We start from the raw sequence: 144,179 nt of genomic DNA on the forward strand, positions 1-144,179 counted from the left end.
CAGACAGCATCCTTCACTGCGGACCTGGATGATGTCATCCTTCACTGCGGACCTGGATGACGTCATCCAGACAAAGCAACCTGTTTCTCACTGCCTGCTTTGTTTCTTCAGATGGAAAGGGCTCAGACTGCAGCACACACAGATGCAATATTAGGCCATCATGTTGAGGATAAACAGGAAATGGAATTAAGCTCATCAATTGCTCATCAGGTGATTGCAAAATAAATGTTTTAAAGAACCAGTTTTCAGGAAAGGAAATTTAACTTATCTTAAATGCATTCTGTTGGTCAGATTTTAAGAGAGACACCATGAGTCTATAGAGGCTTGAAGATCCTCGGAAATGTTGGTGTTTGTGATGGTCAGTAGTAATTATAAGCTTCTCGAGTTCATGATCCTCCTGCTGACAGGAAGAAATACTTTAATTTGGAGGCTTCAGCAGCAGCACAACGCCAAATAATGCCAGTATGCGAGCATGTACCCATCGTATCCGAGGCCTAATGGGCATCATGATGAAGGTGGTGACCAGTCCACTCTCATGGCTGGATTAGCAAGTGGAAGACCAAATGAGGCCGTGGAAGAAATGGGGTGAAGATGTGGGCATTGCAGAAGGCTCCTGTGGGGTGATTGTAAGTCTGTGCTATTTGTACAATGTAGTGATATCCCAGTTAATGGTGAAGTAGTGGAACTGTCACTCAGGATAGCCTTAGCTCTGAAATGGACACTGTAATGGCTATCACTTTTTAAAGCTCAGTTTCTGTTGAATGAGTACAAACAGGTTGTAGCCATTTTTTATTCTTACTGAATTAAGGAGAGAGAAGAAACATAAAACGTAAGGACCAGCTTAGCATTGTCCCCTGAAAGTAAGTGGGATCCTTCAGTTCTGTACCGGATTTGCTGTTATCTATGTTTACAAAAGTTTGAGGGAATTGCAAACATCTTTTTGGTCTTTTTAAAAGGTGCAAAAGAAGAAAATGCATGATCTTATTTATGTGGGTCTTCTTTTTATGAGCATTAACTTAATAAATGACAGGCTTTAGCTGTCAATCAGGAACCAGCTGGATCATGCTTATACTCATATATAGCTCAGGCTATCTATACTTATGCACACACAAGTTACAAAAATCTTTTTTATTTTCTCACAACATTTATCCAGCACACATTAAATAATCCCCATGTGAATTACACTGAGAGATGCTACTGTTGGAGTGCCATGTTGAGAAACTGACTTAAAATAAACGGGCTGGTGAGGCAGCTCAGTGGCTGATAACGAGTGCTGCTTTTGTAGGGGACCCAAGTTCATTACCTAACACCTGTGTCGGAGGCTCAGCACTACCTGAGTCCAGCACCAAGGGATCGAACTCCCTGTTCTGGCCTCTATAGAAAAACAACACACACCACATGCATACACACATGAAAGCACATACCCACACACATACATAATTTAAAAAATAAACTGAAAGGGACAGAGGTCAGCTGAACCACCTGGAAGAGAATTCTCTCATCTGTTGAATAAGTAAAGCAGATAGACAGCCTCCATTCTATAACACGGCTTTCTATTATAAACCACGAGAGTCTAAGTCATAGGAAAATGAACAAGTCATTCACTCGTCTTGGAAACAGACTCAGATGGGAAACCTCTTTGCCAAAAGGTCCTGGCAAGTAAGCAGTACCTGGTCTTAAAATGGGTTCCCCACCTCTACATCCCATAAGTTTCCATGGTATCACTTTAGAAACCACCTTCACTCCCTGTTACTTCTTCTAAATAGTTTTTCAGCTTACCTATCCTACTCCATCCTTCACCTCCCCTTTATTGTTACTTATTACATGTAAAATTGCCTCCTGGTTTTCAAATTCTATTCTGGACATACTCTTTGGTTCATTCATTTTCTGCTCAGGTATTCTATCATGTGCTACCCCATCCTCATGAGAAACCACAGGAACAGAAGTTGTATAACATTTTCCTCAATGCATTATATCCTGCAGCAAACTATCATTAAGACTTGGAAAATAAGCAACTCAGAAGACTCAGGAAACTCCTGAGACTGAGCAGATATACTAGGTCGTTCCCTCCTTGAACATCCATATGCATCAAGGACTGGGGAGAGACAGAGCTGTCGGGAAAAGTCAGAGGCGGCTAAACAGTCTGAACAAGAAAGAGACCTATGGAGCTCCCTGGAAGACTCCCAGATCCATTGATCTGCCTAAAAGAGGCAGAGAGACAGGACAAGTATCTGGAAGATACAGAGGCCACAAACTGCCTGAGAGAGTCAGGGGTCAGCTAAACTACCCGGAAGGGAATTCTCTTACCTGTTGAGTTGCCTGCGAGTTGTTCAGTGGGTTCCTGGGTTCCAGCTTTCATATGCTGTCACCCATGCTTGACTGAGGTTTGGGTGAAGCAGCTCTTGAGTTATTTCTACTCCAGTAAATGACCTCTCACTCATGCTCCTGTAAATAACCCTGACAAAGTTCATTGGTTTACCAAGTTGGATTTAGTCTGTTATTGGTTTCTTCTCTCGAAATAATAGACATTTGTTTGTTTCCCCAGGGATAATGGTGTCACATGAGATTTTCCAGTGATAGGACTGTCAGTCAAGAGTTTTATATTTTAAAATGAAACCACATTTCAAAAATGAAGAGAAACAAACATTTCTCAGATAAAGGAAACCCAAGAGAATTCGCTACCACAGACATATCCAGTGACTAGCTAATCTTATGTTAGAGGGAGTTATTGAAAAAGAAAGGTAGTTTTTTTATTTTTTTAAAAAAGGACTCCTCAAATATTTTGAAGAAGAAAAAAAAATATCCAAAAATACAGGTACATTCAAGAGACTTTTCTCAAGTTTTCTAAATTTTATTTAACAAGAATCACCATATGTCTGATATGGTTGTCAATATATGTAAAGAAAGTGTTCATAGCAACCATACTGTATATGAGTGAGGGCTAGGAAACTCAGAGGCAAGGAAGAGCTCTGCAATTTATTCAGCATTAGTAAAGTGTTCCCATTTGTAGAGCCAGTTCTTTATAAATACATCAAAAAATGTGATAGATCAATTAAAGTGGGATTCTCATGGAAAACCAGGAAAAGTGAGAAAGAGGGGGAAATGAAAATTAAACCCAAGTTTGCAACCTCGAGTCTTCCCGAAGCAGTAACTGTGCTTTGTACGTGGTCAGCTGCTCTAGCCACACAACAGCATTCCTGTTTTTCTGATTGTATTTCTACGTTTGCTTACAGGTACGTGTGCATACATTTATGTGTGTGGGTTCATGCAGGTTACTGGACTCACATGGAAGTCCTGGGACAACTTGTACTCAAGGTAGTGCTGAAACAAGATCTCAGAACTGGAGCTTGCTTCTGACAAAGAGCACATACCTACTAGGTGTGGAGCTTGAAGCTGTATCATCAGACACAGTAGTGGGCACCTCTCTCCACTGAGCAATCTCACCAGTCCTAGTTTTCTGAGACAGGTCTTTCTGTATGTCTTCAGATGACTTCACACCCATTCTATATCCCAGCCTGGCCTTGAACTCATGACAGTCCTCGAGGCTCATCCTCCTTAGTTCTGAGACAAGTGCTACCATGTCCAGTTCCATGTATACAGCACTCTTAAAGAGAAAAGTTAAAAACATAGAGAACATATTGTGATTGTCTGGGTTTAGGAGTAGTAAAAAGAGGTGAGCGGTCAGAACTATACAGAAAGGTCCCCAAATGTAGCAACTGGTGTTCTCATGCTAATTGTGTTAGCCAAAAAAAATTAAAAAATACCTGTTTGCAGTGTCCAACACATAGGTAAAGGAAGGCTGCCCCCAGTTGGTTCTGATTGGGAAGTAAAATTGCTAATAGCCAGTGGTTGGGCAGGAAGACAGAGGCGGGACTTTTAGATTTTCTGGATAAGGGATGAAGGGAAGAGGAAGGAGAGAATCGCCATGACAAAGAAGCAAAAAACTAAGACTTAAAGGTCCAGGTGACTGTCCGCAGGGGCGATTCCTCCTATCAGGACTGGTATAGCAGAGATAAAATATAGAAGTATTAATTCAAGAAGACCCAAGGGGAGTTGTACTAGCCACACGGAGATTTGGAAATACCCAGCCATTGAGGTAGTTGGCATATTAAAATATAAAGGTTTTGTGTGTGTGTGTGTGTGTGTGTGTGTTTCCGTTTGAGAATCCAGAGAGCTCTAGTGGATGGCTAGAAGAGAGATCATCAACCAGGAACCATAGCAGATTAACAATTTGCTGCTACACCCAGAGGCTTTGGGGGGATGACAAACCTAAATCTTGATCTGCAGGGAGGTAATATGAGTGTACATGTGAGAAAATGACAGGAGTAGCTTGCTCTATGCACGCACGTTCGCGCGCACACACACACACACACACTACACACGTACCACACACGTATATATACAAACTATACACGTACCATACAAAACTCTATACATACAAACTATACACACCACACACAAACTATATACCGTACAAACTATATACACACCACAAAAAACTATATACATACAAACTTCACACGCCACACACAAACTATAAACATACAAACTACACACACCACACACAAACTATATTCAATACAAACTATATACACACCACACATACACATACTATGTACATCTATATACAAACTATATACACACACATCATACACACGTACACATACAAGCTGCACACACCCCACATACAAATTACATACATACAAACTACACATAGTATACATAAACTGTATTCAATACAAACTATACAAAACACACACACACACACATATATATACATATACACCACCCAATCTATATTCAATACAAACCACATATACACATACAACAATCATATAAACTGTGTACACACATATACTACACACAACTCATACTCAATCCAAATCACATACACACACCACATGTAATTCACTTGATATAAACTATACATAGACAAACTATTCACACACAAATTATACTGAAAACAAATTATGTACAAATAACTTAGACATTCATACAGGATTAAGTACTTTATACAATCTATTCTCAGTACAAGTTGTACATACACCACACACAAACTATATACATGCACTTTATACACAAACTACACATATGCATGCACAACACAAATGCAACACACAGAAACTATGTGCATATATGCATCATGCATATGCCATGTGTGTGTGTGTGTGTGTGTGTGTGTGTGTGTGTGTGTGCTCGTGCTCTGCAGCAGGTCTTTAGCTCTGACTTGTAATAGAATAGCGAGGAGAGTGGTGGTAAAAGAAGACTTCCCTCTGCTGTCCCTGGAACTTACTGTGAGACTGTAAGTTTTTAATATATAAGAAGGTTTTTCTTTCTCTCTCTCTTTTTTTAACTTACTGCAGAAAATAGCAGCCAGTTAGGGACCTTATTTCAGTGTGCTGGCTCAAAATCTAGAGATAAGCTGGGAAGGGGAGAAAAAACTTTTGAGTCCCTGTCACCTCTTCCAGATTTGAGTTTGTTTTTGAGAGTTTGCATGGAGAAGAGGGGCTGTAAAGTCTTCCTTTGGCTGCTTTGAGGTTGTTTGTACTGGAAAAAGACAAATCCTTGTGCAAGGCTCGCAGACTGCGTCCAGATTGCTCTGGGCTAAGCCTCTGGACGAACGCCATCCACATTAACTAGCAGCAACTACTCAGTGCGGTGAAGGCAAAAGGGGGCACTGACGGTGAGGAACTCTTTCCCCACAGAAACATTACATTTTCTTGGGTCTGTGTGCTTCCCAATGCTCGGCCAGCATCAAGATTCAGTTTCGATATCTACTCACGGGTGCTGAGACTTTCCACACTCCATTAGTTTTCCTTTTTCAGGAACATGGAGATCCTAAGCGGGAACCGAGGATGGACTCAACTCTGTGGCTAGCTCTTGAGAACACTGTGTACCTATGTGCTAGTGAGGCTGGCTGGGCCGCCATGACAGCAGATCAATTATACTGGCTCTTCCATGATAGAAAGAGCACCCATAAAATTCTCATACAAAAAGAACGTCCAAGCGTCACTTGTCAGTTCCCACCACACATCACCAACTGTGCAAGAGATTTCAGCTGGGGCAGCCTGGCCCTGCTCCACTGTAATCTACTCTCTTCTTTGGCAGAGGCAGCTGGTTCTCTCCTGTGCCATGTGTCTTCCCCCCAAGTCAAGTGTCTGGGCCCTTGGGAGATGACCTGGACTCTCCATTGGTTCTTGCAGGGGAATCGGGTTCTTCTTTCTGATAACATTATAACAGCATAGAGAAAGAAAAGGGAGCTTTGGTTTAGCTGAGACAGACACCTTTGCAGGTCTCTTTCTCCCCACTGCTCTGCTGTTTCTTTCTCCCAAAAGAATCTTGCAGAGATCATCCTGTGGAAGGAAGAGATGGTTGAAGGATGTATGTTTCCCTCATGTTCAAGTCTATATAGGTTTCTATTCACACCCTAAATACATGCATGTCCCTGGGTTAACCTGTACAATGCAACCTGTAACTCCTTGCCTGAGCTAGACTTAAGCTTCAATAGAGGACAGCTATATGTGCTGTTGGTGGAATGGTGTCAATTTCCAAGGAGGAGGGAGAATAAAAGGAAGGGAAGAAAGAGGAGGAAGAGGAGGAGGAGAAAGAATGTACTGGGGGACAGTGTCTCTCACACTTCCTTTATCTCCATGATTCCTCTGGGATATAGAATTCCAACTTCTACATTAGGAGCTTATTTGGTCCTGGAATGAGAACAGGGACCCACACAAGTGAGCAAAGAACAGTTGTCTTTGAATATAGGTGGGCTCAGTTACTTAGTCAACCATCGCTACTCTGGGTGTAAATGGCAAGCTTGGAAAGTGAAGCCACCAGCAGATCCACTTGAAGACCAGATCACCCTACATCCACCACAGTTCCTCCATCCCAAGACCACCCTACATCCACCACAGTTTCTCCATCCCCCCAAGGCTACCCTACATCCACCACAGTTCCTCCATCCCCCCAAGACTACCCTACATCTACCACAGTTCCTCCATCCCCCCCAAGGCTACCCTATATTCACCACAGTTCCTCCATCCCCCCTAGGCCCCTGTTTCTAAAGTTTTAGGGCTGACATTCTTTTGTTTGCCAACTTTGGAGACCATAAAGTTTAATCAAACAAGAAAGGGCCAGAGGGCTGGAAGAAGATGACAAGAACGAAATGAACAACAGAATTAGAAGGGCTGTCCATCTTCAGAAGTTGGACTAGTGAGACTTGGACTTCAGAAGTTACCCCACTGAGCCTAATCAATGTGTCTTAGCTGACTTGAGTTTCTTGAGAGCTGAGGTCATTCTGATTTAGTCTCCCACGCCACCCTTTGATTCCAGCGTGGGACCCTGCCAGGTGCTCAGTAAGGAAGCTTTTGTTCTGGAAACCTCAAGGACAAATGAGCCAGCCACCAAAAGTCAGATCAGGATTCTGCTTCCTCGCCCACTTTAAATGGAAGATAAGATGTTCTTTTTTAGACAAATAACCAGATTAAATTTGCTGTTATTGTATCAACAATAAATACCATGTTATGCCAACACAAAACATGTCTTTGTTGTTTACTTAATCTCTCCATTTTGCACAGATTTCAAATAAAGTTAAACAGATGTCTTTTAGCCCCATTTTATTCTCTTTAAAAATATAGACTTCAAAAAATATCCATTTAGACTTTGAGAGCATTTGCTAAACTTTAGTCTTTCTCTTCTCTTCTCTTCTCTTCTCTTCTCTTCTCTTCTCTTCTCTTCTCTTCTCTTCTCTCTCTTCCTCCTTCACCCCTCTCCAGTCTCACTAAGTAACTTAAGTTGGTTCAAACTATGTAGACAAAGATAGCCTTGAAAGCCAGGCAATACCCCTATTTCAGCTTCCCAAGTGCTGGGATTATAAGAGTGAGCTTACACATGTGGTTTTGACCAGTTGCAGACTCATCTTATTTTCAATTCTATCTCCCCAATAATGAAAATAAGTTCTGATCTTTACATAGCATTACTGGATGTGTAGTATAGCATGAACCATTGTATCATAAACTTAGTGAAGATTTTACATTTTACAAATAATTTTTTACTTTCATTATCCAGAAAATTCACAACCTCATGAGAAAGTAATTTTTATTTTCAATATTTTATAAATGATAACACTAAGGCTTAGGGATTCACCTAAATTGACACCCAAAATGAAGTCCCAAGTTCAGGTTCCTAACTCCAGTAGCACCATAGAATTACCCTCTTTTGTGCTTGGTGTATTAAACCTCCATGGTTGCTATTGAAAGTCGGGGCAGATTACTGTGACTGTGCTAGGGAGGTAAAGTGCTCGCCTTGGGTCCCATCTCAGCTGCTCAAACCGGACTTGATGGTACACGCTGGCAATCTCAGCACTTATGAGGTTGAGGCAGGAGGATAAGAAAACCAAAGTTATCCCTAGATATAACAAGTTTATATAAGAGTTTGAGGCCAGTTTTGGCTACTGTAGACCCTTTCTGTCTCTGTCTCTGTCTCTGTCTGTCTGTCTGTCTGTCTGTCTTCCTCTAGCGCGCGCGCACGCGCGCACACACACACACAATCAAGGTTGATCACAAACATTGATCCTGGAGCATTCAAACACACTAATCTTTGTACAGTATTCAGGCATTGGGAAAGTACCAGGGAGAGACCCGAGTGTTCTTTCAGAGTCTTCTAGGCCTGTGCAGTCAGTCAGCTATAAAGCCAGACTTCTTTTTAATTCAAGTCTCTGATTTTGCTATTTAAAGTTCCACCATGTGCATGCCTTTAATCTCAGCACTTGGGAGGCAGAGGCAGGAGGATATCTGAGTTGGAGGCCAGCCTGGTCTACAGAGTAAGTTCCAGGACAGCCAGACAGAGATAAACCCTGTCTTCGGAAGTCTACAAGCCTGATGGCAGGTGTGGGTGGTCGTCTCATAGTGCAAGGAAGAGGCACTGTTTCCAGATTGAGATCTAATGGATGCTGTTACTCTAGAATCCAAAGTTCTCCTCTCCCACTGGTTCTCTTGGTTCTCTCTGCAGCTCATCGGCAAAGCATGAACATAGTTGGTATTTTTTTTTATTATTCGATATAATTTATTTACATTTCAAATGATTTCCCTTTCTAAAAGACTCTTCTATGACAGTTATGGCTGCTTAGAGGGACTCGTCCGTCCCTGCCAGACATAGTTACAGAAGGATGTCAGGAGGGAGGGGGCAGAGGTATCATCACAGGGAAGAACTTTCGTATTCTAAGAACACATTTTTTCCTATGGAGCAGTCTTGTGTAGGGGAGAGGTAAGCTCTTCAAACATAACTGTATTGTCTCCCCTGGCATATCCCCATTGTTAATTAGTGTTTCAGCATGCCCTGCATGCCAGACTGTGTGCTGAATTAAAATCAAAACTGGACCCAAAGACTTCTTTGGTTCCTGGCAGAGAGGAAAGGGAATGGAGTTTAAGTAGGATAATGGTTTGAAGAAGAGCAGAAGATGCAGATAAAAAAAAAAAATGATTGACAGTTGCCATGGTGATAGGGCAAGGGGCAGTCCCAGGCAGTCCTCTGACAGAATGAGGATGTCTGAGAAGGGCAGGGAGATAGTGCTTTTATTTGACAGGAGTGGTGGTCTCTACTTGGAACATTGCTGAGTCAGACTGGGATTAAATTAAATTACACATCCAACCAGGAAAGCTCCTTACTCACCAGGAAGTGGGGACATGGAGAGAGGCCAGATGAGTTGAAAGATACATTTTTCCCCTCACACATATGTCTTGAATACAATTTGCTATGGATTCGAGATTTTGTGAAGAAGGCACCTTTGAGTCCCTGTTCATTACCTTTTCAGTCTTTATTGGAGGTCACAGGCAGACTGCCTAGGCATATGGATAGCTTCCTATATCTCTTGGCTAGTGTACCATCAGCCACAGTACATATCCTGACTGAAAGCAGGCAGGACAGAGCCATGGCCTCCGAAGCAACTCTGAGAAGCCAGTGAGAAATTGGAGCTGGTGGATAGTTCTTCAACTTCCTTTCCTCAGGGGACAAATCTGAGGGGTGGTCTTAAGAATTCCATGGAATTTCAGTCCCCAGCCCTTTGTTCCTGCATCTTCTTGCAATGACAGAGACCCCAGCCACCCAATAAGCTTCCTTGCTGTGTAGGAACACATGCCTGAGACCAGACATCACACAAACCCTGTTACTGGTGCTACCTACAACTCTGCAGACCTCAATGTGTTTCTGTAGAGTACTAGCCCTTCTCAAAGGCTCCCACACAATTTCCCTTGTACCAAAACCATCTCTTGGAACTGTGGGGTTATATCAGGAGGCACACCATGACTGTTATCCACAAACTGGACCTTTCAAAGCAGGAGTTCCTGACTCCAACCTCCCTAAAAATAATCAGGTGACAGTTTTCCTGAATCTTCAAAAAGTCTATCCTCTGCACAGTTCATGTGTCTTACAAGTCCTTGAGCAAACCATGAGCCATTGTTTTGTCCTGTGTATAAGGTCGTTCCACCAGTGTTCTATATGGGACAGTGAAGCCATGCAACTGCCTAATGAATTACCCAGTTGTCACTAGAGAGTGGTAAACCATCCCATGGGCAAACGGTTCGAACTCCAACCACATGGTCTGAGTGCTGTGGTCAGCTCTACACAAACTCATTCAATCCTTGATTCTAGTTGAAATGGAAAACAACTCACCTGTCAAATCAATATTAGTATACTGTGGCTATAAAGGCTTATCTATACTCTCTGGCTGCAGCATACATCTGCTATAGCACAAGACTAGCTCATTAACATAATTAGCACCACCACTTTCTCTGCAGTTGGTCTTTATGAGTGGTACCAACTTCTGGCATGTCCCACAGGATGTGGCACTATTCAGACTTACTAACTTGGGGCAGTTTCAGAGGTATCTGCTTGCATGCCCTACTGTGATAAATTTTACACTATAAGCCAAGGATAAAAGAATATTGATTTCAATTATCCACTCTGGAATTGGGTTGTTGTTTACTGAGTAAGTTGCTGAGTCCACTGATAGTCCTGGGAAATACATTTTATCCAGAACTCCATATTACCTGACTCCCATAGGTGTATAGGTGGGTCATGATATGCTTTGAGTCTCCAGTGAAAGCTTAATTTTACACTGTGTCTAACTGCCCTCAATATGTCTAAATATTTCAATTTCTACACGGTACAACCACTTAAGTAATTTCTAGAAGTACGTTTTTGGGGATTGAAGGGTCAGAGTTGTCTGTCTTTGCTCCTGGGCAATTGGCTCTTTTGTCATTTTGTTGTAATGACTGACTTCCCTTGGTCAATCTCTTGCTTTCCCACTCATTTCTTACCATTGGTTGTGGATGGATAGCCGTTGCTAACTTTCTGTCCGTTTTATTCTGAAGATGACATATCCTCTTTTTGTCTATTGAGTGTCAAACCTTTTTGTCTATCACCATGATATGGTAAAGTGGCAGTGGTTTGTTGCAGCTGGCCCTTATCTGGGGACCATGTCTTTCCCTGTGCCTCCTACCATCATTTCTGGTATGTACTGGTGGCCTCATGACTTTTCCTCTGCTCCTTCTGTGATGCAGCCCCTTGTGGTGGGTCTTCTGGTCTCACAAAAATGTGTCCTTTGCCCCCTTCTCTAGTCTTCTACTCTAGCAACAAAAGAAAACAGAAAACAAAAATAAAACAAACAAAACAAAACAAACAAAACAAGAACAAAGCTAACCAACCCAACTAATAAACAAAACCAGCTTTTCATCTAGCATTGGTTAATTCTTTTGCAAATGTCTAAGAGCCATGCTTGGGGCAATCCACATCTTCTGAGCTTCTTGCCAGAATGTGAAATCTCAATCACGAGAAAGTACCCAGATCAGTGAAGCCTTGTCTGTCCAGTCTTGTCTTCCTTTCAGCCCTCCTGAGTATGGACTTTGAAGTCCACTCCCAACGCTACAGCCTTTGTTCCTAGGTCAGCTGCTCAATGAAAGGTCTTGAGTATGGAATTCTAACTATCTTCATCAAGCTCAGCAAACTCCTGACAGGCTCATATGCTGGAGTTGAAGCCCAGTTATTAGCCTTGACAGCTAGGATTAGAGTCAGAGAAGATCAGGGCAAGATGCTGATGCCTTTTGCTGTTGCCATTTGGGCTTCTTCAGTGTTCTTCAGAAGAAAGAAAATGGTTCATGGGGCCCTTCAGAAACAATGTCTTCAAGAATGTTTACCCAAATTTCCCAAATTCACCCCTTAGGATTCCAAATCTGTCCTGACCAAAATTCTAGCTTTGAAACAGCAGGCCTGCTTTTGCCTAGTATTTAGTATCCTTTGAGCTCTGGGTCTGCCCCGGATCTTCAGTGTGTTGGCCAGCTGTGTGTGTCTCTCCACCTTAGGAGATAGATGTTCCTTTAGCCTTAACTGTTTGTCATCAGTGATCCACAGTTCCTCATGATCCATCTTCAATGGATCAGTACAATCTAGCAAAGCCCAGTCAGTTCTGCGGACCTTAAAGAACGTTTTCTTTCATATTCTTCACGTACTTGAATCATTGCACTGTTTCTAAAAGATGACCTCCTTAGGTCTGTGAGGAAATGATCCCATTATCACAGGAGAAATTGTTAGCAGATAACCTAAAGTTTATGTCAGGACGAGTCGGGACTATCCCTGTCTCCAAGTCACACTGAACCTCTTTGCCTGGTGAACAACAAGGATACCAGTACCAAATTCCAATTTTACTTTTCTGAGAACTCTTAGGACTATCTGCGTTCATTAGGCCCCTCCAGACGTAGGCATGGAAATTGAGTCAAACTTGGAAGAGGTTTGTCAATAGTGGAGGTGATGGGGCAACCAAGAAGAAAAGCTTGCATTTATTTGAAAGGTTACAATGCAAACAAGTCATTTTCCTACCAGTGACTGGGATGAGAATGAGATTAGGGCAAGCATGCTCCTGAGGTACACCAGTGTCCTGTGACTTGCAGCTTTCCTCAGGTTCTTTACTGTAGAGTCTAAATTTTTGTAAAACTATACAATAATCTCTCTCTCTCTCTCTCTCTCTCTCTCTCTCTCTCTGTCTCTGTCTCTCTCTGTGTCTCTCTGTCTCTCCCTCTCTCTCTCTCTCTCTCTCTGTGTGTGTGTGTGTGTGTGTGTGTGTGTGTGAATATGCACACATGTGTGTATAGAAGTGCATGTGGAAATTAGAAGTTGACCTTGGGCTTCTTCCTTGGTTGGCTTCCATCTTGTTACTTGAGATAGGGTTTCACAGGGAGCCTAGAGTTCATCTATTCTGCTAGATTGACAGCCAGTAAGCTTCAGAGACCTTCCTGTGTCTGCCAGCCCAGAACTAGGGTTATAAGCATACTCTACCATGCCTAAGGACCCAAATGCACTCCCCATTCTTAGACGACTAACAGATACTGATAGACCAACCGACCGACCGAGCCATCTCCCCAGCCTCTCTTCCCACTGTCCTCTACAGGAATGGGAGTTGTAATGGCCAACTGGGCCCACATCTTCCAGATTCCTTCTCTTTTTTCCTTTGCATGTGCTTGGTCCACTAAATTTTGCACATCTAGCATTTTCCAGGAATGTGTGGGAGTTTTTGTTTTGTTTTGTTTGTTTTTGAGGACCAAATTAACAAGGCCCTTGTGAGATCACTGGCTGCACTTGTGGTAATTTACGTATTGGCCATTTATTGGCTCTTCTGTCTTCACTGCCTACCTGTTCAACTCTTACAATAATCTACTCGCACCCTTGTGCTGTCTCAGAGGAGATTTATGGCAGAATACCAAGAAACAAACCAAAACCAAAACAAAAGAACAAAACCTCTCTTTTTTTGGTAACACATTATTATTAAGAATCCTTATATTGGAGATGATCTTTATTTTCTGCTCTGCTCATTTTAGAGTTATGGTCAGCTATAACACAAGTCACTTGTGAATATCTCTTCCTTCTAGAGGGTTCTTGAAAGCCTCACCCCTGCTCCACTCCTGATCCTTGCCCGCAGACTCCAAAGCCCTCAGCCTGAGGATAGCACCAGCCTTGGCCCAGATCACTTTCCCATCCTGCGGTAAGGGCAGCAGGAGATTGTCTACTAAGATCAGGAAGCTTCGGTTTCACTGTAAGTAAATGGATTTAGGTAAGGGTCTGGGGAAGTGGCTCAGAAATTATAAGCCCTTGGTCTGCCATCATGAGGACCAGAGTTCAAATTCAACCTCTCATACGACAAACCTTGACTCCCTTCAATGGCAGGTCTAAGGTGAGTGGAGACAGGACCCCCACATGAACCTCAGGTTTATGAACAGACCCTCAGAGGTAAAGGAAAGTAAAGGAAGCTCAGGGGTATGCAACCCCTCCCAACACACACACACACACACACACACACACACACATTAGCACACATCTGCACACACTTGCACATAAACATGGAGACACTAATAATTAATTAAAAATAATTTGGGGCCTGGTGGCGGTGGCACATGCCTTTAATCCCAGCCCCTGGGAAGCAGATATCTGTGATGTTAGGGCCAGCTTTGTGTAGAGAACAAGTTCCAGGACAGCCAAGCTACATAGAAGAAACCCTCTCTCAACAAAACAAAACAAAACAAAACACATAATAATTTGGAGGGGAGGTGGGTGATTGTGGGGATGAGTGGCCCCTCCTTTCTAGGGCCTCTAATAATACTGTCTAAAGATTCTTGAAAAACCTTTTATTTTGCTACAGAATTTCTCTCCTACTATGGAATAGTATCCTCAACATTATTACTGGACAGTGACACAAACTATGGTTTGTTTTCCTAAGTTTTAATGTTTTGCTGCACCGTTTCCCTTTGAATGCTGGTGTGAACTCTAGCTCGAGAGCTCAGCTTTGTGTTGGAATAATTCCCAACCTACCTAGCCTAAAACTCTTCCTTTGGAGTCCAAACAGAAAGTGCATTCTTGCCTGCACATGACTGAAAGTACCAGTGAGCACCAGTGTATTCAGGACATCTGTTCTGCCTTTTTCCTCACAGTTCCCAAAGATACACATGCAAAAGTAAAATGATGGGAAAAAAATAACCAATAGAGAACAAACAAGAATTGGAAAGGAAATAACGAAGAGGTGGTAAAATGTAATAATCGACCCAGCAGTGAACAAGGCCTCTGGCATGTGCATACCGTGACCTAAGTCGTGGCTTGACAGCAACAGGAGAGGGAACTTAACGAAAAGCCAAGGAGATGGGAACAGAGACGGTCTCTGTCGCCCAGACACAAAGCCATCCCACCCAAACAATAGCAGCCAAGAAAACCGCAGGAAAATTGCCACATCAAAGATAGAGAGCGCCATTTAATAAAATGCCTTTATTGCCAAATAAATAGAGAGGACTCTGAAAGTTCCTTAGTCATCTCTGTGTTTTCTGATGTCCTTAGAAGAAAGATACGAAACTGGTTGAGCCAGTTAATTTTTTTTTCTATTGATGCCTGAGGAAAGGCAGCCTCATGATAGTGCAGTAACTATTACCTGTGACCCCCCCCCCGTCTGCTCCCCCTCCCTCAACTGTCAGGATGGTTAGGGGTGGTTAGTGGTGTCAGAAGGCAGTGGCCCTGTGGCAAGGTAGTAGTGCAGGACTAGGAAATGAGTGGTGGCTGCAGAGCTGAAGCCAATGCCAGCTTTGCGTGCCTCCCTGTCCTTGTCCCTAATTATACTTTGCCTTTAGCTACTCATTTATAATAAAGTGTCCCGAGACAGTGGAACATGGCAGATTTCAGAAGAGATGCTGGCAAGAACACAGAATGGCTCTCCACCGTCTATATAATATCCCAGGGGGAGCAGGTAAGACTCCTAGAAGAATGAAAATCCAGGAGTGCTGTCAGGACGAGCCAGGGGCTGCTCAAGGCAAAACACATCAATCATTTATAGGGATTCTCAAATGCAGCTTAACTCTCGCAGGAAATAGCACCCAAACCCAACCAGCAGCTGACATAGGAAGAAAACCTTGTTGGAATCACTCTGGTCTTCTTTTAACTCTCCAGGCATCACCTGCATTTCACTACCACTCCCCTTCAGTTCTCTGTCTTCATCCTAAGTCACCCACATCTCTCCAGTCTTCACCATAGCTCAAGCACCCCCACTTCTTACCTCCTGACTGATAGCTGGGATAAATGCTGTCCTATTTACCGTGATATTCCTCAAGGATGCTGGCTATCTAAATGTAAGTGGAATGGAGTCATTCCTCTGCTGATGACCCTCTTAGCAAGGTTCTTCTAATGTCCTTCAAATAAAGGTCGAAGTTTCTCACCAGACTTGTGGTACCCTAGGATGTCCAGCCTCAGGCTGAAGAGGTAAATCAACAGCTAAGAACGTGGACTGGAGTTATTCCACATCACCTACATTGGGTGGCTCACATCACTGTAACTGCAGCTTCAGGATATCACATCATGCCTCTAAGGTCACTACACACATGTGCAATGCATCCAGACATACATACACAAACACACATCATAATTAAAACTACTCTGTGTTCTTTGCTGACCTCATCTTACGCTCCTGTTCTTAACATACATCAGGCACACAGAGTATTTGGGTATTTGTTCTTTTTTCCTGAGTTCATTTCCACTTGGGGCCTTTGTACCTCTAAATGCCTCCATGCAAATCTTGTGTAGGATGTTCTTCAAATGTCTCTTCCTCATCAAAGGTTTTATTTTTGAGTGTATGTCTGGTACCACATCCTTCATTGTGAAGAATCTTTTCTCTCATTACTTTCTTTTATTATCTCCAGACCATTGCTCACTAATTGACACTACCTCATGTTTGCATGAATTTTCTGACTCCCCTCATGTCTGTAGTGCAAACTTAAAGAGAGCACATTCTTGGTTCCCAATACCTATTATATTAATAAGACACTCAAATTGCATTTGTTGAGTGGATGAATGAATGAATAAGTCCAATGAAGAAACAATCGATGGGAACTGTTTTCTGTCCTCCTACAAAAATAAGCCCTGCCATTCTTAATTCAGTAGGAGGCCTAACACATATGTATGGGGAATATATGTGGTATTTGAAGGGGCAGCATAAAATTTCTGGGGCACATCACTCTCTGGGAATAAAATTCTCAACGACTAATGAACTCATTCATACAATTTGAAGAAAAAAATGACATTTAAGCCAGATTTCTCTAATGGGATGGAACTTTCCATGGACCAGTGGGATACACTTATGTAAATCCAAGACTAGGATCTGGGTGGGAATATGAGCATTGCTAAACCCCTTCCTTCTCTGATGTCTCCCTGAATGCACAGAAGAACAGACAGAAGGCCCCGGGAAGTGGGGCAAGGTGGAGGAGGCTGCATGTCTGAGTGCTTGTGTCTGTCCAGTATCCCAAGCTCTAATAATTCCCCTAGCAGATCTGGAGCAGGAACCTTTGGGAGGTGATGAAGTGATGAGGGTGGAGCTCTCATGAACGGGCTGCCTTGTCTCTTCTGCTTCCTGAGGATGCTGCTAGAACATGGCCAGCTATGAGAAACAAATGCCAAGTGTCTGAGCCCCTTGATCAGAGTTGTGAAAAAGAGACTTCTGTAGTTTATATATGCTGTCCAGTCGTGTGTGCTTTATTGTGTCATCCTGAATACACCACAGAAGGTTTTAGTAAGACTTGATATTGAGATCAATGCCTGCAGATGAGAAGACAAGAAGGAATGAGACAGAGAGAGAGAGGCTGACCTGGGTTCATTCTCTTCAGAGAACTTGACTGCCCCAAGAGGCATTCTGTCCCAAAATGTCATTTCTTCTATCTTTTAGCCAGGGTCATCAACCTTGATATTACCTCTTGGGCCAGTCATCAGATAGAAAAGCTCTGGAAAGAGTTATTTTTTTTTGGCCAAATGACTCTGCTGAGCAGAGGGGATCCCAGGATCCCCAAAGAGATGCTGTCTGTCTCTGCCAGTAGCACTCCTACCGCAGTGAGGGTGGTTCAGCCATGTAGAGAAATCTGGGCAGTATACACTAACAATCACCATGTGTGAGCCACAGAGGAATGAACTTCATCTTTCCCACCAAACACTGAGTGAATGGGGAACACTGGCTCCCTGCTTTGAATCAAGATCAGAGAAGATCTCAATCCAGAGTCAGCCTGAAACATGACACTTAGCAGTTTTGCTTATTTTATTTTATCTTATCTTATTTTATTTTATTTTATTTTATTTTATCTTATTTTATTTTATTTTTAAGTTTAAGGAAGCCAGCTGTTTGCTCCACCCGCAATTTAGGTCCTTTATTTCTTTTTGTATATTAAGTCATGAATTCATGTGCCATTCCCCAGCCCAGTTCTCTGTGGCTGCTGGACAGCTACAGGTGATGCCCAAACAAGGGTGCTGAATGAGTGGGGGTGGGGGGCTGAGGAGGGGATCAACTGAGGAACACTGTCTTTGTTTGAACTCCACAGAAAGCAGGAGAAATTACAGTATCCTGAATGGTGGTAAGCAACATACAGCATCAATGTTAGTGCTAGCCATAATTCATTTTTTGGAGGCTATTGTTGTAGGAGGTACTAAATGGGATACAGGCTAGACTGAGTAGGTGACGACCCAATGCCAATATCACCTAGGATGTGACAGTGCCTTGGGACTAGGAATTCTATATAGGCAGTTTTCTGCAGCCAAGATCTGCATCAGGTGAGAGGAGCAGGGTTCAAAAAGCGGGGGAGAGAAAGAGAGAGAGAGAGAGAGAGAGAGAGAGAGAGAGAGAAAGAGAGAGAGAGAGAGAGAGAGAGAGAGAGAGAGAGAGCAAAAATCAACAAAAAATGTTAGAAAATTCTTAGCTCAAGTATATTTGTGCTGTGCCTGGTTCTGTCCTGGACATGTTAGCAAAAAAGAAGGAAAATGGATTTCACAGTTCCCTAGGGACAGGAAGAAATCAAGAAATCAATCCTGCTTCCTCTCTGGTTCCTCCTAGAGATAGCCTTAGTTCTAGTTACATGAAGTTCCCTCTGTGTACTGTCTGTTGTTGGTGCACCAACTGGTCCTGTGTCAATTTATGTCTGTTTTTGTTTCATTATTTAAATGACTTTTGTTCTATGTTTCATGCTGAAAACAAAAAAATAAATGGGTAAAACTTTATTTTCTGGCTATCCATTCTTTGATTTAGTTTAGCTTGCTTAGAAGGCAGTTTCAATTTGCACAGGCAAAAGCTGATAAGTTGCTCTTGTATCCGTGGCTAGGAGTCGAACACAGCAGGATAAGCCCTGCCAGGAACTGAAGAGCTGCTTTTAAAGGGGCAGTAGCTTCTCCGGTTCTATGGCAAGTAAGCAGATTGTTGTTTTCTCCTAGAAAAATCTGTGCACTTGTGATCATTGGGTTCAACAAGTGACAAGGTACTTTTACTCTTGAAATTACAACTAGAAAGTATAAGAACATTTTATTTGGTCTAAATATATAAGATTTGTGTAGCCACTTCACTTTTGTTTCTGACTAGTTTTAAAGGTACACATATGTTCTGCATGTCCTGGTTATAGAGTATTGGCTTATCAGTTATTGGATATTAAAAATTATAATATTGGCAATAAGAAAGTTAGCTTTAAACTGGTAACTCGGGGTTGGAGTCATTTTAAAAAAACAACAGGTGGCATGAACCAAGCCAGGAAAACAGGTCTCTTAAGATAATTCTAGCAGGACAATGGTGGTGCACACCTGTAATCCCAGCACTCTGGGAGGCAGAGGCAGGCAGATTTCTGAGTTCAAGGCCAGCCTGGTCTACAGAGTGAGTTCCAGGACAACCAGGGCTACACAGAGGAACCCTGTCTTGAAAAAGCCAAATCCAAATGGGGAGTAATCTTTGGGACTGGCCTCAGGAAATAGGCTCAGATTAAGAGATATTTACATATGAGTTAATACAAAGCTCAGAGCAAGCTCAGCAGAGGCTTGTGTGACACTCCTTTTGTCTGGCAAACCCTGCCTAAGGAAGTTTTGGGGGCCTTACTCTTAAGCCAAAGCAGCATTGTTACCAGCTCTATCCAGGTGTTGTTCAAAAAAAGCTCAAATTTAAGATTTATGAAAGGTTAATGAGGATATGGAACTTGCCTATTCCAGCTACCATTCCAGGAAATGCATATAGAATTATTATGGATCTGGAAGATTGTTCTTATACTGTACCTTTGCATTCTGATGATTGCAAAGGGTTTGCTTTTATTGAGTTTGTATTTTAAAGAGCCCATGAAGTCATCATATCATTAGAAAGTTTTGCCTCAAGGAATGGCTAATAGCTTACATTATGTAAAATTTTTTTGGGCTGGAGAGATGGCTCAGTGGTTAAGATGGCTCACTGACTGCTCTTCCAAAGATCCTGAGTTCAAATTCCAGCAACCACATGGTGGCTCACAACCACCTACAATATCATATGATGCCCTCTTCTGGTGTGTTTGAAGACAACTACAGTGTACTCATAGACATAAAATAAATAAATCTTTAAAAAAAATTTTTTTTTGTCTCTGCTTCAATATAAGAAGTTAGGACTTTGACTCTTTCAGTGTATATTATTCATTGTATTGAGGGTATTTTATTAGCTGATCACTCTGAAGAAGTTTTACTAGAAGGTTTTGCTCTTATACAGTGGGCTTTAAAATTTGGAGTAGTTGTTGCTCCAGAAAAGTTTCAAAGGCAATATCTTTTTTCAATATTTGGAGCCTCAGTTATATTCTAAAGAAAAGTGGCACAGAAAATTCAAGAAAGAAAAAGATGATTTACTTACTTCAAATTATTTTCAAAAGCTTCTAGGAAATGCAAATTGGCTAAGACCTTACTTTAAGTTCACTACAAGAGGATTTAAGCCTCTGATAGTCTCAAGGGGGATGCAAATTAACTGGTAAGGGATGAATAGTTTTGCAGATAGTAGAGGAAGCTACTATAATCAATTGTTGGCTGTTTGTTATTGCTATGTGCCCACAGCAATTCTTTGGCAAAAGGTACTATTAATCTGGATTCATCTTTCTTCATCTCCAAGTAAAGTTTGAACACCCTATTATAAAGCTGTTGGTGTATTAATAAAGAATTGTATGATAGAATCTTGAAAATAGTTTTGGAAAGAATGGCTTAAGAACCTAATGAAACATTTGTTCCTTGTTTCAATAGCAATTAAATTGGTTATTGCAGAATACTGATATTTGCCCTATTGCATGGCAAACTTTTTAGGCAAAACTGATAATCCTTATACAAAAGACATTTGCTTCTATGCATGCTTTCATATTTATTGTAAACTCATGCATTCATTCCATAAAAAATGTATCTACTGTATTTATAAACAGCTCATCTGAGCTTCGGCGTCCTGTTTTGGTGTTCCAAGTCTCATCGTTGCCATTAAGGAGCATGGTGTGGGACCCTAGTTCGTGATTCACACATACACTTCAGAATGCCAGGTCTAAGTTGTAGATTTTATCAACACAAACTTCCTGAGGTGGAAGATATAGTGATGGTGAATATAAGATCCATTGATGAAATGGGGGCCTATGTCAGCTTGTTGGAATATAATAACATTGAAAGCATGATTCTTCTTAGTGAATTATCCAGATGATGTATCCGTTCTATAAACAAACTGATCCAAATTGGCTGAAATGAATGTGTTGTTGTCAGTAGAGTAGATAAAAAAAAGATATATAGATTTGTTAAAAAGAAGAGTTTCTCCAGAGGAATCAATCAAATGTGAAGGCAAATTCACAAAACCCAAAGCTGTTTCTAGAATTTTCTGCCATGTTGCTGAGGTATTAGAAGACACCAAGGATGAGCAGCTGGAGAGCCTGTTCCAGAGGACTGCCTGGGTCTTGACTGACAAGTACAGCAGACCTGGATAAGGTGCCTGTGATGCCTTTAAACATGCAGTCTCAGACCCATCTATCTTCGATAGTTTAGATTTGAATGAAGATGAAAGAGAAGTACTCACTAACAATATCAATAGGTGTTTGACCCCACAAGTGGTCAAAATTCGATATTGAAGTAGCTTGCTATGGTTATGAAGGCATTGGTGCTGTAAAAGAAGCCCCGAGGGCAGACTTAAATTCTTCCACAGAAATCATGCCCATGAAGATTAATCTAATAGCTTCTCCCAGGCATGTGATGACGACAATGGCCCTAGGGAGGACAGAAGGCCTCTCTGTCCTCAGTCAGGCTATGGCAGTCATCAAAGAGAAGACTGAGGAGAAGAGGAAGTGTTCAGAGTTCATATGGAGCCCAAAGTGGTCACAGATACAGGTAAAACTGCACTTGCAAGGTAGCTAGAATGGCTTGCGAGAGAAAATGCCGAAGTGGATGGGAAATGATGATGCAGAAGAAATGGAAGCCAAGGCTGAAGATTAAAATTTTGGAAAACAGTCCAAATTAAGGAGTATGAAGCAGCCCTTCCTGGCTGTAAACCCTAGACTTGAAAGTTTTCCAGTCTTGAAAACTTCAAAGCTGAATATTTTTATTTCCAAGTATTTAAGTATTCAACAAACCAGAATCTAAATGCCCTCCTTCATGTCAGCTGTTTTCATGTAGTAGCTCTAACACCTCAAGCATTTTTTGCACTAAGAAGCATTATAGATGTTTCTTTTTTTAATTTTATTTTATTGTTTTTTTATTCGATATATTCTTTATTTACATTTCAAGTGTTTCCCTTTCCTTCATCCCCCCTCCCAGAAAGTCCCATAAGCTTTCTTCCCTCCCCCTGTTCCCCAATCCACCCCTTCCCACTTCCCTGTCCTGGTATTCCCTGACACTGTTGCACTGAGATTTTCCAGGACTGGGGGCCACTCCTTTCTTCTTCTTGGACATCATTTGATATGTGCATTGTGTCTTGGGTATTCCAAGCTTCTATACTAATATCCGCTTATCAGTGAGTGCATACCATGAGTGTTCTTTTGAGACTAGGTTACCTCATTTAGGATGGTGTTCTCCAGTTCGATCCATTTGTTTAAGAATTTCATGAATTCATTGTTTTTAATGGCTGAATAGTACTCCATTGTGTATATATACTACATTTTCTATATCCATTCCTCCGTTGAGGGACATCTGGGTTCTTTCCAGCTTCTGACTATAATAAATAGGGCTGCTATGAACATAGTGGAGCATGTATCCTTATTACATGCTGGGGAATCCTCTGAGTATATGCCCAGGAGTAGCATAGTGGTGTCCTCTGGAAGTATCATTCCCAGCACTAGACTGACTTCCAGAGTGGTTGTACCAGCTTGCAACCCCACCAGCAGTGGAGGAGTGTTCCTCTTTCTCCACATCCTTGCCAGCACCTTTTTTCTCCTGCCTTTTTGATCTTAGTCATTCTGACTGGTGTGAGGTAGCATTCTCACCTGCCAAGCATTTTTTAAGGGAGTGGCTTGATTTGACCAGAGACAAATCTTAAACAGCAATCTTAATACTGGGCTTGCAGTTTCCATTTCTTATGTCTCTGGATTGGCAGCCTTATGGCAACAGGGGATTTACCAGGGGCTCCAAATACAAACAATCCCAATCTTTCTATATAAAATGTATTCAAGCAAACATCAAATAAATTTCTGGGATATTTAATAAATAAAAATAAATAAATAAATAAATAAATAAATAAATAAATAGCTCATCTATGGGAATATGTAATTGGATAATATGTTTATTCTCTTTAGTTCCCCTCCACTTCAGCACAAATAATTGAATTTTTCCAATGTTTTTCAATTTTTTAATTTTTCAGTGCTATAGCCACTGTTTTTAAAATGTTGAAAATCAAACTTCTAATTTGTATACTGATAGCCAATATATAGCTCATGACTTACAATTGCTTGAAATTGTTCCATTTTTAGAAACTACTAATTTTCAAATTTTGCAATTATTTATGCAAATTAAGAGAAAATACTGTTCCTTTAAAGGACTGTCTTTGGACATTTAAGAGCTCATTCTGGATTGCTGGGACAGACCACATAGGGCAATGCCAAGGCAGATTTTTATAACAGGTAGATTATAGGCCTTACACAGGAACACTTGGCTATACAATCTCATTCTTTATATCATCCAAATAGTATTGGGTCGAGACCATAATTTGGTATTTCTAGAGAATGTGCAAGTAAAATTGTAAAGACTTGTTCTCAGTGTCCTCAATTTCTACCTGTACCACATAAGGGTGTTATTCCTTGAGGACGTATACCAAATCGGTTATTGCAAATGGATGTTACCCATATTTCTGATTTAAGAAAATTAAAATATGCACATGTGACTATTGAAACGTTTGTAGGCCTTACAGTTGTAACTGCTTTAATAGGAGAAGCCTGTTAGTTTCAGATCCTGTTGCATTGGCCAGACATGATCATATTAATTTTCATCTCTCTATCACACCTTAAGGCTCTAACGTAAGATCACTAAAGAGCAGACTAGAATGACTGTACAAAAATGCACTGACTGTCTTACATTGTCTCCAGTTCCTCATTTAGGGGTTAATCCATGAGGCCTTATGCCCAGTCATATTTGGCAAGTGGATGTAACTTATGCAGAATTTGGAAAATTGAAATAGATACATATCTTTATTGACACTTGTTCAAGATTCCTTTTTGTTCTCTACATATAGGAGAAGCCTCTAGAAATGTAATTGATCATTTCTTACAAGCCTTTAATGCTATGGGATTACCTAAAGTCATTAAGACAGATAATGGGGCAGCTTATACTGGAAACAACTTTACATCATTTTGTAAGGAATTTGGTATTGAACATAAAAGTGGAATTCCAGATCTCTGCTCCTCCCTGTTACAGAGACAGCTGCCTCTTCTTGCACAGTGCCAGCCTTTTCCTGTAGACAAAATGGTGAAGGTCGGTGTGAACAGATTTGGCTGCATTGGGTGCCTGGTTACCAGGGTTGCTTTCTGTTCTCCATCTGACAAAGTGGAGATTGTTGCCATCAAAGACCCCTTCATTGATCTCAACTACTTAGTCTACATGTTCCAGTATGACTCCACCCATGGCAAATTCAATGGCACAGTCAAGGCTGAGAACAGGAAGCTTGTCATCAACAGGAAGCCCATCACCATCTTCCAGGAGCAAGATCCCACTAACATCAAATGGTGCGATGCTGGTGCTGGGTATGTCGTGGAGTCTACTGGCATCTTTACTACCATGGAGAAGGCCGGGGCCCACTTGAAGGGTGGGGCCAAAAGGGTCATCATCTCTACCCCTTCTGCCAATGCCCCCATGTTTGTTATGGGTGTGAACCATGAGAAATATGACAACTCACTCAAGATTGTCAGCAATGCATCCTGCACCACCAACTGCTTAGCCCCTCTGGCCAAGGTCATCCATGACAACTTTGGCATCGTGGAAGGGCTCTTGACCACTGTCCATGCCATCACTGCCACTCAGAAGACTGTGGATAGCCCGTCTGGGAAGCTGTGGTGTGATGGCTGTGGGGCTGCCCAGAGCATCATCCCTGCATCCAATGGTGCTGCCAAGGGTGTGGGCAAGGTCATCCCAGAGCTGAACGGGAAACTCACTGGCATGGCCTTCCATGTTCCAACCCCCAATATATCCATTGTGGATATGACATATTCCCTGGAGAAACCTGCCAAGTATGATGACATCAAGAAGGTGGTGAGGCAGACATCTGAAGGTCTACTGAAGGGCATCCTGGGCTACACTCAGGACTTCTCCTGTGACTCCTGTGACTTCAACAGAAACTCTCACTCTTCCACCTTTAATGCTGGGGCTGGCATTGGTCTCAGTGACAACTTTGTAAAGCTCATTTCCTGGTATGACAATAGCTACAGCAACAGAGTGGTGGACCTCATAGCCTTCATTGCCTCCCAGGGGTAAGAAGCCCTGGACACCCACCCCAGCAAGGACACTGAGAGCAAGAGAGAGGCCCTCAATGCTGAGGAGTCCCTGTCCCAACTCAGTCCCAAACACTGAGCATCTCCCTCACAATTTCCATCCCAGACCTCCATAATAACAGGAGGGGCCTAAGGAACCCTCCCTGCTCTCTTGAATGCCATTAATAATGTTCGCTGCACACCCCCCAAATAAACAAAACAAAACAAAAACCCTGGAATTCCTTATAACCCAATGGGACAAGGAATTATTAAGCATGCATATTGTACTTTGAAAAATTGGCCTTTAAAAACAAAAGAGAGGGAGTTATACCTTCTAAGGTCACCAAAAGCACACATTGATTTTGTCTTATTTGTTTTAAATTTTTTGCAAACTGATGCTAAAGGTCAGTCTGCAGTGGATCACCACTGGCATCCAGTCACTTCCAGATCATATGCCATGGTTAAATGGCAGGACCCCCTAACTAATACGTGGAATGGTCCTGACTCTATTTTAATATGGGGGAGAGGTTCTGTTTGTAGTTTTTCACAAAACGAAGATGGAGCCCGATGGCTGCCCGAAAGACTGGTTCATCAAGTGGACACGGATCTTGAGCCTTCTACTAATTATGATACCAATGATGAAGATGGTTCAAAATCCCTACCAGCCAGCTAAGTCAACTCGGTGTGCAGTCTCCACTCTTACTGGAGAGTAAATACTTTCTATCAATTCTCAAAACCACCCCCCCCCCATACACCTGGTGGTCAGACTTTGTGTTTGATCTTTGCCAATTAGCAGCTGAATTGAATACCTGGGACATTCCCTCAGACGACTTTAATCTTGTTGCTTTTAACTTTTGGACTGTGTATCTTAAACAGATTGGTTGCTTTCACATAGGATCACTTTCAGCATGTTCAGCTATTCCGCCAGGGCAGTTATACATCACTATGAAGAAATGCATTGAGTGCACATTCATATGTCCTCCATGGCTTTGGTCTGAATGGGAAAGAGTGTGTTTTTGAAGGCTGTTGGCCAGAGACAGGCAACTGTGTTCTTGAGCTCCTATTGACCTAAGCCTGACACATATAGCAAAAGCTACGTATGTAGACACATACATCAAAAGGCTATGTATGTAATCTAGTCCAAGATGGGCAAGAAGGAGCAATATAGATCTAGACCTAAGACAGGCACGGCTGCCTAGCCACTCTACACCCTAGACGGGATCATGAAAAAACAAGTAAATCTTGTGCCCCCATCCAGCTAATCTTTCAAAAATAAAAAAAGGGAGAACTGTGCCCTTCCCCCAGCCTTGAGCAGGCTAAACAGACCTTAATTGTTTGCCACAGTCAGTATTCTGCCTTGACAGAGCCAACCTAGGTGGAGTCTCCTGCCTTGCCACACCTGCAGTTCCCTGCAGGAGCAGAGTGCCTGTTGAGCTTGCTTTGAAACATTATCCAGCTGAAACAAAGGATGGGCTTTGGGTTTCCCCTATCTTTCAAAATGCAGAGCTAAAAATTAAACTTTGAGCCTTAATCAGAAACCTTTGTCTTGGCTTCATTCTTCTCTTGCCCACCTGTCCTTTTTCATTTCCAGCCTCCCTGTCAGGTACCCAGTTCACTGTGGCTGCTGGACAGCTACAAATTCACTGGGAATGTGTGCTCCCACAACTCAGGCTCCTTGACATTAGTTCTCCCAAATGTGCTGCAGAGCAGGATGCTGCCATTCCCGGGGCTTCCATGGTGACACTCACAGGAGATCGCTTTTTAAACAGTGCCCATTCCCTTCACATCTATAACATCACCCTTCTTATAGATTCACAAATTCATGTTCAAAGAAAAACCTTTTCCCTAAAAGACCTGGGGAATTCATAGTGGGTACCTCACCTCTTTCCCCAAAGATAGCTTTTGTTATGTAGTTTTTAGAAACACCATTGCCCCCTCCAGTGTTAATAATCTAGAATTGGCCAATGCAATTACATATATTTAAGATGTCTAATGTTTTGATAACAGCAAACTATCAAATACTAGTCTCTTGGTAGCAGTGTAAAATGTTCATCACCAGAAAGCTTGTTAACTCATCCCCCCCCCCCCATGTATGACTATCTCAGTGGTTCTCAACCTTCCTAATGCTGTATTCCTTCACTATAACTCCTCACATTATGGTGATCCCCAACCATAAAATGATTTTCATTGCTATTTCATGACTGTACTTTTGCTACTGTTATGAATGTAAATATCTGATATATAGGATGGTCTTGGTGACCCCTGTGAAAGGGTCATTTTATGCCCTAAGGAACTGAGACCCACAGGTTGAAAACCTCTGATCTATATATGTGTGTACATGTACGCACATGTGTGCATATGTATACTTACGCTCTACTCTCTGAGCAGATTTCAAGCTTGTCTAATTGGTAACAGCATTTACTGTGCCCACATGTTAGCTCTTCAGAATGTGCTCACCTTGTGGCTGATGAAGCTAGAGAGTGGGGAAGTGGGGGCGGAGCTAGAGAGTGGGGAAGTGGGGGCGGAGCTAGAGTGGGGAAGTGGGGGCGGAGCTAGAGAGTGGGGAAGTGGGGGCAGAGCTAGAGTGGGGACGTGGGGGCGGAGCTAGAGAGTGGGGAAGTGGGGGCGGAGCTAGAGAGTGGGGAAGTGGGGGCGGAGCTAGAGAGTGGGGAAGTGGGGGTGGAGCTAGAGAGTGGGGAAGTGGGGGTGGAGCTAGAGAGTGGGGAAGGGGGGCCGGTTTTGGTGAAAAAGAGCAAGTGCTTAGGAGCTGTCTGAAGAGGCAGAGCTTGCCCTTAGCATTCCTTGGTTTGGTTTGGTTTGGTTTGGTTTGGTTTGGTTTGGTTTGGTTTGGTTTGGCTTCCACTTTGGAACTTGAAAGCCCTCGCACTCGGTCTGACTCTGACCAAGTTTATTTTTATCTAAGTTCTTGCCTCTGAAATGAAAGTTTCCTTTTTAAGCAACTGTCTTCAAACTGCACAAGGACAGGTGTCTGCAAAATGAAGGCATGGACAGACACAACTAAAGGAACCTTTCTGTCAGGTCAGGAAGACCAACCACTGATCTGTTCCCAAGCAAACCATCTCAGGCTTAACCCTCGCTATCCACCCTATGCAGACATCCCCCTGCTGGGGTTCTGCTCCTTTGCTGTGATTACCCTACAGACTCATCCCCACAAAAGAAAAGGGCAATGCCTGATGCCACAGATCCTGCTGAGACAGCACCATCCCCTGGGACTGGACTGAGATGACAAAGCTGCCTTCCAGACACCTCATCTGACTGAAAACTCCTGAGACACGCCCCAAATCACACAGAGGTCAGACTTGGGACCTTCCAGCAACAGATGAATTCTCTTGCCAAAGTCAAATGGCTACTGAACTTGGAGGGAAGTTATATGATAGTCAGGAAACATGATGTCTATCTATATTAATCAATTGTTGTTTACAACTGATGTTAATACCCTCAAACTGTACTACGCATGGGACAATTAATTGATTCCATGATCCCTTGCCTTCCCAAGCCCCACCCTCAACCCTCCTTACCACTCTGGCTTAGTTGTGTCACACCTCCAGGCTACACAGTGTTTTCTTTTGATACTTCCAGGCTTATCTGACCCAGGGTATCCAGAACTGTACACTGCATTTTTCAGTGATTATCATATCACAGTCTAGGCAGTATCCTGTAGCTGTGTCCACATCTTCTGAGACCTTGTGGGAGAAAGGCTTTGGAAATTTTGTCTATCATAAACTTAATAATTAACAAACTTCTGACATAATTGAGTGTGATATAGATTGCTTACAACTGAATAGAATTTAATGACAGTAGTAAAATCATATTAAGACAGGCTAGGAATGAAAACCTTAAGTAACTTTGACACGTTGTGTAGGTAGAAAAAAGTATATTTTGTATTAACAAAGAACTATTTGGCTAGGACCAGAATAAGAAAGCCGGCAGCAGTGGCACAAGATTGTGGTGACAGAAAATGAGTTTGTCCAGGCAGGTTCAGGCCTGTGACACGAACTGAGCACACAGGCCGTGAGCACAGGCCAGGAGTGTGGGGCATGGATAGATAAGCGCTTGGGCCTTTTCAACTGCATAACCCACATGGCAGAGGCTGGGTGGCAGCAGCACCAGAGATAGAGCGCAGCAGGTCAGGCCTGCAAGTCTGTGCCACACGGAGCAGGATTTCCTCCTAGCAGCCGGAAGTCGCCGCCCAATGTCCAAAGTCTACTGTGGGCAGGGGAAAAGGCAGCTCCGGGAACACAGCACTGTGGCACCACACCGACATAAATTATAAGTCCTGGGCAGGGGCGGGGAGGCGGGGTTGAGGGGTGGGGAGGCGGGGTTGAGGGGTGTGGGGGCGGGGTTGAGGGGTGGGGAGGCGGGGTTGAGGGGTGGGGAGGCGGGGTTGAGGGGTGGGGAGGCGGGGTTGAGGGGTGGGGAGGCGGGGTTGAGGGGTGGGGAGGCGGGGTTGAGGGGTGGGGAGGCGGGGTTGAGGGGTGTGGAGGCGGGGTTGAGGGGTGTGGGGGAGGCTCTCGGTTGTGTGGGAAGACAACTTTTCAGACAAGGTGAAATTTTCTCGCAGCTGCAGCAGGACATCTAAAGCAACTGCTATAGTGGACAGATAGGCAAGGCCCAGTGGCAGCTTTGGCTGGGCCAGCGCATGGGAAAGCAAGTCCACGGGGCCCCTGGCAGGACACAAGTTGTAGGGCCATACCTACCCTCCCACAGCAAGAGCAGAGCCAAGGATCGGAGGGAGAAGGGCAGCAAGCAGAGGTTCAAGTGATTGAACTAGTCTGCAGCAGGCCGCAAATGAGGGAGGCAGGGACCGGTGGGGCGGGGCGTGAGCAGGCTCAGGGGAGCTGAGTGCTACTGCTGGGCTGGGTAAGATGGACGCAGAGTGGAGAACGAGAAGGGGAAGCACAGCCCAGTCCCTGGCAGGCGGCAGAGCCAGACCCACTTGAACCAGCAGAACCAGCTGGGGCAGAGAGAAAGCCGGAAACTGAAGGAGGGGTGAGGGGAAAGTCTGTGCTACCGTCTTTGGGTTGTGGTCCAGAAAGTGCCAGTTTAGCAGCAATGTAGAGGTATTCTTTTAGACCAAGACATCCCATTATATAGGGACAAAGACTACCCAAGACTGGGCCCTGGGCTAGAGAACAGGATTATTAACTGCCCCTGCCAGCATCCTGACGGCATTCATAACCGGAGAGATGACAGGTGGGGTCCTGGTGGCTAAAGCTCAGAGCCTGAGACCAGTTTACCCAGGTCCAGGAATTTCTCTGCGGGGAGAAAGAAAGTGTCTCCAAAGAGAGGGAAATCTCACCCAAGGGAAAAAGTCCTAAAACGCGGGTCAGGGCAGCACAGGGGTAACTCTGAGCTTAAGAACTCTCCCCTGGGACCATGTTGCTCTGACCAGTGGAGGATGAGGGTCCTACCAGCGAGCCTGGATCTCTGTGGTGTCTGAGATGGGATGCAAACTTGCAGAGTTTCTAGATCCAAATCACAGCACCAATGTTGTGATTATAAAAAGATAAAAAGCTGTTGAGATATGTTCTATGAGGTGTGGGGAAGGGGGTGTCTCAGTGGCCCATGCTGAGGCATCCCTTCCCCCTGAGGGACCAGTCACATGACAGTATAGTATAGAATAGAGTTTATTTAGGGCATGGGGAGGGGAGTTAAGAGGGTAGTAGAGGCAGAGAGAGGCAGAAAGAGGGAGAGAGTAGAGAAGTAGAGGAGAGCCATGACTACGTGGGGGGGGGGAGGGGGAGAAAGAAGAGCCCAAGAGGGCAAGAGAGAATAGGGCAAGCAGGAAACAGGAGTAAGAGAGGGAGGCGGGGGCAAGAAGCCCCTTTTATAGTGAGCCAGGCCTACCTGGCTGTTGCCAGGTAACTGTGGGGTGAAGTTTAGACAGAATGCTAACAATCACTAGCTGTAAGAACTGACCTTAGGAATCTATATGACAGAGTCAGGCCAAGTTCAGATAGAGGAAGCGATCATGCAAAACAGTCTCACCTGTGCTGTCCTCTGTTACCCTAACACAGAAACAATATCCATCTCTTCACTCTTTGCTAACTCTTAGAATAAACCAGCATGAAGATTGCCTCATACTTTGGACATCAGTAGCATATTTCTTGGGTTGGCCTACAGCATTTCATTAATAAAATAAGACTCCAGCCATGGGTTCCTTTGAGGAAACAAACAAACCACAACTCAAAAAACAAGCAAACAAAAGGCCCCACAGTTTGACCAAGAACTTAAAGACAGAGCTGCGTTGTGCAAGAACTTCTGCATATTCCATTCACACAAACGCAACAGGACACTGTAAAGCCCCACTCACATCCCAAAGCATCCCCTGCGCTGTGTGCCCCTCAGTGGCAGGAGAGACAGTCTCTTTAGAGGAGATACAAGAGTCTTAGTGTCAAGGAAATGCACACATGTGTGTCTGTGTCTACACAATCAGCAGCCAGCTCAGCTCCAGCCACAGGTGTTCACACATTCACAAATACCCCAGAGCAAGGGCTCATCTCACCCTGCCCCCCCCCCCCCCCGTCCGTCCGTCCTCTCCACAGGACTAGAACACAGCCTTGCCTAGTTTCCTTTCCAAGCGCTCCCAAGTCCCTGCTGCTGTCATTCAGGCCAAATACACATTTAATGGGAGGGAGCATGACTTGGTGTTGCCTTCCTTTCCACAAGTCAGATGGAGCTCCTTTCAGCTACAAACATCTCCTATAATTGCTGAGCTAACTTCTTTGACAGTTCTTGTGAATATTTACAATAAATCACCCCCAAAATGCAACATACTCTGATGAATAAGGTTGTTACATAGACTCCCTAAAATTACCTTTTGCCAACCAAAGTTACTGTTTCATATCGAGAAAGGAACCAGACTAGCGTTAGTCACCCAGCGTCCCTTCTAAAAAGTAGCTGTGTAAATCTGTCACACAAAGAGTTTTTGTTGGTTTTTCTATGCAGGTCCGTCTGCCTATTCCGCAGCACAGGTTACCTGTCTGCCTGCCGCGCAGGCTGCGCAGATGCAGTGGAGACAAGGGCTGCAATGAGATATACAAGGCCAAACAGTTCCACGTGGGACTTTATTTAACCTGGGGAATGGGGTAGCGGGCGGGAAGAAGGAAGGAAAGAAAGGGGGGAGAAACGCTACCCAGTTATATACGGGTGATGATGTAAAGGTTGAATTCTGGGTATATGGCAGCTGTTGCCTTGGCAACAGGCCTATAGTTCTAATTGTCACCTATATGACCTCACAGGCCTCGCAGGTCTTGGTACCAACAGTTTTTATACAGATTTTTTTAAAAGACAGAATTAACTCATTTAATTCTTGCTCAAAACTCAAGATGAAGTCTAGGGGGTTGGTACTTGATTGGATTCCCCAGCACCTATGTAGAAGCCAAGTGGGGCCTCGTGGGTCTGTACTCTCCGTGCTGAGGAAGAAAAGCAGATTCCTTGAACTGCTGACCAGCCATCTAGCTACACTGCAAGATCCAGGGTCTGTGAGAGACTGTATTCACAACTATTGTAGAGAGGAACTGAGAAGGCACCTGGCTTTGTCCTGTGGCCTCCAGATACGTGTGACATTATACACACATATACATATACATACACATACACATACATATACATATACACCGGTCATATAAGCACACACACACACACACACACACATGGTAAGTAGTACTGATGTACTTTTTTTTTAATAGATGAAGATGCTATAGACAGCTATTTTCTAAAAATCCCATACCAAATTTTGGTAGTGCCAAAATTTGTACAGGTGTGTGAAAGATCAGAATCACTTTTAACCAAGAAGCACACACACACACACACACATACACACACACACACCTTCTGAGTACAAGGATAAACCCTCTCTTTTAAGATTTTTTTTTCAGAGGCTGGCGAGATGGCTCAGCGGTTAAGAGCACTGACTGCTCTTCCAAAGGTCCTGAGTTCAAATCCCAGCAACCACAGGGTGGTTCACAACCATCTGTAATGAAATCTGATGCCCTATCTGCTGCGTCTGAAGACAGCTACAGAATACTTAAATATAACAATAAGTATAATCTTAAAAATGTTTTTCTGCTATCACAGGTTGTACCTAGTCCTAATAAATCTTTGCCCAGCTTTTCCTACCATGAACATCCTATTGGGATGCCATTAGGGCTGGGTTCCTATTGTCACAAAAACCATCATTAAAACAGGGTAGCGGCCTGAGAGTAAGAAGACTTCTCTGAGATCTGCACTCGGGCGCCATTAGGGAATATTCTCGAGCTAATTTAGGAACCAAATCAACTCTAATCCCCACTTTCAGAGCGATCCCAAAGCCTTGGAGAACAGGAGTGAGGCTGGTCACGTGTGCTGGGGAAATAAGAGTTCTGCAGGTTAAGTCACTGATCAAACTCCACTGGACAGCTTTGGGGAGTGGTGGTTACCAAGCATGCTGCAGGGGGAATCTGATGAAGCGCGGTTTCAAAGCCAGGACACACTGTCTGGACAGACGGCAGACATGGCCCACTCACGCACAGCCTTGCGCCCTCCCCCTTGCTTCCATTCTCATTTATGCTCAGAAAAGACTTTGCTACACACAGCTTCTTGCTTTCGAATAAAACCCCAGTGAGCCTGTTTCTCCAGGCCTTAGAATTAAACGAAATTCACAACGAATAACAAATACAGGTAGAATCAATCCATTCCTCAAGACTGAGAGGAAAAGGGGTTTCCAGAGGCCTGATGCCAAAGAAAGGCTCGCAAAGGTGCTGAGATTTGGACTAGCTCTTGACTTATAAGGAGATCTCGCATAGCCAAAGCCCCGTAATTACAGTTTTAAAAGGGGGTGGGAAAGCAGCTTATTCTAGGAAGGATGTAAAGATCACACAAAGCATCTTCAGAACGCATCTGTTTGCCTTGGTCCTTTGACATTTACTGGTGTTTACAAAGAAGTGGAGAAAAGAGGAAACAGCGGCCCAGGGCCAACAGATGTCCATCCTGCAAGACACTCTGAAGGAGGCAGTGTTGCTTCTGGGACCCGAGTAGCTCAGAGAGCAGGAAACTCCTCCCACAGAATGCAAGATAACCAAGAAAACAACCTCTGGGGAGACCTCCTGGGCAATCCTGTGGTCTGCACTGAGAACTGAGTTGTCATTTACCAACAGTGTTGAGAAAGCCAGATATTAGCTATGGATACCACATCAGCACTGGTTGGGGATTTCCCAAACGAGGTCAAAATTTCACTGCATGATTAATTTACTGATGGCCTCGATGATTATGGGATGTCATAAGATTGGCATGGCTGTCCATGGACACTCACTCTCTCCTGGGTTAGGGTCTGAGAAGGAGCCTTTTGCATTGTATGATGTCATCGGAGTAGGAAATGAGCTGGGAAGCAGCAGCAGACCAGGCCCAACTCCTACTTCTGAAGGCCCCATGTAAATCCCAGCCCTAGTGGTGACCTTTTCAATCACTTCTGTTCATCAGGCAGGCAGGAGCCATGATTTCATGAGCTATGAATCAGAATCTTTTCACTAGGAAATTGGGTTTTGAAAGAGCTTGGTGGTGATGACTAAGAGCTTTAGTGCACTGGAGTTTCAGTTAATGTTTGTGTTTTTTTTTTAATGACTTGAGGGAAAAATCCAAATCTAAAATTAGACTCCTATTTCTCAACTTGAATCTTTGTAAATATACCAACAGTGCTGTGTGTGTGTGTGTGTGTATGTGTGTGACTATATATGTACATGTGTGTTAGTGTGTATATGTCTCTGTGTGAGTGTGTCTCTTTGTATGTTAGAGTATGAGTGCATATGTGTAGTATATTTATATATGTGTTAGTGTGTTAGTGTGTTTGTGTATATGTGTGTTTGTGTGTTAGTGTATGTGTCTCTTCCTGTGTGTCTGTGTATGTGTGTGTATTGCAGAAGGCAGAATTATACTTTGACATTTTCATTGCTGTTTCTTGACATAGTAGGGTTTTATAGTTTTATTCAGAAGTGGGGGAATAAAAAAAAAGGGAAAATGGCTGTTTTGCAAATCAACATATGTTTCTAATTTTAAATAAAAAAAAAAAAAAAACAAGACAGGACTGAATGCAAGCTGTGCAGGCTTTCTGTAGGGCTGTTGGGCTGGGGAGGCAGGGTCTCTTTTTAAATTTATTTACAACTTCAGCATTCATTACCCAATGAAAATAATTGGTTGGAATGAAAAGAGAGTATTAAGAAACAATTGTTGAGGACCACATCTGTGTAGGAGGTTGGGATAAAATCTAGTTAGGGATAGAAGACAAAAACACATGCCCAGATGGGCATGGCGGCTCAAACCCGAGACCCCAGCACTCAAGAGGCAGGAAGATGATTGTGAGGTTGAGGCCAGCCTAGGCTACATAGAGGGCTACCAGTCGGAGCTGTAGCACTGAGATCCTGTTCCAGCATTTCTCAACCTTCCTAATGCTGTGATCCTCTAACATAATCCTTCCAGCTGTGCTGATCCCCAAGCACAAAATTATTTTTATTGCTATTATAACTGCAATTTTGCTCCTGTAATGGATCATAATGTAAATATCTGATATGCAGGATATCTGATATGTGACCCCAGTGAAAGGGTTATTTGAAACCCCCAATGGGCCATGGCCTACAGTTGAGAACCGCTACCCTGTCTACAAAAATAAACAGCCATTCCAAGATGGTAAATGGCTAGCTTTTGTGCAGACATTCTTCGGGTGTTCACAAAGAAGTTGACCTAGTCTGACACGGACTGGTGGGTGAAAGCTCATCAGGGCGGAGAGAGTCGTTTCTGTCTACTGAGCTGTGTCTGCACACTGAGGGCGTAGGCAGATATCACACTGGTGGACTAGCACAGCAGGCTGAGTAAACCGTCGCTACTGCTGCTGCAGTCCAATACGTTTATACAGCGTCAAGGAGTCTGTGAAGATGGGTGTTGTGCCACATGGCAGGGCAGAGTAGGAAAGGCCATGTTTTTCATACACACTACAAGACAGCTGAGGGATTGGGCAGTAGCAGTGGTCCCTGTCTGGCACAGGGCAGCTTTTATTTGAGAGATGTTTACTGGGTTAGGGTTCCCACCCTGAAATTCCTGCCATGCAGGTGAAGCCGGTCCTGGCTGGCTGCTATTTCACAGCAGGGACTGGGTTTATACGGCAGCTGCTGGATGGTACTAGACTGATTCTAATCGGCCAAATACTGTTGTTTTCTTTTACGGTGTCATTTATGCACGAGGGTCCTGAGAGGAACCAATTCCCTCTATCCCAGCAGGTATAACGATGTTTTAAGCAGGGTGAGGAAATTAGAATGCGTAAATAAGCAAATCGCTGCCTAAACCCAAGGTGACCACATAGATATTGGGTAAGACCTCATCTATCAGTAGATGCCAGAATACCCCCTCACAAACATGTATTAAAAGAAAGAGTCAGAGTAGGAAATCTAAGTAGTTAAAGGTATTTGGAACCATGCATGGCAGATTAATATTGCCTATGCCCCTTTGTCTAAGATTCCTGCGTCAAGTCCAGTTAGCAAACATTCTAAGGCATCAGGGCTCAGTGGTTGGAGTGGCCAGGAGCTAAGGCTCTGAAGCCACATCCTCTGTAAGAAACACTCATTTAGCTGGAAAAGGGATTCATCACTCGTTACTGAGGAGCGAGGGTGTGAAGTAGCTTCAGGCAGAGCGAGAGTCAGGCACTCAGAGTGTGTGATTCGTCTTCGTTCTCCACTGTGCAGCTCTGCTGGTTAGTCTCAGGCTGGGTATTCTAGTGGTGACAAACAGAGTGAGGAAGAGCTCCTCTCTTCCATTTTTCTGTTCACCACCCCCCTGGTGAAGCAATGGTGTTGTGATTTCCAGCATCATTCCATTCAGACAGCCAAACTTCCAGCCTTGTACAGGTCTTAAACCAGATGGATTTGCAGAGTTTCTGAACCAAGTTCAGTGGGTCAGGAAATGCCACGATCTTATTGGCTAATTCTGGGTCACAAGTCTATTCCTAGTTTGGGGATGAGGAAGAGAAGTTTTCGATTCATCTAAACCCCATAGTACGTGAGCGAAAAGTGACCTTCTGCTATGAAGAGAAAGGGCAGTGAATATGGACGGTTGCCATGGTTATGTCAAAGGCACCACCGTGGAATAAGAGAGGACAAAGGGAGAGCAGAGAGGTCCGCTGCAACCTGACAGAGGGAGCTTTTAGACTGCTCATTTTGTCTGGTCAGTATGTACCAGTGAATATCTCTAGCTTCACAGCCACACCTTGCTCCAGACCCGATGAAGGAGCTAGACTCCATCTCACATTCAGGCTGCCCCCTTCTCTGGAATGTAGTCCCACCCCATTCAGCATCCCAGCATCAACCCACCAAATTAAATGTACACGTTTGCATCTTCAAACATGCCTCCTGAAGGAACCGCAGATACTCTTTTATGTCAGGTCCCATGTGTAACAGCTTAGTTTTCTACACAGGCACACATGTGTGCGTACACACACACACACACATACACACACATGTGTATACATACCATGGCTTCTCATGGATTTGCTGGGGAACAGTCACTTGCAGTATCGCCCCTTAGTAGAATCCAATAGTATCAGAAAGGACTCATTTGCTGGTTGCTGTCTGTGAAGAAGCAAGGGAGACCTACTCTCTGCTGCCAGTGCGTCACAGATCCTCCAGCCCATGCATGCTTGTCTGAATTAACAGCAACTCTTAACAAAGTCATACCAGCAGCTCTATGGCCTGACTTTCTGCCCAGCTCTCTCAGAGAGCATGCCAAGTTTTTATCACAGAGCGTGAATGTCTTTTAGAAAGATATTAAAATGCAAAAATCTTCGAGAAACATTTGAGAGGCTGACTCAAATTCCCCATTCTGCTATGGTTCAGTGATAATTAACCTTCAAAGTCCAAGACTATGAGGCAGCTGGGCCTCCATAGTGAGGCTTTCCCATCAGGCATCATGATTCAGAAGGCATAAAGGTCTGAACGAGAAATGCCTTTCATTATCTTGGCCATTTGAACACTTAGCTCTCCAGACAGCACCACCGCGTGGGGACCTAGACGGTGCTGCCTTGCTGGAGGAAGTACCTCACTGAGCTTTGAGAATAACGGTCCATCCACTACCCTCCGCTCTCTCTGCTTCGGGGTTACAGTAAAGAGTGTGAACGCTCAGCATCCTGCTTGTACCACCAAGCCTACCTCCAGCTGCCACACCTCCCCTGGATCTGTTATCAAGGACTGCAGTGACTCTGGAATGCACCACGTGACAACCGGTGCATTTGCTAAGCCTGCCTCAGAGCACCATGGACCTGTGAAGAGAGCACACTGCTCTAACTGCCCCCACTCCATTATGTTTGTTTTACCCTTTTAGTTCACTCAGACACTGGCTTATAGATCACCTCCTTCTCCGACAGGCTGTTTGGATGAAACAGGATGGTGTCTTGTCCCTCGGGAGTCGTAAGCCCAAATAAACTTTCCATAAGTTGCTTTGGTGTTCTATCACAGCAACGGACATGTAACTAATAGGGGGTGGATTTAAAAGACGGCAGCTTATTCCAAGTTCCAGGTCTACACAGCTGGAGAGTCAACACACCCTTAGTTTCTTATCATGCATGAGTAGCATCCAGGAAAGTTCTTGTGAAGTGGCTTTCTGCCCTTTGTTGTCCCAGCCTGATAGATTTAGGGAAGGGATAGTCGGACATTGCAAAATGGAACCCCCCAAGAGGTTGCTGGCAAGCTCTTGCTCTGCAGCAGGCAGGACGGACGCTCACCCTGTGAGAACTGGGAGCTGAGCTTGCCGACTTCCAGAATGCAGCAAAGCCTGTCCCACCAGCCTGTCAGAGAATGAAGTGATTTATAAGGCAGAGTCTGAGGGAACCCAGAGTGAAAAATAAATAAATAAAAGCAAGCTTCTAAAGAGAGAGCTAAGAATAGCTGGTGTTCCTCCATGACGCTCCCAGGCTGACTTGGCCATCCCACCGCTGATGCTGGGAGACAGGCAAGGCCTTCCTTCCATGGGGACCCAGTCGTTCTCACCACTTCTCTCCTCAGGAGCAAGTTTTCAGGAGGCTTGTCCTGTTATGAGACCCTCTGCTCCCCTAGTGCTTTCAGACAGCTTTCCCCTGGGCTCCGGAGTCACATTTACCACTCCAGCCCGTTCTCTCTGACTATCTAGTATTTCTGTTCTCTGATTGCTGCTTGTGACTATCTATCTTTCTGGATGGTTTGGGGTTTCTTTGTCCTCTCTCCCAAAGCCTTGACGTAAGACTTGCCAGTGTTGGTGACTGTCTTTGTGGGTTATAGTAAATATGCACACATGATTTACAGGTCAATTCAATGAATTTTGGATAGTTTTTCTGCCAAGTTTGGGAGAAAGAACCAAAAGGTCCTTCCTACTATGCGCTCATGGATTCCAAGTGATTTACACAGTTTCTCAGTTCATACTCTCTGGAGAGCTCGCCGGAGGCATCATTGTGCCTGTTTCCATAGGCTATGAAACTGATGTTCTAAGCCAGTTAGAGGGCTCAGTGGGTAAAGGAGCAGGCCTCCAAGTCTGACGGTCCCACGTGGCAGAAGGAAGCCAATCATGTACTTCTGTAATGTTCCTCTCTCTACTCCGAGATTCTCCTTTCTCCATCCCGTCTGTTAGGCCCTCGCGTCCCCATTTCATCTCTACATCACACCATGGGTACATTTGTGAGTGGATGTATCTATAAATTCGAGGATCTGCAGTTCAAAGTAAACTGCAGTATTTGTCTTTCTGAGACTGAGTGAATCTTTTAACATCTTTCTCTCCATCTAAAAGACAACAACCAAACACCTAAAGTTAACAACTCACAGAGACACTAGTCTGCCCATGTCAGCAACACCTTCCGCCAGAGCTGAGTGACCCTGAACCATCCTACCGAGCAGTTGCCCAAGTAATGAATAGAGAAAATGTGGTTTGTATATACAATAGAATCTTTAAATTCAGCAGTGAAGAAGAATGAAACCTGTCATTTGTAGGAAGGTGGGAATTAATTCGTAACTGCTCTCTCTCTTTGTGAAGCATGTAGTCTGGTCCCCAGCTGAGGGGACAGCAGGAAGCCGCGAACAGTCACGAAAGAGTCGGGGCTGAGCAGCTTGGAGAATCCACGATGCTCATCCCTTGTCACATGATTAAAATAAAGCCAAGCCCTTGTTCTCTGCGGCAGTGCCTGCCTGCTGGACTGTTGAACCGTGTGTCGTATTGGACAGTCATGTGCCCATTGTCAAACTTTCTTCTAAATAGTGATGCTTGTGTGTGTAGCTTACTGTGTTCTCATCCCTGGTCAGACTTACACACTTTGTTTTTCAGCAGTCAGAGGTTTACGTAGAGACTTGTAACTTACCGAATACTTGAGAACTATGATCATTGTTTGCTTACTTCTAAATGAGGCATCTATATTAGTTACCCCCTCAACACACACACACACACACACACACACACACACACAAACACAGAGCGTTACACAGGAAACATCACAGAAGAGAAGGTGGAAATTTTTTATGGAAGGAGGAGAAGTCTGTGAAATGCTTTTTTCTGAACATGGTGTGACCTTGGCACTTGAACTCACGGCTGTTGTGCTTACCTGCATCAGATCTGGGACCGATCAAGCCAGGCAGCATTCCTACATGGATAGGAGGAGTGCTAGGAGGCTCCGGCCCCAGGTAAAAAGTTAGTAGTGGTTGCCGATCTCTGGAGAGGAGTCCGTTCTCTTTGGCTGTGTGGCCACTGACGTGTTGCCCTTGATCTGGTGAATGATTTCCACAGTGGTGAGCAAAGGGGACTGTGGAGGCTTGGGAGAGTGGGGGTATATATGGTCAAGGTACACGTATGCACAGACGACAGACAACACACATGCACAGATGACATATCAAAGAAAAAAATTTAAAATGTGGTATTTTTTATAAAGCAATGCTTCTTCCACAAATGAGCGTGAACAGGAAGCTGCGCACGATGTGGTAGGATTCTGTCGGCTGCGTAAGGTCAGGATCCATGCGTAAGGTCACGGCTCCATGCGTAAGGTCACGGCTCCATGCATAAGGTCACGGCTGCAAGCAGGATTTCTCTGCCTCTCGAATCTGCTTCCGGCACACTCACACACTCACTCCCCTGTCAGGTTGCTCCCTCTTTCACAACCACGGCTCTTGAAGCATCTGTGCTCACTGGCATCCTTTTCTCATTTCTCTTCCAGTTCCCACGTGACTTCTCTGGATGTCCCCTCTCCTCTTCTTCCTGGATTCCTGTTTCTCTCTTCCTTCTCTTCCTGTCAGCCCAGGGCTGTCTCATCCACTCTTGTGGTTTTCTTTGACATATGCTTGCGGAAGGCTTCCAAGTCTGAGCCTCCTCCTCACATCTCTCTCCTCAGCCCTAGCCTGCCTTGCCCGATCTCTCCTAGACCCGCCATTGGAGCCGTCCCTCCTACAGAACAAGCTCAAGTGGTCCAAAAGATTATTACATTTTCCCCCAGCGTCTTGGCATAGCTGTATCCCTAGGTTTGCAGTGTAATAGCCTGTCCTGGTTAGAAGGCTGATTAAGTCTTTGACTTTTTCCCTGTCCTTACTGTATATATCCTGTCGATTACCCATCATACCCCACCCTCTCCACCTTTCATGAGTGCAAACTTCATAAATCATTAGCAATGAATATGAAATTGGAAAACTCTCTTAATAAAAATATAGTTCTTAATGTCAATTTGAATCTACGATTCTGTCTGCTCTACCTCTTTAGACGACTTACCACAATCTATGTTCAGCCCGACAGTTTTGGCTTCCACAGAGAGAGACTGGGGGCAGAGCCATGAATATTTAATCTGTTTCCCATTGAGTTATCCAAGAAAAGCAGAAATGGAAACTCCACCCACTCACTAGCCCCGGTTGCACAACTGAACATTCTAGAATTTTATGGTCGGGGGTCACAAGGGAAAACTCAAAAAACAAACAAAAAAACAAAAAACAAAACAAACAACAACAACAAAAACAAACACTAAACCAACAAACCCGGAAGCATAGGTCTTTAATTCGAGCGTGTCCCTCTTCCAAAGGCATGAGGGTGGGGCTTACCTTCCCTGCAGCTGCTAAGCTTTGTTTAGGTGCCAAAGGAACAAAGATGCGTTCTTGGAAACTGCTGCCAAGCTGGGGCTTACCAAAGGGAGTTGGGGGTGGTTTGTGCAGTTTGTAAGTTCTTGGGCAGAACTGCCTTCCTGTTGCTTTTGGCGACTACAGTCCACATTGGGAAAGCTGTGAACAGCAGCACGACCCTCACCACCTGGCTTGCTTTCCACTGAGAAGAGTCCATTCTTGTAAAGAACCTCCTTTTATTCTAAGCTTGCCACTAACAAAGGGCACGGGACCATAGGAGGCATCAGCTCTTTTTACTCCCAATTTAGACACCAATAGAACTAGGTGCTTCTTTTGTGAAAAGGAGTCCCTGGAGCTCTCCCACCCACTGCTCCTTTATTCCTGGGAGGGATGGGGTCTGTTGGTCTTGTAATTAGCTCCTACCCAAGGCTGACAGTACTGAAAATTTCAAAGTAGCGCGGCTGGTGGTCATGAATTTAAAACAGTCACTCTCAGTGTGCCCACCAGGTTCTCCTAACAACCTCTTCTTTCATTCCCAGCTGGTCTGTGTGGTGTGTACACATGTGCATGTGTGTTCTCAGATAAGTGTGCAGATGCCTATCATCCATGTGTTTGGACATGCCTAGCATCTTCCTCTTCCTTCTCTACCTTATTTATTAAAGCAGACTCTCTCCGTGAAATCCAGAACTGGCTTATAAACCTAGTCTCTGTCCATTGCCAGCCTGCTCCATAAATCCCCTGTGTCTGCCTCCTAGGTTGGAATTGCAGGTGGCATTTTTTCTGTGTCCTGGGGATTTCTAGTAGTACTTCTCAGTCAACAAATGCTTCAATGGCTGAGCCGGCTTCCTAGCCTGGGTCTGTTTCCTTTATTCCAAGAATGAGCACATTTTCTTGTGTCTTCCAGTCCCTTTGTATCTGTGTATTAATATCTTCTCTCTCCTCCCACTATACTTTTAGTAGGATTTGAGGAAAAAGAGGAGATAAGCATCAGTCGATAATTTTTAATTAGAACCTTAATTTTTCTGTGTATGTTTCTGGTTTTTGCTTCCAAACTCTAGACAGATCTGGGTTGATTAATTTCTCTCCTGACCACCATGCGGCATGCCAAGCAATTTTGGTAATTCTTACTGAAAAACAAGAAGATGAAGTGAATGCCTTCAAGATTGTTATTTTTTTCCCAAACTAATGCATAGAAAAAAACAAAAGCAGCACATAAAAGTTTAACAAGACAATGATTACAGGGTAGATAATGATGTTAGGAGTGGGTTGAGAAGGCTAGGCTGACTCCAGGACAGGCTTTAAGTTGGCAGTTAAGGGGACTAGGCCTAAATCTCTGTTTCTAAGAACTGGGCAAGTCCAGACAAGTCCAGACCTCAGAGGCTGCCCTGCCACCTGGCCTGAGGCAAGGACAATGGGTCAGCAGCTGTTTCCAGACTTCCTCAGCCACTTCCTCAGCAATAGTTTCCAGACCTCCCCAGCAAGTTTCCAGCCCCCGCCCCCACTCCCTAGTAATGGAATGTCTCTAGAGATGGACCCAGCCGATTAACATGGAGGTCACCCATCCCAGAATTCCCTGATGTGCTTTAAATGAGGCCTGCAATCTCACCTGGGTGCCTCTCTGTTTTGGTAATGGGAGACCCCAGCATGACGGACTTCTGGAGAATAAACACTCTTTGTGTTTACATACTATTTGAGGCTGGGGTGTCATTCTTTGGTGAATTGTGGACCCTTACAGGGTCAAACATGTTTTGGAGGTTGGCCAAAATGCCAAAACTCATTTTTCTAAATTGTATTTTCAGAGATTTGAAGCTTGTGTCTGTCTATTATGTATTCAGACCCCCAATGTAAGTGTTCCAATATCCAAGTGTAGAGATGTGTTTATGTTCAACAAGCCAGACTGCTACACCCCCACACCCCTACCACACCCCCATTCCCCTACCATGGCTGCACCATCTCCAAGTGAATTGTAGAGGGTGAGGTGTTCACAGCAGTTTGATCAATTGGCTTAGGTGGTTGAAGAGGTACTGGGGGCGGTCCAGCCACCTACCCCTCCCCTGTCATGACCCCCACCCTGCACTGTTGTGCCCTGGCTCTTTTAAGCCATCCCCTCTCATCAAATGGGAGCTTTCAGCTCTTAGAAACTGCATGGAGTCCTTTGTCCTGGTTCCACTCAAAGGCAAACACACCATCCACCAGAACAAAAGATCAAGGCTTCTTCCAGAACTCCAAACCAGCTGGAATTTCAAATGCGCCTTTGAAAAGGCAGCTGTTCATCCCAAGTGACATCCATTTTCCTTTATTCTAAATAGCGGTTCCTTCACCTCTGCTAATGTGAGGAAGTGGAGAGTTTGTAGGTTGAAGTCCAAAGAACAGCCCTGCTCTTCTTTTACGGTTCCCTAATTTTGCTGTTCCTTACAGATGGGTGTTCCGGCCCGGGTTTTGACAGGCTGCCTGGCTGGCACACTCAGTGTTGACTGGATCTATCTTCTCAGGGTGGAACATGGCGCTTGTACAAGAACTTAGCTTACATATTTTGAGGAAGAGACATAACGCCCGAGAAGCTTTTCTGAACTGGCATTTTGAAGCTCCTAATGCCCCAATTATAGGGCTTTGCAGTTTTCTGAGCTGTGAAGCTCAGCCTGGTGTAATCGGGATTGGGAGGGTTCCAGCAGAAGAGGTCAAAACGAGTGCAGATTCATACATAATGTATGCAGGTTTTAATAAGCATCCTTCCATACTGCAGCTTCTTGTCATGACTTCCCGTAATTTTCACAAGCCACAGGCACAACCACTATTATTTTTTTAAAAGAGCAACAGAAGGAAATAAATGTTCTACCTCTTGCAATCTAAGTTGTTCCAGGACTTTAAATGTCGTTGTACAGATGCTTCACAACAAAAATGTGCTCATGGCAGTAATCTCCGTCTATTTACATGAAGGCTAAGAAATCCCAACCTGCATTTCCCATTTAGAAAGTGAAGATAGTTTCATGCCCAGTGGAAAGGGGGCTCAACAATTACCACCAAACCTAGAGACACACTGGGCAAGAAGACACACATTAAACAACCAAGACTCTAAAAGGCAATTTCAACTGCAGGTGGTGACATGTTCGTAATTCCCAAGCCTGAGGCGGGGAAAGCAGAAGTTTAAGGTTGTCCTCAGTTGTCTAGAGAGTCTGAGGCCAGCCTTGAGTGAGTTTTATCCAACTTCTGTTTTATAAGATGAGTTTGATTCAGGCTTGAGAGGAACCTGGGGGATGCATATGATCTTACTGTGACAGCATAGCACAGGGCCTGCTATTGTCACCTCTTCCCTCACCTACTCTCTTACCCAGAAAGACATGGGGGCTCTTTCTCTGTGCCACATGGAGCTGCGTTTGAACTTGACCCACTCTAAGAATTTAGAATTCCTGCCATACTTGATGAGGTTTGGAGTCTCCTTTTAGTATATATAGCTATGCAGGGATTGGATTACTATGAGGGACAGGGAACATAAAAGGTCAACTCTGAAGATTAGGAAAGACTTCCTTTATATGAAACTGAGTGTTAGCTGTGGAGTTTACAATTACAAGTCATAGCTCCTCAGTTCAACTGTTTCCGATGTTTTAGACTGATTGAAAAGCCACCCTGTGCTTTTTAAATATAGCCATGACCAGCAATGATGAAACCTTCAGAAGACTGTTAAACCTTACATGTATGTCATGGCCATCAGTACTAAGAGTATTCTAGTAACAACTGTGGAGGATTCCAATCCACAAGGTCTAAACCAGCCCATCCCTAGGGTCGGTAGTCACAGGATGGATGAGAATTCCTATAAAAGAAGGATAATTCCTCAAAAGAAGGGAAGTGGAATGACTCTAGATAGCCCACGACATCTCACCACGCATGTCTCCCCTCAGTGAATTCACAACACTCTTCTTCTTTTTATTTTTTAATTTTAAATTTTATTTTTTATTATATTCAACACAATATATATTTATACCAATCATAAAAACGATGGACATGTTATTAAATGAACATAAAAAGATAAAATCTTTTTGTTTGTTTATTTGTTTGCTTGTTTTGTTTTTAGTAGAGCTTAAAATCTTGGCTCTTACTATGGTACAAACCCAAAATAAGAACAATTTTTAGATATTGGAGTTCATTGTGACAAGGCTGTATTTCACTATCACTCGGATCCCCAAAGGATTTTACCTCCACAGTAGTTAAGAGTTGACATTTCTGTTGCACCAAGGAATGAATTAAAGGCACAATTATTTGGATACAGATTTCCTGCTATGGTCAAAGCTATTTGACTTGAGTGATTGTCATCATTCTCAGCCCACAGGGAACAGGTTACATTCATTTAAGCAATGGTGTGTGTATTTAGATGGTCTATCCATGAAGTCATTCATCAACTGTTTCAATGAGCAATGGTTCTGCTTGGAGGGTGGCACAGACATTAGTTGAGGGTAAGATTCTGGTTCATTGGCTGTGATGATTTTGAAAATCATTCATCTCAGAAAAAGAGTAGCTTATAAGGTCATCTTCAAAGTTGATACAATAATTATAAATATTAAGCAAAACATTCAGTCTCACTGTTTGTTGTTCTCTTACAAGCCACCTCCCAAATTAATTGTCTACATTTCTTTTGGCTGTATAAGTAATTTTGAAATATGTAAGCTGTTCTGAAAACCATAGTATAGTGTAAAAACATCAACTGAACAATCCTACTAATAGAGAGGCTGAGAAAGGAGTAGCATAATTTCAAGACCGTCTTCTTTACCAAGAGAAGCATTCAGATGCTGGTCTGCTTTTCCAGTGTCTAGCTGTTTGGGACTATCCAGCTGTCAAGTCATACCTCGTAGACCTTAACCTACCACTAAGTGGTAGTTTAATGAATAATCTTCCCTTCAAAGAAGTTGTTTGATAGAGACAGGAAAATTGATTGGGGAACATTCCATTCTATTCTCATGTAAAGGCATATACAAGAGTCTACAGCATGTCCCAAATGGATAGACATTCAGTGGAAGAAGACCCCACGGCCACCCTGACCAACTCCAACTCTGTTTACCTGTGGCCAGTCCAAAAAAAAGAAGAGAATTATGGGATTTCTCCTTTGCAAATGGCTGTACTCTATCAAGATTCGTGGTTCATTGCTATTGGTTTAGCTTTGGAGATTCAGGGGATTTAGGAGGTGGAGAAGATTTTCCAGTCAGAAAAACCTTAGGGATTTTCCAGTCATAAAGCTCCCTTTAAGAGAAACAAGTAACAGCTGACCAATTTGCTGGCAGGACCAGAGATGGTGCTAAGCCACAGTCTCTGAGCATATGCTCCATCCCTAAAGTATCTGGGACTTGAAAATAAATTTTTACTTTTATATTATTTTGCTAATTTCTTTTCTTTTTATGGAGCTAGGAATCAAATGTAGGGTCTCATCCATGCTGGGCACCACTATGAGTCCAGCCCTGGAGTTCATCATCCCTCTAGATCCCAAAGGACTGCTTCCATCCTCTCCCTGACCCAGAGCAACTAGAAACGCAACAGACAGGTAACAGAGATGCTCCTGTGTTTTCCTGTGTCCTCCCACAGCCCCTTTTTGGGCTGGCCACAGATAAACAGAGCTGGAGTTGGTCAGGGTGGCCCTGGGGTCTCCTTCCTCTGAGTGTCTGTCCATGTAGGACATGCTGTTCTTCTGACCTCCGTATCCTACTCTTATCGTTTGTTTGAAGTAGAGAATTCAAGCCAGCAGTCCTGCTGCTGCTGACTCGGATGCTCAGGTACTGTGAATTTCTGGATGTTTATAAAAAGTTCCCTCTTTTAGAAAAGTATCTTAAGGACGATCATGAGGGAGACTGGCCTCGGTGTCCATCACTGACATTGTCCTCGTGTGAAGTGATTGGGCAGCTGGGCCATGTCCCAAACCCAGGAGACAAGAAAAGGAGAAAGAAGAAACCATTTTATCAGGACTCCAAGGAGCCTGCTCACCCCACAGCGTACCAGCTCCTTTATCGTTCCTATCTTCCCCAAGTCTCTTGCTCTTCCTGCCAGGAGTCAGGAAAACCTTGCTTACCCGGTTTTCCCTTTTGTTCTTTTGTTTTTAAATGGACATACGAACTGTTAGTTTTCATAATAGCATTTCCAAGCGTATTTTGTTGTAGTCGATCCCCCACCTTCTCTATCAGCACTGGGCTCTCATGCTTCGTGCGTCCTGTTGCCCTCTGTCCTTGTTCAACGCACATCCCTTCCCCCGCTCCCATATACACACCTACGTGTGCAGGGAAGCGGATACTTGTCTTTCTGAATCTGGGTCACCTTGTTTAAGGTGATAATTCCCAGACCAATCCCCTTTCCAAAGTCCTCGTACAGTTTCACTTCTTACAGTTGAATAAAACTGTTGTGTGCAGCAAGCGCCCGTCATCCGTGTCTCTATCAATCCACTTAGTATGCAGCAAGCTTCCATTATCCATTTAGTTGTCTATAGAGCAGTGGATATGGATGCATAAGTAGACACGTGCTAGGATACAGGGTCCTTTGGTCATCCGCCGGGTACAGCTGGGTCACATGGTAATTCAAGCAGTTCAAGGGGTTCAAATCACCATGCTGATTTCCATGTGGCTGTACCAGCTCACACTCCTACCAATGGCAGAAAAGATGTCTTCTTTCCCCACAGCTGCTTTAGCATTTGTTGCTGTTTTCATGATCAGCGCTGTTCTGACTGGCGAGAGATAGACTCAAAGTACTTTTAGTTTGTGTTTTCCTGATAGCTTAAGGCTGCTGAATACCTTTAAAACTATTTTAGACCACTTGTATTTCTTTTCTTTGAAAACTCCCTCTTTATCCCATTAGCCCATTCTTCAAACGGCACTCTGAGACTTTTATGTGTGTTTAATTTTTAAGTTCTTTATCTATTCTAGATAATAACAATCAGAATGAGGTATAGCTCACAAGGGTTCTCTACACTTCTATAGTCAGCCTGTTCCTTCAACTGTGAGAAAATTTAAAATTTTTCATATTGTCCCATTTGTTCAGTCTAGGGCGATATAGAAACTACAAACTTCTGAGGCAAACACCAGATCTGTGAGGAAAGGAACCTGGGAGAAAACATCTCTTCCCTCCATTTCTCACACTGCAGACATTCACACAGCTCCTTAAAGGTTCCTGAAAAGACAGAAGCACTGATCTGCTTCCCAGGTGCTCGTCCTAGGCCCTGCTCTAGTGCTTTGAGAAGAGTTCTCAGGAGAAACGGGGCTGCATGTGAGCCTCACTTGAGACTTTGCCTTCGAAGGAACAGGAACAGAAAAGTATTATGAAATGAAATAACACAGTGACCAGAGTGCTAGGGATTTGAACTCCGGTCCTCCTGTTTACACAGTGGTTTTGTTTAGTGAGCTACTCTCCAGACACGGAGTTCTGGTTCATTTTTTTTTCATTATAATTGTAAATTCTCTCATTCTGCAACGTTTTTCAACTTCACATTCATTGCCCTCCTGCCTCTGCTCCCTAAGCTTACGATCCTAAGTCCACCAAGCAGTGCGCATGCTCTCCTGTGTCTCGCAGCCGCAGCGGCATCTTTCTGCGTTTGAGTGTGGCACTACTCCTGGGTCTGCATTTATAGCTTTTGGGTTTTCACCGTCTCTGCTTTCTCTGCCATGCCACTTTTCTGACCCGTGAATGGGAAATCATTCACAAGTTTGTATTGTTTCATTTTAAAAATTTTATTTAATAGATTATTTGGGAATCTCATATCATGTACCCCACTAGTGCTCTCCCAATCTTCCTGTGTCTGTGCCTCCATCGTCAGTGACACACACACAAAACAAAACAAAAGAAAACAACAAGCCCACTTTATGTTGTCTGTATACGTATTGAAGCATGGTCAAATTCCTTGTGGTCAGCTCCCTCAAGAAGAATGAGTCCTTCTACTTCTACCCGCAAGGGGCGGGGCCGGCTTTCTCCTTAGCTTAGCATGGACATTAACAGGGTTTCATGGGGCAGCCCAGGCCAGGAATGTCTGCACAGGCTTAGATGTTTACAGGGGCCCCAGATACGGTCCTCAGCAGCTACATGGACCACGGGTCTCAAAATGGCCTCACCTGACACTCACATCCGGATGAGGCAGCAAAGCTCATCACCAACTGCATTCATCCTCAAAGATCTCAGGTTTCATCGTGGTCCGGGCAGCAGCAGGGGCCACAGTCACCAACACAGCCTCTCACAGTAGTCCTTTGAGAAGGTTCAATTCAGGAAGTAGCCTCAGGTTCTGAGTCTGCGTAAGCCCCAGGCCGTTGTATCACATCCCACCGACTTCAATGGGCAGTAACAGCCTTCCTAGGCAGGGACAGCGTGTAGTTGCACCTTTCTCCACAGCACATGCGCCATTCTGTTTGCCTCTTTTCCTCCTTGCCATTGTGTAGTTGTTTGTTGTAGTGGCATCTGCCAGGAAAGGAGCAAGCACTTGCTTTGGCATCTTCCAGTTGCCCTAGACCCCTGCTGTGACATTTGCTCTTCCATTTATTTTATTTTATTTATTTATTTAATAGAAAAAATTTATTGAATATAATCTTCATTTACATTTCAAATGCTAAAACCTTTCCTGGTTTCCCCCCTCTCTGAAAACCCTCAACCCCTCCTCCCACCTCCTGCCTCCAAGTATATGCCCCTCCACCCAACCCACTCCCACCAACCTCCCCCCAAATTTCCCCTTTTTGGGGAATCTATTGAGCCTTCACTTGGCCAAGGACCACTCCTCCCACTGATGCCCAACAAGGCATTCTTCTGCCACATTTTTGGCTGGAACCATGTGTACCCCCTTGGTTGATGGTTTAGTCCCTGGGAGTCCTGGGGAGTCTGGGTGGCTAACCTCCTTGTTCTTCCCATGGGGCTGTAAATCACTTCAACTCTTCCGGACCACCCTCCAGCTCCTCCATTGGGGACCCCATGCCCAGTCCAATGGTTGACTGATAGCATCTGCCTCTGTGTGTGTAAGGCTCTGGCAGGGCCCCTCCAGAGACAACCATAGTATGCTCCTTTAGGTATACACTTCTTGTTGTCCATAGTAGTATCAGGGTTTGGTGACTGTTTATAGAATGAATCCCCAGGTAGGGCAGTCTCTGGGTGGCCTTTCCTTCAGTGTCTGTTCCACATTTTGTCTCTTTTATTGCTCCTGTGAGTATTCTGTTCCCTTTCTCAGAGGAACCATAGCACCCTCACTTCAGTCCTCCTTCTTCTTGAGTTTCCTGTGCTCTGTAAATTGTAACTTGTTTATTTTGAGCTTTTGGGCGAACATCCACTTATCAGTGAGTGCATAACATCTGTGTTCTTTTCTGATTAGGTTACCTCGCTCAGGATGACACTTTCTAGTTCAATCCATTTGCCTAAGAAGTTCATGAATTCATTGTTTTTAGTAGCTGAATAGTACTCCATTGTGTATGTATACCACAGTTTCTGTATTCATTCCTCTGTTGAGGACATCTGGGTTCTTTCCAGCTTCTGGCTATTATAAATAAGGCAGCTATGAACATAGTGGAGCATGTGTCCTTATTACCTGTTGGAGTATCTTCTGGGTATTTGCCCAGGAGTGGTACAGCTGGGTCCACAAGTAGTACTATGTATAAATTTCAGAGGAATCACCAAAATAATTTCCAGAGTGGTTTTACCAGCTTGCAATCCCATCAACAATGGAGGAGTGCTCCTCTTTCCACACATCCTCTCCAGCAAGTGCTGTCCCCTGAGTTTTTCATCTAAGCCATTCTGACCTGTATGAGGTAGAATCTCAGTGTTGTTTTGATTTGTGTTTTCTTGATAACTAAGGATGCTGAACATTTCTTTAGGTGCTTTAGAGCCATTCGGGTTTCCTCAGTAGAGAATTCCCTGTTTAGCTCTGTACCCCATTTTTAATAGGGTTATTTTACTCTCTGGAGTCTAACTTCTTGAGTTCTTTGTGTACATTGGATATTAGCTCTCTATTGGATGTAGGATTGGTAAAGATCTTTTCCCAATTTGTTGGTTGCAGTTTTGTCCTATTGACTGTGTCCTTTGCCTTACAGAAGCTTTGCAGTTTTATGAGGTCCCATTTTGTCAATTCTTGTTCTTAGAGCATAAGCCATTGGTGTACTATTCAGGAAAATTTCCCCTGTGCCCATGTGCTCCAGGTTCTTGCCCACTTTCTCCTCTATAAGCTTCAGTGTGTCGGATTTTATGTGTAGGTCCTTGATCCACTTGGCCTTGAGCTTTGTACAAGGAGATAAGAATGGGTTGATTTGCAATTTTCTGCATGCTGACCTCCAGTTGATCCAGCACCATTTGTTAAAAATGCTGTCTTTTCTCCACTGGATGTTTTTAGCTCCTTTGTCAAAAATCAAGTGACCATAGGTGTGAGGGTTCTTTTCTGGGTCTTCAGTTCTGTTCCATTGATCTTCCTGTCTCTCTCTGTACCAATACCAGACAGTTTTTATCACTATTGTTCTGTAGTAGAGCTTGGGGTCCAGGATAATGATTTCTTCAGGAGATCTTTTGTTGTGGAGAATAGTTTTTGCTATCCTGGGGTTTTTGTTATTCCAGATGAATTTGAGATTGCTCTTTCTAGCTCTATGAAGAATTGAGTTGGGATTTTGATGGGGATTGCGTTGCATCTGTAGATTGCTTTTGGCAAGATGGCCATTTTCACTATATTAATCCTGCCAATCCATGAGCATGGGAGATTTTTCCATCTTCTGAGATCTTCTTTGATTCCTTTCTTCAGAGGTTTGATGTTCTTGTCATACAGATCTTTCACTTGCTTCGTTAGAGTCACACCAAGGTATTTTATATTATTTGTGACTATTGTGAAGGATGTCATTTCCCTAATTTCTTTCTCAGCTTATTTATCCTTTGAGTAGAGGAAGGCTACTGATTTGAATTAATTTGAGCCACTTTGCTGAAGTTGTTTATCAGCTGTAGGAGTTCTCTGTTGGATTTTTTGGGAATCACTTAACTATATGATCATATTATCTGCAAATAGTGATAGTTTGACTCCTATTTTTCCACTTTATATCCCTTTGACCGCCTTTTGTTGTCTGATTGCTCTGGCAAGGACACTAAGTACTATATTGAATAGATAGGGAGAGAGTGGACAGCCTTGTCTGGTCCCCAGTTTTAGTGAGATTGCTTCAGTTTCTCTTTGTTCAATTTGATGTTGGTTACTGGTTTGCAGTATACTGCTTTCACTATGTTTAGGTTTGGGCCTTGGATTCCCCATCTCTCCAAGACTTTTATCATGAAGGGATGCTGGATTTTGTCAAAAGCCTTTTCAGCATCTAATGAAATGACCATGTGGTTTTTTTTCCCTTGAGTTTGTTTATGTAGTGGATTGCATTGATAGATTTCCATATATTGAACATCTCTGCATCCCTGGGATGAAGCGTACTTGATCATGGTGAATTATAGCTTTGATGCATTCTTGGATTCAGTTGGTCAGGATTTTGTTGAGTAATTTTGCATCGATGTTCATGAGGGAGCTTGGTCTAAAGTTCTCCTTCCTTGTTTGGTCTTTGTTTGGCTTAGGTTTAAACTTTATTGTGGCTTCATAGAATGAGTTGGGTAGCGTTCCTTGAGTTTCTATTTTGTGGAATAGTTTGAAGAATATTGGTATTACCTCTTCTTTGAAGATCTGATAGAATTCCCCCACTAAACCCATCTGGTCCTGGGCTTTTTTTTTTTTTTTTGATGGGAGACTATTAACAACTGCTTCTATTTCCTCAGGACTTATGGGACTATTTAGATGGTTTATCTGATCCTGTTTTAACATTGGCACCTGGTATGTATCTAGAAAGTTGACCATTTCATCCAGATTTTCAAACTTTGTTGAGTATAAGCTCTTGTAGTAGAATCTAACATTTTTTTGCATTTCCACAGTTTCTGTTGCTATGTCTTCCTTTTCATTTCTGATTTTATTAATTTGGGTAGTGCCTTTGTGCCCTCTGGTTAGTCTGGCTAAGGGTTTATCCATCTTGTTGATTTTCTCAAAGAACCAGCTCCTGGTTTTGTTGAATCTTTGTATAGTTCTTTTTGTTTCTATTTGGTTGATTTTGGCCCTGAGTTTGATTATTTCCTGCCATCTACTCCTCTTGGGTGTATTTGCTTCTTTTTGTTCTAGAGCGTTCAAGTTCACTGACAAGCTTTTAGTGCAATCTCTCTCTATTTTCTTTTTGGAGGCACTCAGAGCTATGAGTTTTCCTCTTAGCACTGCTTTCATTGTGTCCCATAAGTATTGGTATGATGTGTCTTCATTTTCATTAAATTCTAAAAAGTCCTTAATTTCTTTCTTTATTTCTTCCTTGACCAAGCTATCATTGAGAAGAGCATTGTTTAAAGTCCATGTGTATGTGTGTTTTCCATTGTTTTTGTTTGAACAAACCAGCCTTAGGCCATGGTGATCTGATAAGGTACATGGGATAATTTCAATATTTCAGTATCTGTTGAGGCCTGTTTTGTGACCAAATATATGGTCAATTTTGGAGAAGGTACCATGAGGTGCTGAGAGGAAGGTATATTCTTTTGCTTTAGAGTGGAATGTTTTAGAAATAGCTGCTAGATTCATTTGGTCCATAACTTCAATTAGTTTCACTTTGTCTCTGTTTAGTTTCTGTTTCCATGATTTGTCCATTGTTGAGAGTGGGGTGTTGAAGTCTCCCACTATTATTGTGTGGGGTGTAATGTGTACTTTGAGCTTTAGTAAATTTTTTTTTTATCAATGTGGCTGCACTTGCGTTCGGAGCATAGATGTTCAAAATTGAGAGTTCATCTTGGTAGACTTTTCCTTTGACCAGTATGAAGTGTCCCTCCTTATCTTTTTTGGCAACTTTTGGTTGAAAGTCAATTTTATCTGATATAAGAATGGCCACTCCATCTTGTTTTAGGCAGGTTTTCTTTCATCTTCTCTCTATAGTGAACATATTCCTAATGATGAACCAGCCTGACTCCATCTTAGGTGTAAAGCCATCTTATAGTAAAGACAAATGAGATTCATTCCTGTTTATGGTTAAACCTCTGTTTCTAAAGCATTAGGCTATGCCCCACCTGTGACATTAACTACAAATAGTTCTGTACTGTCATTTCCAAGAAACTGACAACTGTGCCTTTTTTTAAAAAAAATGTTTATAACCATTTTCCAACCCTACTTTCATTTCAAAAAGTTGCTGTGACTACATTGTTATGACCACCTTTGCAACTGTGTTTTGTTTCAGGAGGTTGTTAGAACCAACTCATGACACTCATGTTCTGCTTCTATAAATCTGCCTATTTTGCCTGCTAAATCCCTAATTTGGAATTACTAAACCCCTGAACTAAAAAACCTTGTCTTCTTCATTTCCAATCTCATGAACCCTGTTTTTAGGGGCCCATGTACCTACATTTAAAGAAAAGCTTACTTTAATTGATTGCTTGTTTTAATTAATTTGGCCATAATGATTGGGTTGATGGTCCTTCTTCATACATGTTTGGAATTAACAGTAACTTGTGTCCTGTCTGTATGTCTACAAAAGCACCTGCATATGTAATCTGTACACATATGTATGTAGCCTCTGTCAAAAGCAATATTAAAAATAATAAATAGTGTTAGTTTAGAATTAAAAGCAGAATCCAGTTGCTGAGTGTGTAATTTGTCATACCTGATCTCCTTGACAGCAATCCCCAGAAGTCTGTGTAGGTCAGCCATGATTTCTCATGTCATGCTGTGACCAGCAGAGACTTGTGTCTTCCTTGCTTATCACAGTATGCTTTTTCGTTTTGTTCTGTTTCTGAGTGACTCTCACTAACTATGGCTGCATTCCAAGGTAAGAGTTTTTCCGTCACCTGGTGTCTGACTCTTGCTGTATTTCAGGAAGAAACCTGGGCTCTTTGCTCTTCTGCCCTTGGGTGCTTCAATGCTTTGAACTTGTAGCTGAGAATCTCTTCTCCAAACCAGATAGAGAGGTAAAATCTGCCTGATTTATGTGGTAAACATATTTCTGGGGCAAGCTGGGAATTTTATAACAATATGGCATCCAAGGAAAATCTGATTCCATACACGCAGCCCACAGATGACCCAGCAAATTATTCAGTGATGAGTACTAACCATCACTTTGATCACTTAATAAAAAGCTTGATTTGAATGCTGGCGGGTGTGTTTCCCGTTAGTGTACAGTTTCTGTCTTCTGCAGTGGAAGGTAGCTGTATGCCCAGTGCCAGAGTGTGGGAGAGAGTAAACAGCATTGCGATGTGGCTGTGGAAACCAGTCAGGCAAAGCTAAGCACACCCAGATTTTGCTTTCCCAAGCCAAAGAGGGATCTCTGGCTTCTATCTGGGACCCTTGGTTCTGGCAAGGGGTGGTAAGGAAGAGCTTGATGGTCACCAGAAAAAAAGTATATTGTATATGTACAGATGCATATTCTTATGTTACTACAAACACCGATACATGTAACATTTATATATGCTGAGTCACATATTATATGCACACCTCTATTCTTTAATCCTCAGCTTCAATCTCTGCATTCTCTCCCTCAGTAATTCCTCTGAAACATAACCCAGTTCTGAAAAGTCTGTGCAGTAAAAATTTCTGTTTATTGCAAAAAAAATTCTTTTGTCTCTTACATTTTCAAATTTAATTTTGAGAACTTTATAAAAGAGTATTGTTTTCACAAAGTTTCCATCCCTCGGTCTCCACATGACTCCTCTCATATTTCCCTAATCCCATCTTAAATTCATGAGCTCTTCTTCTGTAATTAGTATGGTTTTGCATACACACACAGACACACACACACACACACATACACACAATGTGTATATAAGTACAAGTTACTGAGTCCATGTTGGTCATATATGTATGTGTTTGGTCATATATGTATGTGTTGGTCATATATGTATGTGTTGGTCATATATGTATGTGTTTAGGATTGGCTACTTAGATTGGATAACCTATCAGGGGGCTCACTGTGGAGACACTGGTTCTCCCTACTCAGTGGCCATTAATCGCCAGTAGCAGCCAGGGGTGGGGCCTGGTGAGATTTCCCCCATCCTCATGGGTGAGCCAACTAGCTGGTCATCGTGCTAGTCTTGTTTAGACAACCATTCAGTTGAGCTCTCTTAGGTGCAGCTTCCTTGTCATAGACCAGCAGCTCTCAACCTGCAGGTACAACCCCCTTGGGGCTCTCATATCAGATATCCTACATACCAGATATTTATATTACAGTTATCAACAGCAAAATTACAGTGATGAAGTAGCAACAAAATAATTTTATGGTGGTGGCGGTGGTGGGTTACCACAACATGAGGAACATATTAAGAGGCTGCAGAGTCAACTCTTCGGGTGTGCCCGAAGGTTGAGGGCCACTGCTGAAGAAAGGAGAAACAGAAAGGAGCCTTGGAGTTGGTACACAACATACCCAGACCCCAGTTCTCAGCACAAAGATTTATTACCCCAGAGAGACAGGATCGGGGAGGTGGGAAGGGGTAAATGCTTCAGGATTGGACAAAGACAACAAGCAAACAGCAGGTATTTCTGCAAAAGTAGTCTTTAAGGAAAAAGGGTAAAGATTGTGCTAGGGTGAGTTGGTATGTCCTGATTACTCAAGTTTACCAGTGCAGCCAAATCATGAATTTTGATTGCTGGACGTTGGTAGTCTGTGTCAGGAGTGAATCATTAGCCAGACAAAGGAATAGACCTTGGGGGCTAGACTTAGGAGTGTAATCTGATGGGCCCTCTGGTGGCCTGAGCCTCTGGGTGGCCCACAGGCTGGCCCTGTTCCTTAAGGACCTGTTCTTAGTCTGCCTAGGCTGTTGTCCCACTGCTGTTCCGAAGCCCCGCCCTCCGTCTGCTTCTCTCTCCGCAGCACAGGCTGCCTCACTTTACTATGTTTTTCCCAATTCCGCAAAACCACTTTCAAAAAGCCTCTTTCCATAAGACCTGCCTTTTTCAGTTGTTGTGGAGAAATCGTGCTCTCTGCAGGCTCATCCTTCACTGCTCCATCTCACCACGTCTCTGTGGGTCTCTCAGACTCCTCAGAACAGCCCCCTCAGGTGCTGGTGGCTGCCTCCATTTTTGTTTGGTCTTAGAAAACTATCTTCTAATCCTTCCATAAGACAGACAGACAGACAGACAGACACAAACACACACACACACACACACACACACACCTCTGCATCCACCTCCCTTCAACTCTTGCCACTGGGACCTCCCCTCCCCAGAGATTGTGCTCCCTCCTACTGCAAGCCAGAGGCTGTGCTCCTCTTCTGAGCCTGAGCTCCTCCTGACTTCGGTTGCTTTGTCAGGGTATCTTATCACAGCAACAGGAGAAGAACTTAAGGCATGGGACAAAAGGAATCCAAGAAGAAGGAATGGTATATTGAAAGGAGGAAAGCTCAGAGCCCAGGCTGGGTCCTGTTTGTGACCTAGCTCTCATTGTCCTCTTAGCTGCTGGCATCCAGGCCCAATCCACAATTTGGTATTGCAACAATTTAGTTTACTTAATAAACTTAATTCCCTTAAAATGAGTTCAAGTCCTTATACTGTTGTTGTTATCAAAAAGTGTCAGCCAATGCAGGCATAAAGATCTTCAGGCAGATAAATGCCTTTTATGTATGATAGATTACCAGGCACAACATTAAGACTCATAGAGACAGGATCCTTTGCCAGCTTAGCACACCTAGACAGCAGGGTCTCCCTGAGCTGTGGTGCCCATCCTGTATGTGCTTCAAGCAGTGTACTTTCTCTGGAGAGTAAGTCAGCTACTTCCTGCGGATCTGTCACCTACTCTTGTGACTGAGGCGTGTAACCTAAGAAAAATGTCTAAGGTAAGAAACTAAGCGGCTGAAAATATCCACCTAGGAAAATAAAAATGTTCATCAGTTCTTCTCAGTGTTACCATAGTGACTCAGAGCCCTGCATTAGAAAAGCCCTCCCACACAAACAGTATCAGAATCCTGCACAGGAATGAGATGAAAGGTGTACTCTCAAAAACATCCCTTTAGACTTATTCGGTCATCCAATAGTCAGTCACTCTATACCCTTCTCAAAATGAAGATGTGTACACACATACACACACACACACACACACATACACACACACACACACACATACACACACACAGAGAGAGAGAGAGAGAGAGAGAGAGAGAAAGAGAGAGAGAATCTTTGGCTAGAAGTTGGTGCCAAACATACTTAGAAATCTGAAGGTTCTTGCTAGGGTCAGCTAAACAGTGAGTTTACAATGACATGGTATGCTTACAACAAATTATTATATCACTAGTAAAGACCCGAGGATTATAAATTGTTTATTTTGTAAATGTAACAGACTCACAGAAGTCTCAAATGTCACTTTTATTAATCTTTACTTTTTTATGCTCTGTTTCTGAGGGGAGAAGGCAAAGGTCTGACACCTTCATTCGAATGGAAGTGGAATATAAGCCTAGGTTAGCCTAAGATGAAGCCACAGGACTATGCATCCCTGCCGTTTCTGTGTCTGTTAAAAGAAAAGACAAGTAGTTCTGAGCAAAGGGTGTGTTAAAAGAAGCAAGCACCGTGGAGTGAGTGTTGTGAGGAATTCTGCTTGTGTGCTGTTGACAGTTTGAAATCAGCCTAAACACACAGCAACACAGCTTGCTGACACACTGCAGCATGTAGGTACAACTCAAGGGACAATTAAAGCCTGTGTCCTCCATCACTAATGACACAGGGAGAAGTCTGTGGTGTATGTCGAGTTCTAAAGAAAAATGCACTTTCCTCCATCATCTCAATGAGGGAATTAAAGATAGAAAACCTCACCAATATCAGTAGAGGAAGATTCTCATTCTGTTCCATTCTTTTCTGTATATCCCATGCTCTTCTGGGGAGTGCACACATTCTATAACCAGAGGCTTTTGAGAATGTTTGGAAAACAAGAATTAAGGTCCAAATAAACACTGCTTGCCCACATCAATCTGAATGGCCTTGAGAAGCCACAGAGTTAGAGGAAGTAACGTGGAGGTGTGGGTCTTGAAGTAACAGGTCTGGAAATGGACATTTAAATAAAAGATCTGTTTACTTATGTGTGGATATGTATGCCTGTACACATACAGGACCAGACAGAGGTTCCAGGGTCCTCCTCTATCATCTTGGCTTACCCTTTGATTCCTCCCCCCTTGGGTACCCCTGTTTTCTCAGACTAGAAGCCAGAAAACCCCAATTGTCCTCCTGTCTCTGGCTACCTTGGAGTCAAAGGAGTGTGGGGACAGTGGGTGCTGGCCCTGAGCCAAATGTATAGCCATTTCTCCACATGTCCATCAATTCAGATTTTTAGGTCTTTTTGTTTTGTTTTGTTTTTTACATTTTTCCTATTTTAGCCATAGCAATCATGTAAGAATAAGTGTTCTGTTTCTCAGAAATGAAATTGATTTTAACGTTTCTAAAATTTGCCTTTTTGATTTTTTCCCTTGCCTTTCGATTCTGCTCTGTGTTTTCTTCTTTCTCCAAAAGACTCAAAACAGTGATTTGAAGCCTTCTGAAACCAACGCCCTTGGCTAAGGCGAAGGTCACTGGCCATGTCTGAGATAGACCTCACGGTGCTGAGGGTTTCTTCCCCAGTTTCCGGTCCCTTTCCGCTCTCTCTCTATGTCCCACCAACAGGCTCAGTCCCCAGCAGAGACTCCAGTGAGAGGTGCCCGGATACGATAGTGCTGACCTCAGTGATGAGCTTGTGCATTTGTGAGTAGAGGCCACACTGACCAGGGTCGAAACAGTGATGTTGTCACGGACGGTCACCTCCTTCCTTCAGTTGTTTGTCACATGTTTGTCGCAATATTGGCATGTACTCATGCAAACTTGGTGTCTGGACTCTGCAGAGGATCCAATTAACATCCTGTGTTTATTTTGTTCTCTTCTCATGATAGTTGAATTTCTACACAAGTCCATTTAGAACTCTAGCAAAAGGCCTACTAAGACCTAGAGAGGGTTTTGAACCTTTAACATCAGCACCAACAGCAATGACAAGATAGGTTCTTAGCTTAAAAGATTAGAAATCAGGTAGCTCTAAGAAAAATTTATAATTTCTCTGAGGACTGGATAAGATAATTTATCAGAAACTCTAACTCATTCTGTTTATATTAGCTGACTCCAGAGTTCACTTTGCCAAGACAATCTACGGAAAGCAACAGCATGGGCTGAGGAGAACAAGTGACTCAGAAAACTGTATCTAATTGACTCTAACATTCACCAAGGTCATGAACTGAACATCTCTAAGTCGTCGGTGTCTAACTCTAAGATAATAACAGTTACCACTAAGGCCATTGTGAGAATTAACTACGTTTAAAAGCAAGTTCCTGATAAATGCTAAATAAATAAATCCTAAAATCTATAATAAAGGCTTCATTATTGTTGATAGAGTTATTAGTCAGTGAGAGTCAGATGAGAAAGCTATCATTGAAGACTCCCTATGTGGGGAAAAGACAGGAAAGAAGCTACAAGATTGAAAAGGACTCTCCAATTTCCTCTGTTTCTAAAATCCACCAAGAAAGGAATTTGTTAGCATGGGTGAACATGGTGTTAGTTTTCTCTCATCTCAGAAATGCAATGGAATGGAAACCGTGACCAGGCCCAATCCAAACGAAGATATCTACAGGAATAACATTAGGAGCAACACAGGATTTGTTTTGGCAAAAGAAGAGATTTCTGATTGTTTTGGTTTTCTCCTCTTGGAGCCAGTCAGCATCTGGCTTTGAGAACCCTGGGCATGTTTACCATATGTCCTACATTTTTCTAGAGCAATCTCAATTTAAATTTTGAGACATGTCACCTCTAAAGAACTCTGTCTTTCGTGTGGAGAGTTTTGGGGCCACTTGGCAGGAATCTGTTGCTGGCCAAGGACAAGAAAATGGGCTTCAGGCAGGAATCTGACATTAGGCCATCAGAAGGAAGTAAGTTCAGGCAGGAATCTAATTTTAGGCTAGAACAAAGAAGTAGGTTTCAGGCATGAATATGACTTTGGGCTAGGACAGGGAAGTAGGCTCGGATAGCTTGGTCATCTTGTTAAACCCTTAGAAACAATGATCAAGGCACTTTGTTTATTGCCTTACTTGTTCCTTGACTATTTGTGTTTATTATCTTGCTTGTTCCTTAAACTAGAACTGACCTTACTACTTGCATGTAATTAAAATGGTATAAAAGCGGTTTGTGAAAATATAAACCCACCTCAGCCTCAGAACAGGCTGGGGTCATGCTACAATGTTGTCTAATTGTCTTTTGCCTTTTTAATCCTCACTCCTGTGCTGGAGAACTTGTTGACTAACTGAGTGGGCTCAGTAACATTTGTAAGACCATGGGTTCTTGTTTGCACTTCAGAAAACATGGTCAGTATGACTGCAGACATCAGAATCTTACAGGGTCTAGACAGAGAATGCAGGAAAACTGGGTACAGAAAAGCTGGTACCCAGGTTTTTCTGCATTAGTGCAACTCTTCTCACATTCAATGATAACTTCTAGTTTGGTGCTTTACTCTAAAGCAACAAGGTGGTGTGTTTCCAGGGCAATGGTGACAAGTCCATTGTTTTGAAGAGTCAGACAGACAGTCTTCAGGAGTACTCTGTTAACCTGATACCGAAAGCAGATGGAGCCAATGGGATGCCTCAGGAGGTAAGTGCTTATTGTGCAAGCATAAGAACCTGGGTTTGATCCCGCAGAGCCCACATTTTATAAAGCCAGTGTAGTGGATTGTACCTGTAATCCTAACACTGGAGAGGCCAGAGACAGGAGGCCCCTGGAGCTTGCTGGCTGTAGACGGAGCACCAGGTTCAGTGAGCAACGACTGTCTCCAAAATTAATGTCAAGAACAGTCGTTTGCCATTGGCTTCTGATCGTCACAGAAACATACACACAACTATATACACATAAAGACCTTACCACACATAGATATATCCGTAAGGGCAAAGGAGGTACAGACATTATAACAGTAACTATTAGGGCTCATAAGTTCACTGAGAGTTTTAGCATGCACAATGTGGCTGAATGTTTGACCTGCATTAGCTTATCCAGGACTTGATATGGGCTTGGATTGGGACACTGTTATTCTTCCCTGCTTTTGTGGAAATGAACTCAGGGAGACTAAACACCTTGCTGAGAGTCACCCAGCTGGCTAGTGACTGAGCTCGGACAGAAGCCAGGCTTACTGCATGGTGTCTCACTATGTAGAATCACCATACATTTCAAGTATGTATTTTTTAGACAAGAAGATTGAGGGTCAGCGCCTGCAATTTCTGGGGGAACTGTGGAGCTCTGGGAGTATCAGGCAGGATACCACTCACAGAAGAACAATTCTCTCAAGGAGTTGTTTTTCAAATTGGAAAAAAATGTCTTGAAATCAGAAATCCACTCTATGAAAGTGAATGAATCTGGATGGGATTATTCAAGCTCTACAAGCCCAGGAGTCCTAGGGGTTTGGCTACACATTATGTTCTATTTTTCAAAGGTTCTGGGCGAGGCAAAACTCAAAACATGTTTCTGCACACAATTACCCACTTTAGTTTCAAACCCATGTGTATTTCTAGAGGAACTGACTGCCCTGATCCTGTTTCTTATTTTGAAGAATGCCCCTCTTATGAACGTCTGCAGACAGGGTAGGCTAAAGCGCACTGCAGAAGCCTGAGGAAGCCAGCCGAAGGGCCCCACTCAGCCTGCTGTGAGCACAGAGGAAAGCAGGCGGCAGGCATGTCTGCCTTAGCCTTTGCCACCCAGTGAGTCAGGTCAGCTTCTCAGGTAGGAACGGAAGGAAGAGATGACCTATGGGTGCCTGCTGGGCAAGCCTCTGCCCCGAAGCAGGGCATCACCTCACTCTTAGGAAGTAGTTACACCATAGTACGGCAGGACAGTGTTCCTTAGACATACAGAGAGGGGAATTCTTAGGGCCAGCCTTTAGTATGGTGTCTAGCAATGTGTTTCTGGATAGCAAATTAGCAAAAATGTAGTGTCTTCATACAACAGCCATTTGTTTATATTTCATCTGTTTGCGGGTCAAGAACTTGGAGAACAGTCAGCTGGAGAATTCTTTCCTTCCATGTAGTGCCAAGAGGGGTCACTGACTAATCTTCAGCTCTGGAGGATAATTTATCCATAAGATGCATGGCAGCTTCACTGTCTTTTCCCTTGGCTTGCTGGGAATCACCAGGTTATATTAGTCAAAGCAGATGTAAATGTCTCCAGGCTCACTAAGAAGAGACGGATGCACGCCTTGCTTCTTGATTGAGGGGTAATTAATGTGTGGCCGTCTCGTCTCTACAGGCTCACAGTCATCCCTAGTACCATCTGTTATTTACTCTATACTCCAAGTTCACTTACCTCCTCCTTTGTAAATGCTCCAACCAATCATAGTTATCAGGTTTAGGTCTAGGGTCTAGGGTCTAGTCTCTCACCATCCAAACTGACCCAGAAGTCACCAAATCTTGTCAGGTCCACTTCCTTAGATACGGCTGCTTTCATTCTGAGTGCCTACAAGTTGAAAGGATGTTTTTCTATCTTCACCCCCCACAGACGTCCAACAGACAATGGTGGGATATAAGAGGAAAGGCCTGCTGCACATAGCTCTGCTTGAGAAGGCGCTTGTTGACTGGCTCATAGCCTTAAGTTCAGTCAGGATCATGTCTTTCCTTTGACTAGGGTGGGACCATGTGCCCTGACTCACGAGTCTGTTCTCCAGGCTCGTGGTGCTCCCTCCTCTGAACTGCATTAGCCTAGGCTTCAGTCAGGGACGTCTCTCACTGAGTGTCCTCCTTACGGGAGTCTCGAGACCCAGACCTGACTTCCTGTACTGTTTCCGTATCTTTAATTCACACTGAGAGAATGCCATTGAAAGCTTTGTGGGTTTCCAGTCACGTTTGCCTATGCTGCTTTAGCAAATATCTGAGGGCAGATGATTGATAAACAACAGAAATCTCTTTCGGGTAGGTCTGAGATTAAAATGCCGGCAGGTTTCACGCCAGCCAAAGGCTTCTCTCTCTCTCTCTCTCTCTCTCTCTCTCTCTCTCTCTCTCTCTCTCTCTCTCTCTCTCTCTCTCTCTCTTTCTCTCTCTCTCTCTCTCTCTCCCCCCCCCTCTCTCCCCTCTCTCTGTCAGAATGGTGCCTTTCCAACACACACACACACACACACACTTACATACTGGAAAGCAAAAGTGAGCACACCTACTCCATCAATTCCTTTGATCAGGGCTCCAGGACTTTGGGGCCATTTTGAGGCAATGCTCATGGGATTCTTAGAAACACAACATCAACCTGTGAGTGCGATGAGATATGCCTGTAAGGTTCTTAAAGACCTCTTTACTTACCAAAGAGGCTGTGAGAATGAAGATAAATCCCATGTGAGGGATGGGATGACACTAGGATCCCAGACTGCTTCAGTCTCTTGCTGCTGCCTTCACAGAGCTTGATGGAAGGTTACACTGACTTCACTGTGGATCCAGATGCTGACACAGGTACTTGGTGTCATGGAATGTTCAAAGCAGATAAACTTCTTACTTGAAGCTCAAAGCTCCAAGAAAAGGAATTAAAGCAAGAAAAGGAGAAGACACCAGTCCTTTGGTGATCTGACCCGGAGTCATTTGGCATCGTGTCCATTGCTTTCTTTTGAGTCACAGGCCCATTCAGATTTAAGGGAAGGGGACTTTGACTCTTCCACAGGAGTGTCAAAGAATTTAAGGACATATTTAGATCATGCTAAGCTTCCACAGGAAAATACTTCCACAGAAAGGGAAATTTAGGGTAAAGCCTGGTTAGGGGGACATGGAAGGCTGCTCAGAGCAGACATCAGAGGTAAAGCAAACAGACAAACTTCCAGGGGCTGAGGTGGCAAAGTATAGTCAAAGCTGAAGAATCAACTATGTGAAAGAAGGTTTTTCAGAATTTCTCTCAGAGTTAAGAATAATAGGGAATTAGTTCTGGGATCCAGAACCCTCTTAAACTCCCATACCATACCATACCATAGTCTGAAGAGTTCAGAGGAAATGTCCATCTGGAGATAATGGCTTTTTGTAGACTAGGCCCTGGATCTGGAATCAAGCTCGCCATAAACATTAAGAACTGTGTACACACAGGAGCTGACTACGGGTGCTGTTTCGGGAGGGGGGGGGTGGGAGCAGAAGGAGGTCGGGCACGAGGCCTGAGGTGTTTGATGCTGGAGAAGGAAGCTTCCTGTGGTGTGGGATGAAGAGAAAAGAGACTGCACAAGAGCTCCAGGCATCCCAGTGCCTGACCATCTGGACTGGGATTCTGAGGAGTCTGGGAACCTGAGCCAGACCTTTCCAGATCACTGCGGGAGTTACATTTGTCAAGGCTGTCAGGCAGGGAAGAACTGAAGGCACATCAGAGAGCTTGATTTATAACCTGACAAGGGAGAATCAAGCTCCCTTTATACTATTATCCTGGGAAGCTGCAGACGTGAGTTTATACTATGTCCTGTTGGCAATACTCAGCTATTAGAGGATTTTAATCTGACAAGTGGTGTTTATTTACTGGCATTTCACAAGAATCTGCGAGGATGCCTGGTACCCTTGTCCCTGCAGATCTTTGCGTGTGTTGCTATCATTTGATTTTCAAGACTGTACTGAAAACACTCTGAAAGAGGGTGGGACTGAGGTATGTTTACACTTTAAAAACTGGACTGTCCCCCAGAGATGTCCCCCTGTGATTAATGTTTGACTCTTACTGGTGGTACTCTTGAGAGACCATGGGATGTCAAGGAGGTTAGTGTTCACTGAAGGAGCTAGGTCACTGGCAGTGTGCCCATCACAGGTCCAAGAGCAAAGGGCTGAAATGTTGAAACTCAAAACCCCGAGTCTTTATAAGTTTACTCCTTTGGGTATTTTGTCACAGTCTCTGAAAGCAAAATTTGTGGAAGACTTTGGAAGTAATAAGAGGTGTTGAATAACACCCCAGTTGCTGGTGATAACTGCAAAGAAGCACAGACGTGTGAAGCTGTGTTTCAGACACTGTTGCAGTATTTTCAGTGCTACAGTCTGGGTGTATCTCTCACACCCTGTGACATCCTGACAGCAAGCTCTAACTTCCTCACCCCTCTGTGGGAAATGTCTGTGTAGACATAGGAATACTCCTTAGCAGACATTGAATTAGTTATGCACAAAAGGATTATAACTATTCTGTGCAAGTTGCCTTTAGTTTAAAGTAGAGTCAGAGTAGCTCAAACCCCAAAACGACCATTTCACTTGCTTCACAGTTAACACAATACCTTAAAATTGTTCACCCTGAATGTGTGCACAAGTGCGTGTGCATATTTATGTGTGTATGTGCATTTGTGTGTGCGCACACGTGTGAACATGTATGTGCATGTGAGCACGTGTGTGTGCATGTGCATGTGAATGTGTGCATGTGTGTGTGCATGTGCATGTACATGTGCATGTGCGTGTGCGTGTGTGTGTGTGTGTGTGTGTGTGTGTGCATACACACACATTCACCTGTACAAGCATCTACAATGGACTGCAGTGAAGGGAAGCATGACCAGTTCTGAGATTTCAGCTAAGAAAGCACAGAGATCAGAAAATACTTCTGTGAACATGCGCCTTCAGTTCAGAAGTTTCTAGGTGTTTATTGCTGCCCCCAAGTCTGAAGACCCATGTTTGCACTTGAGCTGGTAAGGTGTTAGGAGAAAAGCCCTAAGAAACTGGGATGGGTGTTGGAGGACGAGCCCTAAACAAGTCTGGTTCTAGAGCTATGAGGCTTGGGCAAGTCACTCAACTCTCAGGGAAACTCCCTTCCTGTAAAAGTCTGGCCCCTGAACTCAGCATCCATTGCCTTTTGTCCCTGAGTTGAAGGGATTGAAGAAAGAAGGTGCTGAGCCCCTCCTCTACATGTTCTGCTCAACGCTATTTGGGCATCTAGAAATACTGGAAGGTCTAGACACCAAATGAGAGGAAAAGCAAGCCAGGTGTTACGGAGATGTATCTGATTAGGGGTCCAAGAGAGGAAGTGTACAAGAGAGGAAGTGCATAAGGGAAGTTGCACTGGAGGATTTAAGACTTTGTCTGCTTATAGTCTTTGGTGACATGCTCTGACAATGATTTTCCTGGGAAAAGTATCAGAGAATGAAATTGCCTGCAACTAGACATTCTCTGTGGCCTAACTCCTCTGCTACACTCTGCCTGGCTAGGGAGAAGGGAACTCATTCATCATCGGGTGTAGATACTAACATGAACTTCCTAAGAATAGCTTCCCTAGGCAGCTTCCGGCCCACTCCTGGGTCCATTGCCTTTGTTGGTCCAGGCATGACTTCCGTTCTCCCCATTGCACCCCTTATATTGTAATTAAGCATTATTCATCTGAGATTCACACTAGCACTAAGTTCTTTGGAGACAGGCATTGTGACATTTGTATCAGATATGTGACTTGATGCATGGCACAAACTGGAGAAATAGATAGATGATAGATAGATAGATAGATAGATAGATAGATAGACAATAAATGACAGATAAATGATAGATTGATAGATAATCTACAGATAGATGATTGAAATATGATAAAATATAGATTGAGGCTCCTAACCTATGGCTAGCAACCCTTTGGGGATCCAAGGCCACTTTTACAGTTGCATGTCAGATATTTATAATTCATATCAATAGCAAAATTGCAGTTATAAAGTAGCAAAGAGAATAATTTTATGTTTGGCGTCACATGGCACAGAGCTGAAAGGCATTCCAGATGTTGGGGGCTGATCGTGGGAAAAGATCAGATCACATGAGTCAATATTACACACATGTTCTATACGTTTTCTTGAATAGCATGTACTGGTTAGTTTTATGCGAACTTGACACAAGCTACAGTCATCTAAGAGGAATGGCCCTCAACTGAGAAAATAGCCCCACAACATGAGGAACTGAATTAAAGAGTCACAGTGCTAGGAAGGTTGAGAATCACTGATGTAGAAGATAAATAAATAATAGGTGAACTGATAGATGGTAGATAGAGGATAGATGATGATCAACAATAAAAAATAGTTGATAGATGATAAAAGACAGATGACAGACTGATAGATGGTAGATAGATGATTGATAGATGGTAGAGAGAGATATGTAGACACATAGAAACAGATATATAAATACATAGACACAGAGGATAGACAGACAGGCAGATAAATAGATGACTTCTATTTGAAAAATCATCTGAAATGAAAGAACTATAAATAGATCTGTCAACAGAATGGCTTTGTCTTGCATACAGGGAAGCAGACATGCGGAGAGTTTCTCACGCTGGCGGCGAGAGCAGCTTGTGACTCTATCACGAGCTTTCCTTGAACTTCCACAGAGTTCAGCTCTTGCTTCTTGGACCCTGAATAAGCAGAAAGAAAAGAAGCTTGTAACTCACACCAAAGAAAAGTCTGTTTGTTCTCAAGACACTGAGCGTGTTGTTCAAGGCAGCAGTGAGTTCATCCCTGCCTTCTCGTGGAGCCTGCGAGGGTCACAACGTTGGGCAGCGGCCTTAGAAGCTGCGGGCCGACTTAAGGCCACTCAGCCGCCCCAGGGCAGCACTAACTTAGTGCTTGCTTTTCTTTACCTAGTTAAATAGACTGAGAAGAAGATTGTTATAACAGAGAGAGAGAGAGAGAGAGAGAGAGAGAGAGAGAGAGAGAGAGAATTTCCCTTCAAAAATGTGGAGGTGTTGAAGTGGGTTAAACTTCATGTTAAACTTCATGAGAATATTAAAGACAGATTAAAGTACATGAGTGAGGAATGGATGCCTTCATGTGCAGCATGATAAAGAGACCTAAGGGAGACAGCGAGCAAGACTTCAGAGAAGTCTCCCCAACTAAGGGAATTTTCCAAACCATTTCGTCTGGGCCAGTCAATTCGACTCCTGACAGGCACGGAGCCGGGCATTGGGTAGGACCTTAATTTGTCTTGCAGCTGAGAGGGCAAGGGGCGGGGTTTGCTCTCCCCATGGCGATGTGTGATATGTGTCCTCCAAACTTCACAGCATCATCGGCGTGGGGAGGGTAGCGCAGTCTAATTACTCAGAGAGAAGGGTGGCTGCTCTAGGCTCCGTGGCCTGTCTCCTGTCTCTCTGTCTCTGTCCTTTCTTCTCGTGGTCGCCACTGCCTTTGTGGCAGAGAAAACCAGCCTGAATGGGAAGTAGCTCTCAGCCCATCCTGGAGCTCAGCTTTTAGACAGCAAGAAAATGGGGACATCGTAAGAACCCCAAGCAGTCAAATCTGCTCCAGGTAATTAGAAGCCAGGAATTCTAATCCTTGGTTTAATGCCATCACTTCTGAGGGATGGAGTCCTGTGAGCCGCTTGACATGTGCAGAGACTTATGTCATACGGCCTGGCACAGGATAGGACCAAGTAAAAGAGGGGGGAAAAGTCCCCTTTAAACCGTCCTGAGTGCAAAGATTAATGTCGAAGAGTCTTGGGATATTACTTATAAGATTTAACGCAGAGAAATCCTAAACATACACACACAATAAGAATCTCTCCCCACACATCTCTATCTCTATCTCTATCTCTCTATATATGTATGTTTATATATACAATATTTAATAAAATGGTCAACAAATCATGTTAAAATAAAACATAATGATAGATGTCAAATGAGAGAAAATATGTTAGTATTTGTAAGAGAACATAAAAGATTATTTGATTAGAGATAATTTTTTCTACTTGACATTAAAAATCTATTTTCCTAAACTTTCAACAATAAACATGTTGTATATTTGTCTACTTTGTATAGGCAAAATTAATAGCATTTAAGCTAAATTATTGTTGTTGTTATTACTATTTATTATTATGCTGCACTACATAAGAAAGGACATAGCAGGGGGGATTGTTCTTAAGCAGTTTGTAAACCAAGTGTGTCCTATAAGCAGCAAGCATGTCTGATAGGAAGCTGAGAGATTAGCATAGTGAAACGCCAAGCTCACACTCACTGTGGGCCACCAGAGACAGTGTGGCTCCGGTGCTCAAAGCCTTGGTGCTGTTAGATGCTGGTTCACTGTGCTGTCTTTCTTTCTGGAATCTGCACTTTAGCTCTTCTCTGCAGTGAGATCACAGAGGCCTGTGGTCTGAGGAGCTCCGGACAGCAGAAGGACACAGAGGCAGGTGCTGCTAGTTTTAGATCCAGACTTAGAAGTCTCCACCTGGAACTACAGCGTTGCCGGCCACTGACAAGCTCCAACGGGCTCAGCTTAAAATAGGAGTGAGGATGACTCGAGGAAGGTTATCTGAGTAAATGGTTGTTGAATCAAGAACCATTTACTGAGCACTTATTTTCTACTGTTGTAATAGACAGCACCTACCAGAGTCGAGCCCTGTCTTTAACACAATGTATAATCCAGCAGTCTGGGCAGACACACATACATTCTCATTCTCTCTCTCTCTCTCTCTCTCTCTCTCTCTCTCTCTCTCTCTCTGTGTGTGTGTGTGTGTGTGTGTGTGTGTGTGTGTGTGTGTGTGTGAAAGCAAAGGAATGGCAAAGGCTTCCATAGGGACAGAATGCAACAGTGCATGTGCAAACAGAACCGTCCCAAATCACGGTCCTGCTCAGATAAAGTAAGGGCAACTGCCACCAAGTTCAATGAACTAAGTTCAATTCCAAAGACCCACATGGTTGGAGACAACTGACTCCTAAAGTTAATCTCTGATTGTGGCATATACATGCAGTAGGTTGAGACATGCTGAAAACTTTTTTTTTTAAAAAATCAACCTGGATATGGTATAAGTGGTGACATATAAATTAAACACAGGGACAAGCAGATACTTCCTGAGCTAAGGCAGAGAGAAGGCAGCCCCAGGAGGATGAATGTGGACTGGTTTAGCAAGGTATGCAGCAGTTAGAAGTCACTGAACACAGTCACCCAGAATGTGTGACTCAAGAGCTCTGAAGTTGCAAGGCTTTGAGTGCAGACTTTAGAGTCTGTACATGCCGGGAAGGTGACTCAGAGAGACTTAAGAGAGCTAGCCCCTCTTCCAGAGGACTGGAGCTCAGTTCTTAGCACCCACATGCCACCTCACAACTACCTGTTACTCCCGTTCCAGAGAAATCTAATGCCCTCTTCTGGCCTCTACGGTCACATTTGGAACAGAGATGCACATGCAGGCAAAACACACATGTAAAATAAAAATAAATTCTTTCTTTTGAATGTTTAGTTGCTGACATAAACACTTTTTAAAAAGGTTACTTAAAACATTTTAAAAACTGTTAATAATGGATAGTTGAGGTGGCCTATTAGTACACTAGACTGTGTAACACAAACTGTCTTGGAATTTCTGGTTCTAACAGAAAAACATGTCATGGCCATTAGAATCTTCTCACATCATTTAACTGTGGCATTTTTTTTAAAAAAAAACTATGCTTCTCCTCATTCTATAGAGATAGATGAAGCAGGGGCCTCGTGCTCACTGTGGCTTGCACACATTGTACATAGAACAAGGGTTGCCATGGAAACCAGGGTGAGGTTATAGGAGCTGTGACACTGTAGCCCAGGAGTCATGTGCAGGACCTATAGTCCATGGACTCAATGTATTTGAGGGTGCTGGGGCTGTATGTGGCCACTTCGGAATTCTGGAATCTGTTCCCACAAACAAGACAGAATAGTGACATCAGGAATAGTGACAAAGTGAGAAAACAGTTAATCCAGACAGATGGACACAAAAAGAAACTGGCTTCAAACGTACAAACAGGAGAGCATCAGATTTGCTCTCTGCCCAACCACAGAGAAACTCGACTGGGCCTCTTTAACTCAGTGTCAAATACTTCAACCTTAACATCAGCTTTGTGGACACCCCCAACCCACTGTCACTAGTCACCATCTAGCACTGCAGTTAGCGTCCACATGCATCCACTCAGCACTTGAGATACAGCTCAGCTGACTTGAGATACACTGGAGATGTAAACTACAGCCAGAATTAATAATTGTACAGATATAGATACCACTTATTGCAATGATAGTATGAGTATATTGTATTACCTAACATCTGCTGAATGCTTAATTAATTCTTCCAGTTTCCTTTTATTGTTTAATGAGATTGCTAGACATATTAGCATCATATCTGCATCTGGTCAGAAAGGAGCCTGCCAGTCGCAGCTAGATCACATGCTCCTTTCTCCTAGTCTAGACAGCAAGCTCATTCATTCATTCACTGTAGGATGGGAGACCCCAGATCCTGGACCACATACCCAGGGCCTTACACCAAACCTCACTATAAACCATGACAGAGAACAACCCAGAAGACACCAAGAGGTTTTAATTGGCTAAAACACTCAGCTAAAAAAACTGAGGAGAATTTTCGAGCTGGATACCTTCCTACCTACGTATTCCCTAAAACTGATAAACAACAGTATCACCCTGAGCCGACATTAATTAGATTTGGGTCCTTGCTATTATAACCAAGTGCAAAATATTTACCAGCCCTGTGTGTTTTGGCTTCTGGCATAGAGACTGCTTTCAAAGCGAAATGAGTGAGGTCAGCATTCTTTTCTTCCAGGCAAGCAGAAATGGGTGGGTGTTGCCTGTCCACAAGTAGACATTCCACTGTGTCCTCCGGAACACAACCTGAACAGGCCATCATAACGTTTTCATACAGTTAATCTGAAAGGTCGAAGCCCTCATGGCTGAAGAATCCAGCACCGGATCAGAGGGGTCTTCTTTCAGTTGCTAATTTCTCACAGTGTTGACCACTGTGCAACCGTAAGCAAGACACAGGATTCTCCAAAGCCCAGTAGACATGTTTTGTAGACAGAGTGCCTTCTTACGGTTACCAGGAAGAGTCTGATCAGCGAGTGTAAACAGTGTAAACGCTCAGCACTTTACCACCAGCATCCTTCCCTACGAGGCTGCTAGCTCCTTGCGGGTAGGAACACGCCTTCATTCAGTCAGCACACAGCAGTTCTTATTGAGGGGTGGGAGGGAGTAAGTCCCTCTGTTCTTGGAGTTGATGATTTAGGATCTGGAGGAAGTCACTCAGAGTAGTCTACTAGTAACTGTATCATTTCAGCAATGCTCAGTACTCAGCAGGGAGGCGGTGTGGAGTGAGAAAGAGGCTGAAATTGAGCATGGCAAGAGAAACCTTCCTAAGCAGAGATTCGAACGAGGTTCAGAAAGAAGGACGTTTAGGCTTGTCTCAGTGGGCATTGGCATCCTTATTTTTGAGGCAGAATCTCTCACTGAGCCTGAAGTTCTCGGACTCAGCTAGCCTGGCTAGATAGTGAATATCAAGGATCCCTTTGTCTTCACCTCCCAGCACTGGAATTAAACGCGTGTACCACCACGCCCACTTTTCCCGTCAGCCGTAGAGTTCCAAACTGGTTTCCGCATGCTAGAAACAACAAGCACTTTTATCAGCTGAACTATATTCCCAGCCTATGGCTCTGTCTTTCTGAAGGGGACGTAGCAATGTATTTCCCAGAAGCCCAGTGCCATGTGCTTCCTCCTAAAAACGAGACACATGTACATAGATGCAGTCTGATGCCAACGCAGAACTGCGGGTGAGAATTCAGTCCCCAGAGCCTTATGCTCCTGGGTGCTGGGCTCAGGAGCCAGACAGGTTGTGCAGCGGGGTTGGGTTAGAGATGAAGGCAAAGTCAGGCTTCTAACTTCCCAGGTTCTTCTGGTGCAGCTAGTTCCTCAGGTTCTGTTGAGCATGCAATATCATCTGGAATGCTTGCCTCCAGCAAAGAGCGGGAGCTACTGTCCCCTCGGGAGGCTGTGGGTAAAGCAAGCACGCTGCCCGCCATGTTGGATGGAGGGACACCGGGGACGGTCAGAGGGCAAATTGCCACGTGGAGCAAGAGGAACATCAGGCTGGAGATTTGCAGAATTCCAAAACCCAGCAGTATAAAAAAGAGCCCTGGCTTGTGTTTTGCTCAAACGCAGAGCAAATATTTGCTGTATTCTCTGGTGGCTGTGATTTCTAAAACACTGGGTAGAAAGGTCCACTCTCATCTGTGCAGTGCCCTCCACAGGGCCCAGCTAGCAAAGGCTTCGCCTCATCCCTTCCACTCTCCTTCCCCTCCTCTCTTCCCCAACCCAACCAAAGAAGCTCCTCAGAAGAAACCCCAGGCTGGAAAGCTTGCGGTAAAATGTATGTGGAAAGACGGGCCTTGTTTTCAGTTCTGGTCATTTTGAGATGAGAATGAAGGTGTCTACATTTTGTGTGTGCTGACTCTGCTCTGCTGGATTTACCAGCATGACAGCTCAGAGCTGTGGCCAAGGGTGAGATCACGCAGTATTTTTTTTTTTAATCTTTATGAGAGTGGAGCTACAGTTGGCAAATAGGCTGAGAGCATGGCATGAGGCAAACCCTTCTAAAACCATCTCCACTTTCTCACCAACTCCCCTCACCACATAGGGGAGGACAGAAACTCCCAGCCTGTTCCCATGGATCATCTGACCAAACCGTATTTGACACGCTGGGGATAAGAAAGGACTTTTCAGTGGATGGAAACAAACTAAAAACCTCACTTCTAACTTATTATGAAACAACATAGAAAAGGCAAGAGTCTCGCTCTGATAGATACCAAAGCTCACTAATTCTAAGATATCCAAGCATCTCAGACCCTGAAACATCTAAGAAGCAGGGCCTGGAATTTTAATCCCATCTTGAGGCCCTGGAGACAGTCTATGTTGTTCCCTGCTTCCCACTTCAATCTTCACAAGGAAAGTTGACAATCTTTCTGTGATTACATCACCAGAAAAGAGGGACAAAACTTGAAAAGAGGGACTTTCTCTGTATTCTTTTCTATAGGAAGCCTTTGTTCTGAAATTTGTGACAGCCCAGGAAACTTTCACACCATCTTGTTACACGTGCAGTAAAAGGTCTTTGTATTTCTAAGAGACAAGGAAGTTAGGCTCAGGAACCTGTAATAAATGAGGCATTCTGTCAGCAAACTATGAAGCAAATGGACATAGAAGTGTATGAACTGCCCATATGGGGTATTTAAAGACGATGATCGGAACTTGAAGATAATCATTTAAGTTTGGTTTTACTGAAAAGGAGTAGAAATGGAGAAGGCTTTTAAGTAGCCATTCTCAGATCATCCAAGACCAAGGTCAACCTATGCAGCTCTCCAAGGCGTGGGACATATTCTTGCTTTCTGTTGCTATGCTAAAACACTGACCAAAATTCATACAGTAGGAAACTGGGTTTACTTCACCTTACAGGTTCAGTCTGTTGTGAAGGGAACTCAGATCAGGATCTTAGAGCAGATCTTGGAGTGGAAATAATGCAAGAAATGTGCTCGCTGACTCATTCATTAAATTCTTCATAGAGTTCCGGACCCCCTGCCAGGGAGTGGTGCCACCCATAGTGGGCTGGGCCCTCCTGAACCAATTAAAATCAAGACAATTCCTCACACACATGCCTTCAAACAAACATGATAAAGACAACTACTCAACAAAGTCCCCCTCCCCCGAAGATTTGAGGCTATGCCAAGTTACTGGCCAAGGCTAAGCAAGACAGAAGGTGGCATAGATAGTGCTGGGCTTATCTCCTTATACTGTGCTGGCCAGTTTTATGTCACCTTGATGCCAGCTATAGTCATCTGAGAGGCTGGAACCTCAATGACATGTCTAGCTTTAAGCAGTCAAACCTGTAGGGGATTTTCTTAATTAGAGAGAGAGAGAGAGAGAGGAAAAGGCGCAGGGAAGGAGAGTGGAAGGAAGTGCATATTATGTACCTGGGGGTACATAATATGAAACACAAAGGAAAAAGAAATTGTCAGCTCTCCACCATGAGATAAGATGTTAGTCCTTCAGAAACAGGCTTAGGTTTGAACATGGGGTTTCTTCTAATGGCAAGAGGTGTAGTGAGTATCAGCTGATAATCAGAAGAACAGATTAAAATGTAGGTGGGTGCCTGGGTAGGAGGGTGCTTGGGTAGATAGGTGGGTGTCTAGATAGGTGAGAGCTTAGGTGGGTGGGTATGTGCCTGGGTGGGTGCCTGGGTGGGTGCCTGGGTGGGTAGGTGGGTAGGTGGTTGGGTGGGTGGGTGGATGGATGGGTGGGTACCTGGGTGGGTAGGTAAATGGGTAGGTGTCTAGGTGTGTGGGTGTGTGAGTGTGTGGGTGTGTGGGTGTGTGGGTATGTGGGTATGTGTGTGTGGGTGTGTGGGTGTGTGGGTGTCTAACGTATCTGGCCTACTGAGCGTTTCATGAGCCCATGAAAACCGTCTTGCTTGTATCATTGTTTGTGCTCTGGGCCATCTCCCTTTTTCCATATTTGTACACATTCCAAATATCCTCAATTTCCAATCTCTTTCTTCCCTCTCTTTCCCTCCTTTACTCTAGTTTAAATTTATCCAACCATAGCCAGTTTACTCCCTCTCTTTCCCAAATCTCCTGAAGTTGCCCATGAGTTTCCAATGAAAAATAAGCCTGCCCCTTCGTGCCTTTTACTCTGGGTCCCAGAAAAAGTGGAGGAAATAGTCTGAGCCACAACGTGGGAGTATTAAGAATGCATGAGACAAAGCAAGCTCAAATCTCATCAGTTAGTGTTATTATACTGCCAAGGAAGGGATCTCGGCTCAAAGCTCAACACCCAAGAGCTCTAAGTGTGATGTCCCACCTCAAGACCAGCATATGACACCACACGCAGTCCTGTGATAGAAACACAGGGAATTCCTCCCCCACCTCACCTGCTTAGACTTAAGCATCCCTTTGGCTTTGGCCACGCTTTTCTCCATGCCTTCACCTCTTGGGATTTCTTAGCTTCCTGCGATCTACTTGTGAACTCAGAAACCTGAGCAAGCCCAGGCAGCTCCTACTTCCAGCTATCCCCGGGTGGGTGAGTCGTGCCCTCCCCATGCCTCAAAAAACACCTTGCTATTTGCACAGAGGAGAGAGCTCAGAGCAAAACTGTTTACCCACAGTGGGATGCCAAAGGCTTCTTCTACTCAGCAGTTTCCTCCCCACAGTCTGAGAGAGCAGGTTCAGTCAGCAGGTGGGGCATCCTCCTGCATCACACCTGCCCTTGTCCGCCCCCATAAGATCTGACACAACATCTTAGACAACTGAGTCGTCAGCAGTCAGCCTTGTACTTTGGGTTGTTTTTCCAGTTTAGATATAAATGAATACCTCTTAGCTATGCTGTCCCATACAGATTCCCTTGTGAGCAAGAAATAGAATGGTTTTTCATGGTCAGAAGTCTACCTGTCCACACTTATGTCCCCTGAGTCCCAGTCAAGTCTATTTAGAGACACCAGAGGTACTGTGCTCACCACACCTGATACCTTCCTCTCCCTCTGCTGGGAGCCCCCCTCCCTGCCCAAACTGCCACCCAGGAACTGATGGATTTTTCTTTTGGTACCTGGTGGTATGTCATCACTCCAGAGACTACTTAAGGTCTTATCAATGCCCTCCCTCCACCTCCTCAGCTTATATCTATGAACATATCATGCTTAACGTGTATTTTGTCTTCCTTGATAAACTAAGACTTCCTTAACAGCTGACACTTCATCTAATGGCTGTGTATATCTACTAGCTATAACAGCACAGCCACAAAACGTTAATATTAAGCAAATAGTCGATCCCTGGATAAGTTTCTAAGATGGTAGGTTAGCTCTGTTGCCTTGCCAATCGGAGAACAAAAATTTGGAGCTGGGGAGATATATCAGTTAGTAAAATGCTTGCCTTGCAAGCACAGGAGTTCAACCCCCAAAACTCATATGAAAAAGCCAGATGGGGCAGGACACATTTGTAATGCTGGTATTGGGAAGGCAGTGGCAGGTGGATCCTGGGGGTTTGATAGACAGCCAGCCAAGGTGAGTTCCAATCTAATGAGAGACCCTATTTCAAAAATGTCAAGGTGGACAGTGCCTGAGGAGCAACAGCTAGTAACCTCTGGCCTCTACATGTGGAGGGAGAGGGAGAGGGAAAGGGAAAGAGAGGGAAGGGAAGGGAGAAGAGGAGGGAAAGGGGGAGGGAAGGGGAGGGAGAAGGAGAGGGGAGGGGAAGGGGAGAAGAAGAGGAGGGGAAAGAGAGGGGAGGGAGGGGGAGGAGAAGGGGAGAGGGGGGACAGGGGGAGGGGAGGGAAGGGGAGGAAGAGGGGGAGAGGAGGGAAGGGGAGGAAAAGGGGGAGAGGAGGGAAGGGGAGGAAAAGGGGGAGAGGAGGGAAGGGGAGGAAGAGGGGGAGAGGAGGGGAGGGGAGGAAAAGGGGGAGAGGAGGGAAGGGGAGGAAGAGGGGGAGAGGAGGGAAGGGGAGGAAGAGGGGGAGAGGAGGGGAGGGGAGGAAGAGGAGAAGAGGAGGGGAGGAAGAGGGGGAGAGGAAGGGAGGAGGAGGGGAGGGAAGGAGAGGAGAGAGGGAGGGGAGGGAGAGAAATTAAAAGGAAACTGATGCCCACAAAAGTTAGACTGTGCCCTGAGTGAACAGGATAAAGACTCATATACAGTGTAGCTCTTCACCATGGAGTGTGAAGGCCCCAGGAATCTCTGCTGCCCACAGAGAAACCATGCTCAAGAGATAACAAGGATACTGAGCTCAGTATAACTTAGCTGGGCTGCTTCGAACTTCTGAGGTCTGACATCTGGGATTTATTTTTTGACATATTTAAACACAGTAAAACCTTGGGGGAAAGTGTCCTCAGGATAATTGTCACAGCAAAGCTTCAGGCATGGCTGCTCTGGGACTCTCTTGCAGAGCACATGCGACTTCTTCCACAAGAGTGTGCTCTGTTGGCAGAGAACAGAGCTGAAGACAAAGGAGGAAGAACTTGTAATAAGCACAATAGGAAACTTTTGCAAAGTACTGGGATCCTTTTCATAGGAATGGGTTATTTAGGTAAGGCCTGGCCCTCTAGAGAGAAAAGGATCACCACGCTACTAAATTAGATCTACTCCAGTCTTCTGGCTGGTAAAAGGATAAATTCCTTCTACAGCATGTTTGACATTTCTGGATTCTCTAATACTTATCTGTGAGAGCATGGGCCTCGTGCCCTCAGTGGAGCAGGTTCTGTAAAGGACACACATCTAGGAAGAAACCCTTGTGTAAACATTGCTCCCCCCCAAGAATGCCATCTTAGCCCTTGCCATTTGGCTGTAAGAAGACTTTAACAGTGCCTATATTCGGTGACAATTCCATTTCCCATGTTATTATACACATGTCAAAGTTGCAAGTGCGTATGAGACAGCTACTCAGACATACCCACCAAGCACAAAGAATATTTATTATAACAGAAAAAAGAGTGCATGGCTTTTACCAGGGGCCTCTTCCTGAAAACAAGTTCCCAGAGGAAGTCCTTGTTCAAGGCTAGAGGATGTAGTTGATAGAGACCTGTGGTGAGGGTTATAGGAGCCACGGCCACCAGAAGCTGATTCTAATTTGTATTTTCTACTCATCAGCTGCACAATCTTCAAAGATCAGGTTCCCTTTCCAGCAAATTAAGAAGCCTGAGATGACACAAACAAGGAAACCCAAACGGAGCCCCTCCCCCTTGTAAGACACATTTGCCCTCATTTATTCTCTGTACCTTGGGCAGGCGGAAGTCTAATTCACCACCATTCATTGCAAAGAAGTATCTCTGATTTACCCCAGAGCTGGCTTGTTAGCTGGATTCCCCTTCCTCCTCCTCCCCTCCACAGAGCAGGCCTCAGATCCAACCGGAGGACAGTCAGTTACCCTCACAGCAGTGGCAGTTGCACAGGTTGGCATATCTTGCCCAGAATGAACTTCTGGTTCACAGGGTTTGTAGTTGGCAAGATCAACGCTATCCTTTCTGCTCCAAAAGCCTACTCTGCCCTCTGGTATATTGGATGCCAGCCATCAGAGAGAAAGTTCCCAGCTAAAATCCAGCCTGCTTTCTCTGTAGTTTACAATCAAGGTGTGTGGTGTCTTCTGTAACATGACTTTATGCTCTAGTTCTGGTGGGTGGCCTCGAGGAATCACAAGAGTCACATAGTTGTGGGTTGGATTGGTAGGGAAGTAGACTTAGCCAGCTTGAGTTTTGATAGGAATTTTGAACACTGAGTGAACTTATCCCTGCTTAGCTGTGTGATGAACACAGAGAGCCCAGCTCAGTCCTGGAGCTATGGATTGTGCTACACAGTGATAGCACTATATACAGATTTTTTAAATTTAGCTTGGAAGTGTGTGGGTTAGTGCCTTGGGTCCTCTTACTGGATAATTTGGTAAGGCCCTCCCAATTCAGCAGACACTTGATAAATCTTTTTAGTTTCCATTGAAGAGGAAAATAATCTAATAATAGCCTTTCTGCAAATGTTCAGTAGGAGCTGAGGACAGGAATACAATAAGATAGATGTTTTTTTTTAATCACTTTTACAAACCACTATCACACTGATAAAGCCAGATCACTGGAATTCTCGCTGGAAGCCATACCCATCGAGGGGATGAATGCAGACGAGTTTTCTTTCATCTGTCTAAGAGGTCTCACCAGCCTTCTCTGCTGGCTGCTGGCACTTGAGAAGAGACATCACAGGGTTAAGGGTGCTGTCTGTGGCTACAGAACAGAGGGGAGCTAAGAGGCCCAAGAGGGGATTAAATCCATGACCTGCTCCTCATTAGTGCAGTGTTCTAGCAGACTGAGAAATAACACAGGCTCCCATAGTGTCTGCAAATACTGACCTACTTAGACAGGAGGGGTGAAAAACGCAGGGTCCCCCTCTGACATCAGCACAAGCTGTCTCTGGGAACTGAAAGGACGGAGAAAGGCCTTTTACAGGGAATTTCTGGGTCAATAACTCCCATCTCTTGCTCATAGAGTAATTGCTGGATTATGTTGACCAATTATCCGTACATCCAATAACGGCACCACCACCACCCCTGCCCCTCGCCTACACACTCTTGTCCCAACAAGTATTAAGCAACACGTTAAGGCCACTCGAGGCAGCTTGTGACATGGGCTGTGTCCCTACCCTTGAGCTCCTCTGCTTGGATTATTCCCATCAGCCCCACCTCCACCTTCTTCATTATCGTCTTCTCCGTTCCTTCTGTGTATTCACAGCTCATACACAGTCGTCCCTCCTACCCTAGCAAGCTGTCCTAGAAACTTTCAAACCTTCTGATGGCTGAGCAGAGGCCTGTCTCTGTGCTCAACCCTACCACAGCACACTCAACAGCTTGTATTCCTTGATGTGTGTTCCTTCCTCCAAACCCTCCACTGTGAGCATCTGTAGAACAGGGACTGGACTGGGTAAAAGCTGGGTCTTATCTGTTCTGTGCCCATGTAAAGTAGGAACACAATAAATATGAGTTGGATGATTGAGGATATCTTCAGTTTTTTTCTTCTACATTAAACTCCTCAATTCTGCTAAGCCACATCTAAAAATGTGAAATAGTGCTGACATCAAAGCATCTTTAAATGTATCACCTGGGCTTGGCATTTTCTGAGGCAAACTGAAATCCCAGGTATTTGCTAGCTACCCCCCCTTCTAGACTTTCTAAGTGAGAACGGTGCTGAGTGGAGAGACCGGGGGGATGCAGTAGGATCATGGAAGGAAGGGCCCTGCTGCTCAGAACCTCAGGAAATTACATTTTCTATTCTCTAGGTGCTGATTATATTCTCCTGAATTCCTGTCTGCCCTGTTCATTAAGTAGTAAATACTGTTTTATTTCCACATATACACAAACATACACACAAGTTAACTAAAAAATGAAAAATAATTTAAAAAAACCTGGGGCTTTGTATGTTATTTAATAATAGAACTCTTTCCTAGAATGCATGAGGCTGTAAATTAAATCCTAAGTGCCAAAGAGGTAAAAAGTTAGTATTCAGGTGGGAGGCAGCCTTAGACAAACAGCCTCCACCTGGGGCTGATGGGGTGCAGGCAGAGTGAGCCAAATGACCTAGTGCCAGTCTGGTGTCATGGGGCCAAGGAGCAGGCCCAAGATGACGACCAGCCTGGTACCTACTTCTGCCAGATGCCACGTGTCCAGGGCAGGGAGAAAGCCCATGACTAGATGCCCCCGGCCTGGGATTGTGCAGCCCAGCCAGGAAGGAGCCCAAGATGATCACCAGTCTGTCTCCATGGACTCCAGGCAATGAGCAGGCCTAAGAAGACTACTCATCCAGCGCTGTACGGACCCTGGCCAGCAAGCCACGCCTGAGGTGACCGTAGCCCAGTGTCACACTGCATGGGCAGGTATTGCACTCCTGAGACCACTCCCGAGATGACCTGACACTCAGAGGCTCTGGACAGCACTAAAGAGAACAAGTAAGTGGTGGAGAAATGGAAGAGAGAGCAACAGAAGGATGTGGGCACAATGAAGAGAGGCAGAACTAGAGACGCGAGGGCAGCGATGAACAGCCTGATGCGAGTAACTGGTGTAGCCACCGAAGACCAGGACGAAGCTCTGGCCTATGCTGTCACTGAGGACCATGTCTGTGTCTGTGGGTTTGCAGCAGCAGGGATCCATTACCACTAAAGATCAGGCTGCCACCCAGGGCCATACCGATGTCTGAGGGCTGTGCAGAACTGCCTGTACCCCTTTCTGGGCACTGTGGGAGAGTTGGCCCTGAGGGTGTGAGAGCAGGAGAGGTGGGCCTGGAAATGTGGTAGCTTGGACAAGAGAGAGATGCCTTTCCTCTCACCCCCTGCCCTGTCCCTTGTCACCTGTGGTAGGTGGGAGAACTGACCCTGGGGAACCAGTCCCACCCCTCACCTGCTGTAGCATTCAGGGGAGCAGGCCCTGCACCCCACCTGGGCAGCACAGCAGAGCTGGCTTCAGTTGTGAGTTTGAAGGAGAGCCCCCTGAGGATGTGAGCACGGAAGAGCAGGCCCTGCCTCTTTACTGTGGGTGCAGTGGTGTGGGTAAGAAAGAGATGCCTTCCCCCTTTCCTAGCTCTCTCCACCCTCACCAAGACCTGGTGAGGGTCCAGGGCGTCTTGGTGAGGGTGGGGAAGAGAGTTGGCCCTGGGGTCATGAGAGCAGGAGAGCAGGCCTTGCAAGTAGCCTGGGCTGCACAGTAGAGCTGACTCTGGCAGTGTGAACATGGGAGAGCTGGCCCTGCAACTTGTCTTCACACCCTGTCCCTTCCCCTCCCCTTCCTTCTCCTCCCCTCCCCTCCCTCTACCTCCCTGTCCCTTGCCATCTATGACAAGTAGGGGAACTCAACCCAGAGTCATGAGAGTAAGAAAACTGACCTTGTCACTCAGGACAGTGGGTCCTACACCTCCCTTGGGCAGCAAAGAAGAGATAGCCCTGGTTATGGGGGTTGCAAGTGAGCCAGCCCTGAGGTATGAGAGGTGGCTCTGCTCCATGCTAGCTGCAGCATTGGTTGACCAAGCCAGAGCATGGCTGGAGAGATTACTCCCATGGCGAGGGTGAAGGAGAGCTTACTGGCTGACTAGATCAGATACCTCTCAGTCCTGGACCCAGAGCTTTGAGTTCACCCACCCCAACATCTACCCTATAGATGAATTGCAGGAGCACGTGAAAAGGATGGTCCTACACCTGTAAATCCAAAAACTACAGGTTCCCCATGGCACAGAGCAACCACAGGATCTCGAGAGGCATCTTGGTGAGGGTCCAGGATCTCTAGAGTAGCACAAGCTAGGACTTCCAACTAGACCAATACCTCATTGCAGGAGAAGAGTGGACAAAGGGTGTGCTGTGAACACACTGTGACACTACCACTTCTACAGCAAGAGTTTTATTTCTTAGGTGTGGGGCAAGTTGCCAGGCTGGAGAATGGATACAAAGGGATGGGGAGATGAGGGAGATTCGGGTGCACGAGGTGAAATTCACAAAGAACCATTGAAAACGTTCTTTTAAAAGATCAATACAAATTAAATATCAATCATCTCATCCATGCAAAGTAGTTTCTCTACAGGGCTGCCTCCGTGGTCATAAATCCCTTTAGCCTGCTTTTTATCTTAGAAGGTGTTTCTTTCCCCCTTGACTATGACATTTTTATTTGGTATAGAAATCTTGATTGGTGTTATAGTCTTTCAAAACTTGTGGCATCATAATCCAAGACCTTCTGGCTTTGGAAATATCCATTGAAAAATAATCAGTTATTATGATAAGCCTTATGACTTCATCTTTTTTATCTCTTCCATCTTCCAGTTGCTCTTCACACTTAGTGTTCTGACTAATTAACATGGATAATATTCTCTCTCTCTCTCTCTCTCTCTCTCTCTCTCTCTCTGTGTGTGTGTGTGTGTGTGTGTGTGTTATCAAACAAATGTGACAGCTGTAAGGTTATCAAACAAATGTGACAGGTGTATCCCAGGTGACAGGTCCTTTCATGTTGTTGATCAGCAGGATCCTTTAGACGACCAAAAAATGTCATGTTTGCCATTATCCATAGTAACCTTCCAGACTGGATGGAAAGGCCCCATCGCTGAGGATACCACATACTTGAATCATAGGATTAGAGATATGAAATCAAGGTAATATTGATTTGGAAGCTTCACCTCTACTGGCTAGCTTTCCTAACACTGGAAGGTGTACACGCTATCATAGGGAAATGTAATCACCCATCCTACCCAGCTGTGACCCATACGAGCTACAGTCATAACTGGCCTAGCAGGATATGCCCAGGGATGCAATATGGCGCACATGTTACACACACAACCAATCATGTTCTGATTTGATCTAAAACCTGTACCACAAAAGTGAGCTCATACCTGTTAACTGGACCAAGAACCTGTGGCTGGGTTTCCTAGGGAAAATACTATTATTGTTCTGCTAAGTGGGCATCATGTACTTGCCTCCATACTCACATGTTCTCAAATTCCATTAGAACCTCCTCTCAGTTGAAAACTAATGCAGACACTCAGAAGTGCTGGACATGCAGAGAGTAAAAAAACAGTGGAATGCTCAGCTCCAAATGGGAGGTCCTTATCCTTACTACACTTCCTCCCCCAGGGCTCAGAGACCACTATGCTAGTGAGGGCAGCTAGGTTACAAAAGTCAGAGAGTAACAACTATTGTGAAGCTGTGTTCACCAGGCATTAAAGGGTTGTTGCACACATGAGCTCACAGAGACACAAAGACCTGCACAAGACCAAGCCACACACAACCCCAGCATCGATCAGGAGGGCTATAAAGTCCCAACCCTAGCTAAGGACCTATTGGTAACAGATGGATGCCTGGAGAGTGGGAATCAGTTTTGGTCAGGAAATCAGCTTTGACAAGCTGCCCATGGTCCCACGTCCATGCCCAGACAGTCAGCACTAAGTAGACTCAGTGAATTTAAAAAGAAGAACACATGGAATTAAGAGGGAAAGGTGAAGGGAAAGGGGATGGAGAGATTGGAGAAGAGGAAGAGTGTACTTGATCAAAACACATTATGAGCATGTATAAATATCTCAATAATAAAAATTAAAATCAAATATGGATATTTAGATGTCTTAATCCTTTACATCCTTTCCACTGACTTTTAGCTTATATGGTTCTGATTTTGTTTTTGTTATTTGACTCTGCTATTATTGCTCCTTTCTGATCTTGAATAAATTCCAATATTTGATTTTAATTAATTTCTTCATTTTGTAGCATTATGAGTTGAATATCTTGTGCTTTTTTTCTGGGCATTTAAATGTTTATCTTTAACAACATGTGAAGGGTTATCATTGCACCAATTCATATAGATAAAGCCTTGTTTATACAATTTCTGTTTACATCTGCAAGTTTCTATATCTGAGTTAATTGTAGAAATTTTACACTAGAATGCTACATTTTCTGTCTCAAGCAAGCATTTGTTAAACTTCATATGCATTTTAAGAGGATACGCATATATGTATATACAGATACAGATACACACATATACACATGTGTACACAAACATATGTATGCATATATATATATACGTATGTATATCTTTGATTACTCGTTTCTCTTTGCTCTCTCTGTGCTTGCTTCCTTCCTGTAGATCTGAGCTTATGCCCGGTGCTACGGCTCATTAGTTAGTTTGCAGTGTAAGTCCCACCTTTCATGGGAAACTTTGCTCCAGTTTGGGCCGACTAATCTTTTATTCCCTGTCAACCTTTTGACTAGCACATGCATGCCTGTTTGTGTGTAGAAAGTCGTAGAACCGTTATCCTCATTCTTAGTAACCAGGAAGGAGGAAGTCGGATGCATCCATGACCCATTAAGTTCAGCACGGAGGCAATTCAGTCACTTGTAGGCACAGGCGCTCTGTTTGTGAGGAATCTCCTGGACCAGTCTTTCTGAAATGTCTTATCGAGGCATGAGATTTGTTGCATCCTTAGTGGATCCTACAGTGCCTGGTATTAAATGTGAAAAAGAGGACGAGAAAACAGTTGGAAGATGTATGGAGAAGCAGTGAGTCTTTGGGAAAATTTTCTAGTCATCACAGAGAAAATCACAGAGCTGACATTGAACACTCAGGGCCAAGTGGAGACCCCCTCTATCAGAAGGTGCTCTGCAATGCAGCGTGTAAAATCCTAAGTTTATTTTACTTTGCTGTCCTTCCTATGAAACTGAAAAAAACTAAAATCTATCAGAATTCCTTATAGGGCACAAACCTTTGGCCACACTGCAAAGCACAAGTAAATCCATGTACAGCAACATTACTGAAGCAAAGTCAAGAAGAATGTAATCAGTGATAATGAGAGATGCCAATTACAGCAGGATATGGTGGTGTGTGTCTGTAATCAAAATACTCAAGAGACTGAACTAGAAGGATTGTGAGTTCAATACAGAGTGAAGACAGAATGAGTTCCAGGCCAGCCTGGGCTACGTAGTAAGCTCTGAGAAGGAGGAGGAGGAAAAGGAGAAGGAGGAAGAAAAGGGAAAAGAATGAGGAGGAGGAGAAGAAAAAGAACAAAAACAAATAGAGAAGGAGGCGGGAAAAACAGGGTTCAGAGATGGTCATCAAGCGTTTCTTTTAAAAGAATTAAAGGAAGCAAGCAATAAGAGTGAAAGCTAGAGCAGATGAGGCCAGTTATATGACCTGTTGACAGGCACTTGGTCTGTGGGGGAAACCGAAACCATCCTCAGTTCCTGTGCTGTCATACTTAGTGCATCGTCTTCCTCAAGCACAGGATATCAATTAACCGATGCTTTGGTTTTAGTGCACTTTTTAAAAAACTTGTCAAGGTACACTTTTAAATGGTAACAATAAGAACTTCCAGGATTTGCAAAATGGCTCAGAGATTAAGATTCTGCTCTAGTAGAGGACCTGAGTTCTGTTCCCAGCTATCACGGGTAACTCATAATCGCCTAACAAACACTCTAGCTTCGGGGAATCCAGTGTCCTCTTCTGACCTCTGAGGGCACCTTGCATAGTGTGGGCGATGGGACTTTCTGTGCTACCTGTGCTAATCGGTGCTCATGGTCAGAGTCTAGGATGTGCAGAGTCATGGATAGTGTTACCCTATGCCTATGATTACTGAAGCTACCCCCAATGGAAGCCACTAGCTCTCACCCTCTGACCTGGGCGTCAGTGATTCATAATGTGTATTGAATGGGTATAAAATAGGAAGATTGAGATATCTCTGTAAAATAGTTTGTCTTTAAGCTGCAGCGAAGGGGCTCCATTGCCCATGACACCACAATAATGACCTGAATGTCACAAATCAAGTAAAAGACTCATAAGTGTTTGGGAGGTTGCGGTTTGGAGGAAATTCTGTAACCCCACAGATGGCCTGTGCTCTGACTGTCACTCTTCCGTCTGACATTGTGCTACCACACACATTCTTCTGAACCCTGTGGGCCACTGAGACTTCCTGTTAGAACTCCATAGTTCTTTCTAACCAACAAACTTGACTACTGCAGGCAAGGTGGGAGTTCTCAGACAAAGCAGCAGAGAAAGGCCTCTCTGTGCCTACAGAGCAGCCCCAAAACACAGCTGTTATCTCTGTCCAGCCTTTTAGGAGCCTGGCAGTCGGACATAGTGCTCCTTCATGGAGACATGTGGGTGGAGGTGGCCCGGATTGCAATCCTCCAGTCAGCATTTGGTTCAATGGCGTGTGTGAACTCTGCCAAGGCAGGGCAGAGAGGACTGAAGACTGCTGACTCTGGGAAGCTGGAGTCAGGTGTTCTTTCTAGAAAGAACAGAAGGAATACTTCTCTCCCTCAACAGGGCAAGCAGCCAGCAGCAATTGAATAGACCTCTGCATGTGGCTTCTTTTGAACAAAGCACCACCTTACTTCCCTCTTGTTCCTTCCTTTGGGGAAGGCTAAAGCCAGAGAAAGGAGGACAACAGTTTGCACTACTAAGAGAGTAGACGCTTTAATTTGTAGACGTCTTGGCCTAGTGTGTGCTGAGCCCAGCTCAAGACGCAAAAGAATAGTAATTATTGTTGCCCAGTACATTAGGTATCTACACTGTGTATATAGTTTACATTGTTTTTCTTTTTATAAAGTCTCAACACAACCTTAAGACATTGTGTGATGGTGTTACACCATGTCCTTTGTGTGCCACGAGAAACAGGCACACAGAAAAGGGCCACAAGAAAGTGGGCTTGTGAAACAGCAAAATCTCTGATTATTCCAACAACATACCGTGGAGTTGAGTTGCTGGTCAGTCAGGCCCACCAAACAAGGGCTCAGGAGCCTTGATTCTTCTGGCAGTGCCAAGCGGGGACTGAGGCAGGGTTTCTAACACAAAACACACATGCATCTGGGCCAAGTTACAGTTATAATTTTCACCTATCAAAACTCAGGGATGAGGGACTTTCTCCAGTGTTCCCTCATTCTCAACTGACACAGTCAGTGTTTTTGCCCAACCAATCAAATTCATTTGTGCTTTCTGTTGTTAAGGATATGTATGGGGTAACTATTGTTGCTTAGAGAGGGATTGATCAGCTTATGTAAAACGGAGTCTGAATTCAAAATGGCAGAATTTAAGACAAGTTCCTTTAGTCTGCTCCCAACAATGGAACAGAGCTTTGGCGGGTTAGTAACTCATTTGCAAATGAAGACAGTGAAACAATGAAGCCTAGGTTGCCGGCATTGTGCTTGATTCCAACACCTGCTCAAAATGCCATTCTAAACTTCTTTTAAGGAGACAAAGTACCTTCTGACTCTGAACAATGGGAGTTCACAAGTCCTGTTAGCTACTCAGCAGAATGGAGTCCCAGACAGACAGACTGAGCCAGACAGAACTCTGAGACCCTGGGTTTCCACACAGCTCTCTACTCCTCTGCTTTCGGTGGAACACTGTGGGGAAGACTGGCCTTTTCTAGGTGTGATGATTTGAATGTGAAGTTCCCCACAGACTTTAATCTTTGGCTCCTGGATGACAGCACCTTTTGGAGGCTGGAAAGCTCGTGGGGGTGGGACAGGCCTGAAGACAGCGTTGCCATGGGAGGTGAGCCTTGTGAGTTATTCAGAACCCTAGCTCCGCTCTCTCTCTCTCTCTCTCTCTCTCTCTCTCTCTCTCTCTCTCTCTCTCTCTCTCTCTCTCTCTCTCTGCTTCCTTGATTCTCAGGGCAACTGAAGCCAGGACAACATGCCTTCCCAAGGATGATGGGTGGCAGCTCTCTAAACTGTGAGCTAAAGTAAACCTCTCCTTCAAGCGGCTTCCTTCATGGGTGCCACCACACCAAGGAGTGAAGAAACCACACATGAGGTTCTCTTACTTTCTGTAATTTTACATTTAGCATCTTGCCCTCTTCTCAGCACACGGAAAGCCCAGCCCGAGAGAAATTCCATATACAAAATCCAGCCAAGCCAGAGAGTGAATCATCTCCTAAAGTTAGAAGAATACATTTAGAACGTGGAGTCTGAAATGGGTTAGGGCTGATGGGAGTTGCTGAGGTATGCACCTATCTGGTAATAGCCTGCCTGACAGCTCATCAGAAATGTGTTGGGCTCTGCACAAACTGTGAGTATATTATAATGTTAGAAATACTTAGTAAATGCACATGCATGCGCATTATAAATATCCAGGCAGGCAGAAGCCAGCCAAGCACATTTCCAAATATATTTAATAATCTGTTATAGTGATTAAATCCTTTGAAACTTTATATACTATATAAATGTTTGCATTGTGATATTCGTTCTCTACAGAGCTTTCTCTCTGTCTTGACACAATATAGAGCTTTAAAGGTGGAAATAAAAAAATGTTCTGTTTCTGGGGCTGGAGAGAGAGAGATCAGTAGTTAAGAGCATTTGCTATTCTCCAAAGAATGGGGGTTCAACCCCAAATACCTACACGGTGGCTCAGACACTTCTATAGCTCCATGATCAAGGGATCCAATCCCCTTTTCAGACTTCCTTGATCACCAAGAATGCACATAGAACACATACATACATGTGTACAGACCTCTCCTTCATACAAAATAAAGTTAAGATTAAAAGTAAAAACCCATATTGCTCCTTGGGAATTTTGCTTACTATTTCATTTAATAATAAGAGTAAGTTTAAAAAAAATCACTATTTTTCTTCTTGTGGCCTAGCCTAAGTCATAAAATATTTTCAACCTTACTCTGGACTGGCACTTTCTTCTATAGATCAGGCAATTGTGTACCCTAACCAACTCTTCTGTTAAAAGCAGTTGAAACATTGATTCTGTGCGCACGTTTGTATATTTAGAATATTTTAAATGTGTCACTGAGCTGGCACACACTCATGCAACATGCTGAAGCCTAACCAAAGTGATATGGAAAGATGGGGAGGACAGAAAAGCAGGCACTGGCTTTGACCGGGGTCTGCCGAATCCTGGAGAAACTAGATAGTTGTTTTAAGGGTCGCATAATGCACAAAAGTAGACAAAGCTGGAGATATATGCAATGGAAGGGTAACTGTGTTCCTCATATGAGCCTGTGGCCCCATGCAATACAACTTCCTCTCAGAAGTACAGCAGGTAGACGTCTTTCTGCTTTTTGTGTGTGTGTGAGTATTTTCCTGCACGTGTGTAAGTACAGCACACGGATGCCTGGTCGCCTTGGAGAACACAAGAGGGCTTCAGATCCCATGCGATGCTTTTACAGGCAGTTGTATCTGTCATATGGGAGCTGTTTTCTTACTCTCTGGGCCATTTTATGAGCCTCATAAGCATCTCTTCTCATCTTGGCAGTAGGAACAGGAGAGGAAAAAAAATCATCTGATGAATGCAGAACCGCAAGCTAGCCTTGGGCATGCTTTTGGCCCAAGTCCAAATCTTCTATATGGTGAAAAAACAAAAAAACAACAAAACAAAACAAAACAAAACAAAACCCTCAGCATCGAGATTTTAATAAAATAGCATTATGTTTTGATTCTTATTCCCAGGTTATAGGAGGAAAGCTAAAATGTTACCTAAGGTAAATCTATTTCAACATGACCTAAAAAAATTCTATGGACAATGGAAGAAGGGATATTAGGTAAAGATTTCAAAAAACAAAATTATAATATGCAGGTAAACAAGACAGCATATCTAAGAACTGAAATAATACTCCAGACATAGCCAGACAAAGCTCTAATATATTAGAATTATCACATATTAGATATAAGGTAAAGAATGTTTGATCTGCCTAAAAAAGCAGTCTGAAAATAAAAGCAGGCAATACAAGACTACCAAATAGGTCTTAAGGAATAAAACTTAAAAATCAAAGTGACAAAAAGTAAATGAAATTAAACAAAATAAAGTAAATAGAAGATTAGGGAGAGAGGGTTGGAGAGAGGGCTCAGGGGTTCAGAGCACTGGCTGCTCTTCCAGAGGACAGAGGTCAATTCTCAGCACCACATGGCAGCTGTCCACATAGAACCAACCGTCTGTGGCTCCAGCCCCGGGGTATCTGACTTGACACCAAGTACTCAAATGGTGCATGGTTTTATCTATATGTGTATGTGTATGTACACAAAATACCCATATGCATAAAATTGAAAAAAAATGACAATATTAGTGTATTACTTAGAATTCTATGAAGAGACACCGTGACCACAGTATCTCTTAGAAAAGAAAACATTTAATTGGAGCTGACTTACACTTTAGAGGTTTAGTCCATTATCATCATGGCAAGAAGTATGGTAGCATCCACACAGACATGGTGCTGGAGAGGCAGCTGAGAGGTCTACATCTGAATTTTCAGGCAGCAGGAAGAGATGGGTACTTTAGGCCTGGCTAGAGTTTCTGAAACCTCTTCAAAACTCAGCCCTCAGTGACACATTTCCTCCAATAAGCCACACCTCCTAACAGTCCCACTCTCTGTTGGGACATTAGGGAGTCCCATTGAATAACAATGGCTCTAAAATATTAGAAGTATCACATATTAAATATAAGATAATGTTTGATCTGCCTAAAAAAAAGTCTGAAAATAAAAGCAGGCAATATGAGATTGTCATTGTTATTCAAATGGCCCTATGGGGCCATTGTTATTCAAAACTCCACATTTAGAGAGAGTGTGAGTAATGGGAGACACTTGCTCATTTTAAAGACTTTATTCCCAGAGTTTTTGAAGCACACACATAAAAACACAGGAGATGTCAGTAAACTTAGAGGACAGACCAAGAGGCTCCATCCCTTATAGGCTGGAATCCTCTAAAGGAAATTATAATGAAAATGAGAAAAAATGTGAAGATATAATTGAGGATTTTCCCAGAAGACATCAGCTCTGATCCAAACGTAACAAGACAATTCACCCCATGGAAAGCTCTAGAACACAGAGAACATCAGGAATGGGTAAAAGCTACTAGTGAACAAACTTCCACTTGTCTTTTATTTCTTATCTCTCAACAACAACAACAACAACAACGTAGTAAAGCCAGATGTAGTAATATGTTCCTGGAATCCCAGGAATAAAAGGAGAAGGATTAGGAATTCAAGGTTTTCCTCAGCTAAGCAGGAAGCTTGAGGTCAGCCTGTGCAATAAAAGGCCTCTCCTTAAATAGATGTGGAACTTGAGCTCTGTAGCAATGAACACACATTGTACTTTCTGAGAATCCATGTTTGCATCTCCTCAGCTCCCAAGTGCCTATACCTCAAACTCCAGAGACTATGACAGCTCTTCTGGACTCTGAAGCCATCTGTACACATATACAAGCATGCATACATATACATGATTAAAACAAAATACATTACTGTTTTTAGTGAGCCTCAATAATATTTAAAGAAATGAGTAATTTTTATCACACAATATGGAAACTTCTGATTGCAAAATCTATAAGCAAACATCATGTATACAAACAACAAGAAATCTTGGCTTGAAGAAATTCCTGCTTCTATCTCTGCATGTGATTTTGTCTTTTTTTTTCTACCCCTCCCAGTAGTGGCTACATACTGTGATTCGAATGAAAATGTCCCAAATAGGCTCACATAATTGAACACTAGGACCACCCTGGACTCTCTGTCCATGGCACTATTTTCAGAGGTTATGAAACCTTTAGGAGGGGAAACAATGCATTCTAATTAACTTGTTGGTTTTCTTATTACAATGATTGAAATTTTTATGCATTGATAATGGCTTCCTGGACTATGGGAAAGGTGCCAACCCTAACCTTAATCCTAACCAAACCCTAACACTGTTGTTAGCCTGCAGCTATTACGAACTGGGTTGCTGGAACAGAAGCTGAGGGTGGATGGGGAAGGGGTGAAAAGAAGGAGGGCCAAGACAATATTTCACTGATCAAGTCCTGAAACTTTAATGGTGCCAGACCTTTTAACAGTTTGGGCAAACCCTTCCCCCCAAACTCCGGGCTAAGTTCCGGTGGAAGTTGTCTAGCTTCACTTGGAGGTCCTTTTCTTGACTGCTCCGGCAGCAGGGTAGGTCACCTGCTTAATTCAGGAATTCCTAGACCTGGAGGAACAATGAACTTAACCTTCACTGAGCTTCTCCACCCTAGGATAAAAATTCCTGCTTTAACCTACTTCCCTATTATGTCCTAAAGGCAGATTCCTGCCTGAAGCCAGTGATTGTCCTTGACCAATGTCAAACTCAAACTATGTGCATGACTGCCCCAATAAGGCTCTGTACATAACCCTAACCCTAACCCTAACCCTGTGTCTACCTGAACCAACTGTGTCTACCTGACAATGGCCTCAAGTCTACATGTACATTACCTGGAAGGGTCCTAATGATGCAGTTCTTGCTCTGCTGTAAAAGATAAGCAATAACTACACATAAACTTTGATTTGAGGATAGAAAGATAATACATGTTGGATGGTTACGCTTGTGTTCAGAATGAATTATCACTCACTAGCCAGCCATCACTGTCAGACACGCATTCTGTTTCATTTCTGTTCCCTTCTACTGTCCCCAGACACATCTTGGATCTTTCTCATGGGTCTTTTTGCCTTCTGCTTAAAAACAATTTCAAAGTTTTCTGTAGCATGATCAGAAATATCTAGGAATTTGGTAGAAATACCCTGTGTCCCCTATTGAACCAGAAATTCTGGAGATGGAGTGGTGTGCGTGCGTGTGTGCATGTGTGTGTGTGTGTGTGTGTGTGTGTGTGTGTGTGTGTGTGTTACAAGTGCACACCCATGCTCGTGAGCTCTTAGGTCAGATGGAGATGTCAGGTGTTCTGCTTTATCACTTTGCATCCTATTCCCTTCAGACAAGATCTGTCGCTGAACCTGGAGCAAGGCTGATGAAGGCCCCAGGGACCCTCTTTCTCCTCATCCATGACTCGCATACCCACAGCACCGGGATTACAGGCATAGAGACAACACCTGGCGTTTTATGTGGATATTGGGATTGTTCTCAGGTCCTCATGCTTGCACAGCGAGCACCTTTATCCACTGGGACATCTCCCCAACTCTGGTTTGAGCCTTGTGAAGAGTGAGTCACGTGGACACGAGGCCTCAGCTCCTACCCTATACAGGTGGCTCAGAGAGTAAGCTTTTGCAAACATGGAGAATCTCCTGGTTGTCATAACGTTTGACAGATACTTCTAACAACTGATGGAGGTTGGGAGACTAAGTGTCAAGAGACACTTCCCACTTTCACCTTCCTCTGAATCCTCTGAAACTCTACTTTGTTTGGAGGGCATGGCTTCTCTCCTGTTCACTGGATCTTCATTATCCATTATCCACGCATGCACACATACCACACCATGATCCTTTTAGCCCAAGCCACCTCTCTCTTGAAGCACATTGTCTACACTGAATAGCTTCTCATTTTCAATGTCTTCAAAGGAGAATGTCTTACTACTTCTCTTCTGTGAAGGCAGCATTAGTTTAGCAGTTAAGAACATGGACTGACTGCTCTTCCAGGGAACCTGGGTCAAATAACCCAGAGCTCACATGATGGCTCACAACTGAATGTGGCTCCAGTTCCAGGAGATCTGATATCCTTGTTGTGGGGTTTCCACGAGAGACGACTACGTGGACATTGGTGTAAGCCAATAGAAAGTTTTGGCAACTACAGTGGTGTTGCTGACCCCCTTCTCAGAGTGAGCTTTTAAGCACAAAAACCATGTCTTGGGTTTTCATATTTTATTTAACAGGAACAGTTAGCCAGAAGCAGAACCACAGAAGCCAAAAGGCAAGGTGAGTACATTTAGAGACTTTCCCAGAACTATGGACTTTGATGGATTAGGTCTTTATTTTCATTTTGGCATGTGGTGCTATCTACATGTTAAGTTTTATGGCCTAAATGACACATCCATCATGATGTCAGTTGTGCTGAGGTCTGGGGGTCTGTTAAAGCCATCTTCTGACTTCTATGGACACACACAGGATACACAGACATGCATAAAGTCAAAACACCTGCACCCATAATGTTAAAGAAAAGAACATGAACTAGAGAGTAATAATGTCTAGGTATGAATTCTGCATCCATCAGTCTCCTAACATGTAACATGTGTCTTAAAACTCTCTTTGGCTCAGTTTCCACATCTGTATAATAGGAATGTGAAGAACACATACATCAACAGCTGAGCCCTAGAAGAGTACTTGGCACAAAGCACGCATGGAAGAACTGCTGGCAATTATTAATCACTCTATTATACTATGTTATCTTCAATCCTTATCTTCAGTATACGCAGTCAGCAATCTGTGGGCGGCTTCATGGGCCTTCCTGGTTGACGTCTGATTGGTTTATTTATCAAAGAATCCCATTCTTATCATTATTTCAGCTTTCAAATATTCATTAGAAGAATCAAATAAGTCATGATTACTGACATTAAACAATAAAATACCTCTGTGTGGGTGGAAACACTGACTTCTTCATTGTTTTAGGCCAAGAATATGGGGCAGGAATTCCAGGATGCTTGACAGAGTGTTTGGTTCCATTATGTTCCTAACACCTGTCTTCCTCCTGTTCCAGTGACCTTGGATTGCAAGGACACAGGACCTCAGGACCTCAACCATCTCTTTCTATTTCCTAATCCTGAAGAGATGTGAGGATGAACTCAGATATTCAGAGCCTCTGAGGTTCTGTTGGATTCATGTTCTTCTTAACAGTTTTGTTTAAAAAGATACTTATTTCCTGCCAACTTCTGATGGCTGCCCTCCACTACCCGCACCATCTCTTCCCAGAAGCCCACAGGCCATTAGCCTAAGTTTGCATCACTGGCAGGGGTCCTACATCCGTTGGCCCTAAGCTCAGTGTGGCTGATGGAGTGTTCCTTGGAGCCTGCCTGTCCAAACACAGAGGCATCCAAAGCTGGGGTTGATGACACCCCAGCATGCCATGGAAGGAACATGAGGTTCCTGGAGTCCTTACATAATAAGGCAGGAAGAGAAGGTGCTTGAAGATGGAAGGACAGGATCCCACAGGTGTGTTCTGGGTTTGTTTTGCTATGTTGATGTGTGAGGGAGGCTTTATTGCTTCTGCAGTCACAAGCCAGCAAAGGTAGCCAAAAGCCCATGCAGAAAGACCTGTGCCTCTTTGAACTATGTAAGGCATCATCTGAGAATACCCAGCAAGGCTATAGCCAAGTTCAAGATTCCAAGTAACTAGAAAGCTCTCATGCTGAGAGAAAGGACCCAGGCTCAAAGTAAAGAGAATAAACACATTTATCTTTTTGTCATCCCATTAATGCCCCTAAAGTAAGGTCTGTAAAGGAAGTCTCCAGGGTGTTTTATAATTACCATGTAGTAATGAACAGTTTTCTTAACACGTAAGTAGACACGTCTTTCAACCCTGCATAGAGTTCTCTTATACAGCAGTCCCTCCCACCCCAGGCATCCTTGCTTCTCACTGTTCCAGGCTCCAAACCCCTACCCCGCCCTTCCCTGCCTTGCATCCTAACAAAGAGGCATCTCATTTCCATGATGCATTAAAAGAGCCAAGGGTTTGTGTTAGCAAATTTATGCACCAAGCTTTATAACTTAACTTTGGGTCAGTTGAGACACATTTTCCAAACCTATAGTAATTAACAAATGCTTAAAGTTCCTTGTACTCATGGCAAGTCCAGGAAGGACAGAAATGGGACAGGAAAGGGAAGTCTTCAGGGGCTCCCACACCAATGCTAAGAAGCCCTGCTTGCATGGGGCCCGGCATAGCAGCTGGGCCGCACCACAAGCTCATCTGCCACCTCAGGCTCGTAGTCAGAAGGCTCCATCATGGCAGTATCCATGCACATCTCTCACCTGGACCCTCATCTTTGGGATATTGGTCCATGTGTGTATCAAACAGTGTGGAGGCAGCGGCACTCAGTCTGCAGCTTCAGATTGTTTTGACTTTTCATGGTGAGCAAACTGTTCTCCTCCTCCAATGCCATTGTCTGTGTCATAATTTCTAGAATGTTCAAATGTGTAATGTCACAAAAATAATAATAGAGAAGGAAAAAGGAGAGAGAAAGATAAAAAAGATAGAAAGAAAGATGGAAAGAAAGAAAGAGGAAGGAAGGTAGATTGATGAACTGAATTTAAGAACAGCAAATTTCTTCTGGATTCTCTAGGTAAAGCCAAGGTCAACTCAAGAGTCCCTTAAGGAGGAAAAGGAGCAGAAGCTGGCCAGTGAGATGCTGTTAGACTTCAGTTCAACATGGCTGATGCTGAAGTTGAAGAGGTTCGTGGGGAAACCTCAGCAGCTCCTGAGAGAAAGGAAAAGAACTGGATTTGCCTCAAAGTCTCCAGTGAGAAAACAGCTCTGTCAAAATCTTGCTTCTAGGTCAGTCCAATGCCTCCTGGATCTTGTGGTTCAGAAGGAGAATGTCTTTGTGTTAGATTATGTCATTCACTTAGCAGTAATTGTGTTACTACAGGGGAGGGAACTTGCATACTTTGTTAATGCACTAAGAAAAGCCGCAGGCCATCCGTATACATGACAATGTAGGGTAAAAGAAACACACACACCACTCACTCCAGTGAGTGTGCACTCAAGCATTTTCAGTCTTTTACCTTGCTGCTCATAATGCCTTCTCCTCCCAAATCCTGCCTGCCTAGGAGCAGCTACAGCATGTGACCGGCCCGGGACGCTGGAGTGCCTACACAGGTATTGTCTACACTGCCTAGGGATAAAATTCTAAGTGTGCAGTGTAGAATGAAAAGCTCATTAGATCTCTGGCAAAGAAGATATCTTTAGAAGAAAGTTGTCCTTTTATTGACCAAGTTAATAATTTGCAGATTTCTAAAATGAGGGCATAGGATAAAACAGGTGCAAACAGGTGGTTCTAGAGGGAAAGCAGAGGAGGAGTTTGAAGTTGCTAAGAGAGGACCCATTGGTCACATCCATCTCTGGGATCTCTGCAAAGACAGCTGCTGAATGCCAATGGAGGTGATGTGAACAGTTAGAAGTACCCCAACCTTCAACAGTCCCAGAACTGAATCAATCTACGTGATCTAAGTAAAGTATGGAAGAGTTAGAGGTACCCCTAGCCTTCCACAGTCCCAGAATTGAATTAATCTAAAAGATCTAACTAAAGCATCAGCTTGACTATATCCTAAAACTACTGTTAGAGTGAAGTGTTGTTGTCTATGAAGACACTGACTGTACCCATCATCAATGCAGCTTCAGCAGAGGGTTCCAACCTGGCCTGTGCACCACAGCCTCTACACCCATCCCATATAGAAAAACTAAGAAATGCTAACGCATCTTTTAATTATATACGGATTTCATTTGAGTTGATCAGAGAGTAAAATAACTGAAGCAGGTGCTGCAGCAGGGTGTAAGGAAAGCAGGACCGTCGTCGCTGTGCTTAGAATCACTGTGTCCCACTTCTGATAGACAAGAACTATGTGACTTCACTCCTGAATATTCAGAATACCTGTATTTTTTTATTCTTATGATTTCCTGTTTCTGAAACATGGTCTTACAAGTAGCCCAAGATGGCCTTGAACTTCTTACCCTCTGTCTCCATGTCCTGAGTACTGGGATTTCAGCAGGTGCCACTGCAGCACGCTTGGCCACCTGAACCTTATCACGCAGTGTGTGTTTAACACACAACATCCTCGTTCTTTACTAGCCCTCAAAATGATGGCCAGCATCTTCATTAGTGTGTTCATTTTATAGAGGAAGAAACTAAAGCCCAGAGAGCATGTGTGGTTCTCTCAGGTTACTTGCTTTCCTTTATGGATTTGAACTCAGATCTCAGGTCCTTCCAGTAGCACCGTGTGGGCCTCTCTGCATTCACAGGGCACAGGGCTCTTTGTCTGCTAGAATGTTCTTTGATAATTACTTCTGTTGTGCTTCAAGTGAATTAGAAAACAAACAATTGTCATCGACTGTCTGCTTGTGAGAGGCAGCCCTGCGTGCAGATCTAGGTAACTCAACCCTTCTCCTCTTGGTCTTACCCACCCTAGAAGAGCACAGGCCCCAGCAGGCTTGGTTTCCAGATTTTATCAACTTCTTACCCCACAGACTATTGGATACAATTGTACAAAAAGTACACAGAAGGACACAAAGACACGAGCCAAATACGTAAGAATGTATACTGATGGCACATGTTATGCAAAACTATTGTTCAAGTATGTGTTGGTATTGTGATCTTTACAGATGTCAGACTAATGTTATTTTTGCATTTAAACTAGTCAACTGCAACTAAAAGGCATCATGGATTAAAGAATAAAAGTACGCCCCTGTAAGGAGTGCCCACTGATTTACCTTCAGTTCTTAGTTCCTTTTACTCCCCTCTAAGGAAGGACTAAGAACACTTGAAACAGACAGAAGGAAGGCACAGAGAAACAGAGGCTGGGGGCAGCAGCAAAGAAACAACTGGTGGGAAAAGCCTGGGTTGAGAGAGAAAGGGGGTCTTCTGCCTCCAGCACTCCTAAAGGGAAGGGCCAGAAAATGGGAAGGTTTGAGCTCATGTGAAGACCCAGGATAAGGAATAAATAAAAACGAAAGGGTTAAAGTGGAAAACTAAGTGAGAAGTTCACTTGAGACCTCCATTCCCTAACACTGTAATTTCATTTGACTCAAGTTTTATTATTAATTAGGATGTGGACTTCTTGCAAAGCTAAGCAATAACTTGGAGACTGATAAGATGCAAGGCTACTGTGGCACCCTAGAGATAAGTGTCATAAACACCCTATCAAAAAGATAACCTCGGGGACACCATTTCATGGGTTTCCGTGGGATACTGACAGTTTTGTACACAACTTAATTTCGATTCAGCATCCATGAATCACACAGAACTTACTGATAGGAAAGTCGGTACAAAGGAAGGAGAACTTGGAGAACTGGGCCTTTGGGGTAGACTGCTTCCAAAATCAAATACAGCAAGCAGATGAAAACAGAGACTCTAAGAGTTATTTAAAAATCTGTATTTTTCTTCCATTAAGTACACAGACTTCCTTCTTCCCGTATCTCCAGGACCATTCTTCGTGCTTCCTTCACTGGTAGTCTAAACAAGCCTTTGACATGTATGTATTTGTATATACATTTAACTGTTTAAACTGAGTTTGGGGTGGCAAGATGGCTCAGCTGGTAAAAGTGCCTGCCAGCAAACATGATGACCTAAGTTCATTCCCCAGAACCCACACAAAGGTGAAAGAAGAAACCCAACTCCACAAATCTGCCCTCTGACCTCCACTATGTGAGCTCTCAACACCACACAAACACACACGAATAAAGAAAGGTTTAATAAAAGTAAAAATGTATAATTTGACAATGCTAATAAGTATTTAGCAGTGTCTTAACATTATGTTGAGTATTCTGTGAACAGAACATTATTTTTATCCTCACCTCTAATTCAGTTTGAATAAACTGAGACCCAGAATAGCTATGGAATATTTCAGAATAATCTATGAAAAATGTAGAGGATTGTGAACTGAACACATGGTGCCTTGTGTTTTCTCCTAGGGCACAAAGGCAGTGCCTCCCAGGGGGTCTTAGGAAATCATGGAGGCTAAGGTAGGTGCTAATCATGGGCAGAATATGGAAAGCTGGTAGAGAACTAATCTGTTGTGTTCTTGTAAAAAGGCAAGAGTGTGGCTTCCCCATTAAATGGAGGAGACTGAACTACAGAGACAGCAGGTTACTCTTCCTCGCCCCACCACGCCTGGGCGTGGAGACCCATCAGCAGATCCTCAGAGCAGTGGCTCTCCAAGGCTCCCTCTTCCTCCGGGCAGATGGCCAGCCTCGTTTGTTCACTTCTTAGCTCCAAACTGTGCTTCCACTATTTCCCCTTTGTCCTCCATCTATTTGGCTGTGAGATTTTTATCTTTGTGTTTTTGTCTCTGCCATAATGATAAGGCAGTGTTTAATTTGGGCTCTGATTCCCATTTATTTTTCTGGCACATGTCCCAGAGATCAACCACAAAGAACAACACATACACCCGTAAGATGCCAATGGCTCGATTCATATCAGGGCCACCTGACTCCAGGGTTCACAATTCCCTTCCTAGCCACCAGCCACCTTCCCCAGCAGTACAGCGTGTGGACCCGGCCTTTGTGGATATGCCCCAACTTGCCTCTCATATGAGTTTTACATACCGTTTACTCGTGGCAACTAGTAGGTTACGCTAAACAATAGCCATGTGACAAACAGAATCCTCCTGACAATTTGACACTGGCGGTCTTGGGTTGGAGACATGGAGAGGTTGACAGAGTGGGCCCTGGCACCTGCACCTTCTTTGTCAGTTGTTGTCCTGCGAGTGCTACCTTTTAGACTCCAACATGAGTCTGTCAATGTACAACTTCAGTAACCCTAACACATTTAGGGGTGTTTGTCCCAGAGATCTTCATTGCTTTCTCTAGGCTCTGCATAACTAACTTCTCTGAATGGCAATCTCTTCAGAAACCTCGGGTTCTGGTTCTCTGTGGTCTTACATTATATCTAGGTCTGTCCGTGGTTTTCGAGAAGGGAATTATTTCTTCTGTGTTTCAGATGTACTTACTAGTGTTAATAATTCTCTCAGCAGAAAGCGAGCAAGGAAGTCAAGAGTGGAGCAGCAAGTGGAGGAACAGGCTGGGCAGCATCTATTTTAAGCTTTGTCTACTCACCTCATGCACTTGTCATAGCAGCTCCAGAGAGAAGCTATTGTTGTCTCCTCATTAACAGCATCACTGACACCTTGAGACTCAGAAAGCAAACTACTTGTCTAGGTCACTCAGCTAATACATGGAGAGGCCACCATTTAAACCTATGGTTGTCTGGTGTCAATAGCTCTCATAAACTCCCTCACACACCTCCACATAACTTTCCTTCTCACTGCGGTTCTTTAAAGCAAATGATGAAGAATATGTCCTTGATGTTTAATCAGCTGGGTAAAGGCAAAGGGAAACTAAGTCAATGCTTTTATGGGTTCTCCACTATGAGTGTCATCATTTTAAATGCACATACATATATGTGCATGTGTGTGTATATATATATGTGTGTGTGTGTATATACACACATATGTACATATATAAATGTACATCTGTGTGTATATGTATATATTTGTGTGTATATAACTAATATTCCTACCCATGTATATAGCTAATATTCCTATACTTAAAGAGGTCAAGATTACAGCAAGTACTCCAAGAAATTAGGTTTCATGAGAAGAAATGAACTCTCAGAACCTAAAAAAGGGATTACAACTGGTTGTGGGATTGAAGAGAGGGTGCCACGAAAGCGATATTTGAACTAACAAATAAAGGGTAGGAAGTTAACAAGTAAATGTGAGAGGCTCCACTTGACTCGTTGGGAACAGAATGTTTAAAGATTGGAGGTAAAACGACAGTATGCTATGTAACTCACACAGCAGATTTACATGCTGATTGGTTGATGCATACAGCAAAGAATGTATTGAACTTGAATTTGAAGAAGCTGAATGGGCATGTATGCACACTTTTGCACACATCGAGTTTGTTGTTGTTTGGTATGTTTTGCCTTATTGGACTGAAATCCAGAATCTCATAAATACTAAGTATGCAATTTGCCTCTGAGCTGTACCCCAAGGCTCTAATATAAGTTTAGACTGGCTTTATGTTGGGTTTACAGTGCATGTCTGTAGTCCAACTCTGGGAGGCTGAGGTAGGAATATCATTTGAACTCAGAATTCTGAGCCACACAGAGAGACTCTGACAAACTAAAAATACATTGGCCATGGATCAAAGTGAATTCTTCACAGTACATTCATAATGTCTGGAATTCAACCAAAGGTCACCAGGCATACAAAAACATGTAAAAATATGGCCCATGGTGGGGAAATAGCCAGCCAGAATAAATTCAAAACGATCCAGAGAAGGACATTTAAACTATTTAGATTGTTGGACATTTAAATTGAGGCGAAGCTATTACAAAGGTCCAAAGTAAGAAGAATGATGTACTGAGACAGAAACCACAATGGACCCGAATACAAGAAGAAATGTCAAAGAAAGAGAGAATGGTCAACTTTAATACAGACCATTAAAAGTCATACGAAATGAGCTTCAGATATAAGATGCAATGTGAACCCAAGAGCCGTGGATGAACTTAAGATGGCCCAACTTAGGTAATTCTAGTCCGCCAAAGAGATACACAGTCAAGGAATAATGACAATAAACATTCAAAACATAAAAAGAACTCTAAATCCAAGAAACCCAATAAATGCTTTGCACAAGAAACCTGAAGAAAATAAAATCTAGGCACATCAATGGCAAACAGCTGAAGGATACACACAAAACTTCAAAAAACAGCCAAACAAGGGGCATGCTGTGCAAGGAAGAAAACACAAGTGTGACAGCAGATTCATTCCCCGAGGCAATAGAAGTGAAACCATGGTGGAAACTATTCACAGTTCCCAAAGAAACAAACCAACGAGCTTTAACTTACCCAGTAAAAACATCATTCAAATAAAGGTGTTTCCAGACACACAAAGGCTGAGCCCATCCCACCACCCAAGATTTGTCTTAGAAATTTGTTAAAGAAAAATCTTTCAGGCAAGAGGTTATACCAGATAGAAACCTGATCTATTGGGAAGGGGGGCTTTGGGGAGGGGGGAAATTGGGAAAGATCTTACCTTTGGCAATGTAAATGAAGATACTCAATAAAAAAAAAAAGGAAAACAAAAACAAGAAATGAAGAGCACCAGAAATGGGTTTTGTATGGATAGTATTAGCTATTTGTCTATGCAGATCTCCTTAGGCAATAACTAAACACAATGACAAGCTATTTGGACATTTATAATATATCATCACTACAAGTTTATGCTCCTTAAAATCCACACCAGTATTGGAGATGCCAATGGTTTGTTATTCAGAAGTGGAGCCTTTGGGAACTTATCAGGGCATGAAGATAGTACCCTAATGTCAGTGCACTTGTAAGAAGAGACAAAAGAGAACTCCATTCTCCCCTAGACCCTGGCCTTTGGAGATGCAAGAGACATAAGTGACTTAATGACTACAAACGACTCTTGCAAAGCAATAGCGCTAGCAAATGCTGAAGAAAGTCAATTAAAGTTGTGACTTTTCAGTAGTAATAGCCACAGAGTCTAGATGGAATTGACTAGAAATTGTCTTCAGGATCAGGGCATTCTTAAACAAGACTGGAAGTCCAAACATCAAAATACAGATTGAGAGTCAAGGTGGTGAATAAGGTGAAGAAAACCCTGTGAGAATACAACCAGGATGTTCTCATCTACCGGGCACCAGCCTGCCATCATCTTGACCTTGAACATGCACAGTCCCCAGAACCACTGAGAATAAATGTTAGTCTATGCAACATAAAGCCTAAGAAGGCTGAGATTAAAAAAAAAAATTACTGTCAAACGTTCTTCAACGTTCATGAAGTAAATGCAGTGGCACTGACTAGTGGTCCATTAAAATAGATATCCTGTAAAATCTAAAGCAATCACTAAATCCTAAAGCAATCATTAAACCCTAAAGCAATTACTGATGCCTAAAGCAATCACTGAACCCCCCCCAGGCAATCAGCAAACCCTAAAGCAATCAGCAAACCCTAAAGTAATCAGCAAACCCTAAAGCAATCATTAAACCTCAAGGCAATCACTGAACCCTAAAGCAATCATTTATGAGCTAATTAGCAAACAAAACAGAAAACTGGAATCACTAGAATCAAGGTTAATTAATTCAAAATAAAGCAAATAAATAAATAAATAAAAAGATTAAAGAAAAAAAAAGGACACCAGAAATGAAGAGCAGTTGTGACAAATAGTAAAATGACTCAAACCATAACTACATTAAATGTAAATGTTCTTCATACTCCAACTAAAAGTGCAAATTCACACTGGAGTTTAAAAATCCAATACCTAAGCAATATACTTTATGTGAAAATAATTTTCAACATAATGATGTAAATTAGTTAAAAGTAAAAGATGGGCAAAGGTAATTCTAAAAATAAGATTTAAGTGTAACAGGAGTGGCTTGGTTTGAAAAAATAAACTTCAAAGCAAAGGATAAAGCATAAGGGATAAAGAGGCGTGTCTCAAAAGGGTAACAAATAATGCATTCAAATGCCGTAATTCCAAGTAATTGTTTATTTAATTCCAAGTAATTAAATAAATAATTCCAAGTAATTGTGTTCCTGAAGAAAGCATTTTACGATGCATGATCCAGGAAGGATAAATAGACAAATCTAGAATTATCGGCAAATATTTTAAATACTTCCTGTGATAACTGATGGAGATTAGGTAGAAACCTGCAGGGACATTTATACTCACAGGGACAACACTAAACTTGGTCTCATGGGTATTTGTAGAGCACCAGCCTTAAAGCATGAGAATGTGCGATGCTGTCAGCCCTCCAAGGCTAAAGCCAAGTACACTCTTTCCTTCCCCTCTTCCCTCTCCCTCCTGATTTCCTATGAAAAAGATATAAAAGACCTATAACATGCTGGCGGGCTGCAGAGAGACAGTGAGCAAAAGGATGATGTAAGTGTCCTGTCAAAATGGCAGAAAGAAGTTCAAAGCTGGAAACTCGCATTTCAGGAATTTCTATTCCATCACTACATTTGCCATCCCAGAAAACAGCTAATTCTTCACCCAGACATCATTTGGCTCAGAAATTCAGGTTACCACGGAATACCCTCTGAGCAGTATGCGTCGTCTAAGGTGGAGATACACAAAAGCTGGGCTGAGCAGCGCTTCTTCACACAACGGGCTTGGAGGGATCTGGGCACTGAACCGCACTGCACAGTGTTGAGGGTGGGGCAGCAAGTGAGATGGGGCTTCTGAAGGAAGAGCATGGCTCCTTCTTTACAGATGAGAAGACTCCAGAAGCAGACGCAAGAGCTGACAGGCTACCTGCCGCCGAGCCTCTCAGCAGAAACCTCAGGAAAAGATGGATTCCGGGCTTCATTCTCTCTCCAGCCAGATTAGGAGTCTACTAAGTCTTCTTAGAAAGAAACGCAATCTCGTATCTAAGTATTGAAATCTGTCTCATTTCAGAAAGCTAAAATTAGCTTCAAGCCCATTGTTTGTCACCTAGAAAAATAATAACTTAGTATATTCCCAGACATTAGGCACCCGGACAGCAAGCTAGACAGAGAAAAGGATTATTTTTTAAGGAGCTGGAAAACCTACTCTGGAGTCTAATGAGCTGCCTCAACATGGCCAGGCAAGCCAGGTGGCATTATTTGATAGGGATTTTTTTAACATTGCTTTAGTCTTTCTCCTCTCATAGAAAAAGTCAACAGTGGCACCGTGAAAACCCACCTGGAACCAGTGAAGATTCAGTGGGAGTCCCCTGTCCCACACCTGCTTTGGAATAGCTTCCTGTCAAAGCATGTTTTTCTCTTACCCATGCTCACAGGTCATTCACTCTCAGCTGACACATCTCTAACTCCGTTCTCACAAATCCAAAGTGATTTCCTCACATTCAAATCATCTCCATGACATCTCTCCTTCGCTGTCAATCATCCTCCATGTTCTTTCCCAGGGAACCTCCAAGCCCACCCTGTGCTGGAAGCTGCTTCTATTATTATTTCTTGACATTTTGATGCTTTCACATTTTAGGGAATATCTATCACCTGTCTTCGTCAGCATCGTTCACTTATTTTTCTCACAGCTTTCCTAAATCCTTTATGGAGGAAAGGTCACACCAAATTTCCATTTTTTTAAATCATCAATCTGTACTCAATTTTTTTCCCTCCTCTTTTCTGGTCGAGCTCAGATTCCTACTCAGGTTTCGGGAGTACACCAACATGCCTGGCTATCACAGGTGTGCAAAACCACATAGGCTGAGAAGAAGAAGCTGTGGTCCTTCTTTTCTAGGCTGAGCTCATATCTACACCAAGAACTCAAGTCAGGAATTACTGGATAGTACTAGGAAGGAGACAATCAAGAAAGTAGACAGTAGTTGAATCAAGATCAGCAGAATGCATATCAGTTACATAGGATCAAATAAAATGATTGAGAGAAACCTCTATGTGGTTGCTTGTTTAAAACTATGGTTGGTAGTAATCGCATGTTCTGTTTTCTGATGAGCCTATGAGACCATTTTCTCTTGATCTCATTCTGATGCTTGCCCTACTGAACTATGTGAATGAGAAGGAATGTCTTCTTCTCCCCACTAGCCCCTTGCAATCAGTGGAAAAGCATCCTGTGGGAAATCCTGGTATGCATGATAAGCTAATGGATCACTAGCGATCTTAAGGGTGCTATGCCAGTGGGTATTAGGAGGAGAACCTGTCACATTGGATTCAGCTTAGAAAAGCTATGACTGATCCTTAGCAAAAAGAAACACTTGAGATGTCAGTTTTGCAATTTCTAACCTCACAGATGTAATGTCCAGAAAAATCTATAATAATTCTACAAAAAATAAGATACTGACTGCATTGTAGATACAAGTGCTTATAACAATACAATAAACATATACTACTGTAAGTAGTTTAACCAAGTCTCTTAGCATTCAATTACAATTATTTTATTTCTTATGCAAGTGCATATATTTGTGAGTAGGGGAGGGGACATCCTCTGGTATCATCTGTTAGGTATCATCCACTATGCATTCTGAGATAACTTCTCTCAGTGGCCTGGAACTTACTCCGGAGGTTTGACTGGCTGACCATCAAGCCCCAGAATCCTGATGGTCTCCACTCACAGCTCATATCACCACATTCAAAATTTTCTATGGTTTCTGGAGATCAAACTCAGGTCCTCATGATCACAAGGCAAAAACTTTGATAGATGAGCTGTCTCCATTGGACTCAATAACATTATTTACACAGGACTTCTAGAAGTCAGTCTTTAGGCTAGGCTCTGAAAAGATCAACTTATACAACTGAAGCCAGTAATGATGTCTTAGAGAATAGATTCTATTTTATTGGGAATATGATGGTGCCTACCATTAAGGAGCAGGGTTGTACTTTCCTTGTGGAATCAACACCTGTAAAGCCATCTCAGCAACACTGTGGCTTGCTGCTAGTGTATAGAAGGTCACTTCTTGGCTGACAGTCAACCCCATTAATTGATGGACCACCAAAGGCAGAATTCTTTCACAGTTATGTAGACTGCAACTCAAACTCAGTTTGAATGTTAGCCTGAGAATAGATTGTTAATAAAGGCCATTGAAACCACAGTTCCAGACTCTGGGATTCTTTTTATGACCTTCAGTTAGAAATTAAGTAAGCCATTTTCTCTTTGGTTTTGCTGACAATACCAAAAGGCTAGTGGCTCAACGCCTGTTGTTACACTTATATAAATAAATCAGGCCAATGGAATAGCATCTACACAGCATAGAGAGATGGGTCATGGGCTACACTTAGTAGTTACCATTGAATTGGTGTCATAATATAAATTAGGGTGCCATTATGCCATGGCTTGTATATAGACTCTGGGTTGAGCCTATGTCTAATTCAAACTTGAAAAACCAAATAAGGCACTTAATTAAACAAATTCAGTTAGCACAAAACATACAACACTGGCTTTCATGTGGGTGTGAAGGCATGAACATATATTCATTTTGAAGAATATTGTTAATTTGTGACAGCAGAAGTAGCATTCAGTAAAAATTTATGTAGACAGGCTGTGCCTGCCAGAAGCCCAGGTAGGCTGCCTGCAGCCCTTCTCCTGTCTTTGTCCCCACCACCTCAGACACAACCTCACAGTCTCATCGCAGATACTGCAACAGAACATCAGCTAAAGTCTTCCCTCACCCCCGCCCACATCCTCTGCGAATTTCACAGACTATCCCCTACCTTACCTTCCTCTCTCAACTCCTCACCATATCCTGGGCCTTAAGCAACTTAGGCATCAATTTCTAACCACTCCTCCTACAGTAGCAAGTAGGCGGAAGGCACAACCACACCTCTTCTACTGCTCCTACATCTAATTCTTATCTCAGCTCTGTAGTTTCTGGAAACCTGCTGTGGTCTCACAAAGACCCCCTCCAACCTTCCTTCCTCCAATTCATCACAGTTACCAAGACGCTAATACCAGCAGGCATTCCCTGTGAATACACCAGGCCAGGAAAATAGGCAATATGAAACTATCACACTCTGACAATCCAGACAGGAGAAAAAAAAACAAGGAATAAAATACCCACACAACAAAGAGATATCTAGAAATCAGCACCTGGAACTATAATCATCCCAACCCACATGCCTAGGTAGCAGTGTAAAAACACAATAAGAACCAGACAGTGTGTCTCCATTAGAGCCCAAATATTCTACAACAGCAGGCCCTGAATATTCAAACATAGTTGAAGCACAAGAAAAAATACCTTAAAATGGCATTTATAAATGTGATAGAGGTTCTTTAAAAGGAAATTAATAAATCCCTTAAGGAAATCTAAGAAAATGCACACACACAAAAAGAGTGTAAGGACATAAATGGAACTCGTCAAGACTGGAAATTGGAGGTAGAACCAATAAAGAAAACCCAAACTGAGGGAAATGTGAAAACAAACAATTTAGAAATCCCATCAGGAACTATAGAGGCAAGCTTCAACAAAAGAACACAAGAGATAGAAGAGAAAAGCTCAGGCACTGAAGATATAACAAAAGAAATGGATGCATCAAAGAAAATGTTAAATCTAAATACTGCTGACATAAAACATCCAGAAAGCCTGGGACACTATGAAAAAACTAAATCTAAAAATATTAGGTATAGAGGAAGGAGAAGAAACCCATGTTAATGTTTTCAACAAATCATAGAAGAAAAATTTTCCAACCTAAAGAAGGAGATGCTTACAAATGTGCAGAAAGCTTAAAGGGCACAAGATAGGCTGGACCAGAACAATTCCACTACTATCAGGAACAAGAGCAGTCTGTCCACTCTTTCCATATCTACTGAATACAGTACTTAACTTTTAGCTAGAGCAATAAGACAACTGAAGGAAATCAAGGGAATACAAGTTGGAAAGAAAGAAATGAAAAGTATCATTATTTGCAGATGATATGAGCAACCCTAAAAATTCCACCAGAGAACTCCTTTAGCTGACAAACATTTTCAGCACAGTGGTTTGATACAAGATTAACTCAAAAATAATCAGTAGCACTCTAATATACAAATGGCAAATAGACTGAGAAAGAAATCGTGGAAAAATATCTTTCACAATAGCCTCAAATAATATAAAATATCTTGGGTTAACTGTAGCCATGCAAGTGAAAGACTTGTATGATAAAAAATTTTAAGTCTTTGAAAAAATAAATTGAAAAGGATATCAGAAGATTAAAAAATGTCCCATCTTCATGGGTTGGTAGGATAAACATAGTAAAAATCACCATTCCACCAAAAGCAATCTACAAATTCAATGCAATCCTCATCAAAATCCCAACACAATTCTTTACAGACATTGAAAGGACAATTCACAATTTTATATGGAAAAAACAAAACACCCAGGATAGCTGGACCAATCCTGAACAATAACAACTTCTGGAGGAATCACCATCCCTGATTTCAAGTTGTCCTTAAGAATTATAGAAATAAAAACCACACAGTATTGGCATAAAAACAGACACATTGATTAATGAAATTGAAATGAAGGCCCAATAGAAATAAGACAACTGAAGGAAATCAAAGTGATATAAAACCATATATCCAAATACATATGGGCACCTATTTTTCAATAAAGAGGCCAAAAATACACACTGGAAAAAAATACAGCATCTTCAGCAAATGATGCTGGTCACACTGGATGGCTGCTTGTAGAAGAATGAAAATAGTACTGTATTTATCACCCTGAACAAATGTCACACCCAAGTAGATCAAAAACCACAACATAAAACCAGATACGCTGAACCTATAGAAAAGAAAGTGGAGAATGGCCTTGAATGCACCGACACAGGAGACAACATCCTAGACAGAACACCTGTAACACAGTCACCAAGATCAACAATTAATAAATGGGGCCTCCCTCATGAAACTGAAAAGCTTCTGCAAGACAAAAGTCATCATCCACCAGACAAAGCAGCTGCTTACAGTAGAAAAAGATTATATATATGAACCTCTGGAAATTAGATATCAAAAACAAAATAATTCAATTAAAAATAGAGAACAAATCTAAACAGAGGATTCTCAGTAGAGGAATCTCAAATGACTGAGAAACAAAGAAATGGTCAGCATCCTTAGCCATCAGGGAAATACAAATAAAACTACCTTGAGATTCCATCTTACACCTGTCAGGATGGCTAGAATTAGTAACATAAATGGCAGCTCCTGCTGGTGAGGGTGTGGAGGAAGGAGACCTCTGCTCCAGTGCTGATGGGAGTGCAAATCTGCACAGCCACTATGGGATATGGTGTCCTCGGAAAGTCGGGAATTGGTTTGCCTAACACTCTTGGGCATGTACCCCAAGAATGCTTCATCCTACTGCATAGACACTTGCTCAACTGTGTTCACGGAGGCTTTATTCATAACATTCAAACTGGAAACAAATTAGATGTCCCTCAACAAAAGAACTGATGACGAAAATGTGGTACATTTACACCATGGAGTATTATTCAGCCATTAAAGAAATGATTCCATGAAATTTGCATGCAAATGGATGGATCTGGAAAATATCATCTTGAATGAGGTACCTAGACCCAGGAAGATAAATATGGTATGTACTCACTTGTAAAAGAATATTAGCTGTTAAGTAAATGATAACCAAACTACAATCTGTAGACCCAGAGAGGTTAGGTAAAAGGGAGGCGGGAGTCGTGGGAATGCAGTTACCTCCATGGGAGGGGGAATAGATGTTTTTGGTGGATGGGGGCAGGTGGGGATGGGAGTGGGAAAATCAGGTGATGCAGAGATAGGGTGGAGGAAGATGGTATAGGGAGAGATGGCTGGAAATGGGGGTGTTGAAGCTGAATGCAGTAGAAACTTCCTGAAATCTATGAAGATGATCCTAATGAGGACTCCTAATGATAGGGACTATGGAGTCTTCAACTAACCATCTCTTGTAACAAACTAAGGCTTCCAGTGGTAGGACCAGGTTATATTCTATTGAGTTTTTGTTCAAGGGGTTTCCATGGAAATTTCCAAACAACCCAAACTATTGCTAAGACAAAAAAGATTGACCTCCATAAACTGACAACAGGGCCCATTGCTGAGGACAACACACAACTCAGTGAACATGGAGAAGCCGAGCTGGTGCCTACATTGATCCTTCACTCTGCATTCTAATTTCTCTGGGACAGACAGGTACTTTGCAGGCTATAGAAAGACAAATGTGGACATGAACCCAGGCATAAGACTTCTGATCTACAATATGTCCTCCCTATAAAGTATGCTAGGACAATGGCATAGAACTTGTAGGAGTAGCTAACCAACGTCTGATTTTATCTATGTCCCGCTCCATGAGAAGAAACTCACCTCGAGCACTGCTTAGGTCACTAAGAACCAGAGACTAAACAGCCCAGAAACCAGATGATGTTTTTACTTAGGGTAAAAAACAACACATGTGTTCTAAACAAATCAATAAATGATTCCTAATGATATCCTTCTATACTCATAGATCAGTGCCTTATCTTGTCATCATCAGAGAGGCAGAAGGGACAGATGCAGAGACCCACAGCCAGACATCATGCAGAGTCTAAATGGAAGGTCTCCATCAAATCCCTCCCCTCTGATGTCAGGGGATCCTGCAGAAGAGGAGGTAGAAAGATTGGAAGGCTCAGAGGGAAGAGAGGATACCAGGAAATCAAGGCCTTCTAAGTCAGAAGGGAATCTTAGCTCCCAAAGATAAAGCAGCTAGCACAGGACCTAGGTGGCTCTGCACCAGGGTCCTTGGCATATATATTAAAGCCATCATCTCAGTATTTTTATATAGACCCCTGACTGTGAGAAGTTAGTCTGTGCCTGCTCTTGAGACTCTCTTCCTGTTGGGTTGTCATGTCCAACTTTGATATGACAGTTTTTGCTTCATCTTAATATATTTTATTCTGTCATGTTTGGTTATTATTGCTTAGAAGCCTGTTTTTTTTGTTTGTTTGTTTGGGTTTTTTTGTTTGTTTTTTTTTAATGAGGCCAGAGGGAGTGGATCCAGAGGGGAGAGCGGATAGGAAGGAATTGGAGGAGTAGAGAGAGGGGAAACTATAATATAATGTATGAGAAAAAAGCTATTTTCAATAAAAGGAAAAATTATAAAGAACTTGAAAACGGGACAAAAATAACTATCTAATATTTTAATGTCATAGTAGGATATTTTCTAGAATGCACATCAGAGAGCCACAAGTCCCTCAGGAAATATAACTTTGACAAACAACTGGAACTCTTCTAGCCATTTGCACGCAACTTGGTAATCATCTTCAGCACTCTTATTGCCACAATGGAAACCCTATTTCTCGAACCCTCATTGAGCTAGCTACATTGCTCCAGAAGTCCTGTAGTCATGTAAATAAAACGTTGGCACACATTTCTTTTATTAAATCGTAATAGCACTTTATACAGTTTGCCCACTTACAGTTTGCGCATATACAGAGAGCAGTGTTGCTAGTAGCAGGCACTGCGCCCATCTACCTCTAGGATGCACTGATGCTGCATAACCACTCCAAGGACTACTTTACCCTGTGCTTCTGTGACTGTCTACGTGAGCTACTGCCGCATTGCATGGCCTCTCCTGCTCAGTGGCTGTGTGAGAGTCAGAGCTGGAGAATACAAATGCTAATCTGAATAGTCCATGCTAAGAGCTCGACCGCAGACAGACTGGAATGGAAGAGTCATTGAGCTTCAAAGACCAGTCATCTGAAAGGATCCGGCAGAGAGACACAAAGAAAAAATGAAAATGTCAAGAAGGCGCGGGGACCTCTAATCTGAGACACCATCTAATGGTGACTGGTATGGTAGCAGTTTTCCCAAACAACAAAAGGTAAACAGAGGAATTGCTAGGAAAGGAATGCCTCCATTTCTGGATGCAGGATGCCCAACAAACGCCAAACACAAAGCCTAAAAGTCTGTACCAGAACTCTGTACCTCAGCTGTTAAAAGTCAAATGTCAAGAAAACACTGTGAGAGAATCCAGAGGAAAGCAGATTTCCCCTTCCAAGGACATGCCTATGGTTATGAGGAAATTTCTCAGAAAAAGAACTTTGCAGTCCGGAAGGACTATGCTGTCATGGTCGCATTGCTGAAAGACAAAAAAGCCACCAAGCAGTCATGCTGGGCTGAATACAGCTGTCCTTCAGAGATAAATGGGAAAAACAAACTCTTCCAAACAAACCAAAGTAACTAGACCTGTCTTACTGAGAGCACTAAAGTGAGTCTTCAAGTTGAAATAAAGGTCTACCAAAGATCGAAATTCAATCACATGAAAATATAAAAGAAGTAAATATACATACAACTACAGAATAGTATAATTCTGAAAAATAATGGGGTGTAAACCACTTTTCATTCTAGCATCAAGGTTAAAATATAAAAATGTTCAAAACAATCATAATTACAAGGATATTTCCATAGTACACAATACAGAATATGTAAAGCGTGATTGATATCAATAAAAAAGCATAGTGAGAAAAAAGAATAAAGAAAACATAATGGGAAAAAACTTCAAGTGCACCAGTATCAGCAATTATTGAGATTGCCACCAACATAAGTGGAATGCTACGATTGAACCACGGTTTAGATAATCCCCCCAAAACCCACAGATGAAAAATTCTACAGCAAAGAAATTTGTATTTACTAATTTGAAAATTGTGACTTGCCATCTTGAAATTCAGCTACAATTTGCTACCTGCGTTTATAGCTTAGCACTGAAACTATGCAAGTTCCTTATCTCCTGTCAATCGTGTTTGGCCAGCTACACACCAAGATGCCTGAAGACAGTGACTCACACATGCCCTTGAACTAAGGTCCACGTAAGCCATCTCAAATGCCGACGGCATCTGCTTGAGTTAGACTCTATGAGTCAGAGGGAACAAAGAATCGCTAGGAGCATCTGCAGATGAAAAGTCGCTGTGGGGCTGGTCAGCAGTACTGATCCCACGCTGTCTGGGTCCCGGTCAGTAGTACTGATCCCACACTGTCTGGTCCGGAGGGTCAGCAGTACTGATCCCACAGTCTGGTCCCGGAAGGTCAGCAGTACTGATCCCACGCTGTCTGGTCCTGGATGGTCAGCAGTACTGATCCCACGCTGTCTGGTCCCGGATGGTCAGCAGTACTGATCCCACGCTGTCTGATCCCGGATGGTCAGCAGTACTGATCCCACACTGTCTGGTCCGGACGGTCAGCAGTACTGATCCCACACTGTCTGATCCCGGACGGTCAGCAGTACTGATCCCACACTGTCTGGTCCCGGACGGTCAGCAGTACTGATCCCACACTGTTTGGTCCCGGATGGTCAGCAGTACTGATCCCACGCTGTCTGGTCCTGGACGGTCAGCAGTACTGATCCCACACTGTCTGGTCCCGGATGGTCAGCAGTACTGATCCCACACTGTCTGGTCCCGGACGGTCAGCAGTACTGATCCCACACTGTCTGGTCCCGGGCGGTCAGCAGTACTGATCCCACACTGTCTGGGTCCCGGATGGTCAGCAGTACTGATCCCACACAGTCTGGTCCCGGACGGTCAGCAGTACTGATCCCACGCTGTCTGATCCCGGACGGTCAGCAGTACTGATCCCACGCTGTCTGGTCCTGGACGGTCAGCAGTACTGATCCCACAGTCTGGTCCCGGATGGTCAGCAGTACTGATCCCACACTGTCTGGTCCCGGACGGTCAGCAGTACTGATCCCACACTGTCTGGTCCCGGGCGGTCAGCAGTACTGATCCCACACTGTCTGGGTCCCGGATGGTCAGCAGTACTGATCCCACACAGTCTGGTCCCGGACGGTCAGCAGTACTGATCCCACGCTGTCTGATCCCAGATGGTCAGCAGTACTGATCCCACACTGTCTGGTCCCGGACGGTCAGCAGTACTGATCCCACACTGTCTGGTCTTGGAGGGTCAGCAGTACTGATCCCACACTGTCTGGTCCCGGATGGTCAGCAGTACTGATCCCACGCTGTCTGGTCCCGGACGGTCAGCAGTACTGATCCCATGCTGTCTGGTCCTGGACGGTCAGCAGTACTGATGCCACGCTGTCTGGTCCCGAACGGTCAGCAGTACTGATCCCACACTGTCTGGTCCCGGACGGTCAGCAGTACTGATCCCACACTGTCTGGGTCCCGGATGGTCAGCAGTACTGATCCCACACAGTCTGGTCCCGGACGGTCAGCAGTACTGATCCCACGCTGTCTGGTCCCAGATGGTCAGCAGTACTGATCCCACACTGTCTGGTCCCGGACGGTCAGCAGTACTGATCCCACGCTGTCTGATCCCGGACGGTCAGCAGTACTGATCCCACACTGTCTGGTCCCGGATGGTCAGCAGTACTGATCCCACGCTGTCTGGTCCCGGACGGTCAGCAGTACTGATCCCATGCTGTCTGGTCCCGGACGGTCAGCAGTACTGATGCCACGCTGTCTGGTCCCGGACGGTCAGCAGTACTGATCTTATACTGTCTGGTCAGGGACGGTCAGCAGTACTGATCTTATACTGTCTGGTCAGGGACGGTCAGCAGTACTGATCCCACACTGTCTGGGTCCAGGTCAACAGTACTGATCCCACGCTGTCTGGTCCCGGACGGTCAGCAGTACTGATGCCACACTGTCTGGTCTTTTTGTGTTTCCTCGGCACTGCTTGAGCATAGTTCTCACTAGAATCCGGTTGCTTGTCCTTGAGGCTTCAGCCTAAAATGGTCAGTGAGCCCGCTGTGCCCCGAGTGTGCACCTGCACTGTATCAGTCGTGCACCTCTCACATTGCTGCAGGGCAGAGCACATTTTCTTAAATATAAGAATCCATGTTCTTGGCTCCACAATTCAGGGAGCAGTATCTGTCTTGCTGCTGAATTCACAATGGTGAGTATTATATATAAGGTATTCCTCGAATATTTGATGGACAAATTCTTCACAAAGAAGGTTTCTTTTCTTTCTCCGCTCTCTAAACAGCAGAGGGTGAGATGGATCCTTTCTGGCACCCATCTCCAGTTGATTGCTCTGGTAGAGGGGGAGGGGCGGCAGAAGCAGACAGGAAGCATGTTTATTTAGATCTCCTCTTTGGCCAAAGAACTTTTTCTTGAAGCAGATTATGGATGGCATAGTGATCACCATAATTAAAATATAGTGTGCAAATATGTATGAAAGGTAATGTTATGATTGCTGCTTGTTGGTAAAAAGAAGTTAGGGGCCAGGCGGTGGTGGTGCACACCTGTAATCCCAGCACTCTGGGAGGCAGAGGCAGGCGGATTTCTGAGTTCGAGGCCAGCCTGGTCTACAGAGTGAGCTCCAGGACAGCCAGGGCTACACAGAGAAACCCTGTCTCGAAAAAACCAAAACAAAACAAAACAAAAAAAGTTGGGGAAATTAAAACTGTTCAGGTCTTGTCTCATCACAATCTACCCTTTTACAGTGACTGAGTGAGTGCCCGCCTTCCACTCCTGAGCAAGGTGACACAGAGTCTGATTGGCTGGCTGGGGCTCCTGGAGCCAGCAGTTTTCAGCCTTAATCCTAGGGCTTTATTGGATGGGGGTCCTCTTACGTTCTTAGTAAGGTTCCTTTTACTTTTTAGCATGCAGAACACTTACTCAAGTAAGCTCAGACTAGTTCAGACTTATGAAGACCCGAGGTGACTGGAGAGGCTCTGAGGACAAGGCTCCATGCTTCCCTTGCTATCCCCAGAGCAGCCAATCCTCAGCCTCACTCCCTCTGCGTAAGAAACAATTACAGTGATTGGACATTACAGCAATCCCCTTGCTTTTATTTGTCTTCAGACCACTAGCTGCCTAGTTGGGAGGGTTGCCATGGAGACAGTGGTGTCTTGGGCAACACTGTGCACTGCACTGAAGCCCCAGAGAATCAATGTTGGGGCTTGTTGGAGAGTTTCCTGAGCAAGTTTATTGAACTGAACAAGAAAATGGGAATCTGACCTGAGTGAGGAAAAGCATTTCAAAACATTGTGTCTGTGGAGGGCCAATTAGGTTGCTCGCTGGACACTGCAGAGGAAAATGCCGGTACTGTTCAGACACACCAAGAGGCTCAGTGAGAGAATGAAGAGGGTGAGTCTGACAGGCTGCTTCAGGGATCAGAATACGTCTATCAGCAGGCTGGCAGAGTCTTCCTTGTTGGATTTTGCAGCCATGTTGAAAATCCACTATGATATTAAATAGAAATAAAAACCTAGACTAAATAAACCAGAATGAATAGGCTTTGGCAGAGGTCTTGAAGCATTTAGGACGCCTGCACTATGGCGCTCGCCATTGCCGGATGCTGGCTTTCCAAACCCAAGGCTTCTGTATACTCAGGTTTTCCCCCACGTTATTCTGATGACTCACCACAGGCCCTCCTTTCCTCTCCTCATTCCAGCAATCATACAGATCACTGTTTTCCATAAAAGAAAACGTATTCTCTCTCCTCTCTCTCTCTCTCTCTCTCTCTCTCTCTCTCTCTCTCTCTCTCTCTCTGTGTGTGTGTGTGTGTGTGTCCCTCGTGTATGTGTATGCATACACATACCAATCATATATATGTATATATGTATGTTCCAATATACCAGAGATCAGACATCTGGGTATACAGAGCAGAGACACTGAGCGCTACACTCCGGGAACAGCTATAAACAATGCAGGTTCATCATGATTATCTATGTCAGGGACTTGAGCTCGCAGCTATCACAAGGTTCTTTAGGAGTCAATGGGGATTATGACATTTTCATGTACGATTTTCAACCATTAATTCCATGTGGCAAGGATTTTCAGGCAGATGCAATTATATCACAACTGCCACACTGAAACAAAGACCTGAGTGAATGATTACCTATTTACCTGCTGTCTTCGTTTTAGGTGAAATGTATGAAATATAAACTTCATCTCATTAAAGGAAGGTTTAATGACATTTAGTATACCCACAATGCTGTGTAAACACCATCTTTATTTGGCTCCAAATCATCTGTATCGTGTTTAAACTAAAGTCTGATGTCAGCCATAGTGGAGCACACTTTTAATGTCAGTACTTGGGAGACAGAAGCAGGCAGCTGTGCTCAATGCCCATGCCATGCTCGCGTATACCAGGGCATATTCTAGTTGCTGCGTGTACCACTGGGGCTGAAGGGTGCTTTCTCATGATGACTGTGATCCCTATGGTCACTGATAGTGACCTGTAGCTAAAGCTGTGGGCCAGGAATTGAAATATGATGTGCTACTTGTATGAAGGACTCTTGCTCATTCAACCTGCCTTCTGCCTGTTTGTCTTGTTTGTCTGTCTGTCTATCTGTCAAGGTAGGCTCTTACCATAACCCACACTAGCCTCAAACTGACTATGTAGCTGAGTAGGATCTTGACTTCATGATCCTTCTGCTCCTACCTTTTGGAGACCAAACTCAGGAGTCAGAGATAAAAATGTTAGTGACTAGCATTTGAACTGGGACAAGTCAGTCAAATCCTCTAAGCTTCATTTTCTTCCCCTGTAAATGGGGAATGGTGACAGGTAACATATAAAACTTTTAAAAAAATATTTGGCATACTATATCGAAAATCCCTATGAAACACTAGGTGCTGGTGCCAATAGACGGTAATTTTGTTTTCGTTTCCTTTTGTTTCAGCCCAAGTAGAGAGGACACCTGAGCTTTCAAGAAGTAAGTGGACTCACCAGGCACGGCCTGTGACGGCCACACCCCTCAGAAGGGAAACATGACATTTCTCACCCTTTAGAGGCCCAAGGTCATCACAGAAGCCCTTTCTGAACCAGACCCACCTTCCTGTGGTCCAGGCTGGCATTGTACAGAGTCCCATTGGACCTCTAAACTTCCTGACTTCATTTGAGCAGAAAAAAAAAAACAAAAAACATTTGCTTCTTGCTAGGCTCATGAAAACTTTCCAATAACAAGGTTGGCTGACTTCTAATAGCTTTGAATATTTAGTATTTGACTGGAGGTTCCATACTATTATGTGTCTGTAAGATTCTAACCTCTCTTTAATCAGACTACACACTGCTCAGAAGGAAAAGGACATGGTTTATTTTTTAAAATTCATTTTAAAATTCCACTGAGAGCCAATTTGAGAGGAGATAAATTAATACAAACTAAAAGAATTCATCAACCCCTCAGCCAAACGTTACTGATGCCTCTATAAAGGTAAGCTTGGTCCAGGTCGGTGAGGTTGGGGTGAAGGGACTGTCGACTGGCAGATCCTGGAAACAGCAACGACGACTTAAATGACAAGAGCCTGGAGTCCATGGCTGACAAAACCCTGACAGCCTGAATGACTCCCCTCCACAGAACTCTGCCACTCTGCAGAGCTGAGACTGCTCCAGACTCTGGGTTGGAAGCTCAGTGGACAGAAGTCCTGTCAGGGCATGTTCTAGTGGCACCACTCACACCCTCCATTCAGCACAATGGTGCGGCACTGGCAGCCTGTCTGTCCGTTCTCTCTTGGCCTTGCCTTACAGATTCAATCCTTTAGTTAGTTACTACTTTGGGTTGCGTGAGAATGGTCCTCATAGACTCACATATTTGAATTCATTCATCAAGGAGTAGCATTAGGAAGTGTGGCCTTGTTGGAACAAGTGTGTTATGGGAGAGGGGGGCAGGAGGGAGTCAGAAGCCCAAGCCTGTCCCAGTGTCCCTTCTCATCCTGCTACCTACAGATTCCGTTGTAGGACTCCAGCTCCTTCTCTAGCACCATGTTTGCCTGCATGCCACCGTGTTTCCGGCCATGCTGATGAAAAGATAGAAAATAATACAGCCTAACTCTAATGACCCCAAGAAGTCAGAAGTTTAAAATGCTATCTCACTTTGTTAGAAACTAGGTAAAAGATCACATTCCAGAGCCCGCCCTTTGTTTAGACCTAGCAGAAAGACCTTGAATAGGTGATCCTGGTCCCACAAGGTAACTGGAAATGGGCTAAGCTTATCTTGCTTCTGTAAACTACTTATGCCATTATCCCTATGCAGGAGTTCACGCAGCTATAGCCATTCAAGAAAATAGGAAACTAATTGGTCCACTGAGCATGGGCTCCGATAATTTAAACTGATTGGCCTAAAAACTATGGAGTGGTACAAATCAATTGGCTCGCATTTCGCGGGTTCTCTATGCTAAGAAATGATTGGTTTGTGATTCACTTTGTTGTAAACTTATAAAAGCTATCACTCGTGGTCCTCAGTCCTCTACCTACCCCTGTGTGGTGTATGGCTGTGGAACTCAGAATTCTGGAATAAAGAAATCCTCATGCTATTGCATCGAGACCGTTTCTCGCGAATGATTTGGGTGTTGCCTTCCGAGGTGTGGGGTGCTGGGGCACCCTCGGTTTTTGGGGTTTTACACTGATAATAGAGTAAACCTGTAAAACTGTAAGCCAGTTCCGACTACTTTCCATGCTGTGGCCATGGTATCTCTTCACAGCAATAGAGAACTAAGACAGTTATTTTGACAATCTTATACATGCATAATGTACTGTGATCATATTTGTTCCCATTATCCTTTCTTACCCCTTTCCACTCCTTCTTCTTACCAACTCTACATTCATGTGTATCCATGCATGTGTGTGTACATGTGCATGTCTGTGTGCATGTCTGTGTGTGCCTGTGTGGGTGTACATGCACATGTGTCTGTGTATATGTAGACAGCCTCACTTCTGTGTGTTCATGATTCAGTGGCCATATCATATTCAGAAGAGAGCACTTCACAATACTATTCCACATCCACTGGCTCACGTGACCTTTCTGACACCCTTAATGCAACATTCTCTGGGCCTTGAGGGGACAATGCAGATGCCCTGTCACTAGTTACTCATTCACAGAACTGTCACCAGTTCAGGGTCTTTGTGACAACTGTTGGTCATTGTAAAGACAAATTTCTCTTCTCAGGAGTACAGCTAGAGTCTAAATGTAGAAACGCAAATAAGTAGAAAACAGCTTGGCTTTCTAATTAGCATAGCATCAGCAGTAAGCTCCCGGCACCCAGGATTTGTGACCTCCCTGTCATAAGCTTTGACCAGACTATAGCACAAGGTGTGTGCTGGTTCTCACCATCAGCCCTCCAACCCAATCAAGTTACTGGTTCCCCTAAAACACCCACGCCACTACTGCACCAGAGGACATGCCTCACCCAGCAAATCAGTAGTGTAGTCCATGAGAGACACAGCTGGATGGCTGTTGGAGCCTTTTCTCCTCCAGCAGCCGGGGTAGCACTTCCTGACACTTCCATGTTACCCAGCTCCATTCCAGCTTGATTTGTCTCTGTGGCGTCTTCGTCAATGAAGCCATCTGTCGGATGGGTTACCAAAATCAGCTCCTCCCTTAGCACCAGGTGGCAGAAGCTGGCACCTCGGATGCTTTCCACGTGTGCCTGCGTGCCTTTGCTGAGAAAAGGGCCATAGCCTTTGGATCTTTGCACCATGCATGTCTCCACAGGGGGTCATGCTTTAACTACTCAACCATAGTTAAGGTTGTTGTTCACACTGAGATGGCATGGGAATGCCTACCAGAGCTTAGAAGGGAATCTTCCTTCAAAAGATTTGCACTACTATGTCAATTCTAGCCAGATATAATTTGTTCGTTTCAAAAAAAAAAAATTCATCGTATAGCAGTATGATCTTTTTAAAAGCAAGAGCTCAGAGACTGAAACAAATGACTACAGTCCTGACAAAGGAGATCTTGGCACCCAGCCAAGCTGCTATTTTAATTTGTATCAAAGTGTCACATGGACACAAGGACAACAGTGCCCAGGAAGCTTGGAAAGAAAGGTAGAGAATAACCACCCGTACCTCTCCATTTTCCTGGGGAAAAGGCTCTGAGCATGGTCACCAGAATGTTCTCTGAGCGAGGTTGGCACATCTGTGAATGCCAGCACCGGGTAGGAAGCGACACGCCAGAGGTTCCCATAGTCTCTCCAGCACGCGGCATGCAACAGATCTTCAAGTAAATAGTCATCAGATCAGTGACATGTTCCTGTTTTTTAAAACAGCTCTCCGGGCTAATGGGAAATGAAAACTAAACTGTACATATTCATAAAACTAAACTGCAAAATGAAATAATACTAACTCTGAATGGAACATACGTTCTCCACATAATTCAAGCCTCCTTCCTAGAACCCTGATAGGTCTCTCAGTAACACAAACCCCACCACTCCTTTCTCATGGAGTGGGGAGTGGGCCGCACTCTCTCTGTTCCTCCACTCCTGCTGGTCTGACAGAAGTGCTGACTGGGTCAGCACCCCACCAATTCAGCCACACTCCAGCCCAGCCTCTTTGTAGTTTCTAAGAAACCATCATTTTTACACCAGTAACACTGGCAAATGTCTTCCACTGAACACACTAAATGTGGCACTGGCTTTTGTTTTCCAAATGTGGCAATAAAACCAGTGTGTTGCGTCATCGAGTTCATCCTAAATTCCTAGAAACAGTTACTCTTAACAGCAAAATCAGAAAGACAAAGACACACTGAGAGTCACATAAATTCAGATATGGGTAAGAAATAGCTCTTTTGCAAATGAATAATTCAAATTATAATTTACATATTCATCTCCGTGGGCTCTGTGGTTTTGATTAAGCCCTGGGAGCTGAGCTCCAGGCAAGCAGGAGGTAATGAGCATACAGTGCTCTAGGGATGCAGGGCAGCCTCGGCCTGCCTGGACCAGGCTTCTGCCTCGCCTGTACATCTGAGCAGCACCTTCTCCAACCAAGCCTGGGGATTCTGAATTTTGGACTAAAACTTGTCTGTTGTAAATATGCAAATAAGAGATATTTCCCAGTACAACTGTCTCTTTGACTCAGCGTCTGCTCAATGAATATCCAAAACACACCATCCTATTTGGAACAAACTTATCTGGGGTCCTCCCTTCTGCACCATCGCCTCCATGCCTAGCTGGCTCCTGAAGCCAGGCTGCCAGTGTCACAACCCTGCTGCTATATATAGGGAACAATATTCTACCTCCATGCCTCAGCTCCCAGCTACACAGCTTCTTCTGCTCACTTTTGCATTCCAATCCCTTCTCATCTTCTAAGTCACTCACCTGAGGGGACAGTCCATTTCTTTTCTTTTCTTTTTCTTTTTACATATTTGCTTTATTTACATTTCAAATGTTATCCCCTTTCCTTGTTATTCCTCCGAAAAAAACCTCATTCCATCCCTCCTCCTCCTGCTGCTCACCAACCCCTTCCCCCACTTTCCTGACCTGGAATTCCCTATACTGGGGCATTGGTCCTTCACATGACCAATGGCCTCTCCTCTCATTGATGTCTGAAAAGGCCATCCTCTGCTACATATGTAGCTGGAACCATGGGTCCCTCCATGTGTACTCATTGGTTAGTGGTTTAGTCCCTGGAAGCTCTGGGGGTACTGGTTGGTACATATTATTGTTCCTCTTATAGGGCTGCAAACCTCTTCAGCTCCTTGGGTCCTTTCTCTAGCTCCTCCATTTTGGACCCTATGCTCAGTTCATTGGTTGGCTGTGAGCCATGGATATTTTTGGCTAAGATCAAAAACTCAGGGGACAGCAGATGCTGGAGAGGATGTGGAGAAAGAGGAACTTTCCTCCATTGCTGGTGAGATTGCAAGCTGGTAAAACCACTATGGAAATCAGTTTGGCAGTTCCTCAGAAAACTGGACATAGTACTACCTGAGGACCCAGCTATACCACTCCTGGGCATACACCCAAAAGATGCTCCAACATGTAACAAGGACACATGCTCCAGTATGTTCATAGCCGCCTTATTTATAATAGCCAGAAGCTGGAAAGAACCCAGATGTTCATCAGAGGAATGGATACAGAAAATGTGGTACTTTTACACAATGGAGTACTACTCAGCTATTAAAAACAATGGATGCAAGAAATTCTTAGGCAAATGGATGGAACTAGAGAATATCATCCTGAGTGAGGTCACCCAGTCACAAAAGAACACACATGGTATGCACTCACTGATAAGTGGATATTAGCCCAAAAGCATGAAATACCCAAGATTCAATTCACAGACCAAACGAAGCTCAAGAAGGAAGACCGAAATGTGGGTGCTTTGGACAGTCCATTTCTAATATGGGACAGTCCAGAGGAGTGCTGTTCCACCAAGCTGACACCCCACTGGCCAGGAGGTTACACCTTCTCCTCACCCTCAGAATGCGGAACAGGAAAGGAAAGCAGTGTGGACAATGACTGCCAGTCCCTCTCCTCCTCACCAGAGTGGTGTCCTTCATTCCATCAAGGGCCCTCCTCCCGCCTACCACAGCCCAACAGTGACAAGCGGGACAGCTTTCCAGAGGAGAGGCTTTGTTGGTCATCGCCTGCCACCCATGGTGCCTTCAAGCTGAGAGATGTCTGCAGGGCCCATCTGCCTCAAAGAGCTCAGACTAACAACCTGCCTGGGACACCCTCAACACCTCCTCACAAAACAATGAGAAGGGATGTATACTAAAACAAGTGGCAGGGAACTCATTTGTTTGATTTAATGGTCATTTATTCGCAATTGTGAGTGCCTGCAAATAAATAATAGGTGATCTCAGCACTCTGAGCTCAGCACTGGGGACAGAGTTAGTAGTCGAGTGTGGTGTTTGTTGTCGGTTCTGCCCTCTTGCCCTTCCTCACCTGCCAGGACAGCTCTGGTCATCCTGGGTCTCAGGCTTCCAGCCGGTGTTGAACTGTAAAGAAGGAAGAGGGGATCTTTGTGGCCTTGGCTTCCTGCATGAGGAGCTGGCATGGCTGGCCGGGTTCCTGATACCATAGGATGCCTGTGGGGTGCAAGTCCATACCTGTTTCTCCCCCTCCCCAAGCATGAGTCCTCTTTTCTCCTGCAGACTGGGGTGGCAAGGGCTCTGCTCTTACACGCTCCGGTGAGCAGGTCAGCCCTCTCCACCCTCAGTGTCCTCCCCCCAGTATAACTGTGCCTAGCATTAAGTCCAGCTGGGCGTGCTTTGATCAGGTAGCATGGTTTCCTGTTGGAAAGAATTTGTTCCCAGAAAAGTTCCTGTCCAGTAGGAGGGAAAGACAGCAAGCAAGTACATCATTATAAATTGTGATAAGATCCAAGAATGAATTATCATGAATTATCATGGTTAGTGAGAGAGATTAACAGTCTACCTTAGCTCAGGAAAAGGCATCCTGGTCCCAGGAATCAGGCAGGAGAGTTCTAGACAGTAGAGGATCAATGTACAGGGTTGAGAGACGAACAGGAGCGCAAGGAGAGACTGTCGTTGTCAGGAACACAAAATTCAGGAATTTCTCCTATAAGTTGTGGGGAGAAACTGTCGCTCTATGTGCAGAAGAGTGAAATCAGACCTTTCTCTAGCACCAGATGCACAACTCAACTCGAGCTGGATAAAGACTGAAACAGAAGAGCCTGGCACTACAAAATGGTCCAGGGGAAATTCCAGAACCTTGTTTTAGGCAACGACTTCTTGGGACCACACCCCAAAAGCAGCAGCAACAAAACACAGGCAAGTCACAGGCAGACGAATGGGGTTCCAGAGACTGAAATGCTTCTGACAGTCAGTGGGGAAGAGATGAACTCCTCACAGCGGGCTGGAAAGTCAAAATAAATACAAACTATGTCCTACAACTGAATGGTAAGAAGACCAGGATTTTTAATGTACATGAGACATTTCAAAAAGCCATATGGAAGAATTTGAAAGTCTTTCCTGTATAGACAGAAATCCTTCTTTTAGCTTGTGACCAAATCACGGCTCGCTCCAGTCTCAGTCCCCAGGCCCACCCCGCCTCAGCAGTTTCCAGCTTCAGTCGTCCATTCAGCCGCCCCGAGCTCCATTCTCTGAAAGCCCTCCCTCCCCCTTCTGACATCATCAGAGATCCCAGCCTTCGAGACTGGTTGGTAATAGTAATGCCATCCTTGGGGTGCCATCAAGAACTTGTAGAATTTAGTATTTTTAAAGAACAACAACAACAACAAAAATGTTTTAAGGACTCCAAAGAACTGATTTCCTCTCTTTAGAGAGTCTCCTCGCTTGGGCCCCAGTCCCTTCATCATACTCTGTTGGACGGATGGAACTAACCAGGACTGTGACTCTATATCAAGGTCCTAACTTAACCATCTGCAAAGCCCCTCACTGTGGAAGATAAGGTGGTCAGAGGCTCACAGGGTGAGGATGTGGCCATTGTACAGGGTCTAGTACGTCATGCAAGGGCTGGACACTGTCCTGTTCATCCTGAACCCCAGTGCCTTTATCACAAACCCCGGCCTTCTTCCCTCTTCTCTGAAATTTATATGTGCAACAGTTCTGTGTGTTCTCCATTCAGTTTATGTAACTATCCTGTTAGGAGGAAAACATCACCACTTAGAAATCACTAGACGAAAACCAAGAGGTCTAGGTTCTCAGCTCAGGTTTCTCTATTCCAAATGAGGGAAACAACACTCAGAAAGTTAGAATATCATGTCTCAGGAAGCCAAGATTCACAGCCCTCTCTTTCCACCATAATACACTGGGCGTCAACGTAGACTGTTTTATTCCACTAGGAAGCAAGGTCGAGATCCTGACCAGCCACTTGTGTCAATCAGATGTCAGCCAGGTGCGGCGGATGGTCCTTCCTGCTTGATCTTCTTCAGAGGGTGTGACTACAGGCGCCTTTAATCAGGAGCCGAGGGGAAGCCACGCTTAGTTCTCACCGAGTAATTTTCCTTCCACTTCGCTTGATAACCAACTGTTTATTTCCCACGGAAAGGATAATCCATAAACCTTTGGACCTTGCAGGGACAAATGCCAGCCACACTTCCATGTATTGTGTTGCCTTTTGATTCCTGATGTTGACACAAGTCTCAACTCAGATGAAGCCACGTTGTCTCCTCTCTGGAAATTTCCTGTGATGCTCAGCTGCCTGGAGCTGGCTCCATCAGACTGCAGAGAATGACTCTAGCTGAGGTCATGATCACAGTTTCCACAGTGTCTCTTCTCAGGGGACATGCTTATCCCCATAGCAAATCTTTGGAGATTGATTCTTCCAGACAGCACTTATGCTATTCCAAGGAAATAAATGGATAAAATTTAAATCATGTATTTCAGACAATTTCATTTTCTATCACTACATCTTTCTCTGTCTTTGAAAGACACGCAAAATAAACTACTTGTAGGGACACTGACAATCACAATGCTACACCACACACACACACACACACACACACAGACAGACACAGACACATGCATGCACATGCACATAGGCCACCTACCACAGGACTGGACAAGTGACCAGGGCCAGGTCAAGCACAGCATGATAGCATGACATATCAAAGTGATAGGCTAGTGACCTCAACTGAACCAGTCAGAATCTCTCATGAGATTTACAGGGAATAAGACTGGGAAAGTGTCAGTGGCCTCTGAGATGGAAAGATTGCCACAGAGCCAAGGGCCTGGAACAACGAATAAGTCATATGAGCTTCCCTGCTCACACTGCGTGCGAAGTAGGGACCTCAGACAAAGAGAAGCAAAGTGGAGAGATACAGAAAGGACCTTGGCATCCTGCTGGCCCTGAAGCCAGCAGCCGCACTCTAAGTTCCTTTATGACCCAGTGGATTCTTTTCCTTACATCACTTTTGGTTGGGTTTCTAGCGCCACATTGGAAGAATTTGCTGCTGACGTCATCTTTCTTTCTCTTCCGTGTTTCCACTTGTCATCCTTCGATGATTCAGGTAAACTCTACTCCTTTACATCTCATTTCAAACCCTAAATTATTGTAAGATTTTTAAGATGTCCCCAAATCTGTAATGGCTAGAACTGCATCTTTCTTAAAGCATTAATGGCCAAAAGGCATATTCTCTCTAATGACTGCACTGAGCCTTCCTGGAAAATGCAGCCTCTGTCTCGGGGCTGTGTCTTCTGTTGAACACACATGATGAATATTAAGCATCACTACAATAACCGACATACAGGAAAACCTTGTCTGTCCTTATAGGAGTCTGCTGGAGCTATTAGGAATCTGGAACAAATCCAGATTCAAAACTGGCTGAAAAATCTTTAAACAAAATATAGTAAAATCCCATCCGCAATGGAGATGCTTTTTCTGAGAAATCCAACACCGAGAGAAGGAGACACCAACACTGAATTCCAAACTTACCCCATGGCTATAAAAACAGAAGAAATGCCTGCGCTGAGCCTGGAGATGACTCAGAGGGCACAGGGCTTGACACGTATGCCCAACAAGCCAAATCTGGCCCTGAGAAGCCACATTAAGCTACAAGAGACCCCTTTGATTTCTACATATACACATGATGATAGTAATATATAAACATTTAAATGCTCATTGCGTAGCAGGCAGTTCCTTACACACCATTCTCTAAGACACACAAAGGCAAGAAATGGAAAAGTCCAGAAAGATTAAAAAAAAAATGGAAGGAAATTGAAAGTTGATAATGTGGCTGTCTGTGGAGTCAGTGGGGTGAGAATGTCACCAGCAAAGGGCTCAGCAGAGACTCCAGCCATGTGTGCAATGCACCCTGGGAAGGCAGTGAGTGAAGCATGACCATATGGGGGTGAGGGGGTGGGGAGTGGGGGGTAGGGGGCTAGGGTGGAGAGTGTGGGGGGAGGGGCACCCAAGGAGCTTGCAAGCAGGATGTGCAGCAGGAAGGCAGAGAGGCCATAGTCACCTGCATTCACACAGGCCTGCTGCCTGCTCTGCGGTGGCACAGTCTTGGGGCTTCTATCTCTGTTCACTGCATTGAGAGTGAAGTTAATTATACAAGGGAGCCTTAGCAGTACTTGGGGATCAAACCCACAGCCTTGAGCACACCAGGGATCTCCCAGAGCTTCCCTGCCCCCACCCCTAGGTTAGCTTAGCTCTCACTCTGTAGTCAAGACAGTCCTTGAACTTCCAGTCATCTTGCCTCAGCCTTTCCAACAGTCAACTCTCCTCATTGCTACTACTATTATTAAATGTAAATGTGGTTCCAAAGGCTAGAGAATTTGAGAGTACAATGTTCGCATTGAAATGTCAGGAGAATATTGAAAAATGCAAGTAGATCTGAACAACCCTGTTTCTCTGCCCCCTGTGACATTCCTGCAGAGAGTGAATGGTGACCATGGAAGCCTGCAGACGGACACTGAGGGTACGTCCTCCAAAAGTGGAGTAACCTGAATGCCCTTCTCTGTGTCTTTACCCATGTCAAACAATTATTGTCCTGTTTCTTGTCAAATGCTCAATGAAGAATACAATGTATGAATAATTGAAGTGAAAGATCAGGTTCATTATTGTGTCCCATAAGGGGTTAATTTTGATGTTTCAAACCAAGGTATGATATAAAAAAAGAAAAGTGCACTTGGGAAGGACAAGAGTAGGTCATATTCCATAAGAAGAATTCCAGGTGTGTCGGCGGGGACTTGGAGGGAGGACAGAAGGGAATGGGGAAATAAGACTGCAATGCATTGTGCACGTATAAAATGGCACCGTGAACCCCTGCTGTGTATAATTAATATATGCTAATAGAAACATCACAGTTACAAGTGAGGGAAGACTACATGGGAGATATTCTTACTGTTGGATGTAAAAGCAGTAGAGTGAGATGATGTGTTTTCTCCCTATGCACACAGAAAAAAACGTGATTGCTCTTTAAGTCAGGAGTCATTGCCATGTTCTTAAGACAGTCCCAGGATGAAAACATTATTAATGTGAAAAGGAATAAAATTTCAAGGTCAGACTGCGGTTTCACCTTTCTTCTGGAAGCCTCTCCAGTTAGGGACAACACTTCCAGTCTCCGTCCTACTTTTTGTAAGAAATGGAGCATCTCTGACAGTTCCCTGCTGAGCAAGGCCCCTGTTCACAGCACTGAAGAAAACTGTAGTCTGTTGAAGTAGCTTTATCTGAACAAAAGTGTCCTTTCCCCTGCCCTGGACATCTGAACCCCGGGACCACAGCCCTGGGAGCCAGAGTCAGATTCTCAAGTGTACTTCTTAAAACCCTTCTCATTGGAGCATTTCAGGAGAGAAACTTAGAAAACCTGCCTGTCAGGTCCCTTCACTGAAGAGACTTTGTGGAGGGCCAGAGACAACATTGGAGGAAGAACTGACATATGACCATTCTTTGCAGTGGCATATCTCAAAGTATACCAAATTCCAATTAACTAGTATGTATGTATGTATGTATGTATGTATGTATGCATGCATGCATGCATGCATGTATTCATTCATGATTGATTGACTGATTGAAACAAGCTGTTGTACAGCCCACTCTGGCCTTGAACTTGCCAGAGACTTGTACTGAGAATGACTTTGGATTTCTAATCCTCCTGCTTCTACGTCTCAAATGCTGAGACTAGGATGAAACCCAGGGTCTCGTGCCTGCTAGGCAGACATTCTACCCACTGGGTTCCACCCTGAATCTTGACGGAATTCGAGTGGATAATTAAGAACAGCTTGATGTCAGGGTGTTGTCAGGAAAGCAGTGTAGATGCTGACGTGGGCCTGACACTCACCTGACCTCCAGCTTCACACATACCCATCACAGCTATGTTAAAACGTCACAGAAATGATTTGTTCATGATGTTGACAGCAAGCAAGCTTAGGAGAGGTGTCTATGAAGAGTGCATTCCACTAGAGGCACTTGTGGTCTCCATCATCTTGGAAGTTCGTATTGTGCATAACAACGGTTTGACCGTCGGTTTTATCCCGTGGCAGGGCTTCCTGGAATGTCCAGTAGGCTGGCAACACAGCACCTCATCGCAGCCACGCCCCAATGCTGTGGAAGGGTCTTAGCGCAGAACTTGGACACAGCCAAGGTCTATCCCACACTCAGGCTCATGAGATTCTTTTCGGGTGCTTCTTTTAACTAGAAAAAAATTACTTTTTTCATTAGAAATAATATAGCAATAAAAATTCAACCATCGCACGTCAGGAAGACTGCCATCTACAAATAACAATGAGCACTCATTGGCTGGGTGCCCTGTGCTGTGGCTTAGACCAGTGGCTTTCCTCCTTCCTAACGCTGCCACCCTTTAATATAGTTCCTCATGTGGTGCTGACCCCGACCATAAAATTATTTTCATTGCTCCTTCCTAACTGTACTTCTGTTGTGAATTAAAATGTAAATATCTGTGCCTTCTGGTGGTCTTTGGGTGACCTCTGTGACAGGGGCTGTGACCCACCAATTGAGAACCACTGGTGTAGAGGCTCACAGCTGGCTAACTCTCTCTGTACTGCCAGACTTTCCGAGGCCTGAGAGCTGCTTGTGTTTCTGTTGAGTCTTTGCCTCCACCTGTTTAAACCTCAAGGTGTTCTGCGAAACCCCTTGTTTCCAGTGACTCATCTTGAAATCACTGATTTCATCTTCCCGCTTCTTCACAAAGCCAGAAAAGAAGATCAATCTGACATTGTTTGCCCCTCCAAACATACCCGCCCTGCAACCTGAAGACTCCAGAGCTTGCTGCTAATCTACCGACTAACACGTGCATGTTTCATCACTCACAGGAGCAGAGATCTGTCTGGAGAACATGGCTCCCACCTGCTGCACCCACCTGCAAGTTCCCAAAGTGTCTGGAAAGGATCTGCCTAAGTTGGTCACTCATAATTCTGGAACATCTACTTTTGGATCGGGCGAGGATTGCCTTCCGGGTATTCATTCCGCTGGCAGACGGATGAACCCCCTCCTCCTCTAAGCTCTGCCAGGAGTAAGGAGATAAACATCCAGATGTGTCGGAGCCATCCAGACCTGGAAACAGTGGAAGGACACGGAGTGACAGGTGTGGACGACGTCTGCGGAGGGTGTCAGAGGTCAGCCCTTCTAAGAGAACCTCTGACCTGAGGTCAGATTGTCACAGAGACAAGATCTGAAGGGGAAAGGTTCCAGTAGGAAGAACAGCCTTGCCAGAGCCACAAAAGTCACAAGGGAAGGAAGACCTGAGTGAGGCAGGAGGGCTCATCAGGACTGAGACCCATGGTAGAGAGGTTGAATCTTATTCTGAGTGCACTGAGAAGACATTGAAGGAGTCCAAGCCTAAGCTTTGGACCATTGGTGTAGACTGGCAGCTGTGAGGCAGAAAGAGCAGTTACGAATGGCTGTATCATGTCCTTGGGGTTTGGCCTGTTTGCTCCCGTACCTGCACATATACAAACAGCACATACAAACACATATACAAACACATATACAAACACATATACAAACAGCATTAAGGGATATTATTAGCTATTTTTTTAAGGAAAGAAAAGGAATGTTTGGAGGAAAATGGGTTTCAGAGTCTACAGGGAGCTGGAAGGAAAGAATGAGTGTATATAATCAAGACACATTGTATACGTACGTAAACTTTTCAAGGAATAAATAAAAGTATTGTTTTTTTTGTAAAAAAGAAGAAGAAGAAAAAAAGAAAAAGAAAAAAAGAAAAAGAAAAAGAAACGACCATGCTTGGGCTGAAAAGTCCAGCGAAGACGGGAGAAGGTAAACGTCTTTCAGCTGAGAACTGCACAAGACAAAAACAAATGAACAGAATTTCCCCTGAATATTTAGTCATGACTGGTAATCATTTTCTGAACCTTGGCAGTGTAACAGAGGCAGAGATCTAGGGAGAAACTGGGAGCTGATGCGGTGCTGAAAACATCCAGTTGAGTTACATTTTATTCATCTGTGTAGAAATGTCAAGCAGACAGCAGGATATGCAACAAAGGAGCTATAGAGGAAGGGTCATTCCTAGAAGTACATGGAGGACGCCACAACGCTTCTGAGAGAGAGGCCCTTGCAAAGTGCTGGCAGAGCATTCACACCTCGCCCGGTCCAGTCCTCTGTGTGCTGTGTGTGCAGCCGTCATGTGGTCCCCCCATCCGGGCCTTCCAGGCCTTTCCTCTGTTGTCCACATCCTCTTGAAATAACCACCCAAGCCAAAAAGGTACTGCTACAACCTTCCTCCGTCGACTTGCTGTCTATGACAATACAGCGACTTTGAGAGGATCCGTAGGGAGGGAGCTTCTGCCCAGACATGTCTCCCCAGGCTGTCCCTCAGCCCCACTGGCTCTTCAGCTCGCTTATAATCTTCATTTTCTTTGTAAGGGTACCCGGCCACCTCTGCACCCCCACCCTCCAAGATCCCGCACCCTCACCCCCCAGCCCCGTGGAGTCTTGATTTTTTTACTTCCTAACCGGTCAATGTTTTTGACAAATAAAGGTTTTCTTATCCTCGGGTACATTTGCTTTTTCACAAGATTGAAAGAACAAAGGTCCTCCGGTTCCTACAAATGATTCTCAAATGGGGACATTTCATGTAGAACCTTCCAGTCTCAGCACATGGAATGATTCTTTTCCTGTGGCTACATTGTCTATGGTTTTTCACCGTTTCCATCTCAAATCCCTTGGTGGGGCAACCATGCTGTAAGGTAGATAAAACTGAAGCTCCTGTACAAAGGGTACTAAGCTGGTCGTGGTGGGCCAACTCCGTGTTCATCCTTGAGAGAGGCAAACAGATGATTAAACGCTTAGAAACAGGAGAACGCGGTTTCCACGGGGTAAGGGGAGAGGCAAACAGAGAGACATTTAGTAGGTAGAGAGTTTCAGTTTTGTTAGATAAAAATCATTCTAGAGTTAGATTTCAGAACAATGGGAAATTAACTTACCAAGCCATGATCTTAATGTTGCTAAGCTATGACCTTAAGAACCTCTCAGAAGGTAAACTGCATGCTATGCTAAAACCACAGTTAAAACTTAAAAATACTGAAAGCTCAAAGAACAAGGCCAGAGATCTGTAGAAAAAGATGCAAAGCACTGTAGCTTGGAAAACTGTTTCTCCAAAATGAAGAATACAAAACGATTGATCTGTACACCAGTATCCTAAGCCCAATAAACATAAGCAAATACAATTCTGCCAATTACACAGAACTTTGTTGGCCATTCTTCCTCTGGGATTCTCCCAGAGAAAATTAAACCCAAACCACCATCTTGAATTTGCCCATCTCAAGCAGAAAACCCAGCTAAGTCAAGTACTAATGTTTTAGGTCACTACCAAAAGAGCTCCTCCCCTTCCCTTCAGCCCCTCCTTGCCACCACCCAGCAGGACATCTCTTCCATTAACAGCCATGCTAACCAATAGCCAATGTCCTCGCCAGCTTTACCAGGATTCTGTGTGCCCCAGAGTGTTCCCAGGCACTCGTGTGCGCGTTTCCAGTCCTGTGTGGCTTGGATGCTCCTGACTTCCTTATTCTTGCTGAATTCGTTTTCTCCTTTGGAACCTTCGACGATTGTTCTCCTGGCTCCCTCTTGGCCTCCAGTCTCCTTAGCAGGCTCTACTGTGTCCAGTTCCCATCCATGTGTCTTCTTTTTCCCCTAGGTTTCCCGATCTGTTTCTTTCCTCAGAGAACTCTGTTCTAATTTACAACTTTCAGCCTTAATTATCAGTGTTTTGTCGACAAACGCATGTATGTCTTTGACTGTACCTTGTAACTGTATCTACAAGGGTGGTTGGTGGGTTTCTGCATAGTGTTCCTGAGTGGTCCTTAGACCTTACACCTGAATCATTCCTTTATTCCTGAGTTGAGACCTTCTCTTGCAATTGCTACTATGCTATATCTTCTTCCAGACTCACCCAAAGTAGAAGAGAAATGTGTCCCCTCGCCATCCCTGCCCCAGAGTTTTCCTGGTTCTAGCAGGCCTCACCTCTCAGTTCTCTGTGAGCATCCACACAGTTTCTGTCACACTACATGCTTGCCTCTTCCCACTGGACTGCGGCCACTCCTTCCTGGTTTCCTATCCCCTAAGCGTGCCCCTTGTTTCAGTACTATGTTCCCTGTCCTCTCCCATCCCAGTGGATGAGAACTGGACATGGTACAGCCTGCCAGTCTCTGGAGGTCAAGAGGGAACCAGAGAACAATGCTTGCAGAGTCTAAAGGAGGAAATGAAAACAGCAAGGATAAAATAGTCAGGAGTGGTCTTTCCAAAATGCCAGCCAGACACAATCACTTTGCTAAGTGAAATTCCTTTAACAGCTTTGTTTTTTATCACAAGAAAGTTCACACTCGTCACACAGTAAGACACTTGCCTAACTATCCAAGTCCCCCTCCCTGTACCTTATGTGTAATAACAGATACATGCTGCAAACTCAGTAGTATACAGAGAGAGACATTTTTGCCTTCATGAGCTTCTTTTGGATGAATTGTCCTTCTGTCCACCTCACTAGGTGTCTCTCTGATTCTGAAGTGACACTGTCCCTTCTCACAGCCTGCTGTAGCCCACAATGGATGCTCCTCTCCATGGTTAACCTGGGACCTGGTACAGATCAACAGCTGCAGACTCTGCAGTACTTCCACTGATTTCTCCATTCCATGTCCACCCCCTGAGGATCAAAGAAGCAAGCCTGTCCATGCTGTGCCCTTAGCACTAATCCAGCACCACTGGAACAATTATTTAAATTTTAAAGAAATCAGCTTACAGCCTGTCCCTGTGTATAGATCATTACACTTTGCTCTTTAAAGAATGAATTATTTTATTTTTATTTGTGTGTGTGTGTGTGTGTGTGTGTGTGTGTGTGTGGTATGGTAGGGAAGGGGTGCATGTGCACACGAATGCAATGCTTGAAGAGGCCAGAAGAGGGAGTCGGATCCTCCTGCAACTGGAGTTACAGGTGGTTGGCCTAATGTGGGTGCTGAGAACATAGCTTAAGTCCTCTGAAAAAATCAGTATGTACTTGAAACTTTGGGGACATCACCCCAGCCTCTGCATACGCCTCGCACCCCATCCCCCACGTCCCTGCCCCCCTTTGCCGATTGAATCCTTTCCTCAAATGGCCCCTGTGTCTGTTTTCATGTCTCATGTGCTCTCTCACTGTCTATCCACCTACCTGTCAGCAGCCGTTGTCTCTGTATAATGATTATTATTCTTTGAGGTGTGCGCTCACGAATGAGCCGTCCGCGCCTGAATGAGCCGTGCGCACAGGAATGAACCGTCCCTCGCTGACTGGGAGAGCCTAGCGTATTTGGAAAGCAGGTTGGCAGAATCTCTGCTGTCCACTCTGCTCTGGGGCCATGGCCTGTTGCCTCTGTGGGTTTAGTCTTAGTTATGATGTCCCTACAAATGCCCCCCCCCCCCCGATTTTAGATGAGTAAATCTGCAGCTATAAAGTCAAGATCCAATACTAGATCTTCCTGGCTCCATTTCACTCGGCTCTCGACCACATGCAGTGACCTGTGTAGTGTGACTCTGTAGCTCATATAGGAAGGTGTGTGGATGTTCACTCCACTATTGAACAAAGTCATAGACAGTCTGTTTCCATGCTCTGAATGGCTTAAAGTAAAAGTAAAGTGCTGCTTTTCAGTGATTTCATCAGTCATTCTGCCCCCCCCCCACACACACACCCCTGAGAAACTAACGGTGTACTGCTGTGCACAGGCGTGATACTGTGGAGCACAGTCCAGATGGTACTTTGAAAACATCTTTTTAAGGTACTTTTTTTAAAAAAAGTTTGTTTGGTTGTTTGGTTTTCTTACAGCAGAATGTAATAAAACTCTTATTATTATATAACTCTTATATACACATATAATATATATCTATATATACACATATATATTGTGCATGTACACATATTCTCCCACTCCTTGAGGAAATCCTTCCTTGCTTTGATCAACGGGGTTGCTCAGGACTTCAGGCATGATCCAGGCAGTGGTGGCGCATGCCTGTCATCCCAGCACTCGTGAGGCAGAGGCAGGGGGATTTCTGAGTTCAAGGCCAGCCTGGACTACAGAGTGAGTTCCAGGACAGCGAGGGCTACACAGAGAAACCCTGTCTCGAAAACAAACAAACAAACTAACTAACAAAGACTTCAGGCATGAGATGTACAACAGACATGTCCAGCTTGATCCTAATGCAGTAGGTAAAATCTAGACACGATATCCTGCTAGAATCGTTTGAGGAGTCCCAGATGGACCACAGCCCCGTTAATGAGACTGGTCTCCTGCCCCAGTTCTGCTTCTTTCTGATCAGGTGACCTCTAGACAAATCCCTTGACCTCTTGGCATTTCCTCATTTCTAAGATGAGAATAATAATAGGAGCCAGTTTTTAGTGCCCAGGGAAGGCTCACGCGCATGCGCACATGTGAAGCTCCTGGACCCGCACTGGCACATCCTGTGAGTTCAGCAGCCGCCAGTTTCGTTCGGCCATTATGCTTCCACGTCAGCACCAATTTTTAAGATTGCTGGGGTTATCTATACAGGTTAGCACGAGCCCTCTACAGCTCCACGAGAGAAAGAATTCTGCACTCCCCCTACTCCTCCTACTCCCCCTAGCAGCTGAACACGACACAGACCGTGTCTATTTCTGACCACTATAGAGACTAACCAGCAGGCCTGCAAATTCATGCCTCAGCAATCACTGTCAAGCCCGTTGCTTAGGAACACAGAGGTTTCCAGAATGATCTCGTCCATCTCTCCTCTGCGCATGTGCCGTTCCCTACCAGGAAGTGTCTGTCCAGTTATATCAGGAGCCGACAATGAGCAGGACATCCCACCATAGGTGATCCAGTCTAAATGGGACATCAGGCAGGAGAGATGGTGGTTATGATGCGGCACGAGTGTTAGACAACCGCTGGATAACCTCTGTGTACACGTTAATGACCTTCTCTTGTATTTTACGGTCTTCTACTAAGGAGCTGTTTCCTCTGGGGGGATTTTCCCATAAGTCAAAAGCAAAGCTTTGCATTTACAAGGGAAGATTTTGAAGCCCAGGGTAAATTACAGCCATGAATGTGTTTGCTCACTTGAAAACAGCTTTATCAGAAGCTCTGGATAGAAGGAAGCATGGGTGTTTAGGATCTGTGGGGGTCGATATTTATCAAAGGATTAAGAAGAAAGTGAAAGAACTTCTGATTTGAGGCACCACAGTCAGACAAAATCTAGAGATAAAAGAAGGAGTCAGACTGATCCCGGGCCTCCAAGTATGTTCTCAGCACAGGGGCCAGGCATGTGGGGGAGGGCAGGCAGACTCCACCATAATCAATAATGAAATAAAACTCCCAGACGTGTTGAAGTAAAATCCACAGGCAGCTCTTCTCTCCTCTGCCCCCTCAGACTGTCCAATCAGCCTCACAACAGCACAACAACACGTGGGAGAAGTATTTGCAAGGATGAGTGTGGCGCTGTGCTCCCAACGCTCTCCTGGCACTCACATGATATGGAGATTTCAGAAAATGCAGACTGTGAATGCTACATGATGAATTGATTCCAGCTAAATGTCAGCCAGACCTCAGATGGAGGAGTCTCTGGTAATCTGAGGCAACAGCATGGGGTGGAGCCTGATGAACAGGAAGAATGGACGTACTTTCTGAGAGATGTCACCATGCGTTATGTTGTGGAAGGGCATCCTGGTTCCAAAAGATGATAGATGTTCAGTTATCTGTGACCAGAATGACTTGGCAAGCAGTAGCAGAGAAGACATAGCCAGAGTAGCCAAGCACACAGAGGACGACACACAAGCCATCCACCTCCTCAGCACGCCTAGGACACTTCTGCTTACTCAAGCCTTCCCCGAGGCAGGTCCTATCACTCGTTGAGACAAGAGGGTATTTAGAATAACTAGTTATTTATCTAAAGGACAGTTTTATTGTAGGTAAATGTGTACTGTTTTCTAGATCTGGCAGAAATTCCAAAGTGAGAAAAAATTAATCATTTACAAATATTGCAAAGAGCATGCACAGCCTTTGTGCATAGCGCCTAACCAAAGGTCCTCAAGGCAAGAAGTAAATTATGCAGTCTTAAGAGCACATCAGACATAGAGTCTTCCCAGCTGTGGGGATAAAACACTTCCCACAGAAATAATATCTGAGGGGAATTTGGAGGAGCAAACAGGAATCATCAAGTTGCAGGGAAGTTAGAGTATATTTCAGAAACTTTTAAAACAAAAAGCCACCAGAGTCAAAGGATGTGGGTAAAAGCAGGTGCAGGCTGCTCTGGAAAGCAACACCATCTTAGAAAAGTACAGACAGGGGTCGGGGAAGGTGGTTTCCTCAGGGAAGTGCTGGGCCAGCATGAGCACCTGCCTTCCCATCCTATGTCCACATGAAAAGACAGATGTGGCTGTGCATGCCTGTGATCCCAGAGCTTGGGAAATGGAGTCAGGAGGATCCCTGGGGCCCACTGACTACTCAGTCTAGCAAAATCAGTTCAGGTTCAGTAAGATACCCTGTCTTTAAAATGTGGTTGCAAGTGATTGCGGAAGATACCCACAGTGACCTATGGCCTCCACAGCTGCATGCAGAAGTGTGTACCCATGTCTGCATGACCACATATGTAAATGCAAGCATAGACACACACCAAAAGAAAAACAATACAGCATGAAAGGATGCTGAATTTTGTCAAATGCTTTTTCAGCATCTAATGAAATGACCATGTGGTTTTGTTCTTTGAGTTTGTGTATGTAGTGGATTGCATTGATGAATTTCCGCATTGAACTATCCCAGCATCCCTGGGATGAAGCCTACTTGATCACAATGAATGATGGTTTTGATGTGTTCTTGGATACAGTTGGCAAGAATTTTATTGAGTATTTTTACATTGATATTCATAAGGGAAATTGGTATGAAGTTCTCTTTCTTTGTTGGATCTTTGTGTGGTTTTGGTATCAGCATAATTGTGGCTTCGTAGAACGAGTTGGGTAGTGTTCCTTCTTTTTCTATTTTGTGTAATAGTTTGAAGAGTATTGGTGTTAGGTCTTCTTTGAAGGTCTGATAGAATTCTGCACTAAAACCATTTGGTCCCGTTTTTTTTTGTTTGTTTGTTTGTTTGTTTGGTTTTTGATTTTTGGTTTTTTTGGTTGGGAGACTTTCACTGACTGCTTCTATTTCTTTAGGGGTTATGGGACTGTTTAGATGATCTATCTGATCCTGATTTAATTTTGGAATTTGGTATCTGTCTAGGAAATTGTCCATTTACTCCAGATTTTCCAGTTGTGTTGATTATAGGCTTTTGTAGTAGGATCTGATGATTTTTTTGAATTTCCTCAGTTTTTGTTGTTATATCTCCCTTTTCATTTCTAATTTTGTTAATTTGGATACTGTCTCTGTGCCCTTTGGTTAGTCTGGCTAAGGGTTTATCTATCTTGTTGATTTTCTCAAAGAACCAGCTCCTGGTTTTGTTGATTCTTTGTATGGTTCTCTTTGTTTCTACTTGATTGATTTCATCCCTGAGTTTGATGATTTCCTGTCTTCTACTCCTCCTGGGTAAATTAGCTTCCTTTTGTTCCAGGGCTTTCAGGTGTGTCATTAAGCTGCTAGTGTATGCTCTCTCCAGTTTCTTTTTGGAGGCACTCAGAGCTATGAGTTTTCCTATTAGCACTGCTTTCATTGTGTCCCATAGATTTGGGTGTGTTGTACCTTCATTTGGAAAGGACAGGAATCCAAGGCCCATACCTAAACATAGTTAAAGCAATATACAGCAAACCAGTAGCCAACATCAAACTAAATGGAGAGAAACTTGAAGCAATCCCACTAAAATCAGGGACTGGACAAGGCTGCCCCCTCTCTCCATAACTTTTCAATATAGTACTTGAAGTTCTAGCTAGAGCAATTAGACAACATAAGGAGGTCAAAGGGATACATATTGGAAAGGAAGAAGTCAAACTATCACTATTTGCAGATCATATGATAATATACTTAAGTTACCCAAAAAACTCCACCAGAGAACTCCTTCAGATGATAGACAACTTCAGCAAAGTGGCCGGTTATAAAATCAACTCAAGCACATCAGTAGCCTTCCTAGACTCAAAGGATAAGCAGGCTGAGAAAGAAATTAGGAAAATGACACCCTTCACAATAGCCACAAACAATATAAAGTATCTTGGAGTGACTCTAAGCAAACAAATGAAAGATCTGTATGACAAGAACTTCAGGTCTCTGAAGAAGGAAATTGAAGAAGACCTCAGAAAATGGAAAAATCTTCCATGCTTGTGGTTTGTCAGGATTAATATAG

The 144,179-nt window shown here is 43.9% G+C and overlaps 2 pseudogenes; both read left to right on the plus strand.

Moving 5' to 3' along the window:
• Window positions 1-21,334: 21,334 nt before the first annotated feature.
• LOC127690223 (eukaryotic translation initiation factor 2 subunit 1-like) lies at window positions 21,335-22,275 on the plus strand (annotated as a pseudogene).
• A 2,451-nt stretch (window positions 22,276-24,726) lies between these two features.
• On the plus strand, window positions 24,727-99,830 carry LOC127689844 (glyceraldehyde-3-phosphate dehydrogenase-like; annotated as a pseudogene).
• Window positions 99,831-144,179: the final 44,349 nt, after the last annotated feature.

Source organism: Apodemus sylvaticus, chromosome 7 (genome assembly GCF_947179515.1).
Source record: "Apodemus sylvaticus chromosome 7, mApoSyl1.1, whole genome shotgun sequence".
NCBI classification, from domain to species: Eukaryota; Metazoa; Chordata; class Mammalia; order Rodentia; family Muridae; genus Apodemus; species Apodemus sylvaticus.